This window comes from Salarias fasciatus, chromosome 3 (assembly GCF_902148845.1).
Source record: "Salarias fasciatus chromosome 3, fSalaFa1.1, whole genome shotgun sequence".
Lineage (NCBI taxonomy): Eukaryota > Metazoa > Chordata > Actinopteri > Blenniiformes > Blenniidae > Salarias > Salarias fasciatus.
This window is the reverse complement of record NC_043747.1, coordinates 6530917-6675095: the sequence shown is the minus strand read 5'-3', so window position 1 is coordinate 6675095 and position 144179 is coordinate 6530917. Positions and strand designations below refer to the sequence as shown.

Below are 144179 nucleotides of genomic sequence, written 5' to 3'. Positions count from 1 at the left end.
GGACTGATTAGTCTTGTAAAACCACTTCTCACCACAAGGTGGTGTGATGAGTCACAATAGGATTCTTTTTTTTAACGTAGCTACAAGAAATAAGAACGGAAGTAAAGAATGGGTCATTTAAAAGTAGTACTATCATTATTTTTTGCAACAACCAACAGAAAATTCAATAAAATCTGAGGAACAGCGACTCGCTGCTGCCATCTGTTGTACAAACATATTTCAAAGTTAGTTTTTGTAGATTTAAAGGTTTTCCTCTTTGCTGTATTTACATGCTATGCTATTAGCATGCTAACATACTAAACGAAAACAAGGAAATTTGGCATCAACATACCCAGCAGCATGAGATAAGGTAAATAATCTAACATTGGAGACACAATTTCAGCTGTTAGAGGCTAAATGTGATGCTTTTATAAACCAAAGAAAATCTATTTAATTTAAATGTTTCTTAGACTCTTAGTTTTTTTTTCTTTTGACAAATTTTCAGACTTTTTCTCCAATGATGCCTTTTTAACTACTCTAGATATTTTAATGGCTTCACGAGGCTGACGTGAAGAGACGAAAGAGCCAGATGTGACCCCCGACCCAGAGAACAGACCCCGGTGGACGGCGTGGCCTTGATGGACAGATAGACTATTGATCCGGGAACACTTCAAACCAACCTTAATCTGAGTAAAATCTGGGAAGAAGGTGGATGGTGGATGGGTGTAGCCAAACACCCTGTGATCCTCGTCTGGATCAATCGACTGTGGAGACAGATTAATATTCCATCCTCTCTGAAATTCATTAATTCTGGCTGACTGGTTAATTGACGTCCTCTGACTCATGAATAATCCAGTGTTTTTATTAGCTTTTAATGGAATCAGAGCAGGATGAACCTAAAGATACACTTTCTACCGACGAGCAGCAACAGTCAAAGCTGAAATCTTTCCCTCGATATTTTAGTAACATTTCAGCTCTTTTTCCACATTTCTCTTCATTTTTTTTTTTAAATGCCATTTCAATTGCTGTCAGCAAAAACGCTGGGTTATGATTTATCTGCCGCATTATTCTCAGTTTATTCCCTCCGTCACTTACGCGCTCTACATATTTCCAATAATCCCGGCTTCCTAACGGATGCAGGGCGTGAGCGCTTTCTGAGGAGACGCCGCCGCTGACGCACCCGTACCTGCACGCCTCGCGTTCACACGCTGCTTATTAAAGAAAAAAACACACCATAATTACACTTTGAGGCTGCATCTGAAGCCTATTTTTAGGATCCGGCTGGCTGGCTGTCACCTGGCCTTTGTGTCGCCGTCAAGGACGGAAAACCACCTGACGTCGTGACAATCCGCACTCCCGAACGATAATTGAATTTGTCGCCGCTCCGCGTCTTTATTCTCGTTCTTCCTTTCGAGCGCGAGAGAGGAGCCCGAGTGGGGAAAAAAAAAAAATCCAAAATTTCCTGGCGTGTCTCTGATAGTTCCTGTTTGAGCTGCTTTGGAACCGCCTCGTGTGTGTGTGTGTGTGTGTGTGTGTGTGTGTGTGTGTGTGTGTCAGTGTGTGTCGGTGTGTGTAGGTGTGTGTGAGGTTGGCGCAGGCAGATCTTGGGTGGCAGATTCGCCTTTGAACTGCAGACAGAGCAAATTTAAAATGTGGGCTTAAAGCTCCAAGATAAACTTCAGCCAGCTGGGAACAAGCAGTCAGTCAGACAGCCGGAGCAGCTGGAGGAAGGCAGGAATCAAACCCCCAACCCACCTACCCCCCACCCCCCTGCTGCGCCGACACCGATTTACATGGACCAACAGCTCGAAAAGTACATCGTCGCTCTATTTTAAAACATCAGATGGTTTCATATGAAATCACTACCTTTACCCGACATTTGATGAACGCTGCTCCGAGGAGAAGAAGAAGAAGAAGAAGAAGAAGAAGAAGAAGAAGAAGAAGAAGAAGAAGAAGAAGAAGAAAAGAAGAAGAAGAAGAGGAGCTCCAAATCAAATTAACTAACTGCTAATTAACTCCGTTCACTTCACAGACGGCGCGACGGAGAATTAGCTGAAAGCAACCAGGGGCCTGCGCTTTGTAGAGGCTTCAGAATAAAGCGGGGTGGTGGTGGTGGGGGGAGGGGGGCATTTATATTATGAGAGAGAATTATGGTCGCAGTCCCTCAGCGGAATATTTAATTAAACGTAGACGGGGTCACGCTGTCAAGTCTCAGAGCTTTAAGGCTGCTGGAAATCTCAGCTTCATTACTTTTACTCTGAAAGTTTTCAATTCAGCCGTCAGGACGTTTTTAACACGCCGTCATAAAAACACACCATCAAGCCAATTTGACATAAAATCCTCCAGGGAAGGTTTTTTTTTTTTTTTTTGCTGTATTGGACTGTAAAACAACCTTCAAAATTGGAGTTTGAATCTTTCCATGTATTTGAAGCACGTTCATGTTTCTTTATCTGATGAGTTTCAACAGTGTCTGATTGTCTTCATCTCATCTTGAAAACTTTCTGATTTTGGTTTGGTTCAACAAAATGAGGAGAGATGAACGACACATCGGCTGATATCTGTCATTTTTTAACATCAGTATCGATCCAATAAGTGAAACTAGTCCGATATAAACAGCTGATTTGTATTTAGTTAGTGTTATCAATATGTTTGATTAGTGAGAATCTGAGCCTCAAACTAATACTGTAATTTAATACCTTTTGCTTTATATTTTATATTTGCAGGTTTGGAAAATAAACAAATTGATTACTTTTTCATGAAAATATGCAAATTCAGCGTTTTCATGGTTTCCAGTCGAGAAATGAGCTGTAGCTCCACCGGCGGTGTGTCTGGATTCTTGATTCTTCCTCTGATCCAAACCAAGCGGTACGACGCAAACAGCAGAACGCACAGCAGACGTGGAACGTCCAGGCGAGGACAGTCACACTCCGGCAGGTGAAACACATCAGAGCAGGGAGCAAAGGTCAGGAACCGCCGGCAGCATCCCAGAAACCAAAGCACCGCATTGAAGGAAGCTCAAACAGAAAGCGGAAACCAAGCAGGAGGACCAAGCCTGATGATCAAGGCTGTAACTTTAAGTAACGGATTCAGCCTCATCTGGTTCCGTTTCTCAGTAGATTCACGTCGTCCTGACACAATGGGCTCTGAGACGGGGGCTGAAAACACCCCAGCGAGAGGCGGGGTGCAGGTTTGAGGCGGGGTGGGGGGGGTGGGGGGGGGGGGGGATAGATCCGATCTGTAAACGTGTCTGCAGAGGAAGTGAGATACTGAAGGAGCCCTGCTGGGCCGAATATCACAGCTCTTCCAGGATAGAGGCTTCCCAGAGCTCCAGACACACACACACACACACACACACACACACACACACACACACTCACACACCACCCCCACACACTGCAGCTTCATTCCAAAAGAAAGCCCTGCCAGCCTCTAGATCGAACCCTCCACCTAATGGAAGGTGAGAAATCATTCACTCCCGTTTCGGTGCCTTTATTTTATACCTGAAAATGTTCAACAGTCTAAAAGATGAATGTTTGTGAGTAACTGAAAATATTCAGCTGGCTTTAGGAGGACGTGAACAACAGAGGGTTTATTTCCCGTCCTTCAGGGTAAAGACCGAATTTAAATGTTTCTTTAATGGATTATAAAATATCTGGGAGATAATGTTGATTCTTTGATGCTGAAGAAGTGCGGCGGAGCAAAACGAACAATCAGCAGAACCAGGTTCCCTCTGAGTTTTAGACGTTATGAAAGGATGAAAGGAATTTAAAGTTAATTCAATGGAAATGACATGGTTTTCTTGAAAAAAATAAGCTGCTAAGTGAAGGACAGTAATGGGAAAAGGTCCATCTTCTGAGGACAGTAAATGCAACGTTGCAATATTTTACAATCAACTGAAACTATTTAATTAAGTTTTTGACCTGATTATGAATCTCAAAGAGAATCAGGCTGAAATGAAACCCTACATCCAGAAATATACATTTCAAAGCACAACCGGATTTTATTCTGAAGCCTCGTGCTGTGAATATTAATGAAAGACATTACCATCCTGGATTGGTTTGGAAATAACTCATGACAGTAACTGTTTCTGGACTAAAGAAAACCAGCAGACCGACGCCAGAAAGAAGGTTCAGTTTAAACAGCGAACCCAGAAGATCTCAGCCGGTCACCTGACCGCCTCCCGATCAGCCGCATATATTCATGCCAGAGCGCTCCATAAAATATGCAGGACCTGGGAGAGAGTGTGAGGCGGGGGGGGGGGGGGGGGGGGGGGGGGGGGGGGGCACGGACTCTGAATTCAGATCAGGAACCAAACCACTGGACGACCCCGACAGGACTCCGGGATGGGTTGCCGGGGCAACGTGAGCCGGAACTTTCCAGCAGAAGTGGAGACGACGGCGACGAGGGGACGACGGAGGACAAATGTGTGTGTTGGGGGGGGGGGGTGCGACTTCTGTTTACAGTGACAAAAGCGGAAAAATCAATGCATGTTGGGTTTGATTTTTTTTTTTCTGCGATGTTCCAGTCGATGCGGAGCGACTTGCCAACTTTTCGCTTGGGCTACTTAGTAACCAGTAACTCAGTAACTCCCCCTCCAAATCCCGAATGCAGCCCTCGACAGCTCGGTCACACACATTAAGAGCAGTTTAAGAGATTCCAAAAGAAGAAATTCTGGGGCAGAGGAGAAGTTTCTTACTCAAGAAACTCAAAATCGCTACTTGAATCCAGATAGTTTAACTTCCTGTTAAAGAAATAAAAAGAGAGAAAGGAGAGAGCTCAGTGAAACACATCTGGAAGTTCTGAAGTGGGTCCAGAGTCTGAAGCAGTCTGTTTGAAGCACGTGTTGATTTGAACCGGTTTCGCTGGATGGCCAATAACTTTATTAACATTTTGACACGTTTCTTCAAACTTTGTTTGGAATTTATCACTAGAAAAGCCTGTTTTCATGAAGTCTGCAGTGAAAATGCATCATTTTAACCTTCATCTTTACAGAAAACGGCGTAAAGTTCAACAGGAAATAGTCAAAACATTGTAGTTCTCATGTCGGACCACTAGTGGGCGCTGTTGTTTGTTTTTGTAATAAAACACTCTGAAAAGTTGTTTTCTCCCGTTTCCATGGAGACGGAGTCAAACTTTCTTAAAGTCAGATTTTTGGCCTCGGTTTCTGAAACTATGGCGGGAAAGGTTTCAACCTTTCATCATCCTGCTTGGTATGCTCACCTGGACGCCAGACTTTCAGAATAAACTTTCTGGGATTGTGTCGACGGCAAGACAGATAATTGGCAAATCCCAGAAGCCTTTGATCCGGCCTTTTTTTTGGGTTTTTTTGTCAGCACCTTGACGATAGCGAGGAGCGTCATGTTAGATCCATCTCACTCTGTCCAGACAGCCGGAGTCTTTCAACTCCGGGAGACAGAGACGAATTTCCACCCAATAAAGATTCGTTCTGATTCTCTTGTTTTACATTTCCTCGGGTTCTAACTTTAAACTGGACTTTAAACCACACCTGAGTTCTAAACACCTGAACCCTGATTGACGAAAAACGGATCGTCTCTCAGAAAAAGACTCTTATCCCCGTCTGACGGCGCCAATACAAAAGGCTTTTCAGACTTGAGAAGAAGTCTGCGTCACTTTGAAGGCACTCCCCACAAGAAGGACTTCCAGCAGTCAAGCAGAACTTTCCATCGAGGAAAGAAGCAGTTTAAATAAACGAAACATGTAAACAAGAGCAAACGGGTTTTAGAGGGATTAGATGGAGTTTATTTAGGGGCAAAATGCAATCCTGTTAATGTCAACTGAGACTAAAGGTCTCAGCTCTGCGACTGTGAAAACTTGAGAGTGAGGAGCTCAGAAACTGCTGGTATTTCAAACAGTTTAATTTCGTGATAGTAATCAGTGACCAGCCGAAGGGAAGGACATGACGTTATTCCAGAACTCAGATCTTCTGAGGCGGGAACAAAGTGACACGACCTGTCAGTCCTTCTGTCAAAAGTCTCAAAATAACCTGCCAGGAAGTGTGTCTAAAGTTGTTTTTCCACCGGTAGGAGTCTTCCCGAGGTCTCATCGAGGCAGCAACACCTTCATATCGGCGTCCAGCGTTCCTCCTTCAGCAAGCCGGGAACTTCCTCTAAAGCGGAAGCTTCCAAATTCCCGCTCCTGTTCCGTATGCTGCAATCAGACGTAGGACACAAACTAACTCTGAGCAAAACAACATTGATATGCTGCAAATGCAGCTGCGTCCCGACCGGGAGCCTGCTTTGAAATTCATACGGAGGCTTTGTAGCCGAGTATTATTCTAACTGGAACAAGAAAGCTTTTTCGGCCAATAGTGGATTAACATAGCATCACAGAGATAAATCTCCCCCAACCCGATGGCGGCGTTTAGCCATCCGTGAGAGGAAGACCGAGACTCGGAGAGACGGGCCGACACGCCGCGCTCGGATGTGTCCCGAAGGCGTGCGCTGGTCGGCCCGGCGCTTGCCGCCGTCGCCGCCGCCGTCGTCCCCCGCGCTCCGGAGGCGTCAGCAGCGGAGAGGAGGCCGAGCGTCGGCGAGCAAACAAGCCGGATGATCCGGTGTCTGGGTTCTGTGGAGTGGAGTGGCTTCTTAAGCGGGATGAACGAGGACAGACAAGATAAACGAGGAGAGGGGCTCTCCTCACATGTGCAAACAATTTCCCAGCGCAGAACAACCAGCGGCCAAATGAACTGTCTGCTCAGGATGTGAAGCGTGAACAAATGCCTTTCGCATTAAGTCAGGACCCGGGAGACCCAGAGAGTGCATGAGCACGAGCGCGTGCGCGTGCACGGCTCTGTATTGTCACAGCGAAACAAATCCATGCGTGTGTTTTTCTGGCATGAGCCTTGATTTAACATTCAAATAAAGACCAGAACCCGATTATAAAACTTTATGGTTCCCCACTAAACACTCCATTTAAATTCAGCCGTGTTCCGATTGAACGTGCGCGCAGGCAAGATAATCCCCCGACCTGATTGGCTACCGTGATGCTATCTGGCGGCATTAGCATTAGCTGTTTGCAGATGAGGGTTAAAGGTGGCGTCGCCTAATACTCTTTACACAGAGAAAGAAAGAAAAAAAAAAAACGATTTATTTAAACAGCGTGAAAGAAGGAAGAGGCTAAGACGGGATCCGGGGAGGAACGGCGAAGATGCATAAATTTATATCCTGCTGGGATTAATGATGTGTGAGTGGCGGCGTGGAGGTGGAGGCAGCGCAGGGAGACAATAGGTGGAGGCAGTCATTTATGACAGCTCCTTGATTCGCCCGGAAAAACTGCGAACTGCCTCCGATCTGTCAAAACATTAGAATGAAACCAAAAAGCAGGGGGTGTCAAACATGAGGCCCGTGGGCCAAAACCGGCCGGAAAGAGCGGCCGATCCGGCCCAAGAAACATACAAAATAGCAAAGGAACCATTGACTCTTTCATACAGTTTTCTTGGTGAGTTTGCAAAAAGCATGCAAAATGCAACCGCTGCAGGAGAAGATTTTAGTACATTTCAATATATTTTGCACCAGAAATAATCATTATGATCGGCTTCACGTTGTTATTATCAATGCACCGATACCAGAAACGGGTATCGGGTAAGTTAAACCTCCCCGATTCAACCCGATGAGTATTACATGATATCATGCATCAGTTACGTTCTCCCAAAATATCAAGAGAAGGTGAAAGCTAGTTGGTAAAACACCAGGAACTTGATCACCAGACATCCGGACCAGTAGAGTGAGAACAAGTCAGTAGCTTCTGGTATCGGTACTCAGCACTGACTCTTTTCAGTGAACCGATTCTCCTTCCTATATCTATAAATATGGGTTTGTTTATAACTTGTGTTTTTCTTCTACCAGCTAGAAAGAAAACGATGGTGTGTTTTTGCAGTTGATGCTTTTATGTGTTAATCCTTCGAGATTTATGAGTCCATGAAGGCGGCGTTCCTCCATTTGTGTTCCATTTCCACCCTGGAGGGCTCTTAAACCAGGAAGTGGCAGAAATTACCCACAATTCCCCCGTGGGGGAGTAGAGGGTAAGTCGAGAGTTTGGCCTGTCAGTGGTCCTTCGGCCGCTCATTAATCACTCGGGCTGCTGCGGGACGGGGGGTGGAGGTTTGTTCGCTTTAGCAGAAGGTGCTAGCGCCACGCCGGAGCGATCGATCCCCGGTAAACAACGGAGGAGGCCGTTTCGCGCTTGATGCAGACACAGAGGCAGACAGCGACGCCGCTCGTCACCAGAGAGAGAGAGAGAGAGAGAGAGAGAGAGAGGAGGTGGAAATGGAGCGAGGACGAACACAGAGTTCCCCCGGGGCGAGTCAACAACTCGGAGAGAGCGGCGAGGAGCGAGGCACAAAGGCAGTCCTTTCAGTCAGCGCAGGCCGGGATCCTGCTCCATACAGTCTGTCCCCGAGCAGGACGGCAGCCACAAACTCTGCCTGCACGCTCACTTTATTATCAGGTTGCCTACTGAGGAAAAAAAGAATATTTTAGAGAACATTTGCTTTGCTTTATCTCTGCCCCAACATGCTAACTGCATCGTCGTCAGCGTTTCTGCGTCAATGTTGACGTACTGAGTGTCAGATATAAACTTGAAACTGTTAAATAAGTTTTAAAATTAGCTGAAATGCTTCCACCCGAGAAGTGGAGGCTAATGATGCTAATGCTAGTTAGCGCTTTAGAGCTAGATTAACATCTTCCTGTGTTTTTTTTTAATTTTTTTTTTTTTTTTAAGAGTCTTGTTTATATCTCCTCACAATGAGTCTGACTCCCTAATGGAACGGCTACAATTACCGCCTCGTACTTCTGAAAGCTTTAATTTCTCCCAATTATGCGACTGCGCCTCTTTGAAGACGTCGCTCGGTCATTATATTAGCTGTGAACGTCGCAGACCTACGAGGGGAAAAGAGGAAAACGTGTTGCGACGGCAGCCATTTTAACCTAGACAGAAACAGCTGATTAGTACAAAAACGAGAGCTTAGAGTCTCCTCACGATGGCCATCAGCCGCACCAGAAGTCGCTTTTTTAGGATTTCAAGAGACGACTGAGCCCAGGAGGATCAGGGAACTCCTTCCGCCTGAAAGTTTGTGATAAAATAAAGACTGCTGCTTCTCCGCTTTGATATTTACGTAATGAGAGATGTAGCGCATGTGCACATTCTCAGACACATAATACGCCGGATAATAAGCTGAGTAATGATGAATTTTCTCTTTGAGCCTTTTTTTTCAAATTTCTTCTTTGAATTTCTGTCATTGTGGAAGTTTGTGAAGAAAGCGGCGGCGGCGACCTTCATCACGCTCACTGCTAGATTTATAAAGACTGAAGAAAGCGTCTATTCTCTCGGTCTTTTTGGTGTTTTCATCCACTTTTTTTTTAAATCTACTTATTCCTCGTCTTCTCCGAACAACGGGAAAAGTCGGTCTAAATCCTGCATTGACCAATAAAGTACAAAAAAAATAAATCACTGTTAGAAGCTCTGTGCACAATTTACAGTCCAGTAAAACACACTCACACACGCGCAGCGATGTGCCGGTATGTTCTCATAAAAAAATCGCATTATGAAGACGGATGTGTCCTCCACGCCGTTGACCCCTCCGCAGTATGACCCCGGACGTCTTGAAAATGACACAATGGAACGAGAAAAGGAGGCAGAGATCCCCTCCTTCTTTTTTAACCCCCCTCCCCCCACACTTCCATCAATCTGCTCGCCGCTCATAAATGTCAGCCTGTAGGGAAATTGAATGGCACCGTTTGTCTGTGTTTATTAGGCGGGGAAGAAGCCGGTCCCGCCGACCTTTCGGAGTACATAGATACGCCGAGTTAATTGAGGAGAAGTCAGACTGAACGCCGGGATCCCTCCGGACTCATCGCCTCAATTAAGACCACTAAAATCAAAAAAAAAAGAAAAGAAAAGAGAGACAAAGGCAGAAAATGGGGAAGTTCAACACAAGAAAGACTGAGGTCCGGTGGGAAAAAGTCAGATTTTCTTCATTACTTAAATGTCCAGTCCTAAATGCCAAAGAACCAGAATCCCACAAGTAATCACGGAATGGAGCCGAAAGCCAAGGCGGCGCGAAAAATAATCCTCCGGTCGGTTTGATCAGGAGATTTCTTTGATCAGTGACTGTGTGTGATGTATCTGAGTGTGTTATCGATCTGGTTTGATTTGGCTGCGCCACTCCGAATGCCAAAGTTTATGTAAGCACGGAGCTAGCATGCTAACGATACGTTTTTATCGAGCGATGAAATGCAACAAATACAGAATAATTAGAGTTCATATCTGGTTTAAATGTGCGTAACTGTCTCCTTTCTGTTATTTGATGCAAATACCATTAAAAAAGACAAAAATTACTTGACCTCACGTACCTAAATTAGCCTAGCATGCTAGCTTTGTTCGTGAAACTTGAAACAAGCTTTTCCAAACCAACACAGCTGGAATGACTCTTTTCAAATCCACAATCTGACTCTTGTATTTTATTTACTGTTCCTGAAGAAAAATTGCGTTACTAAGTTTTTATCTCGCTTGGAAAACAACAATCTAAAGAATGAGCTTGGCCAAAGTCCTACTTGAAAGATGCTAGCTTGTTTCCTCATCAAAGTGTCTCCCTTAATTATCATCTGAGTGGTGAGAAACAGACGTTTAACCAAACAAGCTAAGCTAACAAGGTGCTGATGCTAACTGGCTTCTTGTTTCCATGTAAAATCTAAACTTCAAAAACATTTAGTGGGATTTTCAGACAGAAATAATACCGTGACAGCAGCCTTTAAAAGACTCATCATTGTTGACTTATCATGGCGCCGCTAGTCCTGAGAGTTAGCCCGATACCGAACTCTGAAGGGAATGTTCATTTTATGCTTCATGTATGTACAAAGACAATAACAACGAGCTCATTCATTACACATCTCCAAACTGCACAGCTCATAAAAACAGCAATTTGTATTCACACCATGAGACTTCTCCCATGTCTCACACACCAACGCCACGTGCTAATGCTCAATTTTTTCCTAATGCCCTGACCCTCCCGCTACCTGCAGCGGCTTTAATTTAAAAATCTGCTCTGCCGCCGTCGATAATCCCATAAGCAGTTACCTGCCAGCGTCACATTATTTACCGATCAATCCATCATGACAAATCAGCGCATTGTGAGCCGCCGCTCCGCCGCATTATGTCCTGCTCGCTTTTCTTTCTGAGGACGTGCCTGCAGCCAAAAGCAATGTGACAAAAAGGCTGTGATTGCAAGCGATGTCCCCACCAGACACACACACACACACACACACACACACACACACACCCCTCTGGCGTCTGTCAATACCCATCACAAAGACCGCTCTTGTTTACATAGCGTGGCCGCCGCTCTCACTTGACTGGGCCCAGAGGAGGAATCAGTCCGGCAGTCACACGCCGGCCTTATCACTCTTTATAGTGCTTCATTAACAACATAATTACTTGGATCTCCTTAAAATATTCTCAGAGGAGCTGTTTTCATTGCATGGGCTCCATGCGGGCTGCATGTTGCTGCACGCTCTACTTCCATCCCCGCTGTCACTCTTCTAATTAGGTGGGGATGTATTTTTATGTACAGCGTGCTTATGAAAACAGGGGCAGAGGGATACGATTTACGTCCCAGGATTGCTTTTTGTTTCAGAAAATGTTTGCGTTTAAAGAGCGATGTCCATTTGGTGCGAGGAGGGAAAAAATTGGCTCTTAAACGAGAACAAGTACTGACGTTTAGCTGCTTGCTGACGATGAATATCAATGTAGGTAGTTAATAAAGGAGGTAAAGCCTCATTTATACTTCATACATAAACAATACATGAAGGCTAAGCATTGCTGCCAACCACCTCCACTCAGAAGGCCGATATCAGTCGTTTTATAACACATCGGTTTCGGTCCGATGACTGAGTTACCGTGACTTTGTATTGGTTTGCACTGTATAAACTGGCATCTGTTTGTTTTTTTTAAAGGTGGCTTCCTCACAATACTGTTTCAGCATTTGAATATTCACTTTAACATTCCAATTTATTATGGAAAATTAACCATTTTTACAGTTTGGCTTTCCCAAATTTAGAGTTTACATGGATTTCAGTAGAAAAATCCTCATAGAAATTTGTTTTGATACCAACGTCAGTCAATACTTTCATCCCTATAGAGCGTGTAGCACTGCTGGTTTGAGGCCTGAAACTCCTGATCTTGATATTTCACTGACATGATATTGTATCCCTCATTAAAATAGTGTTCATGAAGATGTTTCAGTTAATTCGCACATGAACTAAACTGAAGACGCAACAAAAAGGGGAAAACTGTGACATAATGTTAAGAAAAATGATGTTTCAGTCCCTCTAACAGCACTTAGTACAACAAATGAACAAATGAAATATTAATTTCCAGTCAGTGCTCTAAATATTAAACACAGATGTCAGTAACAGCAGTGATTCTGTCAGATTTCAGCCCCTAAGTTCATCTCTACCCGCTCTGACGCTGCTTTAGATGCGCCCCTGCCTCCACATTCAATCTCCTCTTCTTTATTCTTACAGAAGCAGAACGCACCTCCTCTCTTTCGGGTGCTATTGCGCTTCAACATAAACAAGGCACTGGATGAAAAAGCTCCATCAGTATTTCAGTCCCGGCTGCAGCGGGCTCCGTGCGCTCTTGCGCGCGGCGGCAGCGGGATGCGCGCTCCAGACACCGGGCAGGGGGTCACAGGGACCCCCCACCCCCCCGCGCCCCCCCGGAGGGGGTCAGAGAGTGAAGGCAGAGCGGGTCGCGTGTCGGTTTAATGAGGATCAGATGTGGATGAAGCTGACAGTGCAGGTGTCGGATCTGTGCGTCGCGACGCAAAACACACAATAAACAAAAGACGCTGCCGCCGAGCGCGTGTCACGTCAGGGGTGATTTGGGGAGGGGTGGGGTGGGGGTGGGTGGGGGGTGAAACACCTGGATGCGTAAAAAAAACGCCCTCCTCCATCACCTCCTGCAGCTGCACCGAGAACAATAAGTTATCCCCGCTGATGGAGTGATGGACGGCGGAGCGTGGTCGTGACGGGACAGGACGGGGGGGGGGGGAGGAGGAGGTGGAGGAGGAGGAGGGTGGCACTGGTCGGCTCTACTCACGCTGCTGTTCTCCCCTGTCCAGTGGACCATCGCCTGGTTGTGCGTCGCATCCCCTTTGAGCACGAAGGAGCTGCTGAGCAGGGACATGTGTTTATCCCAGGACGCGGCTCTCCGGGAGCGGGCTGCGCTCCGCGCGCTGCCTCCTCCGCCTCCTTCCCCTTCTCCTTCTCCTACTCCACCTCCGGCTCCTCGGCGTAAAGCCCCGCTGATGCCTCCACAGCGCACGGGTCCCGGCAGTGCCATCCAGGCCGAGGCGGCGAGCAGGAAGACGCAGAGGCGCGCGGCGGCGGACAGCGGCGCGTCGGGGCGCAGAGGTGCCATGCTTTGCGCCGGAGTAGACTGATGGAGAGAGTGCTGATGCTTGTGGGAGATAGATAGGTGTATACTGTAAGCGGAGGGAGTGTGTGTGTGAGAGAGAGAGAGAGGGAGAGAGAGAGAGAGAGAGGGGAGGTGGAGCGGAGGCAGACAGTCGGAACAACGTGGACGCGTCTCCGTGCCAAGCGGGAGGCGCAGGACGGCGCAGCGGTGCCATCTGCTGTCCTGCAGCTGCAAAATGACTGAAGACACAGCGCCTCGTGACACATCTCACATTGCAGGTCCTGCACTGAAGAGCTGCTGCTCTAAATACCGATGAGGGGCAATAAAAAGTTACTATTGGGGGGAAATCCTGCGTCTTTAATTCAGATTTAATGCGCACGAAGCTTATTATTCTACTGTTTCTATCTATATATACCCACCCTCCGTATTATTCATTCATTTCTTGAAATTACATTATTCCTACTAAATAATGTGAAAAAGCTGCTTTGTCAGGTTTATCTCTCGGCACACACACACACACACACAGTCAAAAAGGTGATTTACATCTTCAAATCTCCCCACCAGAAAGCACAGAGGATGCAAATTGTGTTTCTAAAGACAGAACCCGGCAGCATATCCAAACTCAGAGCTCTGTGAAGCACGAAAGATGTGAAACAGGTGATCAATATCTTTATCTGGAGCCTCAAATCAAGCCGCTCCGTCTCTGTTTTCCTCACTTAATAACGATCTGTAAGCACTGAGAGGATCAAATAACTGATTCACTTTGAATCCAGGTGAAGTTAACATTCAGTGGGAGGAAGATGCTCTAAAATATGCAGGATTAATTACTGTTGATAAAATAATCATCAGCAGAATTAAATCATCCTCGGTCAGTGATCTTTTAGCTGCACCCTGAAAATAAGAGTTACTTTCAAAGAGACTGGCAACATTTCAAAGAAATTCCTTTAAAAAAAAAAAAAGGCCCAATTTTAGGAAGAATTAAATGGTTTATTATGTAATTTGAATCATTTAGTGTTTTTAAAAGATCTTTAAGTCTTGAAACGGAACTCGAATATTAAAAATCTCCCATCCTCACATATTTCACTCAACATACTGAAGTGGTTAATCTGACCTGCAGGAGGATTTACTGTTTAAAAATAAGTTAAAACACATTTCTGATAAAATACGGAGCTCCACAATCCTCATCACCGGATTTTTCTGAGTGGAGGCAGCCATGCTTTGAGACTATAAGATGCTGGGAGGGTAATTGGTAAATCCCAGAGGTCGCCAGTCAATCAGCTTAGAGGTCCGGATCGCTCGCCGCTCTGTTTGTTTCCTGCTTTCAGATTCTTTCATTCCGTCTCTGCTCCCAATTTAAATGATAAAAACGATGAGGTGACCTGAATGGAACCAGAGCCGCCCGTTTGCAGGCTCGCTTGTCCTCTCTTACTCTCTGTCCGTGTGTGTGTGTGTGTGTGTGTGTGTGTGTGTGTGTGTTGGTGGTGAGCTGGACAATGGGTCAAAGTTCACATTTGATCCCACTAAGTAATAGCTCTCCCACTGTGTTCCTGCTTCTATCCAATTAGAGGAAGAGGCGGGATTAACGCAGGTCTGGGTGGGTCGGGATTTTCAGGGAGCGGACGTCAACAAAAGATCTCCTCCTCAAAACTTTCATGATCACTGATCATCAGGTACAAACCTCTGAACACGGTGAAAGTTGTGAAAAAGGCTGAATTATTCCGCACAACCTTAGAATGTGCCGTACGCTCTGCGTTGGACTGACTTTAACTGAACCAAACCAGCTGCTCAAGGACTTCACGCCCGCGGGGGAGGGAGGGGGTGTCCCACAAGTCCCCCAAATCTGCAGTGGAGCAATTAAAATATGGTAATTTGCTTAATTGATGAATGTAAACTGGAATAAAAGTCGACTTTAAGGCGTTTCTGCTGCGTCTACAGGCCCGTTATGAGCCCGTGTTGTCCTTGCAGACACAAAGCTCCCGTCTCTACCTTGCGGACGGCTTTGCAGGTTGATCCCGCTGTGTTTCAAGGGTCTTATCAATGATTTATATCGGCTTTTTCCAAGTTACGGAGCATTAAAGTTAAAGGCAGGGCACACCTGGACAGGTCCTGTCCATTTTTTATGTCCTGCTCAGAGTATGGGGAGATTTAAATTCATGAAAATGTCAAGTGTCTTTTTATAGCTTTTCAAGGTACTATTTAAGGACCTTGTATAGAATTCCACAGCCTTGGCTGAACCTCTGTGGTGAAGCAGTGTTCCTCTGCGGCTACTGTTCAACTGATCTGTCAAAAGACAGATTGTATAATGCATATTAAATGCTGCATGACTTCAGGGAAAAGTGTCTAAATTCATTTTTTTTGAATGTAGAAAATGTGTACATTGAATTTTCTCAACAGAGGAAGCGATATTTGATCCATTAACATGTCAGGGTATCTTCCAGTAGTAATAATTATTGAAGTATCTCGATTCTGGATGATGTGTGTACATAAATTAAAGCTACACCAATCATTATATTTACATTATTGAAATGTAAAATAACTTAAATATATCAGTTTTGGAAGTAAACGTGATCATATTTATTTAAAACGTCTCATAACTGATTTTTTTGCCTTCACCCTGATTGGAAGAGTTTCAGCCCATCGGGATGAGATGGCACAGCAATATCAGCCATAAAATTAAGACCACTTCATACTGTGCAAGTAAAAGTTTCTCTGCTGAAACAGTTTGTGACCCTCTTAAGGACTGACATGTCCCATCAACACAACTGAACATTTTTTTTTAGTGGTGATGGTTTTCACAGTTCCCTGTAGCACACCTGCTGGCTCCTACTCTTCCTCACCTGGCCGATGACAGGATCGCCACCTGCTGGCTCCTCCTGCGCTGTCAGGACTGCTCTGCCTTCTGTCATCCGACATGCAAGATTCACTGGTTGAAATGTCAAAATATTGCACCTCAAAGACCGTTTTTACTTCAAAGTTACTTTCTGGCACCGTTTAGTTGGACAGGCCTGTGCAAAAACTATTTTTCAGCACTGATATATAATAAAAATAAACACAGTTTGGTGGAACATGGACGATTTCTAAGTGGCCAGTCTCAGGAACCGTTATTTTGGGGCATCTCTATATTACACTTCTGATGATGCAGCAGATCCATTGAGTCCTGGAAGAGTTGAGGTGAATTGGATGATGTGATTGGAAAACTATCCATGACAGGATGGTCCGTGTGAACATGTAACTTTTCTTCAACAAAAGCATGAAAACGATATATTTATTTCTTGAAATGCCGTGTGAACAGGGCCTCCAGTTCTGTTTCTGGCCTCTTAAAATTGCTCGACCGACCGACATGTTGCTCTCTCTCCTTTGGTCGTCTGCAGCAAAAACTGCAGAGAAATGTTTTAGTGATAGGAAGAAGAGATTAGACTGTATTATTCTACTCTCTACTGGGCCGTGTGGCCATCGTTATGTGAGTGGAGGCTCCTCTTTAGAGAAAGTCTTCTGGTCTCCGTGACCTGAGAGCGGCATCAGAGTTGAAAAGGTGATGTTGTTTCATTATTTACAGGCCAGCCCTGGTGTTGTTTCTGCCGCTGCTGGGGAATAAAGAGGGAGGGAGCCGTGTTGTTGGTCCAACCGGTCAGTTCAGATCAGCTGCCATTGAATATTTGATGAGCGGGACGGTGGAAAAGTACACAGAAAACACATTCTCACATTATGGAAACATCACACAGATGCTGTGGACATGTTGCTTCAACTTTCTCATGAGTTGGGGTGAGAGCCGATGGGAGTCAATTCCACAGAAAATAAACCCCAGATCTCCAGCCTCCTTTCACCTGCCGCGGTGAATAATTCACCAGCCTGTTGAACGCTGAATAATTCAGCCAGTATTACTAATGTAGACTAAAAGTGATGTCTGCAGATTAAAACCCGGCGCTGTTATCCACCTCATCCGGCAGGAGTTGGAATTAAAGATTTAGGCGCGATCTCAGGAACCGGCCTTGCACTTCTCTTCGGCGAGGGCGGAGGAGGGCGGCTCGTGTCGGAGCCTGCACCCGTCCTGACCTCCATTGTCAGCACACCGACCGTAATTGCGCCTCCCAAACTGGAGCTGAGCTTTGAATATTTCATGGCCTCTGTTAAAGTGTGTGTGGCCTTGCGCTTTGACGCTGGCGAGGACCCGGTTTTGGTCCCGTAGACACGAAAACGTTCTGGACTCAGACTTGAAATTGGGCCCAGCCTGTAGCGGAGCCAGAGTGGGGGCAAGGGGGCGGTCGCCCCAGGGCCCACAGGGTCATAGGGCCCCGTTTCATGTGATGTGTTCACATTTACTCGTAAATAAATTACAATAAAATGTGCAGTGCGTGCGAGAAGGTATAAGCATATGATTGTGGGCGCCAATTCGCCAATTCTTACACTACGACTGTCCATGAATGCATCAGAGCTGCATGTGCGGCACGAACAAGTTTTTTTCTTTTGCACTTGATCTGAACTCTTTGGAGGGAAGTTCAACTGTATGCTAAACACTATGCTAGCCGCTAGCGGTGCTACCCAAAACCTAACATCGGAGCCACTGGTGAGTCAGTGAAACCTTCAGAAATATTATCTTTATCAGAATGCTGTGGTCTTAAACACCTGCCTGTTTGAATGTGCCTTGTGTTGCTCTCAACTATAACGGTGCGTTCACACCGGACGCCTCGAAGCTGACGCTTGTGACGCTTCAAGCACGATGCTTGACACCAGGTGGTCACAAAGCTCACGACGCTCGCGACGCGCGGCAGTTTATTGGCGCGTGGGAGGCTGTGATTTCTGTTTCCAGCTATGGCGGATCGCATCAGGAGAGCGGCTCGGCTTTATTTGTTAAATGAAGCTAGACAGCGTCGTCGTCGGGCACATGGGCGTCGTCTCTGGGTTCATCCCATTATTCAGAGGCGTTCTGAATTTGGGGAGTTTCACCATTTGCTCCAGGAGCTGCGGGAGGATGAGGGTCTCTCCCGGGCCCAGTTTGACGACCTGCTGGCCCGCATCGGTGCTCGGATCACTCTCCAGGACACCAACTGCAGACAATTCCTCCTGAAGAGCACCTGTCCATCTGTCTCCGGTCAGTCAGTGACATTTTATTATGATTTTATCTTACAAAATGCAATTTTTATCACTATAAGCACATATAGTGCTGGATAAATTTGCAGACAGATTTGGGAGACAACAGGGTCAGCCTATCCCTACGTTTTCTTTTAATAAACGTTATTTATATAAAGTGCAAATATGCTAAGCTGGTGTCGATGTGTTCATATCTAGCCTGCTGTAATGTATGCTAAACTTTTATTAGCAGCACTAAACGTGTTCTGAACAGGCAACGTTACAGAGAGCTAATGTGACAACTATGACACCTGGTGACAGGTGACAGACACGCAGTATGGACTAAATTATTTTGTGACAATATCTACAGATGGAGTTATTGATGTTTTATGCTCCCCACGTGCTATGCATGCTACTAAATTTACAGTAAAAAAACCACAATGTCTGCTAGTTAAATGTCATTTGCAATAGGTTTTATTATATCCCATAGACAGGAAAAGAAAGATTTTCAATTTTATGAGTTCAAAAATATGCAATTTATTATTGCTTGCAGGTTTCTGGCCACTGGGGACTCCTACAGGACCATTGCCAGCAGCTTCAGGGTGGGCCTTTCAACCGTGTCCGAGATGATCCCACAGGTGGTGACGGTCACCTGGGAGAGCCGAGTGGAGGAGTTTATGCCTGTTCCTGGAGCAGAGGAGTGGAGGTCCATTGCGGAGGAGTTTGAGGAGCGGTGGAACTTTCCTCTGTGCTGTGGTGCACATTCAAATGAAGGCACCCCCCAACTCTGGCTCCCTGTATTTCAACTACAAGTTGCAGCATTCCCTGGTCCTGCTTGCAGTTGTAGATGCGAGGTACAGGTTCAGGGTGATGGATGTTGGAGGTTATGGCAGAACCAGCGATGGAGGGATCTTTGCCAACTCCGCCTTTGACCAGGGTCTGCGTGCGGGTACACTGGATCTGCCTCCAGACCAGCACTTACCCGGAGCTGACCACCGAGGACCCCAGCCTCATGTGTTTGTGGCAGACGAGGCGTTTCCTCTTCGCCTCTACCTGATGCGCCCCTTTCCTGGACGTGGTGGCCTAACCCTGGAGCAGCGCAGCTTTAACTACCGCCTCTCCCGGGCCCGGCTGGTGGTGGAGGATGCATTCGGGATTTGGTCTTCACAGTGGAGAAAGTTCCGCACTCTGCTGGAAATCCACCCTGAAGTTGTTGAGAAGTGTGTGAAGGCGACGTGTGTTCTCCACAACTTCATGAGGACGTCTGCAGATGGGCGAGCGCCTGCATTCAGAGGGGCGGTGGAGCATGAGGAGCCACTTCCAGGTGTGCGGCGGATGGGGGCCAACAATGCAACCCGAGATGCGTTTATGGCCCACTTCTGCGAGGAGGGAGCAGTACCGTGGCAGCCAGCAGAATGCTCATGTCCTCACAGGACTGACCCACAACGGCTCTTTTAAGAGCCACCCACAAATAACTAAAGAGCACTCCTTCTATTATAACATTTAAGCATCTACATTTAACAATGTACTAATAAAATGTGTATATTAATGTTTTTCTTGTGTATGTTTCGATATTAAATGCTCTTTGGAGCTTTTTTTTTCATCCTGTTTGCAGGTAATGGCTGCCAGACTCTACTCCTTCCCCAGACTTCTGTTTCATCACAACATGCACATTCAGACCAGTCTAAACAACACAAGGTGAAATAAATAAAACAAATTTTCAACAAAAAACTGTTTTTTTCCTTCTAAGATTATATGAAACTAAATATCTACAATTGGGGAAATCAACATTTTCAATCAGTCAGGATTATAAAATGATAAAGGTGTGCTTAAAGTCACAGTCAAAACTATATACATAAAATATAGAGACAAGAATAGAAAGGATCTTGATTGGAGGAGGTGCGGTGGAAGAGGAGGGACACACCATGGAGTCTGGTTCCTCTCCTGCAAAAAGTGTCGCCGCATTCAGGTCAAATTACTGAGTTGGCTCCAATTGTTCCAAATTTAGCTTAAAAGTCCTGCTTTCATATAATAGTTTGTGTATTTGAAATTTGACAAAATCTTTTGCAGGAGAGGAAGCAGAGAGAGGAGGAAGTGCTCATCTTCTGAGTAGGGTTTCCTCAGTTCTGCCAGCATCTCCCGCTCAAAGGCTGATGGCTCTGAGCGGTCCTGGAGCCTTCTTCTTTGCCTCTTACGAGGTGGCCCTTTAAAGAAACACAGGACAATGAGAATCCTGACAGCTGAAATATGTTTCACCCACAATTCAACCAATTATTACAAAGAAAATAACATAAGCAACAACTAAATTCTGTGTTAAAAGAAGAGTATGTGTAATTTAACAATATATAAAAAACTTTTATGTTGAATTATGTCAAAGTAAATGAGCATTCATAGTACAATTGTTATTTAAATTGACCATGATTATTTCACATCTGGGAACCAAATTTAGCTCACAAGCATGCAAGTTTTCTCACAGCCTTTATTTGCTGTATATTTCAGTATATGTTTTTAAAAAAAAAAGGCATCTAAACAAATTCAGTAAAATTCCTAGATTCACAGTTCATCATTCAAAGACATGCTCAAATGAATGACTATTGGACCCAAAAGTATGATAAAAGTTTCAAAAGAAATATTTTTTTGACACAAGCACGTAGCTCTCCAAAAAGATACATCTATAGTATTTTTTGGAATCTACTTGATTGTGTGGATCTTTTTCAAAGCTTTTAAAATATTCCTACATTTTCTCTTCTCTTCTCAACCTTAGCAAAATTCCTACACACCTGAAGGTGTCGGAGCAGATGAACGCCCAGCCTGCGCAGAAGAGGCAGAAGAAGAAGCAGCAGCAGCAGCAGCCAGTGGTTCAGGCACAGGTGACTCTGGGTTTGAAGAGGACGGTTCTGTCCCCGGTCCTATGTCAGCAGGTTCTGTATGAAAAAATAAATGATTAAATAAATGCACCGTTTCTGTTTCTGGTTCTATTTTTCCCAAAAAATAAATATTATTTATATTATTTCCACTGTTTGTACTCCTGCTACTAAGTATCAAGGTAGCACACTGATCAGACAGAAATCAACGTATTTTGTTTGTGTGAGTGTGTTTTTTTCAAAAAAATCAGACATATCAAGCACCTGACATCCCTGCACCTGCTTCTTCCTGTGGCTCTTCTGGGTGGTCATACCCTGCTTCCTCCTCTTCCTCGACCCTTGGCAGCGGCATGTTGCCGGACGTCTCCTGTGGGGTGATGTGGGGGTCGAGGAAGGATAAGACAGCTCGGTATTTCCACCTCTTGGCTGACCCTGCCTCTGAACCACTCTTCTTCCTCCTCTCTTGCTCCTTCCTGAACTCCTTGGTGTACTTGTCCCTCAGGCTCTTCCACCGATTTTTGCACAGTTCCTCTGTATGAACATTGGTTTTAGCAGGAACGATAGCAGTGGCTGTACAATGTTCTGACTGAATGTAGCACACGATACAGCGTGATGAAAAGTTTAGATAACTTACTTGGGACCCTGATCTCCTCACTGATCCTCCCCCAAGCAAGATCCTTTCTATTCTTGTCTCGGTAGTGGAAAGACGACGTGTCGTACAGCTCGGGACGAGCGCACATAGCCACAATCAACTTGTCCTCCATCGTTGTCTTTCTTTTCCGGATTCCTGGTCCTGACGTAAATGACATGAAACGTAGTGACGTGGCACCGGAGGGATCGTTTCTGATTGCTTGACACCCAGCGGCAGCGCGTCGAAAGTTCAGTTTTCCAAACTCTCAAAAAGCGACGCTCACTATGCTCCTGACGCCGGGGACGTGCGTCGTGGGCGTCAGACGCTTGAAAAGTCGACGCTCCTGACGCGCCGCCCCGCCGCCCCACGACGCTCGTCCACCATAGACTTTGCATAGAAAAGCGCCGCTCATGACGCGTCCGGTGTGAACGCATCATAAGAGACCACCGAGTCTTTTTTTTTCTAATATACGTGAATTCCAAAAGATACAGATAGCTGTGTCTATATCTATCTGAACAGATTGTGTAATTTTAGACCAGCTGTGTTCATTTTATATCTAAGCTGTATCAAAGATGGTACAGATTTAACCCGTGACTTTTTATCTGAGTTTTCAGCACCATGGACAGCGGACACTCTGAGATTGACAACTGTCAGGCTGCATTTCTGTGTGTGCGTGTGTGTGTGCGTGCGTATGTGTATTTGTTCTTCAGAACAAGTTTGTGAACTGGTTTGTGACTTTATTCTGCTTTCTGAGGCATATAGGTTTGCTTGGCTCAATAATGAGCATTAGTGTGTTGTTTGATGGTAGAATGAGGTATTGTTTGAATGGTAAAATCACTATCATAAGGGCCCGTAGAGAATGCTCCGCCCCCTCTGTACTGAGACCCACATTCCGCCTCTGGGCCCAGCGTTATGTTTTATTGCCGTTACCATGGAGATTCAAATGGACAAACCCAAAAATGAAACTCAGACTTTCAATTCTAGATGTAAAAATAAATGTAGCATGGAAAGATCTTTGCAAAACTAGCAGAAGTGTTTGGAGAAAAACAAACGTAAAAGCTTCTATCAATCCTAATCCATCCTCTCATTTATTATAAGATCTCTAATACTCAAACACGAGGCTGTCTGCAGTTTTATAACCTTGTGCAGAGAAGATATCTGGGCTCGGTTCATTATTAAATATATTACGGCCTACAATGTATGGAGAGAAATAATGAGAGCGAAACATGCAATTAGATTTGCTTCTGTGCATTCCCTAATTGGAGTAATTTGCAATAAATTACGCTGAAGTCAAGCCGCCGCTCCCGGTTCTGGAGCGGGGGGGGGGGGGCTCGACGGGCGATCCGCCGTCGACGCTTCACATCGAAAACGGGAGAATGAAGCGGTCAAGCGATCGACCGGCGTGGAGAGATGAAGACAACGGGAGTCTCTTCCAGCCGGAAGCAGGTCCTCTCCCGCGGCTCGCCGAAACCGATGCACATTAATCTTCATAACTTCCAATTATCCATGAAAATTTCATGAGGAGCAGAGCTACGTTGAGCGGCATGCTAACCAGCCGGACCCCGGCGGTCCAAGGTTCTGCTCCCCTTCAGCTGCCTCCCTGCTCTGATGATGCAAGGCCCATCCAGGCTTCTGATCCGCCGTCACACACCGGGACGGTGCCACGGGCGCCCTTCGCCGAGGCCCATGAAATATTTACGGCATTCAGCTTATTAAAAGGTCCGTGAGATGCAGCCCGGAATCTGTAACGCCATTTGGTGCCGCCGTCAGTCCTGAGCGGTCCGCTTAAGATCTGAAGTGTTTTCACGTTTACAGAAAATCCTGGACCCAGTGCGACGGTCAAGGTAGAGTACAGCTCAAAAAATATGATAAAGACAAGATGTGCGGAAGGAAAGAATCAAACAAAACAGTGATTTAAAAGAAGCTCCAAGGCTACACTCTCAAACTCAATAACATCAGGAGGCACTCTGAAAATGTAGCCGCTAGATTTATTCAATGTCTTCTGGGTCTCATTGAAGGTTAGAGATCAAGTTTCTGACTGGAAAGTTGCTGGTTTGAATCCTTTTTTCCAAAGTTTGTGGAATCGAGCCAGAGTTTGACCTGAAAGACAGAAATGGTCTTTATACTTCTTCTATAAGAACTGGCCCACACTCGTTCAGTCCCCTCCCCCAAACTGTTTCATATCTGCTCTTGCATGGTCTGAAAGGTGTGACCATCTATTAGGGACCACACCAGGCCGCCCCCACCTCCGTGCCCCCTCCTCGGTCACACTGTGTCGTCTCGGATTAACAGCACCGGGGCTGATAACTCACCCGGGCCGACGGACTGAGAGCCTCCGTGTTCCTCGGCACCACCAGTGCATGAAGAGGCACACTTGTACCAGGCGAGTACACACAAGTGTTTCCGTGTTGACGCAGCCATGCATGGCGGCGTGTACATGAGGACCTGACTCACACTGGAAACACCAGCACCTCCGTACGGCGGCGTTCTCTATGGAGGTCAATGTCGGTATGAAAGTTCACCAGAAAAAAGCAAGAGGCCATAAACACAAAAGCCATCAGTCCAGACCTCAGACGTGTCTTTGGAGGGTGTTTTCATGGAAATGGTGAAGTTTTCTGACACATCAAACTGCCTTCCTTTCCTTTCTCCCCTGTGCTGACACCGTTTGAACCCAGCGAGGTTGCGATATGTGCTCCGATGAGCGATGCGCTGAGCCACATCACGGCCGCGTTCAATCCTGCCAGCGCCCGCGCTGACCTACAATAAACCTTCAAGGATGATGGGCTAATCAGAGCCGGCGTGATCCGCACTTTCATTAGCCCATCCTGGAGGACGGCGCTGGACGTATGTGTGTTCCACTGAATGTCTGAACGGTTTGACTAATGGGGGCTGGCATGTATGAAGGGAGGGAAATGCAGAGAGCAGGTGGGAAGGCAAAGTTAACAGAAACGGTTTCTAAGTAGTACTATTGGTTTAGTCGGTGCTGCAGTTACTGCTCGATGGTACAACAGCATCATAGAGTACCGAATATCATGAGGATGAACGTTTTGGATTATTGCAGCTCTCTACACAAGGTGTCCAGTGTCTCACCGTGGATGGAAATAAAGGTGTAGCTCCATCTCAGATGGTGTCGCAAGTAGAGGTATATGAAATCCGTTTTATTTTTCCCCCAATTCCGTTTTATTTTTTCCCAATTTCCGTTTTTTCCATTTTAATATTTCTGAATATGGTATTTTGTTTTTTATGCTCATTTTTACCATAAAAAAAGGTGTCTGGTAAGTGGAAATTAATAAATGTCCACAATATAATAGGATATAACAGTCGATTTAATGTTTAAAGTCCTGCAACAAAGAAATACTTTTTAATTAGTCGCATGCGTCTTTGCGAGTCCAGTCCACAGTACGTTAACAGTATTTACAAAAAAGCTTTTCCCCTGAGGCATAAAAGTCCGTGTACTGTTCTGCTCTGTATTTAGTGCTTAGCGTGGAGTTTCATAACTTTTTTGAATGTGTGAGAGGGGAGGGAGCAGCTCGCTTGGACATCGTGTTGTTGCGTCACGTCTCGTCGTGGCTGGAACGCACGTTCACATATGTTTTCAATTGTATTTTGACGCAAAATCGCGGAAAACATTTGGCGTTGTGAACGCAGCTTTAGCATGTCAGCAGCGCTGTGGAAGTGACGTACACGTTGCAGCAGCTCGGGCGGTCCCCCCGGCATGTTTGCTTTGCACTATAAGGTTCCATTTTCTCCCGAAAACTGAATTTCAGACCAGATTAGGACGAATTCCGCAATATTCCGCGTTTTATTCCAATTCCGTTTTTATTGGTCATTTCCGCGATTCCGTCCGCGATTCCGTTAACACGGATTTCATATGGCTCTACGCAAGACGTCTTCAAGTGTCCATGGGAAAAACACCGAACCCCCTCGTATCGTCCACTGGTGGATCAGCGTTTTGCATGGCAGCTGCCATCAGGTGAAGCACCTGACGACCACCGCAGAATGCTGAAGCTGATTTATCACATTGTCTCAAATTACAGCTGCTTAAAGCTTTAAAAACCACCCGAGTGTCTGTACAGCCAACTAGTCTCTTGGCAACATGCATCGACTGTTGTTTAAAAACCTCCAAGTTCTGCCGCCACACAGAGATAAAAGAGATGAAAACTGTAAGAAAAAAAGCTGCTCTATTAAAGCTGAGCATCTTTAAAGGCCTTTTGCAGCTGCAACAGACAGATGGAAGCAGTTTTTTTCCAACAGCGCTTGATGTAAATTCTTGCTTTGGGAACTCTCACCATGTATTTCCATTTATCAGATTTCCCTGAGGACCTTGACCGTTCCCCGCCCACAACACCCCCCAAACCCCTCAGGTACACCCGCTACAACCCCCCACCCCCCACCCCCCCGACACAAGGTAGACCACAGACACACAACCTGCTGTAACCAACGCTAATTGTGACGGATTTGTTTGCGATGCAAGGTAAACGTCTTAATTACCATTAGGAAAGGCTCGTTGTGGTGGTAGTGGGAGGGAGGCAGTGCTGTGGAGGAATTTGTGTGAGATGTTGTGCAGAGGATGTGAGGAAATGTTCCACCGCCACAATCTGTGGATTACAAACACAGGCTTAGATTAGACTTTCGGAAAAACTAAAAGGGCAGTGGTTCGTACTATCGCATCATAGAGCAGTGGCTGTCGGTTTACATCCAATTCTGTATTTAGGCCCCATTTACAGCATCTCAATTGAAAACCCTTTATTTCACAAGAGTTTTGTGTTTACACGGCAACGTTTTGATAATGATGTACATTTATGTCTAAACTGCAGGAATGTTGGTTCGTATTTACAGACCACCAATCTGGATTGTTACTCTGGTGACTCGTATCTAAACCTACTCAGCCCAGGAGAATATGGACACCCCGGAGGCCGCCATCCTTGTTATTGTCCATCTTCTGAGCACATGCAAATCTATTTACTACACCACTGTCGAGTGAACGGACCTCCAAAACGCACTGACAGCGTTCCCTTGTCGCCTTATCGTCTAAACGGGGCTCCGGGTGATCAGTCTGAAGCCAGCCGAGGATTTTCTTCCTGAGTTGTAGATATCAGGACCTGCTGGGGACAACTCCTTTTCATTTCATGCTGCTCTTGTATTTAACATCCGTGTAGTGGCGGCGGCGCGCTCTGCCTCTCTCCATTACGCACGCTGATGGGTTTCACAGATAGCGGCGTTGACGGCGTCTCTGTCTGCTCGGCTCGCTCTGCCTCTTTGAGAGGGTCTGGAACAGACTCCGGGACTGCGTGTGCTGCCGCCGCCTCTCAGAGAAATATGGACAAAAAGTCCTCCTTTGGGCGCAACGCTGAGAGAGCCTGACCCCGTTCATACCGGCGTGCGCCACATCACCCCCTGCTGGCGGACTCCGAGTCCCATGTGTCAGATAAACTCACGGCGGTGGTCTGACCCCGGCGAGCTACTTTCCTGCTCTCAATCTGATCCGTGTAAACAAACGTCCCCGAGGTAATGCTGCCTGGCTCTTGTTCGTCTTGTTGGATTGGAAGTGAAAGGGCTTGGAGAAGATCCCCGAACATGAATAATTGAACACTCTTGAATATGTTGTCTTCTAGTGTGCTTGGAAGAGATGAAAAAAACAAACAAAAAACATCTAACTTTCAGACAATCTGCATCCACCCACCAGCTCTCGACCTTTCTTCCATTACAGATCGACTTTGAAGCGATCTTCCATCGGCCTCCTCCTCCTCCTGTTTTTACACCACACTGGGCTTCCAGGCAAGTCGCTCCAGCATCTTTGATAAACAAACAGACGTCTCTGTCTGCGGCGCCATCCCCAAGGCTGAGGCCTCACAATGACTATTCATCAGGGCTAAATCCTCAACCCAGATCGGCAGCCAGCAAACAGCCACCATGTGTCCTCAGTCAAACTCTGGAAGGCGACGCAGGGCTGGGACGGGCTCGCAATGAAAGACAGAGGATTAGATCCGCTGAGACGTCAGAGGTTAAAAACTACGACTTCACCATTTCAGTTGTCATAAAGCTCCCGAACCCCGTACAACCTCAAACAACTGCGCAGTTACATAACAAGCTGCAGATGATCTGAGCGGGGATGAAGGGCGATACTATCCCAAATGTTTAACCATCCTATCCGGTCGGAGACAGCTTTGTTCTGCTGTCAGTCAGTGTGTGATATACAGGTATGCAGCAAAAAACAGACACAAGGTCAACAGCTCCACATGAGAGATAAGGTAAGAGGAGAAAGGATAGAACAGATAAACAAACGTCTGACAGCAAGCTAAGACCCTCTGTGCAGACCTGACGGGGTGGAAATTGTGTAACTTCCAGCTAAAAAATTCAGAGACCTGTAGAAAGGTGAAAGAGTGTATTCAACGGGAAAAATGTTGAATGAAGATGAAGCTGAGAAAACCAACTCTACCCTACCCCTCTTCTGATTGTTTCCATCAGCAAACTTTATTCTTACCCGGGTGGAGTAGGGTAGGGTAGGGTAGGGTAGGGTAGGGTGAGTGGAAATGGGTCAAATGACTGATTAGTCTAATCGAGGATGTCTTTGGTTTGACGGCTGGCAAAGGATTACCAGCTCTGTTTACACGACGTTTAGAGAACATGCTCATTTACACAAACAGCAGAAGCTGGCATTTTTGTTATTCTGATCTATTCATGCTTGTTCCGAAGACCTGTTTACTAGGCCGTCCAGCACATGCACAGCAGCAGCATTTTCGAAGTGCGTTCCCCATTTCCACTGAGTCGGTTCTACCTTGGGACCCGTTTTCAAAAAGTTGCCTTTTCAGTAGCTCTGAGCACCGTTGTTGTGTAAACAGGGAATTTAACTGGTCAAACAAAAACCCAAGTGTTCAACGGAAATCTGCAAGTGAGCCTTTTTAGGACAATTCTCTGCTTCGTTTGGAAGATCGTCTTCTATTCAGAGAAACCATTTGAGGCCGTCGAGTTTGGAATTGGACAGAATTGGTTTGGATGTGTTCAACCTCTCTGACCACGAAGTCAGTCTTTGACCTGACATTAGGACTCATCTTTACAGATTCTGGTCCTCGTCTTCAGTCATTTCAGGCCTTTAGACTTCAAATTACACCACTCAAGTCCGCCGTAATGGGTTCAATCCTCAGCACCGTGTGAACACGAACGGTTAACGGTCAACGCCGGGCTGAGAAAGAAGCGTCCGTCCGGAAGAGGCTGCCGGGGAGTGTTCGTAACTACCACGCCGCCCGAGTCACTTCCCCGACGAGCGCCGATCTCGAGTCCGTTAAGAGGCTCATTAATGACAGACATCAAAGTCCGACTGCGCGAGGCTTCATCAAAGCAGAAACAAGAGGGATCCTCGTGAAACAAACCTCCTCCTAATGAGGAAGTGCCAACCTGTCTGCTCCGCTCGCCGCAAAATGAAGGAGTAAATTGCCTCTGCCCCCTTATTTTATTATTTTTTTTTTCGTTCTTTCTTTCCGAGGCAGAGACAAGCGAGCAGGTGGAGTCCCGGCGCCGAGGAGGGAGCGCAGTGAAAATAGCATGCCTATCAATTAGCTCCGCCTTGTCAGATGTGCAGTGAAAGAAGGGAGGAGAGACGGGAAATGAAAAGAAGATTGGAGTCAGTTTGTGTGGAGGGGAGAGAGAGAGAGAGAGAGAGAGAGAGGTGAAGCGAAGATGATGCAAGGTTTCATTTCATCTTCAATGAAGCTGATTAGCTTACGGGGAGCAGACGGAGTGACAACACCTCTCGGAGTGGAAGTGGAAATGCCACTCACAGGAGCAATTTGACTGTCTCCAGCCGAGTATTAGATCCACAGCTCCACATCCCTCCTGTTAGGGCCTCACAGGTGCTGTCCACCTCACTGCCTGCATCTCTCTGGAAAAACAACCCTGACGGACGGGGAGGGATGAAGGAGTTACTGTGGGAAGGAGGAGTTGCGTCATCAAATGAGAAATACCCTTTGGGGTCAGATTTCTAAACATTTCTCATCTTTTATTAGTCGAGCTGTCGATGGAGTTTAAACCCTGCACAGGTCAGAAGGTCACCACAGGGCAAAAACAAATTATACAGGCACACTAGACCTGTTAACAAAGAAACGATTTTAAGTGAAAACACAAAGATTCGGTTGCATTTTGGGGGTCTGTTTACACAACAATGCTGCTCAGAGAAGCTGAAAGTTTAACGTTTCCAAAAAGACTTCCAAGGTGGATGTCGTCGTCATATAGATGGGGGAAACGCAACTTTGTGGAAGGCCCGAAGAAAACACCATTACTGCACATTCACGGGTCATTTGCACAAGTAGATAGAATATATCGTTTTCCCTCCTGCCAGCCCATGTTCTCCTAAGAGTTTGTAGTTTCAGAACTGACAGTAATAGAAATCCAACTGAATCTGTTCTGTGCTGAAATGAAAATCCAAAACAGAACCCCGGAGTCACCAACTAAACTCTAGGCATGTTTCTGAATGATGAGAGGAAACTGCTTTAAGTGTTTGTATCTGTGGTCTGAAGGAGGAAGAGCTTTACGCTGTTTCAATGTTTTCTAAATATATATTATAAATTTCTAAATATATATCACCAAAAATACTGAAATTGTGACTCGTCAGGTGAGGCAGCAGGAGATGGACTTCACCTCGGATTGCATAATCATATATAATTGTCTCTCTGTGCTTCAACCTTATATTATTTGAAGACACTTCCTACGTTAAGAAGAAAAATTCTGCATTTGTTTATAAAAACCCTTCCTGGTCTGAGTTCTAATAGATCCCATTATCAGTCATCATTTCTCGATCTTCACAACCATTTCCAGGGTGAAAATGTGCAAAGTATCTAAAACTCGACCGCTGATCATTTCAAAGGGTGGTCAGTTTATTCTGATGTGAAAGATCAAACCTTTACATCGCTGCCAGTCGGCCATGATGGAGAAACTCTGTGAGGGCGAATCACATCCTTCCTCGGCGTTCGTTTTTTTTATTCACAGCACAAACAGGAAAACCAAGTTCAGGGGAGACACTATCGTGGAATGATACCAGTCATGCTCACTTCGTGACCACTATACCGTCTGACAGAGGTTGGTGATTTAATCTGAAAAGGTCTCTTTAGTTCCTTCATGATTCAAGCTTCTGCCTGCGACTGACTGATTTATACGGCTGACGACAACAGACACGACTCAAACGACTGAAATCTAACAAACGACTGTCCGGTGTTATAAACTGCTGGATGTGGTCCAGATACCAAGTCCTGGTGGGTTTCTCGTCTCTCGGAGGCACCTCAGGGTGAAGGGGGGCAGCGGAGGACGGGCTTTGCAGGGCGTGCCTTTGACCGGTCATCCGTCGCCCGAGCAACAAGAACCAATCCCGTTTCCCTTCGGCCGGCCAGTCCTAGGGCGCCTTGGCGACCCCCACCAGCGCCGGCCGGAGGGTGCGCCCATGCAGCTTGTAGCCCACCTTGGTTACTATGGCGACGGTGCCGGGCTCCTTGCCCTCCACGGGCGCGTGGAACAGCGCCTCGTGCTCGTAGGGGTCGAACTTCTGTCCATCGGGGTTGAGCCGGGACAGGCCGTGCTTGGAGAACACCTTCTGGATCTGCACCTCGGTCATCACCAGGCCGTCGTACAGGTTCTTCAGGTGCGGGTTCTGGCTCGTCACCTCCTCTTTGGGAACGCTCTCCGTGGCCTTCTCCAGGATGTCGGCCACCTCCAGCAGGTCTTTACAGAAACCCTGGATCCCTGCGGAGGGAAAGACACCGGACCATGAACCAACCGGGACTGATGGAACCACTGAAGCTGGACTCGGAAACGATGCTGCAGTCGGTAGAAAGTCCAGCAATCATGAGGAAAAGCTTAGCCTGCCATTTGGTGACATCTAGTGGTGGATACATGCAACTGCAGAGTACCTCCACACATGATTCAACATTGACTGACCCGTTCCTTCAGTCTGCAAGCCGAGGCGACTGACTTTAGAAACCCGTGGCTCATCTTTACCGTATAACTTTGCATCCTCGATCATCTTCTGAGTCCTCGTCCTCAGGTTCTCCGTGTCCGCCAAAGCCCGCTTGTACTTTTCCTGTTGGACACAGAGAGGAAGGAATTAACTGAATGGGTCATGTCACCACATTTATGAGAAGGTAGAACCCACACAGTGTTTCAAGTGCCTCAAAGGTTTTACTGTGCTGCAGTACAGCAGGAATGAAACACGTTTCGGCTGGTATCTGAGGAGAGTCAGAGGTTCTGTTTACATGACAACGGTGTTCATACATTTTGAAAACTGCTAACCATTTTCAACATTGTGGTTGACTTTCTAGATGTTTCTTAAACCGATTAATTCTGTGTGACATTTGTCAGACTAATGGACAAAAGCTGGAACCAACAATGTGTCTTGCTTGAAAAAAAAAATAAATAAAAATGTCAATTTTTTTCCTCAGATGTGATGGAAGTATTTCATCGGCACACTGTGCAGTGATGGAGCTGATCCGCTCACCGTCATGTCCTTCAGCTGCTCCTCCAGCTGGGCCTTCTCCTCACTCAGAGCTTTCTCTGCGGCGCTCTTCTCGGCCTCCGCCGCCGCCGTCGCCTCCTCCGACGACCCGGGGCCGCTCTTCTGCTGAGTGGCCGTACATAACAACCGAGGTGATGCTCTGGGTGGGAGGGACACGGAGGTTAAAGTCAGTTTATCTGGATTTGAGGAAAATGACGTGGTGTAACTCATGTAATGTGCAAATGGAAATCACAATGGAGGAGGGGAGACGTAGTAGGATAGACAACATGGGGGGATATGAATGAAGGAAAGGATGAGAATAACAATGGAAACCAGAGAATTAAAAGAATGAAGAAACTGGATAAAGAGGAGAGGCTAAGTAAAAGACTGACAGCGAAACGCAATTAGGGAAAAAAAACTGAAACAACAGCAAGACGTTGAACGAAAACCTTCAGAAAACCTCCAAAAAGAGCATAAGGCTCATCCATTATAATAGGGGTGACCTTATGAACTGCTGACATAAAGATCATGCTTTCCTGAAGAGATTCACATGGTAGACCGAGGTCTCTGACCTGCTGAATAGTGGCTTAATTCACACAGCAAGCAGCTCTGAGGATGTTGAGTAACAGGAGTTTAATCCTTCTGTTTACACTTTAGTTTTGACTTTTTTTTTAAAATATCAACTTCCGGTTTCACCATGTGAGAGTGGACAGAGCTGGTTACACTGAGGATGTCAGGTTATGTCATCATGTCCCTGCTTTTATGAATGGAATACAATCACACACTCATATATATATACACACACACATAATAAACAATCTACATTCAGCTTGAAACGGTACACACCCACACACACACAAACACACACGTGCCTCCTGTGTGAGTGTATCTAAAGGTCAACACTCAGGACTGTTTGTACGCCGCGGAAGCTAACACAGCTAGCCGGGTGCTAACAAGCCCGACCGGCAGCTGGAATAAAAACACATATTTCATCAAACACCGCTCACCGGATCACCGCGGGAGACGCCAGGAGAGAGCAGCTCTGCCGCACCGCTCGCACGCACCAGCTCGCCATTTTTTCCAGAAGCCTTCTCCTCGTAACACACGCTGACGGGACGGACTATCCTGATGGCTGCGGCCGCGCGTCTTCACCCAATCAGAGAAGAGAACAGGGAACCCCGCCCACCGGCGACCAATCAGGTGAGAGGCACCGGTGTGACGCAACAATGCAGTTCGTTTCAGGCGTGCGTGGAGAATATCACATGACCGCTGACGCCTCAGCCGCCATCTTGGATGAGGATCAGCGTGTCCTTCAGTGTAAATTTAATACGTAAGTCGCGGATTCTTCAAATTCTGCAACTCTGCTCTTATTTTTTTTACTGTCAAGCCCTCGAGTAAATATGTTATTTAATATTTACTATATTTTTTTCCTTAAAACTCTGACATGAAGATACAAATACCTACTATATAAAATGTGAATTTCTTTACATTTATTTTAATATTTAATTATTGTCCCACCTTTTTAAAATCACAATGACAGCAAATTATGACTGTAGAAAATGTAGAGTCAAGCTGGACGGACTTTTTTTTTTTTTTTTTTTTTAATTATACACCTACCTGTTCCATTTTCATACTTTTTGGGTCTCACACACAAAAGCAACTAGTTTAAAGTCACATCTTTAACTTGCAGAAACTTTCTGGATCATAAGCACGTGTCCAGTTCCCGTCTCAAACTAAACTGTGTGAAAATCAAATGAAAACGTAATAAACTGCTACACTGTTTTGTTTGTGTAAACTTTCTCCGTCCGAGAATGAATGCAGTGGAGAAGCAGAGACCCATCCAAGATGGCGGCGGTGGAGCCTGATCAGCTTCAGCTGGTTGGAGCAGCCAGAGAAGAATCTAGTTATTCATGTCTGTGTCTACTCATATAAGTCTATGTGTTCATGTGTGCACATGACCAAGGACAGCTGAGGAGAAACCTTCACCAAGCAGAAGGTTAAATCCTCTGCTGCTTACTCAGCTCACACTTTTCTCACCCAAGAATATAACAGTTTTTTTTTTTTTTTATTTTATTTTAAGCTTTCCAATAAATAGATTTCCTTCATTTAGTGCAGGGGTCCTCAAACACCAAGCTGCGTTAACTTTTATTTTAAAAATTGCTTCATTTTCCTATGCTCCCAGTACTATCAGCATGCTGTTGTTAACATGTTCCATTTCATTTTAGTGTCAAAGCGGGAAAAAGAAACAGAGACCACTGAGGATTATGAAGTATTTGCACTTTTATTACCTCGTCAAGTGCAACAGCGAAGGAACCAAACAGCAAAACCAGATCGAAGACGGTTCCACGGCATGCCACCACAACAACCACAGTCTTAGAAAACGCTGTTCAAAAACTCTTTTTTCTCCTTTTTCATTAAAAAAAAGCTATAAAAATGTCACAATGACATAAAACGCTATACATTTCACAGGTCGGCAATTGTACTTTTTCTTTTTTGATGTATCTTACAAAAATTATTTACATTCAGTGACGTAAAGGAAGCAAAACTCTGTTAGAAAAATACTTTTCCCACTGGGAAACATTTACAGTGATACGGGTCGACCTGCAGGGGTTTGGTCACACATGCAGAACAAGAAGACAAGAAAATATCAAAGATCTTCAACTGGGAGACAGCAGCAGACCGAAACACAACCCATATTCAGACCTGGAGCTCTGTTTAACCTAAAAAAATCTGATTTAATCTGAAATACATAAATATAATGCTCGTTTTTAATCCCCGATGAGTCAGCGTTAGCCATTAGCACGGGTCGGTAATGCTGTGAAAATACAAAATATCAAAGCAGAAATGATGAATGATTTTTCATTCTCAACCAATTCTCACATTTTTTTTTATGTTATGAATCTTTAACTTCATGAGTAAGTTTCGTTTGTTGACATCCTGGAAAAACTGATCTCTCCGCATTTCGGGCGAGATTACCTGAAATTAACCCCAAAAACTCAGTAACCCGAAGTCATTTCAACAGAACGAGACTAAATTCAGCGAATTTCTAATTCATTCACTTAGATCTTTCTATTAAATAGAAGCACATCTCTCAAGATGTTCAATAATCCATTACAAGACTCACCAAATCCAAAAAAATACATATTTGGGGTATTTTCCCTCAAAGGATTTGCCACTTAAAATCAGTCAAACTCTCAACATTTTGAGGAGAATTCAGCAGAATTGCATTGTGGTCTCAGTCGGTTGTTGGTTGGAATTTTTGTCTTTGACAAAATTGTTGCCAAAATTGGGTGCAAACTGCATTTATGAGAAGTTTTGGGCTGAAAAACAGCTCGGTCGAAAAGCTACTTGTAGCTAGCCTCGTGTTGAAGGAACTTCCTCGTTCTTATTAGCGAGAGCTGAAAACACTGAGCGCAACGGGAAGCAGTAGGCTGTAAAATGGGCAAATCAATTATTACTTGGAAAGGAAACTGTAAAACTCATGGAAACCAGCTCAGGAGTTTTAAGAGTGTTGATTCAACCACAACATCTTTCGGAAGAACGTTTCCCAAACAGAGACTTGAACCAGCTCATGAAAAAAAAAAAAACACAGATCATCACCATGGAGTACCTCAACAGCCCGCTGATCCTCCACCAAGGGTTCAAGTCATGGTTAAACCAACCTGCCATGTTGGTATGATCACCTTTTCCTCTGTGGTTTTGGGTTTATTGAAGCCGACGTTGACAGCTTGAGTGCAAAGAAAGCCTTGAAAACACTTTAAAGATCCAACAACGGTTACTAAGAAACCTACTTCTGGAAACTCTCCCTTCTTTTTCCCCTGCGTTCGGTGAAAATGTCATGAAAAAGAAGCGCGTCTTTCCGTCCGCGTCGCTTCCCGAATGCAAAAATACAGGCTTGGTTTCAGTGTGAAAATATACCGGTTCAGGTTTGGTTTTTGTGATTTACATATTCACAAGGCGGCTCCTGGAAAAGCAGCAGTTCAGTCCGGACGCCGGCCTCCTGCTAGGAGGCGTCTCGGGAGATCCAGCCGCTCTCGGTGAGGAAGGTGAGGATGCGCTTCTTGAGGACCTTGTCCAGGTAGCTGGGCAGCCGGCTCTTGGCCGGGATGCCCTGCCGCTTCTGCAGGTGGTCCTTGATGATGATGGTCTTGACGGTGAGGTAGCGCGCCGGGCTCAGGTTCAGCGAGCTGCACAGCACCTTCTCCCGGTCCGACAGCAGCTCGAAGCCCGTCAGGTTCTCGATGGCGGCGAACTCGCCGTCCTTCCCCTCCTCTTTGATCCCGCCGCCGACCCCCAGCGCCCCCGGGACCCCGCCCCCTCCGCCGGCGCCGCCCCCGAGCCCCATCCCGGCGCCGAGGCCGCCGCCGCCCGAGCCGCCGCGCTTCGACGTCACCACGCTTTTGTTCTCCTTGCGCTTCTCCCGCTTGTGGCGCGCCGCCTCGTACTCGGCCGACTCCTCCAGGCGCATGATGCCGTTGCGGCGGTACCGCTGCAGCTCGCGCACCTTGGCCCTCAGCAGCCGCTCCTTGTGCATGTTCTCGAAGAAGTCCTCGAACTCGCGGTGGGCCATGAACTGGCAGAGGCCGCGCAGCCGCACCCGCTGCTCCTTCTCCTCCTTGGTGATCTTCCGTTTCGGCGTGCTCGGGACGGGACCCGACCCCGGCGCCGCCGCCGTCGCCCCCGGTCCGACGGCGGCCCCTCCGGCCCCCGCCGCCCCCACCCCGCCCGCCGCGCCGACGACGCCCAGCGCCCCCGGCTTGTCCTTCTCCTTGTCCTTCTTGTCCCGGCCGAGGAACGCCGGCACCAGGTTGTAGTCCCGGGCGATGTTCTTGCGCCGCTGGCGTTCCCTGAGCTTGCGCACGTACATGTCCACGTGCGCCCGCTTCATCTCGATCTCCACGTCCTCGTCGTCGTAGTTGACCGACAGCCCGCTGATGAGCTTCTCCGCGTCCTGGTCGTACTCGATCTCGTAGTCGTCGCGCAGCGGCATGTAGCCCAGCTGCTGCTGCTCCGCCAGGCTGATGTCCAGCGGCGGGAGCGGCGTGGTGAGGCTGGGCGACAGCGGGCCGCCGCTCGGGCAGGTGTGGTCCGTCACCCGGTTGGGGATGCTGTCCGGGATGCAGGCCTTACCCAGGTTGCCGTGGATGTACATGGTGACGTAGTGCTCCATCACTTCCTGGGGAGTTCGAGACGCCCCGACGTGAGCCGCCATGTCCTCCTGGAACCACACACAAACAGGAAGTGACTGCGTTGTATTTGGCGTATGGCTGTGCAAAAGTCATCTCAATATTTTTTCCTCAAAGTGACAATATATGATATAAACTTGATACATTTCTTTTCTCAACAAAGTTTTTCCACAATCGCAGTTCTGGGTCAAAGTCACTGACAAACTGCAACACAGACAGTTTCATTGACCAGCAGATGCACAAAATAAACACGTGAATGCTTTTAAAAAAAAACTGGGGAAAAAAAGTATTTTTGGGAAAACTGTTGGAAAATCTTAAAATTCATTGCATCACTCAGCCATATGTAAAAATATCCTGAAACTCTCACACACCGACTCTCTGCCTCTCTTCAAGTCCAGGCTCAAAGCGCAGTCTTTCCACCCTGATCCTCTCGATCTCTTTAACTCTGCTGTTTTTGTTTAGCTGTTGTTTTAACTTTGTACAGCAACCTTGACTGTCTTCAAAGGTGCTTTGAAATTAAATTAATCATTATTATAAAAATTATCAAACCTTCTATAACTGTCACATGATCCAAACTGGCCACGCATCAATTGATTTCTTACACTAAATAGCTTGCTGGTATGGTTTTATATGATATTTATCATTCATTAGGGCTGAATATCAGGAGCAAATAAACATCATTGCAGATCAGCCATGGTTTAGGGCCACACTACCTCCACCGCAGCATCACTGATCTCTCGGCTCACTACTTTTACTAAATCAACCGGACCTCCAGTGAATGAAAGAGAAAAAGCAGCCTGTGGCCCAACATGGAGCACTGAGAGGCCCAGTTTGGCCCGTGGGCCATATGTTTGACAGAGGAAAAACATCTTTAAGAAAATAATTTAACATATTTTCAAAATTTAGGGATTATGTGTCATACTTTGTAATTCAAAGTTCCAGTATTACTTGAGGCTGATCTATTCACTGACTGGATCATTTCTCTGTCAGACCTGTTCTATCTTTCACTACTTTCAAACTTCGCGTGCGTGCACTTCAAGTGCATTAAAAACTACCACCTCCCGTGAGCGTGTGTGAAGTTTCAGTGACTTTTGCGTGTTGTTAGAATAAGTTTGAAAAAGAAAAAAAGTGAGGTACCCAGTTTCCAAATCCATACTGCTCGATGGCATCGAGCAGCGACTGCTCCTCCCTGCTGGTCCATCCTCCCTCCGCCTCGGGACCCCAGAGGGAGAACCGGCCGCCGTCGACCTGCTGGTAGCCGTGCCACCTGCGGTGGTTCCCGATCTCCGCGCCCGCTGAGAAGCACTCCGGGCACAGCTCGATGTCGGGGCACTCGGTGCAGCGGAGCCGCAGGTTGGTAACATCCGCGAGGCAGTTCACGCAGTACTTCTTCCCCAGGTCGGCCATCTTGCCTGGCTCCTGCTTCTTGTTGTCGGAGGCTGCGCATGCGCGCTGGCCGCTCATTAATATTCAGGAGCCCGGGCCAGGGGCGCGCGGTGATTGGCCCGTGTGCTGTTACCGGGGCAACCACAGTATACACCATATACTGTTATTTTAAAGCAGGCAAATAGTGAAATAGCTTGTTTTTTTTAATAATTTAAACGATGGAGAACGAGACAGAAAGAGAAGAAGCGGCGAAACAGCCGTCAGAGAACACAGAAAGTGTTGAAACGAGTGAAGAAGAACAACCCAAACTGCACCTTGACAGCCCGGACAGCAGCGTCCACGGTCCCGCTGGGGAGGAAGAGGAGAAGGAGCGTCGGGAGAAAGGCAAACTCGAGCATGAAGACCTAATGCGTGTGTACCGGGAGCTCCAGGAGCAGAGAGAGAAGGCCACCCAGAGGAACCTCCAGCTGAGGGCCAAGCTTCCCCAGCACCTCAGCGACAGAGCAGGCGTTGACAGGCCGCCGGGGGAGGAGAGCTATGAAGAGCTGCTGGGAGAGTTTCAGAAGAGCATGAAGATCCAGGCCGACCTGAAGCAGCAGATCCAGTCCAGAGTGGACCAGCTGGAGGAAAAGCTCAACGAGGTTTTGTCGGATTTCAAATATTTTACTCTAAACCCTGCAAAAAGCAGAGGACTGTTTACATAGAAGTGGCAGAAACGATAAAACAATATAGCGTTAGTTTTTCATGCTGACCCAACATGTTGACGCTGTTTTTGTAATAAACCACAAAAATAACAACAGGATGGTTTCAACCACTCTCATCTTCAAAATCTCAAGCAAATACAATAGCATTCAAGATAATTAGTTGATATGCTGGATGTCTGAGAGTCTTTACAAACATGAAAGGGAAAGGAGACAAAGGATGAACTAATCACTGAGCTAAACAAAGGGAACAATACACACAAAGATCAACATTTGATTCACTCAGAGAGAATGATTGGGTCTTTATCTCTCAAGAGGCTGAAAGGCTTCATAATCCAATCAACATCATAGTGATATCAGCTTGTTTGTCTCAATATGTTAATAATGTCCAATGAAATAAACATGTTTAGTAAAAAATGGTTGAATGAATGCCAGAATGCATCAAGATTGAAGGTTTGTAGACTGATTAGACTGCACTGAGGTTAATAATAATAATAATAATGAATTTTATTTGTCATGCACTTTACATTTGTAAAACAAATCTCAAAGTGCTACAATGGAATTTAAAACAACAGTGACGATTAAAAGTAACAAATACAGGCTAAATCATTAAAAACACTCATACTTACACTCATAAAATGCAACAGAAAACAGTAAAATCATTCAAAAGCTTTCAAAAACAAAAACGTTTTCAGGCAAGATTTAAATGAGTCCACCGACTGTGGTGCCCTCAGGTGGACAGGTAGGGCATTCCACAGTCGGGGTGCTGCAGCCTGAAAAGCCCTGTCCCCCATGGAACACAGTTTGGTTTTGGGGACCTTCAGCAAATTGATGTTGGCGGAGCGGAGGCGTCTGGTCGGGTCATGTAGAGAGAGAAGTTCTTTAAGGTACACTGGTGCACTACCATAGACACACTGATGGGTCAGGAGGCAGATTTTTTTGTATGGTTGTATGTTTATGCTGGGATTGGTTGTAGACCTTCATGAAACTTGTTGGTAGCATTTATTTTCCGGTCATCATGAGGAGATTGGCACAAAGATCACTGCAGGCTATTAGGTTTGGATGTAAAGCAGCAGACTGTGGTAGCGAGCTTCTAGCTTGGAACTACAGTTTCAGCTGCAGTGGCTGGTAAATAAATGCTGCTGCATCCATGCGTCCATATGTAAAGATTTATGAACGTTTTATTTGCAACTGCAACAAGAAATGCATCCAAACTGTTTGAAAACTGATATCTATTGCTTTCTAAGTGTTTAAATGTGAAGACACAGCACTGGGGGGCTGGAAATGACCCCTTATCTCTGCGGGGCAGAGCAGTACAAAGACTCTACACATGCTGTGCAGAGTGAGCAGTGAGCTGGGTAGATGTGACATGAATATGAAGTCAGTAGGTCAGACCGATTGTAATGTCACTTTTGTGCAGCGGCATCAGGAAAGGCAACACTTGCGGTGATAAAAACTTTCCTCTTCATCTCTTCCCAGGTGGAAAGTGAGCGTCGAGCCCTCAGCCAACTCCTGGGGGAAGGAGGGGCTCCGGCGGTGGCGGCCGGGGTGGATGTGCAGCTCCGGCAGATGATCGAGTTGTGCCGGGGGAACAACAAGCTGAGGGCGAGGATCAGCAGGCTGGAGGAGGAGCTGTCCGTCAGGGAGGAGACGGCGGCGGACCCCCTGCTGCTGCAGTTCAAGCAGCTGCAGCTCGCCAGGATGGAGCAGGAGAGGGACATGGAGAAGCACGAGGAGCACTCCAAGCTGCAGAGGAAGCTGGCCACGTCGCTGGAGGTGGGTGGACCCGTCCCGTTTCACAAACCCCGCTCTGAATGCGGAAGTGAACGTGTCCCGCCGCTCTGCCGTCTCAGCGTCTCACCAACGTGAAGGCTAAGCTGGACTTCAGCCAGAGGGAGGCGCAGGCCAGGCGGCGCCAGCTGGCCGAGGTGGAGGCCGCCCTGGCAGACAGGAGGGAGGCCCTGACCCGGATCAGGCGGACCCGCGACAAGCTGCAGAGAGAAAGCCTGAGGCTGAGGGAGGAGCAGGGACTGTTTGGAAACAAGAACCTGCTGCGGGACTTCGAGGACACCGTGGACGCCGCACACCGCCTGGAGGAAAGGCTGCAGCATCTGAAGGCTCGGCATGCCCAGACTGGAAGAAAGGCTGCTGATCCCTGAGCGATCCTGATGCTGCTGTCACTTTTACACCAATAAACTAAATACGTCACGTTCAAGGAAGAAACATATATTTTGGGACATTTCAAAAATTGCATCTGACACATTTTGTGAAGTAAAATGTCACGAAGTTGATGTGTTTACTGTTTCTGTTCCATGTCTGAGCACTCATGACTTTAATAATAAAAACAAAAAACAAAAAAACAACTGTGAACTGGGGTCAGTTTGATTTAATTTGCCCAGAAATACAAGTAGGAAGTTTTAAAGCTGGAGATTTGCACTTTCTATAGAATAACACACATTTTGAAATATTTAGACAGAATTTATTGATGTTTAGATTCAAGAGTGAAAAAAATTCACACCAGTTTGTTCGCATCAAGACACAAAAAGGAAAAGGCAACTCTGCAACGGCAGCCAGTCGTCCCTCGCTCGTCTCCAGTTGGTCCAAAATGCTGCAGCGCAGCGACTAACTGGAGGACGTAACAGGGGCACTTCACTCCCATCCTGGCCTCCCTCCACTGGCTGCCTGTGCGAGTTTCAAGATTCTTTTACTCGTTTTTAAGTCCCTGAATGCTCTCGCCCCGCCTTCCCTCTCTGAGCTGCTCCACCTCTACACTCCTGCTCGGTGCCTCAGATCAGCTGATCAGCTGCTGACCGGACTGACCGGGCCCTGGGAGGACTGGCCAATGCCTCGGAGGACTGACCGCATCCTCAGAGACCTGACCAAACCCTCAGAGACCTGATTGGGTCCTCAGAGACCTGATCGGCCCTCGGGGGACTGACCGGGCCCTGGGAGGAAGGACTTTTTTATTTGGCTTTTTATTTGCTTCCTGCTCTTTTCCTGCTCTTTCTATTCCTTTTTTTGGAGCCAGGGTTGTTCTACTCCGTTCCTCGAGGGCCTCCTCCATGGTTTAGATGTCTCTGCTGCAGCACACCTCAATGCAATGTTTGGGTCATCCTCAAGTCTACTGAAGCCCACTAATGAGTCCGTCACTGCATTCAGCTGTGCTGCAGCTGGAGAAACCGAGAACATGCAGGACACCCTGGGATCACTGACTCTTCCTCTTTTGGGTTTCTATTTGCTCTTCTCTTTCTCTGTCATTGTTTTAAGGAATTGCCCTTCAAGTGTGAATCCTTTGACTCAAACCTCTCCTCTTTTTATTCTGGGCTGCTTTTTCTTACTTTAAATTTTTTTTTTTGGTCTATTCTTTGTTTCAACTGCCTCATCTGATCACGACTTTTTGTTTTCTATCCCTTCCTACTCTCTTTTTCGAGGCTATGGCTGTTCTACTCTGCTTACGCCACCCTCCATGTTTTAGATGTCTTTGCTGCAGCACACCTCAGTGTAAAGTTGAGGTGTGCTGAAGCTGGAGACACCGAGAACATGCAGGACGCCCTGGGACGACTGACTAACTTTGTTTGTTCTCCTGCTCTTCCTACTCCCTTGTTCTAGGCTATGGCTGTTCTACTCTAGTCCTTGAGGGCCGCCTCCTCCATGTTTTAGATGTCTCAGCTGCAGCACACCTCAGCGTAAAGTTGAGGTGTGCTGAAGCTGGAGACACCGAGAACCTGCAGGAGGCCCTGGGACGACTGACTAACTTTGTTTTGTTTTTCTATTTACTCAACCCTGACTCCCTCCCTCTCTCTCCCTCTCTCTCTCGCTCTCTACCCGTCCTCCCTCCTGCCATCTATTCTGTCTGTTCTGTTCTTCTGTCCTTCCTCTCTAGGGAAACTGCCTCCATGTCCTCCGGGCCTTCTTGGGTTTGTCCTCGGTCTCCTCCTGCTGCGCGTCGCTCCTCTGGGCCTCCTCTGGGACTGCGCCTTTGGCCTCCTCTTCTCGCCCAACCGCTGTAGAACAGTAAGACAAAGAGGAAGTTAGACCACATGGAAGCTCTGGAGGACAGAGAATCAACAAAGGATGTCTCCTGAGCTCACCGTCTTCACGGACGTCCGGTATTCCCTCGTCGTCGGGAATCCTCTCCTTCACCACGCCGAGGACCTGCAACGTGAAGCAGCACAACGGAAACGGTCAATGACTTTCTCTTCCACGTCTTGCCAACCTCTAGGAAGTGAAATGTGCGCTGGTGGCATGTGAAGCGTTTCTCTCACCTTTTCGTCCGTCTGCTTCGTGTCAACTATCAGATCAGACTGTTTTTGAAGCTCCATGTGCAAAGCCAACAATTTGGCTTTACACTGTTTGACCAGCTGCAACACAAACTCCATTGAGTCCGGGTCGACTTGCTCATCGATGTCTTCATCCTGCAAGATGATGGGCGAAACTCAACATTACATTTTAAAATCTCGATGAACGAAAGGCCTTTGGTTTCTAATCGTGAGGCGTTGAAGCTCTTACCACTGAGGTGTGTTTCAGTATCTCTGCCGTACGCAGGATTGAGGGGCGGACGGAGTCCAGCGTCTCAGACAGGGAGTCCCGGTTGTCCGTGGCCTGTTCAATCTTCTGCACTCTCTGAAAAACCTGCAGCATCTCTTCGCAGGCCTCCAGCATCTGTTGTTGTCTAATAGAAGCACAGAGAAAAGCCGGTCATTTGTGATCAAACATGGCAGTTGTGCGTGTCTTGTCCAGTGGAGAAGGGTCTCACTTGAGCAGCCGGTCCTGCCGATTACACATCACGCCGTGAATTAATTGTCTCAGCTTCTCTGTGTTCTCTTTCAGCTCCCGCACGACTTTTTTCAGACGCTCCTGCTCCTCCGATGTTTCTGACGTGCATGAATCATCCTCGCTCCCTAAGTCCTAGACGTACAAAACACGTGCAAAAACAAACGCATGAATCCCTCCATGTTCAATATGAGCGTGTGTGAATTGATGCAGCTGAAGTTTAAATGCATGCATACCTGTAAGAGTGCAGTGCCCTCTTGGATCGTTTTGCAGGCTCTCCGGATGATGGCTCTCTCCTCCTCCTCCACTGCTGCGAGCCTGAAGGTTCTCCGCCAGGCCTCCTCCTCCGTCATCCTCTCCCTGGCCTGCAGAATCACAAAAGACAGTCAGGTCTTTCTGAAGCAGTTTGAAACACTGCTGAAAACGAAGAGCGTCTTCTGTCGGCACGCCTCTCACCGTCTGATCGCTTGCATCGGCCTTGACTTTGCACTCCTCCATCGTTCTTCTGGTCGCCGCTACCACACCTTTTCTGCTGTCTAATTGGCTCTGGTAAGTTTCTGTTCACACAACAGTGCTGACGTCATCAGAAACGGAAGCTCGTGTGAAGGAAAGCACAGGTGACGTCACACTGGTTGCCACTGGTTACCGGCACTCTGGATCTCGTGTATCCTGCTCCTGCTTGAGGAAGTGTGACCACTGGATACCGGAAGCGAAACCGAGGATGTTTGTCTGTGAGCGAACTAACCGACGCTAAGCTAACATCAGCTGATCGCTATCAATCAATCTGTCTTCCTCTTCTTTTTGGAGTTAAACAATCTGAGAAGTGTGCATACCGTCCTGGTTGAGACGTACGGGAGGCGGACTGCAAGCTAGAAAAATAGAGTGATGAAGACAACTAAAGATGAAAAGTATTAATCCTTTTTGTTTGTTAAGTTGTTAAGTTAGTGCTTTTGTGAAATTTATCTATTTATCTTTTTTACGGTTGTTATATATTGTTATATAACATATGTTGGTTGTTATTTATATATATATATATATATATATATATATATATATATATATATATATATATATATATATATATATATATATATATTTTTTTTTTTTTAAGCTGGATTTTCTAACAGAAGAGTTCATATTTAGAACATTAATTGATATTATTTATTTACTTATTTGAAAAGAGTGTAATAGAGCTATTTTTTTAAAATAATTTTTTATAGATTTCATTTTATTTTTTTGCATAAGTTAATTTTGCATCACTGAAGCATAATAAAGCATATTCATCAACCTCCAGGAAGCCTATCTGAATTTGTTTCTCGCCGATTGTCCTCTTGTTTTGGAAATCCAAATATGGTCACCCTATACATAGAGGGCTTTCCTCTCATGGCAAATAAAAGTTTGCTTGATTGCTTTGCCTTTTTACCTGACGTCTTTGAAAGACTTGTGCAATGATTGATCTAGATCTAGTCTATTTGCCATGTTTTTATTATTTTTAATAATGTATTTTATTTTACTTTCTTTGCAGGAGCCAAGAATAAAGACATTACTCACCCAGATTATGTACCATGTGTCTTCCCTCACAAAACAACACCCAGCTCATCTGGACAGAAGTTAGCCTGATTTGACAGGCTACAACGAAAGTGCAAAAGAAGTAAGACAGTCTTTGTTATTTATTTAAATTATTTTGAGGCACCACACAGATCTGACATCATGTTTTTTTTTGTTTTTCCCTATCATGTATTTGCAGGTGAACTGCTGGCCTCATCGGAAAGGAAGACATTAAAGCCGTTGGACAAATCCACCACACACACATCAGGTGATGATACAGTCCTGCCTGAAGAGAGTATCGCACCCTGCGATGCATATAAAGCGTCACCCTCGGCCTTCATCACCACTCCCATCACTCCCCGCAACGCCACTCTCACAGAACTCTCCACCCTGTGACTTGGAGACACCCAGAACCACAAACCTGATGTCTCATCAACTCCATCCAGCTGAATGCTGGAGCAACTATAAGAAACACTGTGAAGGTGCTGATATCGTGCAGTCCATTGGGACATGGAAACTTCCTGTCAAAGGCATGTGGTGGAAGAGCTTCAGATGTGCAGATCGCCCGCGAGTCTCCGTTCATGAGCCACAAGTATCACCGCCCTGGGGTTCAGATTCTTGCAGACAGAGAGGGTTCACACTGCACGAGGAATTTGCGACAAGCTGAGGAGCTACACTTCTGACACCCGCTGTCACAGAGGGAAAGAAACAACCGTCTGCAGCTCAGGTAGAGAGCTCTAGGATCATTTCTTCATTGAGAGATGTGTATAAATGAGAATTCTTTGAAACTGTGACAGTTGTGATTAGTACATTTCTTCTGTTTTGCTGTCAGAAGTCAATGACAGCACTTGAGACTTTGCGATAAGAGTGTAACTGTAAGAGTGGCTTTTCTTGGGACATTTGTAGTTGTAGTCTACGGTTGTATTCATGTGCATTTTATTTATTTTTTCTTTTTTTCATTTTTGAGACTTTTGATTTGTTGAAAATGTCACATGTCTATGACACCAGAAGCGCTGAAGTTTTCAAAAAAAATCCAATACAATATAACTGGAAAAGATGCTGGAATTTGTTGACGCTTTAATAGATTTTCTTAAACCAGACACTATTGACTCAGTTTTCACTGGCAACATGAATGTAAAGAATAATCTGGAAGATCTGGTGGTTAAATAGTGAAATACACCCAGATGGGACAGACTGAACAAGGGGCCCCGGACTCCGGACTCCCTAAGCATCATGTTTGATAAATAAAACCTCTTGCAGGGGAAAATACTTTTCAAGGACTCCTCATAATCCTCATGTTAATTTCAACATTCATAACATTCGTAACCCCAAATGCCAAATGAATGATCTAAGATCTGTGCAGTAGAAATTAACTTCAATTAAATTTGAGTAATGTAAATATAATTTCTATAATTTTCAAAACAGGTGATGTTACAGTTTTATTGAAGCTACACTTTCTCTTCAGAGCATTTAGAATTTTAAAGGTACAGCTATCCCAGCCTTCAGACCATGACCAGTGTTGAAATGTGGATGTTATGTTCTAGTCAGGCAGTTCAGGGGCCAGCACACATGTTCCAGTGGGGTCCTGGAGTTCCAGCAGGCTCCTGGAACCTGGAATCAACCAGGTAGTGTGTGCAGTGGCGTGTTCTGTGTAGCAGCTGTTAATAAAGTGTGGAATTCTGAAGCTTCATGCCAGTGTTTCCTTCATCTTCAAGTTGCTACAAACTATATGAACGCCGACTCAGTCCTGATGAACTGAGTTTGTTGGAAACAAAAAAAAAACAGCTGAAAACTTTGAAACTGAAAGCATTTATTGATACTTCTTTGAATCGTTGGCAGAAAACTAGCAAAAATATCCTAACAGTTACAGTCATCCAGTAAATATATGTAACTAGTCTTATCACACACCAGTCAGTCTCTCACATCACTGACAGGTTAAATTAGTGAGAAGGTGAGCCTGTTTCTCACTACACAGTTTCTCCGTTCTGGAATGATGGATCACAAATGGACTCAGCTTCTCCTCCTCCACTAAATAAGAAGCTCTCTGGACTGTTTCTGAAGTTACAGCCAAAATGCATCATTGATTTTTTTTTCAGGCTGATGTACTCCCCACTCTTCACTCTTTCCTTCGATTAGTCTCTGAACTCTGGTTCTTAGTGATCAGGAGCTGATTTAACTTGGTGGCTTCATGGCTTCATTTGCTAACAGCTGAACACATCTTGTTCTTCTGTCTCTGTTCTCAGTGAAGCCATGATTCAGGAATTTGGTCATGATATCTTCTCATCCTGCTGAATTAGACTTAACAGCATGAAGAGGGCTGATTTAAATATGCTTCGGTCACGAGCTAGAAACTCTAAGCAGCAGCAGGAGCTGAGAGCAGTGTGAGTAATGCATCACAGATTTACATGATTGTTTAATGATACGTTTCTTTCCACATTTAGACATACATCTTTTGTTTTGTTTTTTTACTTATACATCGTAGTTATGAATTTATTATCAATTTAACAGATTTTTTTTTTTCATGAACCACTAAGCTTTGGCTTGTGGACTCCTGGAGATCTGTGGACCCCAGTTAGAGAACTGATGCTGTAAACATGCTGCTATGTACTCTGCAAACCTTTATTTTTACTTACGCTGTATCAACAAAACTAAACTGAAATAACAATAATTTCTCAGTCTTTTTTAGCTGTTTGTGGAGTTTTGGGAACATGCACTACGTTTACTCACATCCTATGGATCTCCTGGGGGGCGAAGACCCCCCCTGTCCTCAAAACCCAGTGACCCATCTAGTTGGCAGTTGACTGTGAAATGTCTTCGAGATTAAAAGAAAAGCCAACACCTTGGAGAATTGGATTAATTGTAAAAAGCAATATTTAAATTTGTATACAGTATCAAGAAGAACTCACAAAACCAGGTCCATTCATCAGGAGTACATTGATTCTTGCATAATAAAAGCAAAGCAGAAGCATTAGACTGTAGTCATACGTAGCGCTGTGTACTATTGCATTAAAGCTGAACTGGATTGAAGAAGTTGGACTTTCACATTAAAGTTTCTCCCTCAGCTGACTTCAGTTCAGAACTTCAGCAGATCCCTGAATCCCGGCATGGACGAGTCCACGCACAAGACATTTCCGTCTTTCAGGGTGACACTGTGGAGCACAAGACAATAATAGGTCAAAGTTCTGTTTCTTCCCTCCTGACCGCCAGAAGGTGGTGCTGAAAGCACTGAATGCTCCCTTTGCCCATGTGTAGTTTGAGTATGCAAACCAACAATGTCACCTCTGACCCCTGTGTGGCCTGAGAAAGGTAATAAGTTCCGGTGCACACAGGCTCGTTTCCTTTGTCTTCTAGCATGGCATTCGCACACCGTTGAAGATTACAGGACTGGCCTTAATGGCTTACACTACGACGCTGATAGCCTAATGACCGCGTTGGCCGGAGTCTAAACTAAACTTGTAGCACGTGTTTCATTACTCCGACAAAGCGCGTAGCACAACAACAATACAACGGGAGACACACGTCGAAACAGGCGAAACTCAAAGACTTTTTTAATAAACAAAATAGTTCAGAGGAGAAAGGGTTGGAGCCCGATAGAGCCCAGATGTCATAGTTGCTGTCAATGTGTGGTTCCTAACCGTCATTATTGGGGAGCTGTCCGCGGGACTCCGCTGTTTGACTCATCACTCATTGACGCACATTGCAGGGTTTTATAATCATTTTTTGCAAACACAACTTTACTTTGAAGATAGAAAAAATGTTTCTGGGACCAAATTATTTAAGTTTTTAAAACTGCTTTGTCACGTACAGCGACAAAGTTTACATCAATTGAAAATACACCCCCACTTAATAACAGGAATAGATTGTTTTTACAGGCTTGCTTTGCAGGTAAGTAGACTTTATATATATGTCCTAATCTTTGGTCATATCTTTGAATAAATTCCCCTACCATTCTATTGAAATTTATTCCACACGAAATTTGACAGGCGAGGGGGGCGCCCTATGAAAAGTATTACCCCCCCCCCCCCCCCCCCCCCGATAATATTTGACTTGGAAATCAAGTGCTTGTCCAGTAAATTGAAAACCAGCTGGTCATGTTGTCCGGTGACATTTTTTTATAGCGGAAACCCTGGCAGACGGTCTTCTTCTTTCTTGTTGTTGCGTCGGTGGGTAGAATTCACTTCTCTCCCCCGACTTATGGGCGAGGGCCCCTTTGGGTCAACCCCCCAGTTTATTAGCACACTGGCTTGTAGATTGAGAGGAGGGAACCATCATGCTCTGAACCATCTGCTCCTGTCCCCAGTCATAACTCAGGCGAGCTTCTGTGTCGTGCATCTACTGTGTAGGCAGCGTCCACACACCCTTTCCTCAGCTTATCACACAAAGGTGGCGTAATATCGGTTGTTACAGAGGGCTCTCACCCTTGCACTATCGTTGGTGAACTCCTTCAGGCCAGCGACGAACAAGACCTCTGCCCAAGGTGTCTTGGCTCTGATCACCTTGAGGAAGGGCTGTCGGACACCTCTCGCAATGAACTGCAGCTTCATGTCTTGCGCACTGAGGGTTGCAAGGCTCGAGCAGGGGTCTTGATCGCTTGCCCGAGGTTGAACCAGCTGTTGCATCATTCACTCTGTCTCCAGAGGAGACTCGACCCCAGGGACTTTCGCACTCCCACCTGCTTACTGCCTAATCGACCCCGGGATTCAGGTCTGGCCAGCTGCCCCTACAGGGCCCCTTTGGGCTGGAGGGACAGGGACTGATGTCCTGGGCTGGCCGTCAGTTCTTTTTCCCACCAGAAGTCATACCTCGGACTCCTAGTGGTCTCTACATTGACCCATCGGTCAGTGTGCAGTTTTTACATTGGTCCTCTGTCTTCACCTGGGTCAAGGTGACGTTCATTGCCGACCTGGCAACGGCCTTGGCGCGAGATCAGGAGCTGTCTGCCTCTTGGGCAAGGGAGCAATCGAGGCCTTGGATCCTCTGGCCTTGATAGAGGGTCTTACTCATCTTTTGTTACCCAGAAAACTGATGGATCTCACCTAATATTAGATCTGAGGTGACTCAATCACTATCTGAAGGTGCTACTGTTTCCTATGCTCACTGTGAAGGTTGTCTTATGAACCATTGCCCAAGGGGAATGCCTGATGTGTTGATTTGAAGGACGTCTAATTTTATGTCCCTGTCACACCACAGCACTGGCCTTTCCTTCGGTTTGCCAAAAGGGGCTGGCATTGGCAGTTCAGAGTGCCTCTGTTCAGGCTCTCTCTCTCACCAAGGGTGTTCACTTGGGTCCTGAAGGCTCAGCTTCCCCCCTGGAAGCACATGGCATGAAAATACCATTTTTTCAGGGCCAATATCAATATTTGCGGCCGATATTCATTTGCTGTAAAATTAAAATATTGGTGTCAAAATTTTTGAACAGTGCAAAGCCTCTCAGGCTTCCATAGCTACTTCCTGTTTGTTTGTTTGTTTTTAAAGAAAGAACATATAAAAACTGGAGTCAATCCCTCAGACAATCAAAAAAAGAGGACACAAGCAAAAAGATAAGAAATAGAAGAGGGAGGTGCAACCAACCAACCAAGGTGCAACCAAACCAACAGAAGTCAACATCAGTCTAAAAGTAGGGCCTCACATGCTGAAATCAAATCAAAAGAAAATGAGACTTATGTCTGCATATTTTTTGGGAGAGATTACCACAAATCCTTTTAAGAGACAAAAAGTGAATATCAAACTGATTTTTAAAACAGCTGAAGGAGGGGTATTTGTTCTCCCATTCTTCTTGCATTTGTGTTTTGTCAGTGAAATGTTTCTCAGTTTAATTAATTCCCACAAGTTCTGTGACTATTGTGCTAACTGTTGGCATGTCAAAGGGTTTTCCCTTACAAGTTAGCATTAAGCTAGCGGGACTTGTTGTTATTGTGTTTTACAGAGTCATGTATGTGCGGAAAGCAAAACTCAGCCTTTACACGACTAACCTGCCAGGCAGGAGAATGTCTGAGTCAAAATAATCCCGTTTCATACTGATCGTTGATCGGCTGATGATCGGTCAGTCCCCAGTAGGAATGCATGCTGGAACTGCACATGTGCAAAGGGAACATTCAGTGTTTTCAGCATTACCCTCTGGCAGTCAGGAGGGATTCATAGAACCGTAGTCACATTCGTTACTTTCGTTTTACATTGAGGGACAAACAGTTGGCAGCTCAGTGGAAAGACGCTTACTGAATGATGGCCGGGCAGCCGGGCGCCATCAGCTCCATCTCCAGGGATTCAAAGGAACTCTTTTCAGTGCTGTTCCAGTTTTCAGTCTTCCAGCATTGAGGACATAACCGTTGAACTGTGAGATAAAATGTTTAACATTAACTCCAAGCACAGGCACTGCTACAAGACAGAAAATGTTTGAGATTCTGGAAGGTGGTCAACATCATGACAATATGATAGAATCTCTTCACACTGGTTAGCCCAAGTAAATTGGATGTCAGCATCAACATTTTTCAGCAACTATTGGATGTCTTTTTAAATGATTAATAGTTTTTGGATTTGTTTAAATATTGTCCATTCAATAGTCAAGTCATAGTTCCACTGACGTCACACTGTATTTTCTGGAGAAAGTGTTTTTAGACTCACCTTTGACCTTCGGGATGATTTTTATTGAAGAAGTCAAGACCTTTGTTTCGTATCTTGGCGGTTCTTTATATTCACTGTGGGGATGCAGTATATTGGTTTGTTGTCTCAGGTGATGATGCTGACCTGTTAACATCAACTCAACTAAAAGTGATGGTTCATTCATAATGCTGCTCCATCAGATTTCATGCAAATGACAGTTTGGTTCTTTTTCCACATTAACTGAGGCTTCATATAAAGAATTCTAAAATACGTGTGATGACGATGCTAAAAAGAAAGAACATTTTACTTACACAGCATCAAGGTACTGAATGAGGTTGCGTTGTTGTTGACACAGCACCATGCCGTTCATCAGAGTCTCTCTGGAAATCAAAGGCTCCAATCAGTTCAGTTTTCATTTCTTAAAGTGATTGGATCGATTTCCACAAACATGTTTCCTCTTACATTCAAATAGTATGATAGTGAGATTGTATACAGTACAAAAACTTAAATTCGAATGACTTTTGTGATCTCTACAAAAAAAAAAAGACAGTTTTATTGTCAAAAATCAAACAGCTTTTTTGTCTCAAGCCCTCCAGCTGCTGGACCTGTTATTGACGAAGCTTCTTCAGACTGTAGAGTTTCAGCAGGCTCAGAGGTTCAGTGCTCCACACCGTGTGTGGTCAGGATTTTATAAATGTTTTGGTTGTAGCACTCACATTATTTCAATCCAACCACAGTTTTCACTGCGGGGCCAAATCCTGGAGCTCGGGACTGGAAGTGTTTCATTTGAGAGTTTAGCAGCACCCTCCCTGCAGCGACATCCATCAACACCTCGGAGCGAGAACAAACCAGCACAGTTTTAACAAAGTAGATTTAAAGAAGGAACTGTATTTGGTGAAGTTTCACTGATAAGACTTTTACTCACTGGTCCAGTTTACATGGGTGTTTTTTCAATCTGATTGAAAACAATCTTGTTAAACGCGCGTGTATACATGGACGGCGTACAAAGTGATCCACGATGAATCCTCGTTTACTAGGACCCTGGGTGAAGCGGATTATGTAGCGTTCTGTGACATGTGCGCAAAGTCTCTTGCGGAACTTTCAGGTCTTTAGCTTTGCAGACAGCAGTCCTCAGCGCTGAGCAGAGTGTTTTTATCTGCTGGATATCTGCTCAAAAAATGTTCCAACATCTCCATGAGACGCTGCTCAAGGAGCGGGCGCTCCTCCGGCCAGAGTCCCACCCCGCCCCGCCCGGTGCCTCATCCCAGTGTAAAGCACTGGGGCTTTCTCTGCCTGCCGATGTATCGATTTAACTGGTGTCCGAGTTAAGTTGTGACCAACAGATGTTGAAAAACCGACTGAAACTTGTAGTTGTTCTAGCGAACGTCAGTCATCTACAGTAAAAGTAAATTTAGAAGTTTAAAGTCTTTTGTGAGTCTTATTTTAACATTTGCTGTTACACAGAAATACATCACTCATTAACAAGGGAACCAGTTAATTCATAACACTGGCCGGGCGGTTGCTAGTAGTCTGCTTCGAAGCTCTTTGAATAACTCGCTGTTGCACGATTTGCGGCCATCTCTCCTCTCCAGTGTTTGTTCTCTTGGGATTTTTGGTAACACTTTACTTGAAGCACCCGGTATAACACATTCAAGTAGTTATAAACACGCATACATGATCACAATGTTTTATAACTCACTATACAGCACTATACAACATAGGTTTAGGGTTAGGGTTAAGGTTCGGTCCTGGCATTGTGATCATCTATGAATGTTTATAACTATAGCTCATGTGTTATAATGGCATTATAATGCTTTATAAATGCACTTATAATGTGTTATACAGGGGGGCTGCAAATAAAATGTGACCGGATTTTTATTCAAAAAGTGTTTTCCAGTCACTATGGAGTTCTTCTGCTTGTTTTTGACTTTCCTGCTTCCCGTTAACTGCGCACGTCATCACATCACTATGTACCATGGAATGCATGCGAGGAACAAATAATCCCTCGTTTAATCCGCTCGGTTGTCAGACCGCATTTATATGAGACACGGAGCGGATCATCAATCAGCGTAGACCACCTCGTACAATCGGCTCCAAATACAATCCACTCCCAGTGGACCGGATCCACTCGGGCGTTTATATGACACATTTACAATCCGCTTCGCCTTACAATCCAATTATACGGGGCCCATGTAAACGTGCCCACTGAGTTTTGACCAGTCGTCCATACTTTCCACATCCAGAGAAGAACGTTCCAGCTGCCGCACCAAGGGCTTGAGACTGATCACATCAGAACAGAATCTCCTTTCGTCCTTCAGGTGGACGCTGCTCACCAAAGAAAGAAATAAAGTATTTAGGACCTTTGACACATTTAAAGTTAAGTTCTACCAGGCGGTTCAGCACACTCGTGTTTATCGGCTGCTTTTTTAAGATATATTGACAAACTTACTTGATGAGGGTCAAGCAAGGACTTGGTTGAGGACGCACGTCCAGAAAGAGAACATCCTCTGCTTGAACACCATCCGTGTTGGTCAGTTCTGACTTGCAGTCCACGCATGGTGCTGTGAAGTGACGTAGAAAACACATGTAACCTCCAGAGTTGGACTTTTTGATCATTCATCTTGTATTAGAAGGAGCGTACCTCCACCACGAGGCTCTATCTTCTTTGTGGTGACAGGCTGAGAAGTCGTGGGCAACTCTGTGGTCGTCGCCACCGTAGTCGGTTCAGCTTCCGGACTCATCCAGCTACAAGACACATTCTTGATCAAGAAATCAACTGGAGAGGAAATTGATGTTCAGAGTGTTTCCGATAATCTTCAGAATCAGAAAGGAAATGGTTGATATCAGACAAGCACTGACAGCAGTCACATGTCGCAACACTTGGTTGAGTGGATGTTCTACAGCGGAACAAGCTGCTGTTTATGATCTACTGAGCCCATTTAAAGATAGAACAGTTCTTACTAACTCATGTCTTTTGGACTGATGAGTGTGGCCATCGTTTGAAGCTCATGTAGCTTCTTGTGGTGAATGAAAACTGGCTTTTATCAAAGTATAAATGTAGCATTCATCACTAGTCAGCATCCTCAGCGGTCCAGATTTACACGTTCATGACAGATTGTGGCCGTGTCGGTCGACACTTACCTCATAAAGGCTTCAAAGATCAGCAAGAGCATGACGGAGCGAACGCAAACCCTGCTGCCGTCTTTCAGCGTGGCACTGGAACATCAGGAACCAGAGTCAGAACACTGAGAGGCCGTCACCACACTACAACACTGACAGGACCAGAGCTTTCTCAAGGTTTACTCACGTTTCCTTTTTAAAATTCATGATTTCATTTAGTTTTAGTCATGTTGGTGTGATTTTATGTGTTATACAAGCTAATTCAGTGTCCAGTAATATTTTAAATAACCTACTGTTGTTAGTCTTAAAGTCACAATAAAAACTGTGAAAGTGAGCAGATTCTGAACTTTGTCCAATAAAACTTGATCTGATCCGAGGTTCAGTCCTGTCAGGAGGTGAACTGAGTTCGGCTCCGTCACGTTTCCTTCAAAACATTCACACACACTTACATGGACTGAGTGGAGCGGCAGGTCTCACTGGGGTACCACGTCTTGACGCTCCTCACTGTGGATTCGCTCGGCTGTTTGGTGTTTTCCTTGGTGCAGCGGCAGCGGTTGTGGGCTGGAGACAGTTCTACATATCGACAGTGAAGACAGTGGTGGAGAAATGAAATACTGCAGCTGGGTCATTCTTTAAATGCGGTGCCTTTTGGGTCATAGAAATGGTAAAAAAAAAAATAAATAAATAAATAAATAAATAATATATGTATATATATATATTTTTTTTTTTTTGATATTTGTTCTGAAAAACATGACTCTAAGCTTTATGAAAACCATAAAGGTAAATCTCAATCTGCTAAATTTAATATGCATTTTTTTTTTAGTTTTAAAAAGATATGTCATAATGAATGTGTCCACTGTGTTAACCACGTAAACATACCATTCTAAATATATTAAAATTGTATAAATATTTCTCTCTTATTTTGTATAAATAGGATATGGCAAATAAATACTTAAATAAATTAATCCATTAGTATCATTCTTGTGTCCACTGTGTTATGAAGGTGTCCACCGTGTTATCCAAATTAGGATAACACGGTGGACAATAACACGGTGGACATTTTTCAACAAAAATAGCTTTTAGCCTAGCTTCATTAGCATTTAAGTGAACAGGATTTTGGATAGCTGACAAGAACTCAACATTTTTGCCCAGGAACCTTTTAAAATTATGATATTTGATCATTTTCTTCATAAAACGGGGATAACACGGTGGACATTTTATGATTGACCACATTAGATCTTCATCATGAAAGAGTAACTATAATAAAATTAACAAAAGAAAAGTGAGTAATCTTAACACTATTGAATTTCCCTCCTCTGGAATGACATCATATCAAAAGATTGCATCATGCTGAGGTGGGTGGAGCCTTCTTAAAGGTACAGTAACTTAGGATAACACGGTGGACACTAAATCCAGGGACAAATATGAAACTGCAGTTTTAGACAGAAATATAATTTTTTGCTGATGAAATTATTGAATATATAAAGAACCTTTTATAGCTGAATAAAAATATCCATAAATATTTTGGAAAAAAAGCAAACAACATAATTTTCTTGAATGAAACAGTGGAAAGGGCACTGGGGACATGGCAAAATGGCACATTTTTAATTTTTTTAACTGGTATTTAAAAAAAAAACTGTTTAAGTTTTATGAGTTATATCCTTGTGTTTTTAACAGATGATTGGTGAAATTTCACTAAAATAAAAAAATGTTCTTTTTTTTTTTTCGATTCTATCATTTTCAGAAAGTACAGCTGGATTTAGGCTGGGGACGCAAAAGGCACCGCATTTAAAGAATGACCCAGCTGGGAAGAGAGTGTGATCGTATTACTGGTGAGCTTTAAAGACATGAGACTCACTTCGTCCTGATTTGTCTTTTTTTGTCGGTGGCATCCTGTTTGGGGAATTACCCAGAAATGAGTGTGGCCTTATGTCAGGCTGGATGGGCTCATGGATTGGCCGAGCGATTAGATTTAGGGATGGCTGTTCAATGGGCCAGTCCATGGGCCATCTGACAGGCTCTTCAGTTTGATCTTTGACAGGATTGTCGGTTTGATCTTCGACGGGCCGTTTGGTCGGGTGAGTCCAGTCTGTAGAAGTCCTGGTTGAAGGTTCGGTGTTGGACCACTGAGGATCGTCAGGAATTCGGATGCAGAAGTCTCCAAAATGAACCGAGCTGTCGTCTCCCAGGCTGCTTTGTGTCTTCCTGTTGTTGTCTACATAGAAAAAAGGCCCCGTTTACAAAACAATGATCAACTGAAAGCAGCAAAGTCCCATGTTTCAGAAAGGACAGCAGGACACAGAAATGCCAACAAACACTAACAAATGTAGATTTGTTGAGAAGACAAGCAGCCACACACACAAAAGAACAAAAGAACACAGTACGACGTGAATGACTCTTATTGAAACTGATCTTCTTCCTCCTGCTGGATGGAGGAAATGTTTCTCAGTTTATACATGTGATCGTTCTCTAGATCGTCATCCAGTGTTTGTTTGAAGCTTTTTTGTTTTTACCTTCCGTCTCGTGCATTTTCAATCATGTAGAACAGGATTACTATTGCAACAACACATCATCAATAGGGTAAAACCAACCTGTCTCACGACAGTCTAATCCCAGCTCACATTAGTGGGTGAACAATCCAACACTTGGTGAATTCTGCTTCACAATGACAGGAAGAGCCGACATCGAAGGATCAAAAAGCGACGTCGCTATGAACGCTTGGCCGCCACAAGCCAGTTCTCCCTGTGGTAACTTTTCGGACAAGCGTATAGCACACGTGTCGGTATGTGTTTCAGGTGAATTATGAACCAAGAGAGAGGAGCTCAAAAGTTCTTTCAATGTTTTTATGTAACGCACAAGTTAAAAATCACACATAAATGATCATCAATAGATTATCCCTTTTACATAATCAGAAATCTGAGTGAGTTTCATTGTTACAATGATGTGGAATGACTCAAAAGAGCATATCCTGATTAATTCCAGTAGTTTTAAATGACTCCACACTGATTTTATAAATTATTGATATTGCTTATAACATTTTTTTACATTCATTGCTTACTTTAGTCTCTATCAAGTTTGAAATAATGAAATTGTATTTTTCTGACAAATATATATTTCTTTAGGACGGTAGTCATGTTAGGATGAGATGACGGGACAGTAAAAGCTTTTCATAAACATCGAGAGAAATTCCTCTTATTTAGAGTTTCTTTTTAACAAAAAGTTGTGAAATACAGTCACTTTGGTCCATATGATTTGTTTCAATTTTTTTTTTTTTTAAATATTAATAAGACTGATGTCACAAAAGTATAAAAAGAAATGTTGAAATCATCCGTATTAAACCAAATGAGAAATAAAGAAATGAGATCTTACTCTCCTGAGTGTCTCGGGGCAGAAGAGCCAATAAAAGCAGACGAGTGATGATGAAGAGGACCATCGTGGAACCAGATGAAAAACACTCTGAACTTCCAGGTTCGGCTGTTTGTTCGGAGGATGAGCTCTACTCAACGTCTACAGAGGATTTATCATCTGCAGCAAAGCAGGAAGGAAGTTTTGAAGCTGAAGATTAATCTCATATCTCTGCGTCACTCTGGAAGGTGAGAACGATAAACCTTCTTATCGGTTGTTTCTAATGGCGTCAAACTAAAACAGGGAAGCAAAACTATCACTGCTCAAAGTGTTAAAAACTCTTCCACTGCTCAACAGAGTCTCGCCTGCTGCCATTGAAAATATCATCAAATGATCTCTCAAGGTTTGAACATTTACACTTTCATACAGAATAAGCACATATTTTGAAATATTTAGACAGAATTTATTGATGTTTAGATTCAGGAGAGAAAAAAATACACATTCACAACAAGTTTTCACGAAGCAACTGGAAAGAAAACAGGTTTTATATTATCTTTGACACTATGCTATATCACTGCAAGTAGCTGTGAAAGAGAGCGTCACACAGCTTTAAGTTTAATCTTCACACCAGCTGGATGAATTTCGCATTTTGCTTCAATCAGCATTAAACTTATGTGTGAACATTTTGAGCAATGACTGACGGTGTTATACTATACAGGCACAGCTCCCTGGTGTTCCCTCATGGTCTCCCATCCAGGTACTGACCAGACTCTACCCTGCTTAGCTTCATCAGTGAGGTCATACAATCATACCAACAACATGGAAGGAATGCATCTTCCTATCTGGGTGAAATCAGCTCAGTTCTCTTCTTCAACACTGTCAGGAAACGCTGCACCCACTCCTGATTCGGATCAGCGCAGACCTCTGTCCCACGAGATGTGGAAAATCTGCAGAGACACAAATGAAGGCTTCTGTTACGACATGATTTCAAATGTTTAAAATTCATTATTAAACGTGAACGTAGCAAGAATGGAACACTAAAATGTCTGATTGGACTTGCATGACAGCATCGATGGGACAAATATCTGTTGAGTGCTGGACCTCGAAGGCCCGAATGAGACGGAAATTTATTATCCTTCTGCTGTATCGTTGGCAGCAACCATTGGTTCCTGAAACAGACGAATGGTATTGTCAGGTGTTAATCGAAGACACTTCTGATATAAACGGAACCGTGTATGAAAATGCTCTGACGATGGCTGCTTCAGAGGCAGTCTCCTTTAATAAAATAAGATAAACATACATCAGCTACACTCTTACACAGATTTTGTGCAATTATGACCATAACCGATGAACAAAAACATAAAACACACATATATATGACCCTGTTACAGAAACATGCTAAGCACTGTGCAATTAAACAGAAAATGTCTGGGTAATATTATCTCTCCATCAGATTTGTTGGATAGAAAAGGTAAATTTAAAGACAGACTCACTGTCATAAATAGGAGGTTGTGTGACCCTGGACCGGGACGGAGTTCCAGCAGTTGCTGCCTTGCTGGTAGGAATCAGCTGGGAGGTCGTCGTGGACTCTGATGCTTTCAGGCTGGGTGGAGAAGAAAATTCAGAAGACCTTAGGAAAAATGAATGTGTAGCTCAGAAGGCGACTGAAGGAAACTCCAAAATGATTGGAGAATAAACAACCGCTGTGTTTTCCACTGCGCAGTTACTGAAATCTCACTTGATATCAGAGTCCTGTCCTGGTCTCAGGGGCTGATCTGGGTTCAACTCTTCAGTCTGGTGGACTTCTTGTAATCGATCATGATGTAGGAGTCCACTTTCTTCAGATCCTGGAGAGTTAGTTTGACAATGACTGGGTCAGAAAATCTCCAGCAACTGAATCTTTTGAGGGTGTTTCCAATCTGGATATAGAGTGTGAGGATTTGTGTCTCTGATTTCTGCTGCATTGTTACATTGTTGGTCTTTGCAGGACATGTACACGTGACTGTATACGGTCTGATCTTATTTTCTCTAATCACACTCACCCTGCCTAAGAAGGCGAGTCATGAAGTCCAAAACCCACGGAGAACCTGGATCAGAACAGACTTCCTCACCATCAGCTGTCAAGAATCTGAAAATAAAAACTGGTTGAAACTACAGATCACTGCTAAGTGTTAGTAATGAAGCCACGGATGGATGGATGGATGGATGGATGGATGGATGGATGGATGGATGGACCTACATAACAGCCTGTTTTGGACAGAGTTGTGTTGCTGGCTGGTGTCTGAAGCTCTGGACTTCACTGAAATTGATGATTTCTGAGAAATAATTGAAGCAACATGGCAGGTTCTTCCCTGAAAACAAAACATTACCCAATAAGTTCATGTCAATGCTGCAAAATGTATAAAACAATGACGAAACAGCTCATATCTCACTCTAAAAATGTATAAACCTTAAAGCAGTGACTCACCAGTGTGTCCATCAGGACTGGTCCTGGAGCGATCGGCTGCAGAGCTGCTGGTAGGAAGCTCTTGTTGGGTCGTCGGGGCCTCTGAGGCGTTCAGGCTTGATGTGAGAGAACCAGGTGCTGTGGTCTCACCCAGGTCACTTCACAAAGGTCACACAAGACAACAGTGTTGAGCAGAATCACAGAACTAATCTGAGGAAGTCTGATCTAGCTCCAGAGCTGAGACAAGAAGAAGAGAGACACTTCAACTCTGATGAACAACTTACTTCATCTCAGGTCCTGGACGAGCTGCTGGGTGATGCTTTGAGGACGACGTTGTCGTCTTGATGACTGATGTGAACATCAAGTAAAACAACATTGGTTTGTTTCAGCATCTGTAAATCCCCAGTGTTCCAGCAGGTATCAGGTAACCAGGAGAATGCAGAGCTCACCCTGAGACGCTGTTTGAGAAGAGGAGTCGACTGACTTCTGAACAGATGGAGGAGCGACACAAAACTCTGTGAACCGGAGCTCTTCATCAGGGCTGCTTCGTTTCTGTACAAACACTGAAAAACAGAAAGCAGCTGGAGCAGATATGAGGTGAAACTCTGGATTTAACAGACAGAACATGACACATACTAAGGATGGGGGAAATCTCGTCACAATTTGAACATGGAAGAATGTGTTCAGTCTCATCTGTTGATTAAACTGACAGTGTTGCAAATCATGTGGAATTAAAAAGTGTGGTCCTCGTTCTCTCTGGGACGCTTTGAGATGAGCACCTGGAGGGAATCGCAACTCGTAAATCCCAGCATCATTTTAACTTCATGTTTTCAACAATGAGTCAGTGTTGTTGTTGTTGTTGTTTTTTTTTTGTTTTTTGGCTTTTAATTCAGTTAATTATAAAGTTCTGCTTTTCAACACACTTTGACACAAACACTGCTAAAGTATTGATGTGAACAATACTGTGTAACACCAGTAAATAGACTTATTTTAAATAGCACTTTTTACACTGATCTCCCGATCTGCTGTAGACTGAAACAACCACCCTGCCTGCAGCTCTGCTGCCTGATTGACATGTGGAATTTTGAAATGTGAATATTCACAGTTGTTTGCAGACATGTCCTGAAATCCGGTGAAAAATGTTGATATTTCAGAGTTGACTCCACAGTGGGTTAATGACACAACTTCAACCATTTGCTGTTCAATGTTGTTTTGACATTAAATACACGCTCACATTTTTTCTACTGTTGCTGCAGTAAATTTGGTGAAAAAAATATTAGTGCTCCTTGATCAATGTGAAATTCTTCCTAAACAAAAGCCAAAAAAAGAAAAAGCTCCTCTTCTCTTATTGGCTGTGGAGTCTGTCCCTCCCAGTTAAGCACCGCCTTTTTCTCCGTTGACTGGATAAACAAGGTGCGATTTTCACCAAATATGTCAGAGCAGCTCCAAGTTGTGTGACTGATGGAAAAAGAATCTGTGACTCTTCGGGAAGAACTTCACATTGATTCACGAGCACAAATATATTTTCCATCAAATTTACTGCAACAGTAGCAGAAGCAATATGTGGAAGTTTGTTCATCTGTGAAAATAGAATTTGTGCTCCTGTAATGAGGGTTTCTGAATGTGTAGGTTTTGTGTTGTATTTGTGAAGACAAGGGGAAACAAAACTACAAGTCCACAACTCATGATACACAGCTACAAATTAACTTTTACGAGTGCTAAAAACTTGAGTTCGTGAAGCTGCTCCCACCTGAGAGAGGATCCAGCTGTAAAAAGAAGGCCATCCATCCCCAGCTGAGGAGAAACACACCAACCTGAAGAGTCCAGTGCATGTCTGCCGCTGTGGACTGCTAAGGTAAAGTGGGACTTTCTCAAACTGGATGATATTAAAGAACCAGCGCTCCTCTGATAGCTCCACCCGCAGTTTGAGTTACAAGATGAAGCAATCGACCACAAAACCGATAACGTTTAAACCCATGTAAGTTCAATATGCCCATCCATTACATGTGTGTTACGTATACTGTAACAAAAGACGGTGGTTCCAAGCTGTCCAGAGTCACATAAGATTAGTTTCTTGCCACGTTGTGATATCAGACACAGGCAGGCACAGTGTTGCGATTCATATTTCATATGAGCGCACACAACTGCATAATGGCAACCATGAAGAAAACTACTACTATTACAAATTATTAAAAAAAGAAATTATTGGTCAGGAGCATTCATCACAGGAATATACAGTCGGTAGTTTCTGAAGTTATTGTGAAATAGCTTAGAAATGACAAGAAAGGCAATATTGAAAATTTTATTCAGTATATAGGGAGTCATCAGGAATACATTGATTTTTGCATGATAAAAGCAAAGAAGAAGCATCATACTCTAATTATACATAGTGCTGTGTACTATTGCATGGAAGCTGAGCTGGATTGAAGAGGTTGGACTTTCACATTTCACAAGTTTCTTCCTCAGCTGACTTCAGTTCAGAACTTCAGCAGATCCCTGAATCCCGGCATGGACGAGTCCACACACAAGACATTTCCATCTTTCAGGGTGACACTGTGGAGCAGAAGACCAGAATACAGGTCAAAGCTCTGTTCAATCCCTCCTGACGGCCAGAAGGTGGTGCTGAAAGCAGTGAATGTTCCCTTTGCGCATGTGCAGTTTCAGTATGCATACCAACAATATCACCTCTGTCTCCAGGCTTGTTGTTACCAATCACTGGTTATTCGTGATACAGGAGTAGACCAATACTAGGCCTCAGGCGAAGCACAGCACAGGACAGTCTGAGAACAGTGGCATGTGTGAGACAGCACAGATCACATCAATGTATTGGAGCTGCGGTCAGTACATCTGGCCCTCGGGCATTTTCTACCATATATGAGGAACGGCACGCTCTTATACGATCGGGCATTACCTCAGCCGTGTGCCAAATCAATGGTCAGCACCAGGTCCACCCACCTGCTGCACATCTCCCAGTGACCTCTCAGGTGGGTTGCTCCCCGTCTGGCCAACCTGTGAACTGTGTATATGCCAGAGGACCAGAACCTGGTGGCAGACTTCTTCTCCTGTTGGGGTCCCATGCCAGGGGAGTAGCACCTCTACCTGGACCGGATTGTGCACACAATTTGGGAATTGTTGACAGAGTGAGGGTCGATCTCTTTACCTCAGAGGACTCGACCCACTGTCCACTGTCGTTCTCCTTGAGTGACTCCACCGGCCCTCTGGGTCAGGATGCGCTGGCACATTCTTGGCCTTCCCAACAGGAGAGAGCTGTTGTCTCAGCAAGGAGGTCAGGTTTAGCACCCCAACCCTCACCGCCTCCGTTTATGCGTATGGCTGCTGAGTGGGACAGCATCCGTGGGACAACCCTGTGCTTTTATCTGGTCCCCACAGTCTTTGATTTGTTGCAGTCCCTCCTGGTAGGGGCCGGTCTCCATGTACCATCTCCGTGTGTGTGTGTGTGTGAAAGTGTGAAGCATGTGCCGGTGCTTCTTGGATGAAACCTGGCACCTTTTCCAGGTGCTAAAGGCTGGACGTCACCACTCCCCAGCTCAGCTCTGCAGAAGCTCTCAGTGAAATTTGTTTGGTTCCTCGGGACTAAGTTGGGACACGTCATTCAGTGCTTTCAGCACCACCTTCTGGCAGTCAGGAAGAATAAATCGAATGTATGAATGTAACTCCGGTTCTGTGAATCCCAATGACAACCAGAGTGCTCTGTCAGTCAGAATCCTTGTGATTACACGAAAAGATTCTGTAGGAAAATGAACATGTGTTGGCCCCGGAATTTATTACTTTTCTAGAGTCACAAAGGGGTCACGGGTGACATTGTTGGTATTCGAGACAGATCAATATGGATTTTTCAGGGCCAATACCGATATCGATTATCAGTAGCCAAGAAGGCCGATAAATATTTACCACCGATAATCATTTGCAGTAAAATTAAAAATATTGGTGTGAAATTTTTGATCAGTGAAAAGTCTCTTGGGCTTTCGTAGGTACTTTCGTATGTACTCCCTGTTGTTTTTCTTTTTTAAGAAAAGATATCCAAGCTGGAAGCAATCACTCAGACAATCAAGACAAGAGAACACAAGCAAAAAGACAAGAAATACAAGAGGGAGGTGCAAACAACCAACCAAGGCACAACCAAACCAACACAAGTCAACATCAGTCTAAAAGTACAGTCATCTGGGCCTTACATACTGAAATCAATTCAAAAGAAAAAGAGACAGATGTTTGCATATTTTTGGGGAAAAATGACTAGAAATCCCTTTAAGAGACAAAAAATAAAGATTAAACTGATTTTTAAAACAGTTGAAGGAGGGATTTTTGTTCTCCCATTTACTGAAGTGTAAATGATATTTTCCCAACAAAAGAAGTATATCAATAACAGTGGATAATGCTGTGTCTGGATTTGTGTTTTGTAGGCTAATGGCAGAGATTTCAGGGTTTTCTATTGTTGTTCATCCTTTTCTGAGTGAAAGAAATATATACCAGTTATAATAATATAAACGCTAAATAATTAGCGTTTGCATTTTGTGTTTAGTCAGCGAAATGTTGCTCAGTTTAATTTATTCAAACAACTTCCATGACTACTGTGTTAACTGTTAGCAGGTCAATGGGTTTTCCCATACCAGTTAGCATTAAGCTAGCAGATCTCTTTTCACACTCCATGTTGTGATTTCCTGTGTTTTACGGCGTCACGTTTGTGTGGAAAGCAGAATTCAGTCTTTATATGATTAACCTGCCAGTCAGGAGACAAATCTCTTCTCTCCAGAGCTTATTTCACTGACAAAGCTTCTTCGTTTCTCTCCTCTGTGCACATATATCTATGGCTCTATGCACATACAGCTTTGGCTCTGCAGGCACTGTGCTGATTGGCTGTTTGCCCTGTCGGCTCTGAGTGTAACCAATCAGATGGTGCTGTGTTCAGGACAATGCTGGATGCTAAGTAGAGACTCTCAACAGAGATGTGGCTGAATCCGAGTCAAAATAATCTCGCTTCGTATTGATCTCTTATTGGCCGATGATCGGTCAGTCCCCAGTTGGAATGCATACTCGATCTACACGTGCACAAGGCAAACATTCAGTGCTTTCAGTTTTGCGTTTTAGTGGTCAGGAGGGATTCATAGAACTGTAGTCACATTCATAACTTTCGGTTTTACATTGAGGGACCAAGAGTTGGCAGCTCAGTGGGAAGACACTTACTGAATGATGACCGGGCAGTCAGGCGCCATCAGCTCCATCTCCAGGGATTCAAAGGAACTCTTTTCAGTGCTGTTCCAGTTTTCAGTAATCCGGCATTGAGGACATAACCGTTGAACTGTGAGATAAAATGTGAACATTAACTCCAAACACAGATACTGCTACAAGGCAGAAAATGTTAGAGATTCTGGAAGGTGGTCGACATCATGACAATATGATAGAATCTCTTCACACTGGATCGTCCAAATAAATTGGAAACCAGCATCAATATTTTTTAGCAACTAATGGATGTTTTTTTTAAACAATTATTAGTTTCTGGATTGGTTCAAGTATTGTCCATTCAATTGTCAAGTCATAGTGCCACTGACTTCATAATGTATGTTCTGGAGAAAGTGTTTTTAGACTCACCTATGACCTTCATGATTTGCATTGGAGAAGTATCGGCTGCGACTTTTGGCAGTTCTTTATATTCACTGTGAGGATGCAGTATATTGGTTTGTTACCTCAGGTTTTAATGCAGACCTGTTAACGTCAACTCAAACTAAAACTAAAGGTTCATTCATATGCTGCTCCGTCAGGTTTCATGCAAATGACAGTTTGGTTCTTTTTCCACATCAGTTTAAGGCTTCATATAAAGAATTCTCAAATACGTGTGATGACGATGCCAAAAAGAAAGAACATTTCAACTTACAAAGCACCGAGGTACTGAATGAGGTTGTGTTGTTGCTGACACAGCACCGTGCCGTTCATCAGAGTCTCTCTGGAAATTAAAGGCTCCAATAAGTTCAGTTTGCGTTTTCTCAACTGCTTGGATCAATTTCCACAAACATGCCTCCTCTTACTTTCAAATAGTATGATAGTGAGATTGTATACAGCAGAAATTTTCAAAGTGTGAGGCACGCCTCCCCTGGGGGGCGTCAGCGGGTTTCAGGGGAGGCGCAGCGCGACAGAGAAGAAAAAAAAAACTGTGTGGGCTTCCGAAGCAGCTGCGCAGTGTGTCCTGTGAGATTCCTCACCCCCACCCCGCCGCCCCCCCCGCTAGGGATGGGAATCGAGAACCTGTTCCTCATGTCTCGATTCCAAGGAATTGTTTGTCTGTCTCCTATAACGATTCCGCTTATAGGTTCCACTGTGTGCGTGACGACGCACCACGCGCTCCGCGCACGGGCTCACAGCAACCAGTACGGCTGTGGTCCGCTCTGGCGCCGCCACAGAGCCGCGGACCGGAAACTTTCAGCAAGGATCATATGTTTCCTCACTCCGGAGCCCTGCTGCTTCAGTCTAAACAGAACCAAGTCGGGTGCCAGATGGAAAGTAGATACGTGTTCCTAAATCAGTGATTTCAAAATAAAATCTGTGTCACGTTTTTGCCTTCACATTGTTTCTTCTGACAACGCGATCTAATCATTATCTGCATTAGAAGAATGAACGATGTTGTACTTACTCATAGTAGGAAAGTCAAAGACACCAAAATTGCACAAATCAAAGCTCCATGACCGGAGCGGCTGTGTTGCCAGATTGGACGGGTTTCTGCACAATCAAGCTTCTTTTGACCCCGAGGTGGGTTGATGAAATGGCCGTGTGTTTGCGACGTGTTTTTCTTTTTTTAAAGGCAAATCCGGTTTTTACGGTTTTAACGTGCATTTTCTACAAAGATGGAGGTTTGGATTGCTTCCTATCGCTCGATGGTTTTCACATTTCCATCAGCTGACAGCAGACACACGAGACTGTGTGAGTGACAGAGCTGCGGAGCTGGACCAGACACGCACGGGCATCCGGTGTGAGGCCGGTGTAGTTTGGTTTTGAGCTTTCCAGCCTGGCGTCAGGAAGAAGCTCCAGAGTTTGGCTGGATTTCACACGAAAAGATGAAACTGGGGCTACTTGCAGCTTGCAGTTTTCATGACATGGATATTTTTTTCTTCTGTTCAGAATGAAGATATGAAACAGTAAACACCCCATTTGTATTATTTAATTTCTCAGTCAATGAGAATCAATAAGAGACTTGTCAAGGAATCGTAACGATAAGCAGTATTGGTAATGGACGCTCAGACAATATGAGTAAGCGGGTAAAGGGGGGCCACCATGCTTTTGACTTCTCTTTGGGGAGGCTCGCTATTCCACACTTTGAAAACCCCTGGTATACAGTATCTAAAATATGTCCTGAATAACTTTTGTGATCTCTGCAACAACAACAACAAAAAAGAAAAGCTTTTTATACGAAGAACTCCAGCGGCTGGACCGGTTATTGACCAAGCTTCTTCAGACTGTGGAGTTTCAGCAGACTCAGAGGTTCAGTGCTCCACACCGTGTGTGGTCAGGATTTTATGAACTGCTTTGGTTGTAGCACTCACATTATTTCAATCCTACCACAGTTTTCACTGCGGGGCCAAATCCTGGAGCTTGGGGCTGGAAGTGATTCATTTGACTGTTTAGTGGCGTTCACCCTGCAGCGACATCCATCAACACCTCGGAGCAAGAACAAACCAGCACAGTTTTAACAAAGTAGATTTAAAGAAGGAATTGTTTTTGGTGAAGTTTAACTAATGAGACTTTTACTCACTGAGTTTTGACTGGTCGTCCATACTGTCCACATCCAGAGAAGAACGTTCCAGCTGCTGCACCAAGGGCTTGAGACTGATAACATCAGAACAGAAGCTCCTCTCATCCTTCAGGTGGACGCTGCTCACCAAAGAAAGAGATAAAGCATTTAGGACTTTCTGACCCATTGAATGTTAAAGGGATCCTTCAACATTTTGGCAAATTGGCCCATTTAGTGCAATTCCTTAGTCATTTCGAACAGCATACTTACTTTTTTTGTGAGGGCGAGCTGTTGTTTATTCAGAGGTGAGTCAGGGAAGGTTTTCCGGAGGGACACAATGGAAGTGAATGGTATTTTTGTTCCCCCTCGTCAAACTCATCAAATACAAAATCCAATAACCCCAAAACACTTTGGTAGACACGTTATAATCCGCACATTCACTACGCTGTGAAATATTAATGCAAAATTACCAGATTGAGTTGTTAATGCGAAGATTGCTAAGACGGAACTACTTACTAAACATGGCGTCTGGGCGTAGTGATCTCAAAAGAAAAAGTAGTTCCCAGTATTTGCTTCAGTGTCGTAACGCTACAATATTATTTGCTGATGTTCCACAGCGTAGTGAATGTGCGGATTAAAACGTGTCCACCAAAGTGTTTTGGGGTTGTTGGATTGTGTATTTGATGAGTTTGACGAGGGGGAACAAAAATACCATCCACTTCCATTGTGTCCGTCCTGAAAACCTTCCCTGACTCACCTCTAAATAAACAACAGCTCACCCTCACAAAAAAAGTAAGCATGCTGTTTGAAATGACTAAGGAATTGCGCTAAATGGGCCAATTTGCCAAAATGTTGAAGTATCCCTTAAGTTCTACCAGGTGGGTCAACCCACTCGTGTTTATCGGCTGCTTTTTTAAGATATATTGACAAACTTACTAGATGAGGGTCAAGCAAGGACTTGGTTGAGGACGCACGTCCAGAAAGAGAACATCCTCTGCTTGAACACCATCTGTGTTGGTCAGTTCTGACTTGCAGTCACATGGTGCTGTGAAGTGACGTAGAAAACACATGTAACCTCCAGAGTTTGGCTTTTTGATCATTCATCTTGTATTAGAAGGAGCGTACCTCCACCACGAGGCTCTATCTTCTTTGTGGTGACAGGCTGAGAAGTCGTGGGCAACTCCGTGGTCGTCTCCACCGTAGTCGGTTCAACTTCCGGACTCATCCAGCTACAAGACACATTCTTGATCAAGAAATCAACTCACAGTAAATTAATGCTCAGAGTGTTTCCGATAATCTTCTGAATCAGAAAGGAAATGGTTGATATCAGACAAGCGCTGACAGCAGTCACATGTCGCAACACTTGGCTGAGTGGATGTTCTACAGCGGAACAAGCTGCTGTTTATGATCTACTGAGCCCATTTAAAGACGGAACTGTTCTTACTAACTCATGTCTTTTGGACTGATGAGTATGGCCGTTGTTTGAAACTCATGTAGCTTCTTGTGGTGAATGAAAACTGGCTTTTATCAAAGTATAAATGTAGCATTCATCACTAGTCAGTATCCTCAGCGGTCCAGATTTACACGTTCATGACAGATTGTGGCCGTGTCGGTCGACACTTACCTCATAAAGGCTTCAAAGATCAGCAAGAGCATGACGGAGCGAACACAAACCCTGCTGCCATCTTTCAGCGTGGCACTGGAACATCAGGAACCAGAGTCAGAACACTGAGAGGCCGCACCACACTACAACACTGACAGGACCAGAGCTTTCTCAAGGTTTACTCACGTTTCCTTTTTAAAATTCATGATTTCATTTAGTTTTAGTCATATTGGTGTGATGTTATGTGTTTTACAAGCTATTTCAGTGTCCACTAATCTTTTAAATTACTTGTCATTGTTGGTTTTAAAGTCACACTAAAAACTGTGAAAGTGAGCAGATACTGAACTCCCTCCAATAAAACTTGATCTGATCCGAGGTTCAGTCCTGTCAGGAGGTGAACTGAGTTCGGCTCCGTCACGTTTCCTTCAAAACATTCACACACACTTACATGGACTGAGTGGAGCGGCAGGTCTCACTGGGGTACCACGTCTTGACGCTCCTCACTGTGGATTCGCTCGGCTGTTTGGTGTTGTTCTTGGTGCAGCGGCAGCGGTTGTGGGCTGGAGACAGTTCAACATATCGACAGTGAAGACAGTGGTGGAGAAATGAAATAATGCAGCTGGGAAGACAGTGTGATCGTTTTACTGGTGAGCTTTAAAAATATGAGACTCACTTCGTCCTGATTTGTCTTTTTTTGTCGGTGGCATCACATTTGGGGAATTACCCAGAAATGAGTGTGGCCTTATATCAGGCTGGATGGACTCATCGATTGACTGACTGACTGGATCTATGGATGGCTGTTCAATGGGCCACTCCATGGGCCAGTCCATGGCCCATCTGACAGGCTCTTCAGGTTGATCTTTGACGGGATCTTCGGTTTGATCTTCGACGGGCCGTTTGGTCGGGTGAGTCCAGTCTGTAGAAGTCCTGGTTGAAGGTTCGATGTTGGACCGCTGAGGATCGTCAGGAAATCGGATGCAGAAGTCTCCAAAATGCACCGAGCTGTCGTCTCCCAGGCTGCTTTGTGTCTTCCCGTTGTTGTCTACATAGAAAAAAAGCCCCGTTTACAAGACAGTGATCGACTGAAAGCAGCAAAGTCCCATATTTTAGGAAGGACAGCAGGACACAGAAATGCCAACAAACACTAACGAATGTCGATTTGTTGAGAAGACAAGCAGTCACACACACAAAAAACACAGTACGACATGAACGACTCTTATTAAATTCGGCCTTCTTCCTCCTGCTGGATGGAGAAAATGTTTCTCAGTTTATACATGTGATGGTTCTCTAGACCATCATCCAGTGTTTGTTTGAAGTTTTTTTGTTTTCACCTACCATCTTGTGCATTTTCAATCATGTAGAACTATTTATGCAGGCGTAGCACACGTGTCGGTACTGTGTTTCAGAAGAATTACGAACCAAAAGAGAAGAACTCAACAGTTCTATCGGTGTTTTTATGTAACGCACGAGTTAAAAAATGTCAGCAATACCTTACAATTTGAACATAATGAGAGATTTGAAGGAGTTGAATTGTTAAAATGATGTGGATTGACTCCAAACGATTGAAATTCTGAGTAATTTCACACTGTTTAAAACAATTAATTGATATTGCTGATAACATTTTCTACATTCATTGCTTTCGTAGTCCCTATCAAGTTTGAAACAATAAAAAAGCATTTTTCTGACAAATATATATTTCTGTCAGACATTATTTATGTTAGGATGAGACGACAGGAGAGTAAAAGCTTTTCAAAAACATCGAGAGAATTTCCTATTTTTTCAAGTTTCTAAAAAGTTGCAAAAAGTTGTGAGATATGACAAAAAGTTGTGAGACACTTTGGTCCATTTGATTTGTTTTCAAAAGTTTTTTTCTTTTAAATATTAATAAGACTGATGTCACAACAGCATAAAAAGAAATGTTGAAATCATCCGTATTAAACCAAATGAGAAATAAAGAAATGAGATCTTACTCTCCTGAGTGTCTCGGAACAGAAGAGCCAATAAAAGCAGACGAGTGATGATGAAGAGGACCATCGTGGAACCAGATGAAAAACACTCTGAACTTCCAGGTTCGGCTGTTTGTTCCGAGGATGAGCTCTACTTAACGTCTACAGAGGATTTATGATCTGCAGCAAAGCTGGAAGGAAGTTCAAAGCTAAAGATTAATCTCGTATCTCTGCGTCACTCTGGAAAGTCAGATCGATAAACCTTCTTATCGTTTGTTTCTCATTGCGTCAAACTAAAACAGGGAAGAGTTGAAATATCTTTCAGTCTCACCTGCTGCCACAGAAAATATTATCAAATGATCTCTCAAGGTTTGAACATTTACACTTTCATATAGAAAAACACACATTTTGAATTATTTAGACAGAATTGATTGATGTCTTTGCTATTGCCTCACAGCAAGAAGGTCCTGGGTTTAAATACCGGCTGGGGCTCAGGCCTTTCTGTGTGGAGTTTGCATGTTCTCCCTGTGTGTGTGTGGGTTCCCTCCGGGTACTCCGTCTTCCTCCCACGTTCCAAAAACATGCATGTCAGGTTAATTGGTCACCCTAAATTGCCCCGAGGTGTGAATGTGAGGGTGAATGGTTGTTTGTCTATGTGTTAGCCCTGCGACAGACTGGCGACCTGTACAGGGTGACCCCGCCCTCGCCCACAGTAGCTGGGATCGGCTCCAGCCACCCGCGACCCTGAAAAGGAAATAGCGGCATAGAAAATGAATGAATTGTTGATGTTTAGAATTAAGAGTGAAAAAATACGCATTCACACTTTGGCTAACAGGAAGTTTTCATGAAGTTAATCAAAACAATCATCAATACAAGCAGCAGACAAAGTGAGCGTCTCACAGCTGTAAGTTTCATGGTCACACAAGTCGGATGATTTTGTTATTTTTGCTTCGTGAACATTTTGAGCACTGATTGATTGGATGAATCTAATTAGAAAACTGTCAGAGCTGGAAGGACGTCTCAGTATGATGTCCAGTGAGGCCCAGAAGGCATCTGTGTGTTGACGGTGGCTTTTTATCGACGTCCAACACTAACAGCGAACGGTGCACCAGGTTCACACGTATTTTTGAACCACACTCTGTTGTAAATCTCACACACCACTGCCTATGGTGACCCAACCTGCCCCAATTTAAACATCCCAACAACTGCAAAAACACCTCAGAATGGATAAATGCATCCATCAACATTCAATGCCCGAGAATTACAGGCTGATCGTGATCCATCTTCTCCAACTTCTTCAACACTGTCAGGTAAAGCTGCACCCATTTCTGATTTGGATCAGCACAGAACATTTTCCCACGGTGTGTATAAAATCTGTGGAGATAAACATGATGGCCTCTGTTATTACCTGGTATTAGAGGCTTCAAATTCATTCATCAAACAAGAACACAAATAGCAACAATAGAAGTGTGAAGTCTCATATTGGACTTACATAACAGCATTGATACGACAAATATCTGTTGAGTTCTGGACGGCGTAGCTCCGAATGGCACGAGCAGGGAGGCGTCCTATGCTGTGGCGTTGGCAGCAAGCGTTTACTCCTGAAGAAGAAAAATGGGATTGTCAGTTGTAAATTTAAGACATCTCTGTAATATCCTGGCCACTATGGGAGATGCAAGCCACCAAGGAAACCTCTGACAATGCACGGAGGGTTCCAGCATCCTGAGGCTGTACTTGAAGAACTTCCCGAGGACTGGTGAGTGTTAAAGCCACCATCCAGGAGGAAACATCCAGAAAATGGCCCCCAATGACAACCTGCTCAGTGAACGCCTCGGAAACCCGTGAGAAAGAGGAGCCAGAGGTGGGATCGTGGAAAGATAAAGCCCGACATGGCATGAACCAAAGGCAAACTGAACAAAGGCTGGCTGACAAAGAGAGAACATAACAGTGGCTGGAAAAGGCAGGACTGAAAGACTCTGATCATGGCTGCACAAGAACAGGTCCTAAACACAAGATCACTAGAGGCCGGGGTGGATCACACGAGACAAGCCTCCAGTTGCAGACTGCGCAAGGAAGCTCCTGAAAAAATATAGCACATCACAGCAGGGGGCAAGATGCTGACAAGAAAGACAGACATGGAACGCCAGAACCAGGTTGAGTCAAACCACAGGTGAAGCCAAAAGCAGACTCCCTCCACAGGATCTGGTTTACAGTTTTTATTTGAGTCCAAGCACAGCTATAATGGGAAAAGCCTTTAGCAGAGCCGGGGCCAAGAACAAGGAGTCCAGACCTGGTAGACAGGATAACGAGCAGATTTATCAAGGCGGAGAATCCAGAGCTGGATCAAGACACAGTGCAAAGTCCAAGAAGCCAAGGGAGTCCAAAAAACAAGAGACACATCGGGAAGAAGGGTTTTATACACCAGGAAGAGGGGAGGAGACAAGGGACGACAGGACAAGAACATAATTCAAAGATTGAAGGGGTCAGGTGGGGTGAGGTGAGGTAAGACGAAGAAACCGGGGAAAAGAAAGGCCATAGGCAGGATGGGAGACCAGAAGGAGGAAGAGACACAAACACACACACACACACACACACACACACACACACACACACACACACACACACACACACACACACACACACAGCAAACGCACACAGAGAGTTGCAAAGAGTCACACAGGCAGTCAGTCGAACACAACAATACACACAGAGACACACATAGGGTCAGCCACTCTGTCAGGCTGAGTGGTGGTGGATAAACGTGAGACGTGAGAAGAGAGCGGTAGTGATGAACGTAGCAATCCCCAGTGACAGAACATCAGAAAAAAGGAACATAAACAGCTGGAAAATACCAAGGACTGAAAGGGCAGCTGGAGAAGACGTGGGGTTAGAAGGAAACAGTGGTGCCAGTAGTGATGGGGGCACTAGGGGCAGGAACCCCCAACCTGGATGCATGGCTCCAGGAAATACCCGGAACAACATCTGAGGTCTCTGTCCAGAAGAGCGCAGTGCTAGGAACAGTTAAGATCCTGCAGAACCCTCAAGCTTCCAGGAATCTGGTAGAGGACCCCAGCTGGAAGGACATACCGCCCAGGAAGGGTGAGAACACAGTTCTCTGCTGGACAGAAAATGCAGTAAACGTCACGACAGACTCGGGTTCATCAGTTGGATCTTTCTCACCTTGTTTGTCCCCGGACTGGTCCCTGGTTTCAGCAGCTGCTGTGCTCTTGGTAGGAATCAGCTGGGAGGTCGTCGTGGACTCTGATGCTTTCAGGCTTGGTGGAGAAGAAATTTGTGGGTCTCTTAATGGAAGACAAACACTTTTTAGCAAAACTCCATTAGAGCATTCAAAACTGAATGTGTACCTTGAAAAGGTGAGGCAAGCTGATTGAAGGAAAGTGCAAAAATGATCAGAGAATAAAGAACCACTGTGTTCTCCACTGTGCAGTTACTGAAATCTTACTTGATATCAGAGTCCTGTCCTGGTCTCGTGGGCTGATCTGGGTTCAACTGCTCTGTCTGGTGGACTTCTTGTAATTGATCATGATGTAGGAGGCCACCTTCTTCAGATCCTGGAGAGTTAGTTTGATGATGACTGGGTCAGAAAATCTCCAGCAACTGAATCTTTTTAGGGTGTTTCCAATCTGGATAGAGACTGTGAGGATTTGTGTCTCTAATTTCTTTTGCAGTGTTACACTGTTGGTCTTTGCAGGACATACTGTATATGGTCTGATCTTATTTTGACTCATCACACTCACCCTGTTCAAGAAGGTGAGTCATGAAGTCCAAAACCCACGGAGCACCTGGATCAGAACAGACTTCCTCACCATCAACAGATCACTGCCAAATGTTAGTAATGAAGCCACGGATGGATGGATGGATGGATGGATGGATGGATGGACCTACATAACAGCCTGTTTTGGACAGAGTTGTGTTGCTGACTGGTGTCTGAAGCTCCTCACTTCACTGAAATTGATGATTTCTGAGGAATAATTGAAGCAACATGGCAGGTTCTTCCCTGAAAACAAAACATTACTCAATAAGTTCATGTCAATGCTGCAAGAAGTATAAAACAATGACGAAACAGCTCATATCTCACTCTAAAAATGCAACAAACCTTCAAGCAGTGACTCACCAGTGTGTCCATCAGGACCGGTCCTGGAGTGATCGGCTGCAGAGCTGCTGGTAGGAAGCTCTTGTTGGGTTGTCGGGGCCTCTGAGGCGTTCAGGCTTGATGTGAGAGAACCAGGTGCTGTGGTCTCACCCAGGTCACTTCACAAACGTCACACAAGACAACAGTGTTGAGCAGAATCACAGAACTTATCTAAGGAAGTCTGATCTGCCTCCAGAGCTGAGACAAGAAGAAGAGAGACGCTTCAACTCTGATCAACAACTTACTTCATCTCAGGAAGACGTGTGACTTGTGATTGATGGAAAAAGAATCTGTGACTCGTAGGGAAGAACTTCACCTTGATTCATGAGCATAAATATGTTTTCCAACAAATTTATTGCAACAGCAGTAGGAGAAATGTGTGTAATTACGTGAAAATAGAATTTGTGCACTGTGTAGTGGGTTGGCATAATTCACCCACGGAACGTTGTTCGTAGGTTGGTTCCGCACGGACTGTTATTGTTGTTGCACTACCGTTTCACATGTGCTGTAAGGTTTTGGCTTTTCATTCATTCATGTCAGTAAAGAGGTGTGCTCCAGTTTTCGACACTCCACCTCAGTCTCCCTCTCTTCAGCGCTACAACCTGTAATTTAGGATTTCTTAATGTTTAGTTTTGTGTTGTATTTGTGAAGACAAGACGAAAAAAAAAAAAAAAAAAAAACAAGTCCACAACTCATGATACACAGCTACAAATTAACTTTTAGGAGTGCTAAAAACTTGAGTTTGTGAAGCTGCTCCCACCTGAGAGAGGATCCAGCTGTAAAAAGAAGGCCATCCATCCCCAGCTGAGGAGAAACACACCAGCCTGAAGAGTCCAGTGCATGTCTGCCGCTGTGGACTGCTAAGGTCAAGTGGAGCTTTTTCAAACTGGACGAAAAAAACAGCGCTCCTCTGATAGCTCCACCTGCAGTTTGAGTCACAAGATGAAGCAATCGACCACAAAACCGATAACGTGAGACTTTCTTTCACATATATCTGATCTTTTAAACACGCTCCAGAGAGAAGATGTTGAAAGATTTCCTCTCTGATCCACAGAAAGTGGCCTTTTTTATTTATTTTTTTTTATTTTAAACCCATGTAAGTTCAATATGCCCATCCATTGCATGTGTGTTACGTATACTGTAACAAAAGACGGTGGTTCCAAGCTGTCCAGAGTCACAAAAAATTAGTTTCTTGCCACGTTGTGATATCAGACACAGGCAGGCACAGTGTTGCGATTCATCTTTCATATGAGCGCACACAACTGCATAATGGCAACCATGAAGAAAACTATTACAAATTATAAAACAATAACTCATTGGTCAGGAGCATTCATTACAGGAATATACAGTCGGTAGTTTCTGAAATTATTGTGAAGTAGCTCCAAAATGACAAGAAAGGCAATATTGAAAATTTTATTCAGTATATAGTGAATCATCTGGAATACATTGATTCTTGCATGATAAAAGCAAAGCGGAAGCATCAGACTGTCATCATACAAAGCGCTGTGTACTATTGTATTAAAGTTGAGCTGGATTGAAGAGGTTGGACTTTCACATTTCACAAGTTTCCTCCTCAGCTGACTTCAGTTCAGAACTTCAGCAGATCCCTGAATCCCGGCATGAACGAGTTCGTACACAAGACATTTCCATCTTTCAGGGCGACACTGTGGAGCAGAAGACCAGAATACAGGTCAAAGCTCTGTTCAATCCCTCCTGACGGCCAGAAGGTGTTGCTGAAAGCATTTAATGTTCCCTTTGCGCATGTGTAGTTTGAGTATGCATACCAACAGTGTCACCTCTGACCCCTGTGTGACCCGAGAAAGGTAATAAGTTCCAGTGCACGCAGGCTCATTTCCTTTTGAGTCTTCTGGCATGGTGTTTACATGCTGTTTAAGATTACAGGAAATCAATGCGTTGGAGCTGCGGTCAGTACACTTGGCCCTCGGGCATTTTCTACCATACCTGAGCGGATGGCACGTTCTCGTACGGTTGGACAATACCTCGGCCGTCTTACACATCAACTATCAGGTCGACACCAGGTCCACCCCCCTGCTGCAGATCTCCCAGTGACCTCTCAGGTGGGTTGCTCTCCGTCTCGCCAACCTGTGAACTGTGTATATGCCAGAGGACCAGAACCTGATGGTAGACTTCTTCTCCCATTGGGGTCCCATACGCGGGGAGTAGCACCTCCACTCTGACATAGTGCACTCTGGGGGGGGGTCGATCTCTTTACCTCAGAGGACTCGACCCACTGTCCATTCTGGTTCTCCTTGAGTGACTCCACCAGCCCTCTGGGTCAGGTTGCGCTGGCATATTCTTGGCCGGGCGCACACCCCTCAACGCTTTCCTGCCGCCCCCTCAGATTCTGCCGACACTCCAGAGGGTCGTTCAGGAGGGCCACATGCTGTTGTTGTTGGTGGCCCCCTTTTGGCTAGCCTGCTGCGCAGGCTTTCTCTTGGAGAACCGTTGCACCTTCCCAACAGGAGAGAGCTGTTGTCTCTTCAGGTCAGGTTTGGCACCCCAACCCTCACCACCTCCGTTTATGTATGTATATGGCTGCTGAGGGGCCCGACTCGCTGCTGAGCAGCTGTACAGAACCTGTAAGGTGGACGATCCTGAATGCCAGGGTGCCATCCACCCGGCTGCAATATGATAATAGGTGGAAGCTGCTTGCTGAGTGGTGCAGCATACATGGGACAACCCTGTGCTTTGCCTGGTCCCCACAGTCTTGGGTTTCTTGCAGTCCCTCCTGGATTGCGGTCGGTCTCCATCTACGCTGAAAGTGTGTGTGTGAAAGTGTGAAGCATGTGCTGGTGCTTCTTGGATGAAACCTGGCACCTTTTCCAGGTGCTAAAGGCTGGACGTCACCACTCCCCAGCTCAGCTCTGCAGAAGCTCTCAGCGAGATTTGTCTGGGATTCCTCAGGACTAAGTTGGGACAAGTGATTCAGTGCTTTCAGCACCAACATCTGGCAGTCAGGAAGGAAAAATCAAACGTATGAATGTGACTCCGGTTCTATGAATCCCAGTGACCACCAGAGTGCTCTGTCATTCAGAATCCTTGTGATTTACACAAAAAGATTCTGTAGGAAAATGAACATGTGTTGGCACCGAAATGTATTACTTTTCTAGAGTCACAAAGGGGTAACGGGTGACATTGTTGGTATTAGAGACAGACCAATATGGATTTTTCAGGGCCAATACCGATACCGATTATCAGTAGCCAAGAAGGCCGATAAATATTTACCGCCGATAATCATTTGTAGTCAAATTAAAAATATTGTTGTGAAATTTTTGATCAGTGAAAAGTCTCTTGGGCTTTCGTAGGTACTTTTGTATGTACTTCCTGTTGTTTTTCTTTTTGAAGAAAATATATCCAAACTGGAAGCAATCACTCAGACAATCAAGACAAGAGAACACAAGCAAAAAGACAAGAAATACAAGAGGGAGGTGCAAACAACCAACCAAGGCACAACCAAACCAACACAAGTCAACATCAGTCTAAAAGTACAGTCATCTGGGCCTTACATACTGAAATCAATTCAAAAGAAAAAGAGACAGATGTTTGCATATTTTTGGGGAGAAATTACTAGAAATGCCTTTAAGAGACAAAAAATGAAGATCAAACTGATTTTTAAAACATTTGAAGGAGGGATTTTTGTTCTCCTATTTACTAAAGTGTAAATGATATTTTCCCAACAAAAGAAGTATATCAATAACAGTGGATAATGCTGTGTCTGGATTTGTGTTTTGTAGGCTAATGGCAGAGATTTCAGGGTTTTCCATTGTTGTTCATCCTTTTCTGAGTGAAAGAAATATATGCCAGTTCATATTGAAATAATTAGCGTTTGCATTTTGTGTTTAGTCAGCGAAATGTTGCTCAGTTTAATTTGTTCCAGCAACTTCCATGACTACTGTGCTGTTAACAGGTCAGTGGGTTTTCCCATACAAGTTAGCATTAAGCTAGCAGATCTCTTTTCACACTCCATGTTGTGATTTCCTGTGTTTTACGGCGTCACGTTTGTGTGGAAAGCAGAATTCAGTCTTTATATGATTAACCTGCCAGTCAGGAGACAAATCTCTTCTCTCCAGAGCTTATTTCACTGACAAAGCTTCTTCGTTTCTCTCCTCTGTGCACATATATCTATGGCTCTATGCACATATAGCTTTGGCTCTGCAGGCACTGTGCTGATTGGCTGTTTGCCCTGTCAGCTCTGAGTGTAACCAATCAGATGGTGCTGTGTTCGGGACAATGCTGGATGCTGAGTAGAGACTCTCAATAGAGATGTGGCTGAATCTGAGTCAAATTATTTTGCTTCGTATTGATCTCTTATCGGCCGATGATCGGTCAATCCCCAGTTGGAATGCATACTCGATCTACACATGGACAAGGCAAACATTCAGTGCTTTCAGTTTTGCGTTTTTGTGGTCAGGAGGGATTCATAGAACCGTAGTCACATTCGTAACTTTCGTTTTACATTGAGGGACCAAGAGTTGGCAGCTCAGTGGGAAGACACTTACTGAATGATGGCAGGGCAGCCGGGCGTCATCAGCTCCATCTCCAGGGATTCAAAGGAACTCTTTTCAGTGCCGTTCAAGTTTTCAGTCGTCTGGCATTTGGGACATATGTAAAAGTCTGTGAGATAAAATATTCAACATTAACTCCAAACACAGGTACTGCTACAAGACAGAAAATGTTTGAGATTCTGGAAGGTGGTCGACATCATGACGATATGATAGAATCTCTTCACACTGGTTCGCCAAAGTACTGTAAATTGGAAGTCAGCATCATATTTTCTCAGCAACTAATGAATGTATTTTTAAATGATGATTAGTTTTTGGATTTGCTCAAATATTGTCCATTCAATGGTCAAGTCATAGTTCCACTGACGTCATAGTGTACAGTATGTTATGGAGAAAGTGTTTTTAGACTCACATGCCACCTTCGGGATGGTTTCAATTGAAGCCGAAGACATCTGCTTGTTGATGGGCTCTTTGACTCTCAGGGGTTCCTTATATTCACTGTGAGGATGCAGTATATTGGTTTGTTAGCTCAGGTAATGATGCTGACCTGTTAACATCAACTCAAACTAAAACTGATGGTTCATTCATAATGCTGCTCCGTCGGGTTTCATGCAAATGACAGTTTAGCTCTTTTTCCACATTAAATGAGGCTTCGTATAAAGAATTCTGAAATACGTGTGATGACAATGCTAAAAAGAAAGAACATTTCAACTTACACATTATTGAGGTACTGAATGAGGTTGCGTTGTTGCTGACACAACACCATGCCGTTCATCAGAGTCTCTCTGGAAATTAAAGGTTCCAGTCAGTTCAGTTTGCATTTCTTCAAGTGATTGGATCAATTTCCACAAACACGTTTCCTCTTACATTCAAATAGTATGATAGTGAGATTGTATACAGTATAACAAATTTAATCCGAATGCCTTTTGTGATCTCTACAAAAAAAGACAGTTTTATTGTCAAAAATCAAATGACTTTTTTATGTCAAGCCCTCCAGCTGCTGAACCTGTTATTGACGAAGCTTCTTCAGACTGTAGAGTTTCAGCAGACTCAGAGGCTCAGTGCTCCACACCGTGTGTGGTCAGGATTTTATAAATGTTTCGGTTGTAGCACTCACATTATTTCAATCCTACCACAGTTTTCACTGCGGGGCCAAATCCTGGTGCTCGGGACTGGAAGTGATTCATTTGAGTGTTTAGTGGCGTTCGCCCTGCAGCGACATCCATCAACACCTCAGAGCAAGAAAAAAACCAACACAGTTTTAACAAAGAAGATTTAAAGAAGGAACTGTATTTGGTGAAGTTTAACTGAAGAGAATTTTACTCACTGAGTTTTGACCGGTCGTCCATACTGTCCACATCCAGAGAAGAACTTTCCAGCTGCTGCACCAAGGGCTTCAGACTGATCACATCAGAACAGAAGCTCCTCTTGTCCTTCAGGTGGACGCTGCTCACCATAGAAAGAGATAAAGCATTTAGGAATTTTTGACTCATTTAAAGGTGCATTAAGGAGTTTTTCAACCTTAAAAATACTTATTTTCCACCATAAATATGTTACACATTTTTAATGATGTGTACAATGTGCCCTGACATATTCATTGCAAGTACCGCTAAAAGCGTTAAATTGTCACTTGAAAGTTGCAGTGCCGGTCCGGCACCAAAATTTTTTTGGGGAGAATTTGGAAAGAATGACGTAATGCACGCTCCGGCTGGCCTGATTTAGTTAGGTTTCGTTTTGTCCGCCATTACTCCGCCAGATGCTTAGTGAGCAAAAACTGAGCAGGAGCTTCCAGAAAGTAAGAAAAGACTGGCTTCTCGCACTGCCACAACTCCAGCACAGACTCCACCAGGTAAAAGAAACTTACATTTTACTCGAGCGCTACTAAAAGAGCGAAGAAGGAGTTCCCCTCTTCCGTGCACACAAGCCACAGGCACGAGTTTTTCACTAAGCTGCATTACGCCCAAGGCCTGCAGGGGGCGCTGTTCCGCATAAAACGTGCAAACTCCTTAAGGCACCTTTAATGTTAAGTTCTACCAGGCAGTTCAACCCACTCGTCTTTATCGGCTGCTTTTTTAAGATATATAGACAAACTTACTAGATGAGGTTCAAGCAAGGACTTGGTTGAGGAAGCACGTCCAGAAAGAGAACATCCTCTGCTTGAACACCATCCTTGTTGGTCAGTTCTGACTTGCAGTCCATGCATGGTGCTGTGAAGTGACGTAGAAAACACATGTAACCTCCAGAGTTTGGCTGTCATTCATCTTGTATTAGAAGGAGCGTACCTCCACCACGAGGCTCTATCTTCTTTGTGGTGACAGGCTGAGAAGTCGTGGGCAACTCTGTGGTCGTCTCCACCATAGTCGGTTCAACTTCTGGACTCATCCAGCTACAAGACACATTCTTCAAGAAATCAACTTATAGGAAACTAATGTTCAGAGTGTTTCCAATAATCTTCTGAATCAGAAAGGAAATGGTTGATATCAGACAAGCGCTGACAGCGAAGACATGTCGCAACACTTGGCTGAGTAGTGGTGGGGGTGGGGGGTGTGCGGAGGGAGGTTGTGGGTGGTATGACTAAGGTGAGGGGGGTTGGGTCTTGGGCCCTGGGCTCTTGGCTCTGCCCGCCTGGGCATCCCGGGTCCGGGGTGGCCTGGCTCCTGCTGGTCCTGGCTCCCTGGGGCCTGGGTTTCGGGCCCCGAGAGCGCCGGGATTCCTGGTCGGGACTTTCCTCTGCCCTCTTCTGGACTGGTACATGGGCGTCTGCCTGGGGGAGCGGCTCGGATCTGGGCTCTGAGATGGCCACGGGTTATCTGGGCCCACAGGACCTCTCTGGCCTGCTTATGGCCTTCTCAGGGGTCAGAGGTCATATATGCATGAACACTATCACTATTACATTTACATGATCACGCTGATCTTCCCTGTGCTGTGGTGTAATTTTAAACTCAATTTCTCAGTTTGCACGGCCCCAGTTCACTACTAGCTATATTCTCCAAAAAAAAAAACAAAAAAGTCCGTAAGATGCCCTCTCTCATATCCTTATATAGGTGCAGTAGCCAATTGTCTGGTGTTTAATTTAAAAAAAAAAAAAAAAAAAAGAAAGAAAAAGAAAAAAAAATGTTCTGGTTGTTCTAGTGGTTTTGGATTGTTCATCTTTGTGATGGTCTGGACTGTTTGACCTTCGCTAGAGCTACCTGCAGGTTCCCCTACACCCGAACAGCCGCAATCTTACCGCCTTCATGACCCACATGGGGGTTTTCCGCTACACCCGCAAGCCCTTCGGACTCAGCTCTGCTCCCAGCTACTTCCAGAAAATTATGGTCACCATCTTCGCAGGCATCCCTGGTGTGGTCGTTTACCTGGACGACATCATGGTGCATGGAGCAGCATCCACCCTGCATGATGACCGCCTCTCCAAAGTCTCACACTCAACAATGGGACGTGCATCTTTGCAGCCGCTGCCATTCAGTTCGTGGGGTTCCTCCTGACTGCCGAGGGTCTGAGTCTGCTACATTCTAATGTTGACGCCATCCTGCGCCTGCCTGGGCCTTCCTGTCCTGCGCAGCTGTCCTCATTCCTGGGGATGACCGCCACTGCGCGCCCCGCCTTAAACGGGGCGTCCCCTGGACCTGGTCTGCTGCATGCTCCGCAGCAGTTCGCCGGCTCAAGTCACAACTGACTTCTCCGCCTGCGCTCACTCACTTTGACTTGGAGAGCCGCCCATTCATCACCTGTGATGCCTCCAACACCGCGGTCAGCGCAGTCTTGTCACAGCGCCACCAAGGAGTGGAACGCCCGGTGGCGTTCGCCTCACGGACACTCACTCCAACCGAGCAGAAGTACTCTGTGGGGGAAAGGGAGGCGCTGGCCTGCGTCTGGGCATGTGAGCGGTGGCACATGTACCTCTATGACAGGCACTTTATGCTGTGGACCGACCACCAGGCCCTCACAGCTCTCTTGGCCACCACTGGATCAGGTCACAAACCACTGCGTCTTTATTGCTGGTCTGAGAGGCTGCAGTCGTACAACTTCTCCACACAGTTTATGCCGGGCAGAGAAAACGTGGTGGCAGATCTCCTCTCTAGAGCCACGCCCACCTCCACTCCAGACACCACCCAGGACTCTGCGGAACCAGAACTGATCCTCATGCTGCACACGCCCCTTCAGGCAGTTGTTTCCCTCTCAGATTTGCAGGCAGCCTCTGCACAGGACCCCGTGCTTCAACAGCTGTGCATCTATATTCGCAATGGCTGGCCTGCCAGGGTCTTGGAGGAACTAGCACCCTTTCACCGGGTCAGGAATGACCTCTCCTGCTGGAATGATGTCTGCGTGGCTAGGGGGCGGTGTACAGTGGTCCCAAGCGCTCTGAGAGAACGCGTCTTGGCCATGGTCCGCGACTGCCATCTGGGCATTGTGAAGGTGAAGCAGAGATGCAGAGGTCTGGTTTGGTGGCCAGGCATTGACAGAGACCAGTGTTGCCAGATTGGGCAGGTTCCCGCCCAATTGGGCTACTTTAAAAGTCATTGGGCTGGGAAAAAGAGCCTTGGGCGGGCATGTAAAAATTGGGCTGGTTTTAACTCCTTGGGCTGGAAAAATCAGACTTGGGCGGGAGCCCAAGTTCCGCGATAGCGGAATTTTTTACGGAAATCATGTCTGTCCACTCTTCCGCGGCTGGTGCAGAAACGCGACACGCCCCCCTCCACTGTGTACCTGCCGAGCTGAGATGACTGCAACGCGGCAGATACGGAAAACCAGTCGTCTGCAGCAACCATTGTCATCCTCCACAGACAGTTACTTGAACGGCTCTTTTAAGTGAACGCCGAGAGCCGGTTCACAGCTGTCTGAAAGCCGTTCCACGCTTCCTTCATGTGTCTCCTGAGTGTCTCCTGAATCCAGCTGTCACCGCTGCCTTCATGTAAATGACCGAGTTTCAGTTTTCCGCAGCTCGCTCCAGTCACCTGAACGCAGCAGCTAACTAGCGGAGGAGGAGTGTGTAGAACCCGGAGCGGAGCGGAGCCAGTGTTTTGGAAGAACTGGTTTCCCTAATAATTGGCGAGTTCAACGTTCAAAGTAATAAAAAAGAAAAAGAAATGGAACTTTAGCCCGATTCTCCATGAAGGTAAGATCATTTCATTAGGATGTGCATGTGTGTGTCCGCGTGTGTCCGCGTGTGTGCGCGTGCGTGCATGTGAGAACCGTGCTGTGCAGATGAGAGAGAGCAGCTGCTGGTTTTGAAATGCATTGTTTTTGTTTAATAATTTTATTGTGGCAACAGAGAGGTGTTGCGTTGTCTTATACAGTTGTTTATCCTCGTTATGGTCACTATGTGAAGGTTTGTATGCTTAGGAAGTGTTTTCTGTTGTGTGTGTAATGTTTTGGCGCTATCTCATGGGTTTGGCCGAATTGGACTGGTTTTTATAAAAATGGGCGGGTTTTCAGCAGTGCTTGGGCGGGAAACTACCATGAGGATCTGGCAACACTGACAGAGACATTGAGGATCTACGAGGGGGGACCCAAAAGTTCCCGGACTGTGGTTATAAAAAAAACAAAACAAGAGTGATTTTAGACTTTCGGCCATTATATGTCGCTACAGCAAAGCCTTAAGCATAACTATGAAAAATTTCACCTCCCAAAGACACACAGGCAGCTCACACGCAGTGTTTATGTTGCTACAGTCCCGCCCCCTTCTTCAAAAAATGTGAAAATGGCGGAACCCACTGATAAGCGAGACCAGATTTTGTTTTCTACTGGGAAAAACGGCAACAGAAACACTCACCATGATTCAGACCGCGTACAAAGATGAGGCTCTGGGGAGAACACAGGTCTTCGACTGGTATGGGCGCTTCAAGAGTGGTCAAATGTCCATTGAAGACTCGCCTCGCTCCAGCCGACTGTCCACCTCCCGCACAGAGGAAAATATCCGCAAAATCAAAGCTGTGGTCATGGCAGATCGACGCAGGACCATCGATGAGATTGAACATTTGACAGGGATCTCCTGGAGCTCCTGCCAGAGGATCCTTCATGAGGATTTGGACTTGAGGCGGGTCGCTGCCAAAATGGTCCCGTGCCTCTTAACCACGGAGCAGAAACAGGCTGGCGTGGACATGTGCCAGGAGCTGAAAAGGCAGCTGGAGGACGATGGAGGCTGTTTGAGAAGATCATCACCGGGGATGAGACGTGGTGCTATGGTTATGATCCGGAGACCAAGCAGCAGTCCACCCAATGGCGCCATCAGGGATCACCACGGCCGAAGAAAGCACGTCAGGTCAGATCAGCGATTAAGACCACGCTGATCTGCTTTTTTGACGTCAAAGGGATGGTCCACAGCGAGTTTGTGCCACCGGGGCAAACCAGGACTTTTACCTTAAAGTGCTGCGGCGGCTCCGGGAGGCGGTCAGGCTGAAGCGGCCGGCGCTGTGGGAGAGTGGGGACTGGTGGCTCCATCATGACAACGCGCCTGTGCACAGGGCTCTGCGCGTAAAACAGTTCCTGGTGAAAAACGGCATGGCCCTGCTGCCCCATCCGCCGTATTCCCCCGATTTAGCACCTTGCGACTTCTTCTTTCTATTCCCAAGAATAAAAAACGCACTGAAGGGGCAGAGATTTGATGACGTGGAAGAGGTGCAAAAAAAAAAATCGAAGGACGCTCTTAAAGCGATCATTACGCATGAGTTTGCTGACTGCTATGAGCAATGGAAATCCCGGCTACAGCGCTGTATTCAAGCCGAAAGAGAGTAGTTTCAAGGTGACAGCTTTGATTGAATGTGAAAATAAAAAAATAAAAAGTTATAACCACAGTCGGGGAACTTTTGAGTCCCCACTCATAGTCCAGGACTGTGCAGCCTGCCTCACCAGCGGTAAAACCGGCCCACCTCCCTCCCCACCTCTGCAGCCCGTGCCGTGGCCTCAGACACCGAGGGCCCACATCCAGGTGGATATCTGTGGCAAACTCCACGCACCCCACATCATCAGCGCTTCCTGCTGGTGGCCTATGATCTCCACTCCAAATGGCCGGAAGTGCTGCCGGCTGGGTCTGTCACTACTGCAATGGTCATCGGTTTCCTCTCCTCCGTTTGCCAGCTGGGGTGTCCCTGACGCCATTACCACGGATAATGGGCCCCAGTTTATCTCGACTGACTTTGCAGCTTTCATGGAAGGAAGAGGGATTAGACACATCAGGACTGCCCTGTACCATCCGCAGGCCAATGGCGGCGTGGAGAGGTTTAATCAGACCTTGAAGAACGGGCTTAGAGCGCACATGGCGGACGGCCTCCCATTTTCAGACTCTCTGCAGAACACGCTAATGCACTACAGAGCAACACCACACTCTATGACGGGCAGCTCACCGGCACTCCTGATGCTGGGGCGCAAGGTACAGCTCCCTCTGGATCGCCTGCGCCGCCCCATTAGCAACGCCCCAGCAGCGACAACCTCCACCGGGGACAGAGTGGCGGAGCAGCAACGGTGTATGAAACAGCGGTTTGATGAGGAGCATCGTGCAAGGCATCCAGCACTGGCCGTGTCGGACTGGGTTCGAGTCTGGTGACCCACTCGCTCCCACAAGCTGCTCTCTTTCTGGTCTGCACTGCTGCAGGTCGCAGCACTTTTCGCCTGGCAGACGGTTCGTGCTGGCATGCCAGTCGCCTCTGACGGGTGGCGCCACCGTCACTGACAGGGGGCGGGGTTAATGTGGTGTGTTGGATCACATGGTTGTGACGTCAGTGCACGTCGAGTATTTGTAGGCGCTGTTCTCACGCCCGGGGTTGTCGGGAAATGTAGTCTGGAATAAAGCATTCATTCATTGGAAACGTATGGCTGTCTGGACTATCTTTGGGTGCAACAACACATCATCAGTAGGGTAAAACTAACCTGTCTCACGATGGTCTACTCCCAGCACACGGTCAACAGAACACACCACATCATGTGGAAAGGGAAAAAAAAAACTGAACTGTTCTTACAAACTCATGTCTTTTGTATGTATGGCCGTCGTTTGAAGCTCATATAGCTTTTTGTAGCAAATTAAAACGGGCTTTTATTAAAGTTTCAACGTAGCATTTATCAGTCAGTATCCTCAGCAGTCCACATTTAAACGTTCATGACAGATTGTGGCTGTGTCGGTCGACACTTACCTCATAAAGGCTTCAAAGATCGGCAAAAGCATGACGGAGCGAACACAAACCCTGCTGCCGTTTGTCAGCGTGGCACTGGAACATCAGGAACCACAGTCAGTACAAGCTATTTCAGTGTCCAGTAATCTTTTAAAGGGGACGTTGATCGGCCGGTTTTGCTCATTCGTATTTAATTTCTAGCCCCCCCTAGAGGGCCTATACAGGATAACCGGCACTGAAAGCTTCTTAGATCTGTGTCTTTTACTGCGCCGCTTCCTTGCTTTTCCTCCCTCCTCCGAAAACGCTCTGTTCAGTTGACTCCATCCGAGTCTCATCCATGTGCGCATTCCACTCGCTGTGATTGGTCACACCCATTTTGCTGGTACGGAAGTCGAGATAACTGACAAGCGTTGCCATATCAGCTGTTTGTGAAATGGCACATTCTTCAGAAATCCAGCCTTAACTTTTGAACATATTGTGCCTCTTTTGTGTAATCACTTCCATTTAACTTCGCGTTGCGTTCAAGGACCTCCTCGGCAGTGTGGCGCATTCAAAGACAGTTGGTGACGACTGCTGGCTCTCCTCTGTGACTCAGACGAGTAAACAGCTGATTGTAAAAGTATTTATTTGCGTCTATAGTGTTTCCTGCAGGATAAAAGTTTAGTCAGGGGGGAACGTGTGTGTGTGTGTGTGTGTGTGTGTGTGTGTGTGTGTGTGTGTGTGTGTGTGTGTGTGTGTGTGTCGGGGGGGGACGAGCGTTGCCGAGCAGTGCATTGCTCACACGGAGTGTCCAAGCGGCCGCAGCTGCTGCTCCGTGGTGCACAACTGCTACTTAGCCGCAAAGGCAGCGCTACTTTTTTTTTTTTCCCTGTCCGTTGTCCGGGCGCTGCATAATTTAACACGGGCCGGGCACCCGGACTGAAAAGGTCTGGCAGAAACCCTTATGGGAAGAATGTATTTTCACTAACCTGTTGCAGTGACGCTGCTCTGATAATAAACATGCTACATCTTGGTGTAGCACACGATGTGCTATTATGCTAGGATAACTCCGATGCACCACAGACATGCTGCACTTTGTTTTCATTTCAACTTGTAGTGATCCCACACTTTGCGTCGCAAAACGCTTACTATTATTATTATTATGGTAGAAAACATTCACCCGCTTGCCCCGTGTGGCAGATAACCCTAGCTAACACAAAATAAACACAGGACAATGAAAAGTTCTAACTTACCGCTTGCAAAACAGTGCCGTGCAAAATGCCGTTGGCAGACAAAGACTGGAGTATTTGTCTTCTTCTAACCCGGAAAAAGAAATAATTTCCACTGCTCCCTGGCAATTTCGTCTTCAGGAAAGCCAAATAAAACTGCCATTCCAGGATATCCAAATAAATATTTTCTGGGAGCCATGTTCTCTGGATCTAACACCAACACACACACACACCAAGCACAGAGAAGCCAGGGCCGAGTCTGAGCATGACCATATAAGGAAGCCCGGATCACATCTACGTCACAACGGTCCCGGCTTGAAAAAACTCAGTGAAACAGAGCGTTCATAGCCAGGCAGAACATTTTTCAGGGCTTGCGGGCAAAGACATGAACCGCATTACTTGACACTTTGGTGTCGTTTCACATTAGTATCAGACCGTGTTTACAGGTTTAAAAAAAGAGGTTCCACGGATCAACGTCCCCTTTAAATAACCTACTCCTGTTGGTTTTGAAGTCACAATAAAAACTGTGAAAGTGAGCAGATACTGAACTTCGTCCAATAAAACTTGATCTGATCCGAGGTTCAGTCCTGTCAGGAGGTGAACTGAGTTCGGCTCCGTCACGTTTCCTTCAAAACATTCACACACACTTACATGGACTGAGTGGAGCGGCAGGTTACATTGGGGTACCACGTCTTGACGCTCCTCACTGTGGATTCGCTCGGCTGTTTGGTGTTTTTCTTGGTGCAGCGGCAGCGGTTGTGGGCTGGAGACAGTTCAACATATTGACAGTGAAGACAGTGGTGGAGAAATGAAATAATGCAGCTGGGAAGAGAGTGTGATCGTTTTACTGGTGAGCTTTAAAAATATGAGACTCACTTTGTCTTGGTTTGTCTTTTTTTGTCGGTGGCATCCTGTTTGGGGAATTACCCAGAAATGAGTGTGGCCTTATGTCCGGCTGGATGGGCTCATGGATTGACTGACTGACTGGATCAATGGATGGCTGTTCAATGGGCCAGTCCATGGGCCATCTGACAGGCTCTTCAGGTTGATCTTTGACAGGGTTGTCGGTTTGATCTGTGACAAGCCGTTTGGTCGGGTGAGTCCAGTCTGTAGAAGTCCTGGTTGAAGGTTCGGTGTTGGACCGTTGAGGACTGTCAGGAAATCGGATGCAGAACTCTCCAAAATGCACCGAGCTGTCGTCTCCCAGGCTGCTTTGTGTCTTCCCGTTGTTGTCTACATAGAAAAAAGGCCCCGTTTACAAGACAGTGATCGACTGAAAGCAGCAAAGTCCCATATTTTAGGAAGAACAGCAGGACACAGAAATTCCAAAAAACACTGAAAATGTAGATTTGTTGAGAAGACAAGCAGCCACTCACACAAAGAACACAGTACGACATGAACGACTCTTAGTGAAACCGTCCTTCTGCCGCCTGCTGGATGGAGGAAATGTTTCTCCAGTTATACAGGTGATGGTTCTCTGGACCGTCATCATTTTCTGTGTTGTTTGAAGCTTTTTGCTTTCACCTCCCGTCTTGTGCATTTTCAATCATGTAGAACTATTTACTACAACGTAGCGCACGTGTCGGTACTGTGTTTCAGAAGAATTACGAACCAAGAGAGAAGAGCTCAACAGTTCTATCAGTGTTTTTATGTAACGCACGAGTTAAAAATCACACAAAAATATCAGCAATACCTTACAATTTGAACATAATCAGAGATTTGAAGGAGTTGAATTGTTAAAATGATGTGGAATGACTCCAAAAAATTGAAATTCTGAATAATTTCACACTGTTTTCAAAAAATTAATTGAATTCCTGATAACAATTTCTACATTCATTGCTTTTTTTAGTCTCTGTTAAGTTTGAAATAATAAAAAAAGAATTTTTCTGACAAATATATATTTCTGTAGGACATTAGTTATGTTAGGAGACGACAGAAGAATAAAAGCTTTTCAAAAACACCTCAAGAGAAATTCATCTTATTTCAAGTTTCTTTTTAACAAAAAGTTGTGAGATACAAAGTCACTTTGGTCCATTTGATTTGTTTTCAAAAGTTTTTTCTTTTAAATATTAATAAGACTGATATCACAACAGTATTAAAAGAAATGTTGAAATCATCCGTATTAAACCAAATAAAGAAATGAGATCTTACTCTCCTGTGTGTCTCGGAGCAGAAGAGCCAATAACAGCAGACGACTGATGATGAAGAGGACCATCGTGGAACCAGATGAAAAACACTCTGAACTTCCAGGTTCGGCTGTTTGTTCCGAGGATGAGCTCTACTCAACGTCTACAGAGGATTTATGATCTGCAGCAAAGCAGGAAGGAAGTTTAAAGCTAAAGATTAATCTCTTCTCGTGTCTCTGCGTCACTGTGGAAGATGAGAGCGATAAACCTTATCGTTTGTTTCTCGTGGCATCAAATTAGTGCCAGTCTCCCTGGGTCCTGCTGATTGCTGATTGCATTCACCTGGGGACTGCCACTCTGCCTGCCTACATAAACCTCCCCCTGCCACCTGCTCCTTGCTGGATCGTTACCCTCACCAGACTCCCTTGCTGCTGCAGAGGGATTCGGCTGCTCTGCCAAGCAGAAAGGTTTTTGTCACGTCTTGTCTTGCCATGACCACGCTGCGACTACACCTCGACCATGACCTCGCCCCCGCCACGCCACGACCACGCTTCAACCTCACCACGGGCCAACCTGTGATGCTGCTGCCAGGCTGCAGCCCTCGTGGTTTCCTGCACCGAATAAACCTGTTCAACTGTTAATCCTGCTTATGTCTCTCTGCGTTTGGGTCTAACTGTACACTGACCATGACACGAACTAAAACAGGGAAGCAAAGCTACCGCTGCTAAAACAGTTAAAACATCTTTCACTGCTCAACAGTCTCTATCAAATGATATTTAAAGGTTTGAAAATTCACACTTTCATGTAGAAAAACGCACATTTTGAAATATTTAGGTAGAATTTATTGATGTTGAGAATCAAGAGTGAAAAAACATGCATTCACACTGTGGCTAACAGGAGGTTTTCATGAAGTTAATCAATACAATCGTCAATACAAGCAGCAGACAAAGTGAGCATCACACAGCTGTAAAGCCGCGTTCACAACGAACGCGGCTTTGTGTCAAAAATTGCGACAACGCGAGAAGCTGAACGAGCGTCAATTTTGAGGTCCGACACTGAACAACGTTGGGCCCCCGATAATGAAGCCAGACAACGACGCCGTCGGCGGACAGGACGCCGTGCCTGGGTGGACGGTATTATGTATTATCCACAGACGGTCGGAGTTTGGCTAGTTTCACCGTTCGCTCCAGGAGCTGCGCCAGTGTCGTTTTCACCGGTCCCCCGCTCCCTGACCTACATCACCATGGAGGAGCTCTCTGATTGGTTTGCTGCAAAATCGCGAAGTGTCAAAAGTTCAGATTTCCCAACTTCATCGTCGGCTGCAAAATCGCCACGCGTCCCAAAATCGCGCCGCGGACGCCAGAACGCCCTGACGCGCCGCGAAAATGCGTCCGACGCATCACGTTTCATCGCCGGTAGAACGCGCGTTCCCCTTTGTTTTCAATTATATTTGGACGCAAAAACGCAGAAATCATTTGGCGGTGTGAACACAGCTTAAGTTTCATGGTCACACAAGTTGGATGATTTTGTTATTTTTGCTTCGTGAACATTTTGAGCACTGATTGATTGGATGAATCTAATTAGAAAACTGTCAGAGAGTTGGAAGCACGTCTTAGTATTATGTCCAATGAGACCCAGATTGCATCTGTGTGTTGACGGTGGCTTTTTATTAGCGTCCCACACTAACAGCAAATTGGGTACCGGGTTCACACCTATTTTTGAACTAAACACTGTTGTAAATCTCACACACCACTGCCTATGGTGACCCAACCTGCCCCAATTTAAACATCCCAACAACTGCAAAAACACCTCAGAATGGATAAATGCATCCATCAACATTCAATGCCCGAGAATTACAGGCTTATCGTGATCCATCTTCTCCAACTTCTTCAACACTGTCAGGTAAAGCTGCACCCATTTCTGATTTGGATCAGCACAGAACATTTTCCCACGATGTGTATAAAATCTGTGGAGATAAACATGATGGTCTCTGTTATTACCTGGTATTAGAGGCTTCAGATTCATTCATCAAACAAGAACACAAATAGCAACAATAGAAGTGTGAAGTCTCATATTGGACTTACATAACAGCATTGATACGACAAATATCTGTTGCATTCTGGACGACGTAGCTCCGAATGGCACGAGCAGGGAGGCTTCCTATGCTGTGGCGTTGGCAGCAAGAGTTTACTCCTGAAGAGGAAAAATGGGATTGTCAGTTGTAAATTTAAGACATCTCTGTAATATCCTGGCCTCTATGGAAGATGCAAGCCACCAAGGAAACTCCTCAGAATGCACGGAGGGTTCCACCCGAAGTCCAGCATCCCGAGGCTGTACTTGAAGAACAGCCCTAGGACTGGTGAGTGTCAAAGCCACCATCCAGGAGGAAACATCCAGAAAATGGCCCCAATGACAGCCTGCTCAGTGAATGCCTCAGACAGGTGAAACTCCGTGAGAAAGAGGAGCCAGAGGTGGGATCATGGAAAGACAAACCCCGACAAGGCATGAACCACCGACACATTGAAGAAGTGGCTGACAAAGAGTGAACATACCAGCGGCTGGAAAAGGCAGGACTGAAAGACTCTGATCATGGCTGCACAAGAACAGGTCCTAAACACAAGATCAATAGAGGCCGGGGTGGATCACACCAGACCAGACCCCCGGAGCAGACTGTGACAGGAAGCCCCTGAAACACTGCAGCACATCACAGCAGGGGGCAATATGCTGACAAGAAAGACAGACATGGAACACCAGAACCAGGTTGAGTCAGAAACCAAAGGTGAAGCCAAAAGCAGACTCCCACCACAGGATCTGGTTTACAGTGTTTATCTGAGTCCAAGCACAGCTACAAACAGGAAAAACCTTGAGCAGAGCCGGGGCCGAGAACAAGGAGTCCAGACGTGGTAGACAGGGTAACGAGCAGATTTCCCAAGGCGGAGAATCCAGAGCTGGATCAAGACACGAAGCAAAGTCCAAGAAGCCAAGGGAGTCCAAAAAACAAGAGACACATCGGGAAGAAGGGTTTTATACACCAGGAAGGGAGGAGGAGATGAGAAACGACTGGGCAAGGACATCATTAAAAGATTGAAGGGGTCAGGTGGGGTGAGGTGAGGTAAGATGAAGAAACCGGGGAAAAGAAAGGCCACAGGCAGGATGGGAGACCAGAAGGAGGAAGAGACACAAATACACACACACAGAGTTACAGAGAGTCACACAGGCAGTCAGTTGAACACAGTAACACACACAGAGACACACATAGAGTCAGCCACTCAGCCTGACATGGTGGTGGTGGATAAACATGAGAAGAAAGCGGTAGTGATGGACGTAGCAATCTCCAGTGACAGAACAACATCTGAGGTCTCTGTCCAGAAGAGCGCAGTGCTAGGGACAGTTAAGATCCTGCAGAACCCTCAAGCTTCCAGGAATCTGGTAGAGGACCCCAGCTGGAAGGAGAGACCGCCCAGGAAGGGTGAGAACACAGTTCTCTGCTGGACAGAAAATGTAGTAAACGTCACAACAGACTCGGGTTCATCAGCTGGATCTTTCTCACCTTGTTTGTCCCCGGACTGGTCCCTGGTTTCAGCAGCTGCTGTGCTCTTGGTAGGAATCAGCTGGGAGGTCGTCGTGGACTCCGATGCATTCAGGCTTGGTGGAGAAGAAATTTCCGGGTCTCTTAATGGAAGACAAACCCTTTTTAGCAAAAACTGCATCACAGCATTCAGAACTGAACGTGTACCTTGAAAAGGTGAGGGAAGCTGATTGAAAGAAACTCCAAAATGATCAGATAAACAACCACTGTGTTTTCAATCTCACTTGATATCAGAGTCCTGTCCTGGTCTCTGGGGCTGATCTGGGTTCAACTCTTCAGTCTGGTGGACTTCTTGTAATTGATCATGATGTAGGAGGCCACCTTCTTCAGATCCTGGAGAGTTAGTTTGATGATGACTGGGTCTGAAAATCTCCAACAACTGAATCTTTTGTAGGTGTTTCCAATCTGGATATAGACTGTGAGGATTTGTGTCTCTGATTTCTGCTGCATTGTCATATTGTTGGTCTTTGTAGCTCATACTGAATACGGTCTGATCTTATTTTCTCTAATCACACTCACCCTGCCTAAGAAGGCGAGTCATGAAGTCCAAAACCCACAGAGCACGTGGATCAGAACAGACTTCCTCACCATCAGCTGTCAAGAATCTGAAAATAAAAACTGGTTGAAACTACAGATCACTGCTAAGTGTTAGTAATTAAGCTACGGATGGATGGATGGATGGATGGATGGAAGGATGGATGGATGGATGGATGGATGAACTTACATAACAGCCTGTTTTGGACAGAGTTGTGTTGCTGGCTGGTGTCTGAAGCTCCTCACTTCAATGAAATTGATGATTTCTGAGGAATAATTGAAGCAACATGGCAGGTTCTTCCCTGAAAACAAAACATTACCCAATAAGTTCATGTCAATGCTGCAAAATGTAGAAAGCAATGATTGAGCAGCTCTTTTCTCGCTCTAAAAATGTATAAACCTTAAAGCAGTGACTCACCAGTGTGTCCATCAGAACTGGTCCTGGAGCGATCGGCTGCAGAGCTGCTGGTAGGAAGCTCTTGTTGGGTCGTCGGGGCCTCTGAGGCGTTCAGGCTTGATGTGAGAGAACCAGGTGCTGTGGTCTCACCCAGGTCACTTCACAAAAGTCACACAAGACAACAGTGTTGAGCAGAATCACAGAACTAATCTGAGGAAGGCTGATCTAGCTCCAGAGCTGACTCATGAAGAAGAGAGACGCTTCAACTCTGATGAACAACTTACTTCATCTCAGGTCCTGGACGAGCTGCTGGTTGGGATGGTCTGAAGTGTTCAGGGGGTAACCTACCTCCTCCGACAGATACCGTCTCTGGCGTCTGAACTGGATAAAGCAGGCAGAAGGTTGGACGGAACATGTCACACAAGTATTCTCACAAGATGGAAAGAGTGGAAGTACCTGTTTCTCTGATTTCTGCTGCATTGTTACACTGTTGGTCTTTCTTGGACATACTAAATACTGTCTGATTTTGTTTTCACTGATCACACTCACCCTGGTCCTTAAGGCGTGTCACATAGTCCAAAACCCACGGAGCACTTGGATCAGTACAAACTTCCTCACCATCAGCTGTCGAGAATCTGAGCATACGAAGAAAAACATGGTTGAAACGATAAATCACTGCAAAGTGTCAGTCATGAAGCCATGGATGGATGGATGGACAGATGGATGGATGGATGGATGGATGGATGGATGAACGATTGGATGGATGGATGGATGGATGGATGGATGGATGGATGAACGATTGGATGGATGGATGGTTGGATTGGTGGATTGGTGGATGGGTGGATGGATGGACCTACATAACAGCCTGTTTTGGACAGAGTTGGGTTACTGGTTGGTGTCTGAAGCTCTGGACTTCGGTAAAATTGATGATTTCTGAGGAATAATTGAAGCAACATGGCAGGGTCTTCCCTGAAAACAAAATATTACTCAATAAGTTCATTCCAATGCTGCAAAACGTGTAAAGCAATGATTGAGCAGCTCTTCTCTCACTCTAAAAATGTATAAACCGCCAAGCAGTGACTCACCAGTGTGTCCATCAGGACCGGTCCTGGAGCGATCGGCTGAAGAGCTGCTGGTAGGAAGCTCTTGTTGGGTCGCTGGGGCCTCTGAGGCGTTCAGGCTTGATGTGAGAGAACCAGGTGCTGTGGTCTCACCCAGGTCACTTCACAAAGGTCACACAAGACAACAGTGTTGAGCAGAATCACAGAACTAATCTGAGGATGTCTGATCTCGCTCCAGAGTTGGCACATGAAGAAGAGAGACGCTTCAACTCTGATGAACAACTTACTTCATCTCAGGTCCTGGACGAGCTGCTGGGTGATGCTTTGAGGACGACGTCGTCGTCTTGATGACTGATGGGAACATCAAGTAAAACAACATTGGTTTGTCTCACCATTTGTAAATCCCCAGTGTTCCAGCAGGTATCAGGTAACCAGGTGAATGTAGAGCTCACCCTGAGAGGCTGTTTGAGAAGAGGAGTCGACTGACTTCTGAACAGATGGAGGAGCGACACAAAACTCTGTGAACCGGACCTCTTCATCAGGGCTGCTTCGTTTCTGTACAAACACTGAAAAACAGAAACATGACGCATACTAAGGATGTGGAAATGGTCATTTTTTAGATTCATCAAGACTCAAACATGAAGGAATCTGAATTGATTCATCAGCCTCCAAATCTTGATTATTATTAAAATCTGTTATTTAAAGTGGCAGTGTTATAAATAACTCGTTAGTCATAACTAACTAATGTGGTTCTCGTCCTCTCTGGGACGCTTTGAGATGAGCACCTGGAGCGGACACGCCGACACGTGCATGGAGGAAGAGGACTGGACTGCAGGAGATACCATCACTGCTGTTATCTGAGCATGTGCATCAAGTCTTGTTCTCACGTGAGTTACTTGATGTTTTACACAACACTCACTGGTCAAGCTCTTTCAAATAACCAGAACAGGGATTTTCTTGTCGAATACTTTTTGAATTTTTATAACAATGATCTGCATAAAGCACTTTTAAAAGGATTTGTTTATGATTTGTCAGAATGATTCTGAACCAAGCATTCAGTCTGAAGTCATGTCTACAGTTTGGTGAATCGTGGCCACTTCTTTATTTGTCACAAAATACAATTTATCTGGTAGGTACAGAATTATGATTTTTGTGTAACTCAGGACAGCCTTTTCATTTTGCTGAAGATTGAATTTGCTTTTAAGCTGCTGATACAAAATGAGTGTTTTATTTGTAACTCCGGGAAATGTTACCATATTTACAAAACTTTAAAAGCAACAAAGCAAATTTTTGAGCTTCTGATGCTAAATTACTCTTTTGTAATAAATTGCAGTGCTTTTGTGTTCTACTTTAAGAATTTTTCAAAAACTCCAGAAGGTGAATTCTCAGAAACAAAAAGAAATGTGTGTTATGAAAAAGTGCATCAATATATTTCAATTAAAGATGCATCAATGATCGTTTTATAATTGAATCGCAGCTCCTGCAACTTAATAGTAATGGAACTGTGAAGTGAACGTCAAATCAGAGGACAGTTTGAATGAACGTGTCCAGTCGACGCAGTACTGCTGAGTTAGTGAAGCTGCTCTCACCTGAGAGAGGATCCGGCTGTAAAAAGAAGGCCATCCATCCCAAGCTGAGGAGAAACACACCAACCTGAAGAGTCCAGTGCATGTCTGCCGGTGTGGGCTGCTGAAGCCAAGTGGAGCTTTCTCTAACTGGACGAAAAAACCAGAGCTCCTCTGATAGCTCCATCCGCAGGTTGAGTTACAAGATGAAGCAATCGACCACAAAACCGATAACGTGAGACTTTTTCACATATATCTGATCTTTTAAACACGCTCCAGAGAAAAGATGTTAATAACCTCCTCCTTGATCCACGCTCAGCAGCCTCTGTTCACTCAGTACATGCTGATGATTGGAGGATTATTTTTCTCTTTGGGCTCTTAGAACTATACAGTTGATTGTTTCAGGAAATATTGTGAAATGCTTCAAGATTAAAAGAAGAGCTAACACCTTGGAGAATTTGAATAATTGTAAAAAGCAATATTCAGATTTTTATACAGTATCAAGAAGAACATTGAGGGTTCAAGAGTTGAGATCACTGTGGAAAGACACTTACTGAATGACGGCAGGGCAGTCAGGCTCTGGCAGCTCCATCTCCAGAGAATGAAAGGAACTTTGTTCAATGCTGTTCCAGTTTTCAGTCAGCAGGCAGAGGACACAGGACGCTCTTAAACTTTCAGCATTAACTCCAAACACATGAGCTGCAATGCAGAAACTGGATCAGAGTCTGGACGGTGGTCCACATCATGACAGTGTGACGGATTCTCTTCATCTCCGTTCAGCTAAAGTAACTTGGAAGCCAGCATCAATATTTTTCAGTTACTAATGGATTTTTTTTTCAATGATTATTGCTTTTTGAAGTGGAGGCACAGGCTGGCCCACTGTGGAGGTTTGCACTGGCTGAGCACGGACGGTATGAATGATAGCCCGGAGGAATAGCTTTAAGGAGCTTTAATGACTTTTTGATTGAGCGTGGCAATTCTTTGTGTTTGAATGACAGGCGTTAGTGTGTAAGTGTGTATTTGTGGTCTGAAATAGAAATAAACAACAGAAAATATACAATCATTGTCTAATGTACACTACAGAATCAACATTACACATGTTTACAGAAAACAAAGTGGTGTAATTCTACACATTCATTGATTAACAGCCATAAAGCTACATAAATCGACATTCATACAAGGAAAAAGAAATAAAACTTACTTTTAAGTCACTGACGCAAGATGAACACAAAGAAAGGTGAGAGCTCAGTCTGCAAACAGCATGTACTCCTCCTGCTCATGCTGCTATCATGCACTAAACACATGCACTAAACGCTTTAATTACGAACAATAATGAAACCTAACACTAGGGGGAGCTTTCTGCTTGGCTTTCATACACAGCCGCCCCCAAATGTCAAACATGACATTTGTAGATCACTGAGAATGACGAGCAAGCGTGTCCTCTTCTTCAGGGATCTTCGGTAGTGGGATCAGTCGAGCCACAGGTCGGGTGTAAGTCTTATCCTTGACCTTGATGGATGCCGTCCGAACACGTCCATCTGGTCCTCTGAAGGTCTCTGTCACAGACCCCACTGGCCAGAGGGCCCGCGGGAGCTGCGGATCCACAATGAGAACGACTTGGCCAGTGTCCAGGTCCTTGGTTTCGGTTCTCCACTTTTGACGTTCCTGGAGACTTGGGAGGTAGTTCCGTATGAAGGTTGTCCAGAAGTTATCCGCCAGTATCTGACTATGTCTCCACCTTCTCCTTCCGATTAGATTGTGCTGATCGTAAAACACCTGAGGAAGTGAGGAGTCTCGGCGGCCCATCAGCAGGACGTTCGGGGTGATAGGGTCTGGATCCGCAATGTCCGAGGAGACATAGCCCAGGGGCTTGGCATTGAGGATACCTTCGATCTCCACCAGCAGAGTGTACAGAACAGGTTCAGGCACGGACTGCTCCTTCAGGATCACCTTCAGTGCAGTCTTTACGGACTTCACCTCTCTCTCCCAGGTTCCCCCAAAATGGGGGGCGCTTGGCGGATTGAAGCAGAATCGGATCTTTTGCTAAGCCAACTGCTCCTGTAGATGAGGAACCATACTTTCAAATGTTTCCTGCAGCTCTCGATTTCCCCCAACAAAGTTAGTGCTGTTGTCACACAGCACTTCGTAGGGTTGACCACGTCGGGCGATGAAACAGCGGAGAGACAGCAGGAATGCATCAGAGTCTAAGCTTTCCAAGAGATCTGGATGCACACATCTGGTGGTCATGCACTTGTACAATATCCCCATCTCTTTTCTTGTCGACGTCCAATCTTGACAAGGAATGGGCCGAAACAATCTACTCCAGTGGAATAGAATGGAGGTTTGTACAGGCGTAGGTGGGATGGTGGCAGGTCTGCCATCTTCGGGATGGTTGGCTTGGCACGCCAAAGCTGGCAGTCTCTGCAGGAGTGTTGGTGTTTTCGGATGGCTTCTCGTCCTCTGAGCACCCAGTACTGGCGCCGTATCTCTGCCCAGACTCTTTCAGGGCCAGGATGAAGGAAGCTCTTTGTCAAATTTCTGAATGAGCAATTTGGTCACTGGGTGACTTGGATCCAGAACGATCGGGTGGATTGCGTCAGGCTCTAAATCTTCTGCCATTCTCAGTCGGCCGCCGACTCTAATCAAGCCGGTGACCTCGTCATACTCAGGTGCGAGGGAAGCGAGACGGCTATCAGAAGTAACAGCTTTCTTGGACTTTAGAGCTTTTACTTCATCTGGGAATGATTCCAACTGGGACTGTGCAAGAATCAAACTCTCTGCTTTGATGATGTCAGCAGCACTAAGTGGCTTGTCAGAACTTGAGTCAGCCGCCCCATCAAGAACCCTGATAGTTGCTTGGACAAGGTCCTGCCAGGACTGAGACTGAGCTGGATCTGGGATCTGGACGCTGACGCTGGTCATCGTAGCTGCGATGAGCGTTGACTTCTTGAGCTCACATGTTTCTGTCTCTCCAGATGCCGAAGGAGCTATGGGCCACTGGTCTGTTTGTTCCAGCAGGAATGCAGGACCTGAGCTCCATCGATGAGGTTGCATGAGCGCTGCCAGGCTTAAACCTCTGGTGAGGTCGTCTGCCGGGTTCTGGGTGGTGTCCACGTATCTCCAATCAGCCACATTGGTCAGGCGCTGAATCTCAGCTACTCTGGTTCCAACAGAAACCTTGTACCTGCATGATTCAGATCGTAGCCACTGAAGAACCGTTGTGGAGTCTGTCCACATGAAGACCTTGTGGACTGGAATGGTCAACTCTGTCAGGATGACCTTGGCCACTTGAGCACCTGTAAGGGCTGCGCTTAGCTCCAGACATGGAACAGAGAGTTTCTTTCGCGGCGCTACTCGGGATTTAGCCATGACAAAGGCGGTGTGGATTCCTCCCTTCTGTGTTATGGTACGGATGTAGGCCACTGCTCCATATGCTCTTTCAGATGCATCGCTGAAGACGTGGAGCTCTCTGGTGGAGGTGTCCGAATCAGCACATGCTGGTGCATATGGCCGCGGAAACTGCAGGTGTGGGATGAAGGACAACTCCTGCTCCCAGGTGTTCCAGTCCTCACGCCGGTGATCTGGCTCAAGGGGATCATCCCATCCAAGTTCCTGTTTCCAAAGATCCTGGATCAGAATCTTGGCCCGGGTTGTGAAAGGGATCATGAAGCCTAGCGGGTCGTATTGACTGGCTAGTTTCTTGTACAGGTTGCGGAGTGTGGGAGGAAGTGGATCTGTGGCCCGGTGTTTGTATCCCAGAGTGTCTGTGAGACAATTCCACTGCATGCCGAGGGTCAACTCCTGGATGTCAGAACTTCCCTTAGAAAGCCATAACTCGCTTGCTGTTGACCTCGCGTCCATAGGCAGATGCTCAATGACAGTCGGAATGTTGCAAGACCATTGCCTTAACTCAAATCCTCCTTTGGACAGCAGCTGGCGAAGGTGATCCACCAAAGTCCGTGCCTCATCTGCTGTGGCTGTGCTGTGGAGGCAATTGTCCACATAGAAGGACTGCTTGATGGTCTCCAAAGCAGGTGGACCTTTGTTGCTGTTCTCTTTGAGATGGTGCTGAAGTGCGTAGATGGCACAGCATGGGCTGCACGTAGTCCCAAAGGGCAGGACTTGCCACTCAAAGATGTGGGGATCTTCATGAGTTTGCAGGCCTCTCCACACAAACCGCAGTAAAGGTCGGTCAGAGGGTAACAGGCGTACTTGGTGGAACATACCTTTAATGTCTCCACTCACTGCAACGCTGTGTTGACGAAATCGGAGAAGTACACCAAGGAGGGATGGTCCAAGAGTCGGCCCTGGGAGTAACTGCTCATTCAGTGACTGTCCCTGGTACTGGAAGGAACAGTTAAAGACAATCCTGTCTTTACCATTGTGTACCATATGGTGCGGAATAAACCATGACTCTTCGGTTTGTTCAGCCTCTTCAGTGGTTATCCGTGCTACATAGCCTGCCTCTTCAAGCTTCCTGATTTCCGCAAGGTAGGATCCTGCTCGCTTGGGGTCCTTAGCCAGCCTCCGCTCAGTGTTTCGCAGGTTGGTAACCACTGCATCTTTAGGAGCATTTAGCTTGACAACTGGAGTCCTCCGGAGCAATGGTGTAGCATAGCGCATCACACCTTGTACATCAACTCTTGCAGTTGCTGACTGCAGAAGGTCATATGCCTGTTGATCTTGTTTCGACCTGGTGTAAACTTTCTCGCTCTGGGGGAGGACGTCAAGTTGCCACAAGCACTCTACGTTCCAAATGAGCTCTTGGTGATCTTCAGCTGTAGCAAGGTACAGGCACTGTTGTTGACCGCTGGGACTCTGGAAGGGACTTGTGGGACCCTGCAATGTCCATCCAAGAAGTGTGAAAACTGCGATTGGTCCACCTTCAGGACCCTTGCGTGTTGGCTCGACAGGGGTTAACAAATGAGGCGCGTCAGACCCAATTAAAATCACAGGTCGGACATGGTTCAGTGGGTGTAGCGGGATACCTTTCAGGTGCTGATAGCGCTGCTGAAGAGCTTGAATTGGGTAGGAAACTTCAGCCAAACTTACTTCCTGGGCTGTGAAGGCGTTGCGGATGTGATACTTCTCAGAGGGTTTCTCCACGGGTGAAATGTCAAATGATACGGACGAGTCAGCAAGGTGTTGGATGCTCTGGTGCACCGTTCGTAAGGTCAACGTCTCTGGCCTACCTTGGAGGCGCAGTTGTTGAACCACCTCTGGGAGAATAACAGTCCGCTCCGATCCATCATCCAAGATAGCGTGGACTTTCATTGTTTGGTCGCCGTTGTGCACTAGGACACTCACAACCTTGAGCATGACCCGTGGGGAGCGGTTTGGGCGGTCAAAGTAGATCTGTGTAGATGGGACATTGACCATGAGAACAGCACCGGAAGTAGCTTGAATAGAATCGTGAAGGCTGGTGAGATGAATCTCCTTGCGGACCTTGCAAGGGCGTTTCAAGTTACAGGTGTCTGCTGAGTGGCTCCTTCCACATTTCCAACAGCGCTTGCCATCCTTTATCCACTGCACTATCTCGTGTGTGCTAAGTTTCTTGAAATCATTGCAGGAGTTGAGATAATGGTCTCTGTTATCACAACGAGGACAGTACGGCTTTGGCTTGGACTGGACCTTGGGCGGTGTAGCGGTGGATGGAGAAGACTTCTCATCAAGTGTCAGCAGAACAGGGGTGGACTTGTCCTTTACAGGTGCGCTCTTATTGGGCTTAACATACTTGGGTGGTTCTGGACTGAAGAGGGAGGCTGCACGACTAGCAATCCGTTTGGCTTGGGACTTGAGCTGCAACCATTCAGCCAGATCCGGGAGAGTATAGGTTCTGTCTGTGCCTGTCTGCAGGATGCTCCGGTTCAGGCAGTATTCCACAAAGCTGTCGCGTAGGTTTGGCGGCATCTTACTCAACAAGCGATCAACATGTGATCCACACATCAACTTGTATCCATTCTGGCCTTCCAGCGTCCTCAGCATCCCAACTAGCGACTGTACAGCTAAGGCGAAGGCGTCAAAGGCAGCGGCGTCTCCTGGTTTGAAAGCTGACATGCCCAGAATGGTGCCCAGCTCCGACTGGACGAGCTGGCGTGGCTGGCCATATTTGTCTTGTAGTGCTTGCAGTGCACTGGTGTATGGCTGTGGGTGGTACATGTACGCCTTGGCTAACTGGAGTGCGCTAGCGTGCTTGAGTTGGCCGAGGAGTACCTGATACTTGTACTGCTCGCTTAAGTGGATATGGGTACTCAGGAGGCTGTCAAGGGCCATCTTGAGCAAAGCAAAGTCACTCTCACGTCCACTTTCGAAGTACGGCAAAGTAGGCCTGGGGATCCCATAAGCAGAAGCAATCAGCAAATCTGCTCCAAATGGCTGCTCATGACCGAGTTGAGGAGTGAAGTAGGACGGTGGAGTCGGTGCAGCTGGTGGCAGTCGGGAAGACTGCTGGAATGTGGGCGCCGACTGATTAAGGGTAGAAGCAGTTTGAGCTACTGCCGCTGGAGGTGGCACAGTATTAGGCTGATTGGCCATGGCAACTGCTGATGCTGAGTTAGGTGGAAAGTTGTAGCTTGATTGACTAACGGGCAGACTCCCACCAAGCGTAGCCACAGGTGGTGGAACATGTTGCGATGGAAGGGTAACTTGAGGAAGACTAGGAGTGGTAATATTGTCAGGTGTCACAGAGGTAAGCTGTCTCGGTGCGGGAGGTGGTACAGCTGAATGAACTGTGGAAAGGATGGGCACCGTAGCAGACTGTACGGTACTGACAGCTGGTTGGGCAAAGACTGGCGGGTCACTCTTCTGGGCAGATGGTGGAGGTGGTTGAAGGTAACTCTCAGGTGTTAAGGGTCTGGAGTCTTGTACCGCACTGTCCCCATCGGTTGAAAGGAGTGAGGTAACCAGCTTAGCCATTTTCAGCCTTTTCTCTGCTTCCTGGATGCGGCGACTCTTTTCGAGTTGCTTGTTTAGAGCCTCTCTAGCACGTAATGCTTCCTCTTGTGCACGCTGAGCCTCCATAGCTTGGAGTTGTAGGCGCTCCTGTTCCTGTTCAGCCTTAAAATCCTCCTCAAGGGTAGAAGCAGTCCCCTAGGTCATCAAGCTCAATTTGTCTCCTTCCTTCCTCCAGAAGAGCCGACTGCATGGGGTTGAGCTTAGAAGCAGGAAAGTAACCTGTGCTTATTTTAGACACACTGCTGGTAGAGGCGCTGCTGGAACTGCTACTACCGGATCTCCGAGCTTTACTTCCATGGTGGCTTTTAGAGCGGAGGGAAGCGACTTGAGGATGGGTGGGTAGTGGCATGTATCCAACTTCGTAGTCATCTAAATACGGCGGAAGACGACGGCGCTCTCTCTGTGGCCGTTCCTGGGGCTTCTGGCTAGCTGCAGCGGCTTCATCCATACTGTGGTGCTCCATCCGGCTCGAAGGACCAAATGAAGTGGAGGCACAGGCTGGCCCACTGTGGAGGTTTGCACTGGCTGAGCACGGACGGTATGAATGATAGCCCGGAGGAATAGCTTTAAGGAGCTTTAATGACTTTTTGATTGAGCATGGCAATTCTTTGTGTTTAAGTGACAGGCGTTCGTGTGTAAGTGTGTATTTGTGGTCTGAAATAGAAACAAACAACAGAAAATATACAATCATTGTCTAATGTACACTACAGAATCAACATTACACATGTTTACAGAAAACAAAGTGGTGTAATTCTACACATTCATCGATTAACAGCCATAAAGCAACATAAATCGACATTCATACAAGGAAAAAGAAATAAAACTTACTTTTAAGTCACTGACGCACGATGAACACAAAGAAAGGTGAGAGCTCAGTCTGCAAACAGCATGTACTCCTCCTGCTCATGCTGCTATCATGCACTAAACACATGCACTAAACACTTTAATTACGAACAAGAATGAAACCTAACACTAGGGGGAGCTTTCTGCTTGGCTTTCATACACTTTTTGTATTTGTTCCGACCAACAAATGTTTTCTGATACCCCAGAGTTAGGCCTAAATGAGCCTCTCTATTTCGTGGGGGACCACAGGGCTGTATTCTGGGAACCCTCCTCTTCTTTTTATACACTTGGGTCACTTAACCAAGCACAACTTATCTTGTCATTGTTGTACTGACGACATTCAGAGTTGCAGACCTGGGACCAGGAAACTCGTCAACTAGACAAATCGGACACAGGGACTAGACTAAGGGGAATCAAAACTCTGGGACTCCGGACCAGACTAAGCACAGGGGGCTCTGGAACACCGAGAGGGAGACAAAGAGAGAGGGACAGTAAAACTCAGGAGACTACAGATGAGGACAGGAGACAGAGAGGGCCTGACACCTGCTTCTCTGCAACGTTGTGTTTGAAACTCAGATTAGCAACAACAAGTGTATTTGTCAAACTCAAATCTTTTCACTTGATGATTATTTTGCCTCGTAAACATCAGGTTTGAGGTGGAAAAGTTCACTTCCTGTCTACGATCCAACTCAGTCTAGGTTAATATAGTCTGTGTTTTTCACTGCACTTTTCAGAGCTCATCAGGTTTTAGCTGGCTGGTGTAAATTCATTATATATGGAATATAAGCGCTGTATAAAACCAATGCATTATTATTATCATTATTATTATTATTATTATATTCATATATTGTACATTCAACAGCCAAACCATGGTTCCACTGACGTCCCACTGTATGCTATGTAGAAAGTGTTTTTAGACTCACCTATGAGGACCGTCGGGACAAGTTCAATTGAAGCCGAAGACATTCGATGGCTGATGGTTCCTTTGACCATCATGGTTTAATTAAAGTCGCTGTGAGGATGCAGCAGATTGGTTTGTTACCTCAGGTGATAATGCAGACCCGTTAACTCAAACTAATACTGGTTGTTCATTCAAAATGCTGCACGGCAAGGTTTCATGCAAGTGACAGTTTAGTTCTTATTCCACATCAGTTAAGACTTTGTGTAAAGAATTCTCTCACACGTGTGATAACAATGCTAAAAAGAAAGAACAATTCAACTTACAGAGCTTCGAGGTACTGAATGAGGTTGGGTTCTTGTCGACACAGCTCCATGCCATCGATCAGAGTCTCTTTGGATGAATTTCCACGCACACATCACATAAGCTGCTGTTTATGATCTACTCAACCCACTTTAAGACGGAACTTTTCTCACTATTGGCGCTTTTCCACTAGTACCCACTTGGCCTAGCTCTGCACAGTTCGGCCCAAGTACCTGCGCCTTACATTTCAGTACCTCATTCCAGGTACTTTCATGGTCCCCGTTGGCCCCTGATCAGCTGAGGTTCCAAGCAGGCCCTAGAATGTCACGCCTGCAGATGCTGTCCGCTGATTGGCCAGAGTGTGACGTCAGTAGCAGAGCCGTGATGGCGACTGCGGTCAGACTCACACCCGCCATTTTTAAAACCTCACAACAGCAATCTGGTAGCATGCTCAGAAATTGACCGTCGGGGGAGTGATGGGTTGCAGACACGTGTGGAGGCTGAGGAGAGCATTCAGCGGGAGCTACATGGAGCACACTGCACCGGGACAGTGAACCAGGAAGCCACCTGTTGGAGCAAGAGATGTGTGTTTGGTGTGTGTGACGCATTCCCTCACTCTGACTTTTCCTCTGCCCTGGGGGAGGTGTAAATATGTAAATGTACATATTTTGGACTGAATAAATATTTTGTGATTGTTCACAAATGTGGAAACAGTTTGTGTTTGTCACATTAAAAGTTGAGTTTCGTGTCACGTTGCTATGATGACACCACCCACACTCAGCCGGCTCTATGTATAATGGAAAATCACACCAAGGCTGGGAGGGAGGCCAAAGGTCAAGCCGGTACAAATGGAAAAGCACCGTAACTCATGTCTCTTGGACTGACAAGTATGGCCGTCATTTGAAGCTCAAGCAGCTTCTTGTAGTCATTACCGCGGGAAGTAGGGGTGCTGGGGGTGCTGCAGCACCCCCTACTGGTCACATTTTCCACTCTGTGCCGCCTGAAGACATGGTTACGGACAACTATGACACAGAAAAGACTGACGCACCTTGCTCTCATGCATATCCATGGAGATATTTTGGACAGTCTGGACATTGGCAGGTTAATGAGGAGCTTCATCAGCACCAACCCGGAGAGGAAGGCCACATTTGGAGTTGTGTGATGCAGGCAGTAGGACAGTTGTTTAAATGCTGCCGCCACTCAGTGCACCTTTGCGCACGGTGTTCAGCACCACAGTTACATGGACAGCTGTGACAGATTGTTTACTGTTGTCAAGATGATCAGCACCATGGACAGTTACACGGACTCTGACTAGGGCTGTTACGATATCAAATTTTCTCTTCACGATTATCTTGAGCGAAAAATATCACGATAACGATATTATCACGATATCAGCAAAAATTTAACTAATAATGGTACAAACATTCAGATTCATCTTTAATTTTATTTTTGTTTGTTTTCTCTCTATTCCCAGATGAATTACATTCAGAATACCTGTCAAATGAGGTGTTGAAACAATATGAGAACAGTAACTGTACAACTGCATACCAAAAGTGTAGTTACACTCAACTAATTAAAATCTGATGAACTGATTAACAGAGGATCCACAGCAGAGGCGTAATTTATGTAGGGTTGGTGGGTTATGAAAACCCTCGGCCCTGTTGGGGTGAAATCCTGTACCACCACCACACTGCAGAGGATTTTTGTTTGTTTAAATCGGAGGCGGAATGAGCAGCAGCTGCTTCTCTCCAGCCAGAGGCGCCACTACTGGCTAGGGCCCCGAGCTGAAGGGGGCCCCGAGGGACGGCTGACATCAGTCAATTTCAATGACAGATTTAAGGCGCTACACTAGACGCTGCAACGACAAAGTGTCGAAAATCCCCCGCATGGGGCCCTTTTCTGAGTACTCACCGGTTAGTTGCTAGAAGGGGGCCGGCGGAGAAGACGGCGGATATCAGCGACACAACTTGAAACCCCCCGGACACATTACAATGACACGTCTGGAACCTACCTAATGGGGCCCCACTACTACCCGGCTAGCATCAACGTGCAGTCAGTGTTGCTCAACACACTTTTTTCGGGTTACGGGACTGTCTCGCTGTCGTTGTCGGCCGCCGCCGACATGTTTATTTCACTCGTGACGCTCGCTAACTGGGAGCCACGCTAGCTAGGAGCCGTGCCGCTACCGCCGCTCTGCTGTGTTTATATGTGAGGGGAGGGGGAGAGGCTGGGGTGCTGCAGGAGGGAGACGAAGCAGGGCGGAAGAACAGGAGCGGATTTGGAAAATGCACTTCAACAAGTTTCAAGTGGCACTAGATCCTCTACGCGATATTATCATGTGCGCATTTTGAACACGATATTGAAATTTAAATTTTTAATACGATTATCGTCAATACCGGTTTACCGCGACAGCCCTAACTCTGACATAAATTATTAATCCCTTTATTGTTGTGTGTTAAGATTTTTGCAGGCTTAAAGGTTGTATAGAAGATCTTTATTACTAACAAAAATGAATTAAAGCTAAAAAAAAAAGGCGTTATTAAGCTGTAGCAGCCTTGTTTTTATCGTGATCAAAAAAAAGAAAATAAAAATTAATCAACTCTGGAGGTTGTAAAACCAACATTACTGTAGCGATCGCGGGGGTCGCTATGGGCTGCTGCTAGAGGCAGCCTGTTCCGGGGAGCTGCGGGGCATGCTGTCAGCTCCCCGTTCTGGACTTTTGGGACTATTTGTGGGGGTTCTGTGTGTTCCTGGGGTTTCCTTTGTTTATGATTATGCCTTTTTGTCACTGTGTTGTGGGGTCATTTGTGTTATTTTTATTTTCATGTCCTGTCGGACCGTGGGCCAGGGGGGTTGCTAGGGGAGTGACCTGGGGCCTACGGCCGGCATTATTTGTCTTGGTGTTGGTGTGTGTCATGTTCCCTGTGCTTGGTTGCTATAACAATAAAGCTAGGTTGAGCAACAGAACAATCTCCGCCTCATCTTCTTGCCTGAAGTCACCGCTCAAACGCCACATTGGTGTCAGAAGTGGGATGGTGTACCTGCATCTCCAGAGGAAAGAAGACAACGAAGAGCTACTGCTAGTCGTCGAGAAGGGCCTGGACCTTCTCCTGAGCCTGCTCCGGAGAGCTAAAGAGCCGGCTAGTGGAGAGTTCGCTCCCGCTAGCGCTGACAGCTCCACCGCACCGAAGACCCGCCGAGCCGCCGGGGGGCGGATGACTACGAACGGCGAAGAAGACGAAGACGCCCTGGCCGCCGTCATGAGGGACGGCGACGCTGAAGCCAGGGCTCCGGCAGCCAAGAGCGGGAAGACGCCCGTGAAGCTGCCCAAATATGACTGCACCAGCCCGCTGGAAGTCTACATGAAGCAGACGTGGGTTGCTGCAGCACACAACGGCTGGAGTGACCAATAAACCGCCGCGCACCTAACCGTGGCTCTGGAGGGTGAGGCACAGCAGGTCCTCCTCGACTTGGTGCCTGGAGAAGAGCGGGTGCTGCCCACATTATTCACCGCACTCGAGCGACGCTTCGGGCGGCGCACAACAGAGGCCGCTGAGAGAGAGAAACTGAATAACCGCTGCCGCCGAGAGGGAGAAAACCTTGGCTCCTTCGCCGCTGATGTGCAGCTGTTCGCGTGGCGGGGTTACCCCGCCTTTCCTGTGAACATGCAGGAAGAACTGGCCCTCGACACGTTCCTGCAGAGATTCACACCTGAGCGGCTGCGGCAACATGTATGGCTCGCCACTCCGCAGACCCTGGAGGAGGCCCTCTGGGAAGCAGAGCGAGCTGAGACGATCCTCTCCACGCCGCGGGGCGGTGCCACATCACCACCCCGGGTTCGACCGACTGACGCCGCCAAGGAAGACACCGAAGCAGTCCGCTGGGCACAGCGCTCCACATCGCCCCAAACAACTCGCCGGGGGTGCCGTGAAAGTGACGGCTGCTATCGGTGTGGTGAACCAGGCCACATCGTGAGAAACTGGCCGGCGCCGGCCCCAAGAAGGCGAGCTCCGGCGATTGAGAAGCGGGGTGGCGCTATGAGGAAGCCGACCACCGACCCCCGCCGGGGCCGGTACACGCTGGTGGAGAGCTGCGGTCAGGCCGAGGAGCTGCACTGGTCCTGCTGCATCGACACCGCAGAGAGAAGCGTCTTCCTGTGGACCCAGGATTGCAAGCGTTGGCCGAGCCGAAAAAGATGCTGCACAAGAGAGCAGACCGACGACTCCGCCCACTTCGAGAAGCTGTCGTCAATTACGTCCGCTGAGCGAAAGGCCGATTTTGCTCCTGCAGAGCAGGCACAAATCACCTGTCTCCAACTACGTCCGCCGACGAGAGACAGCGCCTCGCCGAGGCCACCCCCCCTGGTGGCCGCCCCACGTCAGAGGCCTTGCCTCTGACGTTATTTGTCTTGGTGTTGGTGTGTGTCATGTTCCCTGTACTTGGTTGTTATAACAATAAAGCTGGGTTGAGCAACAGAGCAATCTCCGCCTCATCTTCTTGCCTGAAGTCGCCGCTCAAACACCACATTACTTTAGCCAATCAATAACGAGGTAGCCTCGTTATCTATTGGTTTTCTAACGTGTCAATCAACCTCTCTACATTTGTAGCGTGGTTGTCATGCTCCTACGCAGCTTTCGTACCCCCCTCCCCCACGCGCTCCATCCATGCTAGGCTCTGCTGCCGCTATCAACACCTTTTCACCTGTAGACTTTAGACAATTTTTCTTAATCATAGCTGCAGCGTGCTTCCAATTTGACGAAAATGTATGTTTTAAACTTAAAACAAGACTTGTATGAAAAAGTCTGGAGAGTGAGAGGAGGAGGGGGTGGGCTTGTTTAGCCTGCATGCTGCAGCCACACACAGATCAGCTGTGAGCTCCGAGCGTCTGCTCCAGTCCTGCAGCGCCACACAAACCTCCCCGTCCTCTTCTGATCCACCGAGACCAGGGACGGCTCAGGGACAGGATCTGGTGCAAGTGCAGGATTTTACTCATATTCGCTGTGTTTTGTGTTGTTCAAAAGGACACGTTGGTAGCTATGTGTTAGGGCTATGATGCTAAGTTGCTACATGCTACATGCTACTTTCTGCGTTCCTCCGTAGAGAGCAGGGGAGGAGGGGGTGTGGGTCATGCATGCGCAGCATTTCAAAAAGGACTAACTGTCACTGGATTTCTCTCTCCATGGAAAATCCTCCATACAACCTTTAATTAATGTGACCAGTGGTCCTGAGGGGCCCAAGCTTCGGCCCTGGCCTCCAAATGGGAGACCACAAAGGCCACATGGGAGCCTTCCATCTGGTACTAGTCATCTTGGAGCTCAAAATGAAGCTCACATGAGTGAGGAATGAGAGGACATTGTCCGTCTTTCCAGAAGAAGCGGTTTGGAAGAGCCAGACGGGGATGAAAAAGCGGCACTGAAGTGGAAGCGGCTGCTCTTCTTCCCGAGACGGTGGAGGTCGGCTCGGGCTGATTCATCTGGACTCCCATAGTGCGGAGTCCGTCGGCATCGCAGTCCGCCGAGTCCATGCTGTGGCCAGATATAACTGTCAGAATCAACAGGCGGACTCAAATGCAGATTCAGTCCAGAGGTCTTCACAAAGGCCGAGGCAGGAGACGAGGTCAAAGTCCAAAACTGAGAGGAAGACACGCCAGGAGACACGGGATGACGGCAAACAGCATTTACATCTGGCAACGGGGAAGACAGACAGGGAGAATTAAATACACCTGGGAGGAAGAGGAACAGGAAGACAATAGGTTAAAAGAATAATTGATACACTACACTGAGGTGAGGTGAGACACAGGGGAATTAAGGAGGAACTGCAGGTTCTGGGGAATCCCTGACATGAACCAAGAGAGAAGAGCTCAACAGTTCTATCAATGTTTTTATGGAACGCAGGAGTAAAAAATCCCTACATACTTTCTCATCGTATCAAACTAAAACCGGGAAGCAAAACTGTCTCTGCTAAAACACAGTTGAAACATCTTTCACCGCTCAACAGAGTCTCGCCTTCTGCCGTAGAAAATATTATCAAACAATATCTAAAGTTTTGAACGTTTACACATTCATACAGAATAAACACACATTTTCAAATATTTCAACAGAATTTATTGATGTTTGGATTCAGGAGAGAAAAAAAATACACATTCACAACAAGTTCTAACGAAGCAACTGGAAAGCAATTAGGTTTTATATCATCTTTGACACTATGCTATATCACTGCAAGTAGCTATAAAACAGAGCGTCACACAGCTTTAAAGCAGTACTATGCAAGATTTGCTTTAGCGCTCCACCTACTGGTCTCCTGTGAATGCTCACTGTCGTAAACATCCTCTGCATCACCCCCCCGCCCCCCCCCCCCCCCCCCCCCCCCCCCGTCCCACTCCAGTTTCCTTTTTTTCCAAAGTTTTTTTCTGTCTTTTTGGTTCTGCCATCTGTGAGCACCTAAGGGTGGCGTTGCTAACGCTAGCGAGGGTTTCATGTTTGTTTAAAGCGCTTTTGTTAAATCTTCTGCAGCAGCAGTTCCTCGCGCTGCCAAAGTTCTGCTTTAAGTTTAATGGTCACACAAGCTGGATGAATTTGTCATATAGCTTCAATCAGCATTAAACTTATGTGTGAACATTTTGAGCAATGATGAGGACGATGAATTTAATTGGAAAACTGGCAGCACATTTCAATATTATGTCCAGTGAGACACAGATGACAAAACCCTACGGCAGGGGTCAGCAATTAGCGGCCCGTGGGCCAAATGTGGCCCGCCGAACCGTCCAATCCGAGAGAGGATTGGACGATCGAGAGGATTCCAACACGCGTGCGCACAAATGCACGCATTACCCCGGGCCCTCGAGCGGACGCACGCACCCCTGTTGGAGTGCGATATCTGTCAATGTGTTGTAATAGACAATCTTCGAAGGATGTGTTGTTTAGTTGTGGTTTCTGGTTTGTCACTGAAAAATAAAGAGGAGTGGCACCTCGTCGGGTGAACATAGAGCGCAAGTGAGTGCGCTGCACCGAGCTCACCATGTGTGCTTATTCTCCAGTAAGTTTGAGTGTAACGGTGTGTTTCCACCGGACGCGACGCGAATTTTTCGTGCGATGAGATGACATACAAAGTCAATGTAATGACGTGATTGTCGCTCAACCTTGAGCGACGGACGCGAGCGATGACGCGGCGAGCGGCCGGCGGCGAGTGTTTCCAGGGAAAAATCCGCGCGCCCGTCGACTTGCACTGCCACTCGCTGCCGCCCGCCACCCGCCGCTCCATCGCTCGTCGCTCGAGTTGAAATAATTGAACCTTTCAAGCGAATTGGCGTCAGGACAGCCTATCAGTGTGGAGGTCTTCACGGACGTGCTGACGGAGGGCAGTAGGGCTCCGACCACCAGAACAGTTGGCATGATGCCAAGGCGAGTGGCGTGCGCGATCTCACTTGTTCACCGCTTCTGATGGAAACACAGCGTCAGCCTGAAGCCGCGCTGGAACCGGCCGTTCGGGCGCAGCTCCTGCAGAAGACGGTGGAACTCACCGAGCTCAGACCGCCTCCGGAGGGCAGCAGGCAGCCAGAAGTGATGCCGGCGCCTCAGCTGCAGCCGGAGCTGACTTCTTCATGCCAAATACAGAGAAGCGATTATGGCAGGCCGAGCATCTCAATCTTTATTTGTAAAAGCACTTCTCATATTCATAAAAGTGCTGAACAGTAAAAACAGTCATAAAACAAAAAAGAACAAAACCCGCACCACCGATCAGTATGTGCGCGCACACACACACATACACACAGACAGCCGGGTGCACACAGGACTGTGGGACAAACATCAGAAAAGTCCTGCCCACTGTGCAGGAGACGGTGATGAGGGAGAGACAGCAAGACCGATTTATTGCCTGCTGGGATGAGGAGGGCTGTGATGTTTCTGCAGGACGTTCTGTGTTGCATATGTGTACCAGCGTGACCCGTCCCGCGAATGAATTCACACACCAGCGATAAAAGTCGAGCATCTAGCGCGGCACGGTGTCATTTGTAGCGCAAATGACAATCATATGAACAACATGGAAGAAATGTATCTTGCTATTTGGGTAGAATTTGTTCTGTTCTCCTCTTCATTGTGATCATGTAACGCCGCACCCATTCCTGCTTTGGATCAGCACAGATCATTTCCCCACTATATGTCAAAAATCTGCAGAGACACAAATGAAGGCCTATGTTATTACATGATATCAAATGTTTAAAATTCATTCATTTACATGAACAGTCACAAAATAGCGGCAGGAATTGCAAAGTTTTAGATTGGACTTACATGACAGCACTGATGCAAATATCTCTTGATTTCTGGACCTTGTAGCTCTGAAGTTGATGGAAAGGTATCCTCACTTCAATGTAGTTTATGCAGCAAATGTGATTTTCTGAAAAAGAAAGATGGTATTGTCAGGTGTAAATTTAAGGCACTTCTGATGTGAACATGGAAAGCACTGTACAATTAACAAGAAAATGGGCATTGTAATATTGTTTCTCATCACACTTTTTTGTTAGAGGAGGTCATAAACATCAAGACAGACTCAGTGTCATCAGTTGGATCTTTCTCACCTTGTTTGACCCTGGACTGGTCCCTGGTTTCAGCAGCTGCTGTGCTCTTGGTAGGAATCAGCTGGGAGGTTCTCGTGGACTCTGATGCTTTCAGGCTTGGTGGAGAAGAAATTTGTGGGTCTCTTAATGGAAAACAAACACTTTTTAGCAAAATCAAATTACAGCATTCAAGAATGAATATGTAGCTCAAAATGTGATTGAAGGAAACTGCAAAATGATCAGAGAAAAAACAGCCACTGTGTTTTCCACTGTGCAGTTATTGAAATCTTACTTGATATCAGAGACCTGTCCTGGTCTCAGGGGCTGATCTGGCTTGAACTCTTCACTCTGGTTGCCTTCTTGTAAACGGTCATGATGTAGGAGGCCACTTTCTTCAGATCCTGTGGAGCACAGATCATAAACCCCTTTCACAATTAGATTGCGACTCTATTGCGATCAACTGTTGGACAAAATTTGGGAAGCCATGCGGACAATCTCAATGGTGCACAGCCCGCCGCACTGTTGTCCACATGGGCGCTTGTGATTTTGGTTAAATCGTAGCGGCCGCAGCAATCCCAATTGTTGTGATTGTTTTTTTTTTTTGTTTTGTTTTTTGTAATTCCCACTTGCACAATGCCTGCATGGCGATTGGGATTGGTGTGTGGCTGACGTGTAGCAGTCAATCAGCAAACGGCTGTCCACAGTGCTGATACGACTGCCTGGTTATTATGTCATCCCAACCACAATGACTGCTCACAGGTCACCGTCTGCCCACACACTGCCAGCTCACCAATGTCTTTACCCATGGCTGATCTTGCGGTCGGCACCAGAAATCCAGTGCCCACGCACCCCCCGATCCCAGTGGGTGGTGTCACTATGAGGGCGCAAGGGAGAGGGCTGCCCCCTCTCCTTAGCTTGGCCACAGCTGGTACTCAAGGGCTCGGCAATATAGCATCTGCTGCGTAAGTGGCGTACGCCCCCTTCCCTCAGCTTATCGCACTGCCGTTGCTCTGACCTGTTGCGTGAACCCACTGCTTCCGGCGGGTGGCACTGTAATGGAAGCAGATGGAAGAGGGAGCCACTCAGCATTCCCCCTTCTAGACATAGCTTACCTGAACTACTAGCCTGATGATCTGCATTCGCTGTGCAGGCGGCGTAGGCCTTCCCTCAGCTTTTCACACCAACCTTGTTCTTTTCCCGACTATGTGACACAGCTGTTGTCAACCTGTTTGTACTGATAGCTGAACGATCGAAGTCAACCACGCCTGTTAGCAGTGTGGTTGTTTACAAAGGCCACACTGATGCCCCTTCTTCTGGCTAATTGATAACAATCCTGTCTGGTGAGTGACACTGTGTCAGCCTGGGGCCCGTGACCAGGGAAGGCTGTGTTGAGCACTTTCTCTGGCTTATTGGTGCTGGGCGCCTTCAGCAGCATGACGAGTATTCATCTGTGGCCTTCGTGGGTAGAGTCCGTGTTCTGCCCCCCAGCCTTCATTGCACTGATCCTGTCTTTTCAGTGACACTGTTTGTACCAGCTCACCCCAAGACTGGCAAAGGATGTGGTCATGCTCTCCCGGTGCATGGTGCCTCTAGCGAGAGGGCAGGAGGAGGAGGGATCTGTCATGTCGCTGGTCCCTCTGCTGAACAGAGCTTCAGCTGGACCTTGTTGGTCCTGCCGTTGTGTGTCTGCTGTGTAGGTGGTGTACCTACCTGTCTCCTGTCAGAATCCTCCACCAGGAGAGTGGTACCTCCACATGGGGGCATTGTGCCCAATTTGGGCTCGCTTCAGAGGAACCGACCCACTGCCTGCTTGGGTTCCCCTGAGGAGAACCACCAGTCTCTGGGCCAAGACAAACTGTTGCACCCTTGGCGAACGGGCTTCTGCTACGCCTTTTGCTGCTTCCTCTGATCTGACACACCCCAGAAAATTTGTCAGGAGGGTCACATGCTGTTTCTGGTGGCCCCCTTTTCAACCCAGCTCAGGCATGATTTCCGATGTTAAGCAGACTCTCTTGCAGCCAACTGGATCTGTTTTTACGTGTGGCTATACTGGACAGCCCGATTGGCTGCTGGGCAGCTGTACGGAGCCTGTCCGGCAGACGATCCTGACTGCCAGAGCACCATCCACCCAGCTGCAGCCTGACAGTAGGTGGAAAGTTGTTACTTAGTGCAGAATTCGCAGTGTGGTGCAGTGTGGTGCTCACACGGAGCGTCGGAGCAGGGGGCGCGCCCATGTGAGCCCACATGTACACTGTGCCCTAGGCGGCCGCCTAGTTCGCTTATCCCCAGAGCCAGCCCTGCTCTGTGGCTACAGCGGGTGCCACGCAAGACCACATTCTGGTGACTGTTACCTTGGCAAAATATATGAGTAATGTACACACTTTGTTTATCAGCCCATCATGCCTGTACTGGCATCCGGATATTAGGGTTGCCACTCTAAGACCAAACGTGGCCCTTTTCCTGTAGGTGCTGTCGGGTCTACAGTCTATTCAGTCTATGAGACTCCCATGGTATGGCCCCCTATAGAGCATCCCTTGAGACAGGGAGGGCTCTTGTGCCCTGTAGGAGCCTTCGGAAGCTATATTGATGCTGCCAGGGGCATTTGTTTATCTGAACAGCTTTGGGCTGTTACAGAGGCCCTGATGGTGGCTCTGCTCTCTCCAAGCAGTGCTTCTCCCACTGGATCGTGAGTACCTCTCACCATTCTTAGCAGGCAGCAAACCAGCCTCTACCATCGGGTATGCGATGCCACTACACCAGAGCAGTGTCAACACCTTGGGCCACCCTGAGGGAAGCACCCTGGACAATGTATGTGCCACTGCCTCCTAGGTGACGCCGGCACATACGTGGTCCAGGTTGTACAGCTTGAACGCCATCATTACCTTTTCACTGGGTGTGGACCTCGGCTCTGCACAGTCTTTTCAGTGAGGTTAGTCTCTGGGATTCCCCGTGACTAAGTTGGAATATGCCATTCAGTGCTTTCAGCACCGCCCTGTGGCGGTCACGAGGAATTAAATAGAACGAAAGTTACGAATGTAACTATGGTTCTATGAATCCCACGTGACCGCCAGAGCGTTCTGTCACTCAGAATCCTTGTGATCATGCGAGAAGATTCTGTAGGAGCCGAACCTGGGGTTGGAAACCAGAACTTATTGTTGTTCCTGGGTCATCCAGGGGCCACAAGTGACGTTGTTGGTATACATACTCGAACTGCGCATGTGTGAAGGGAAACATTCAGTGCTTTCAGCATTGTCTTCTGGAGGTCATCCGGGATTCATAGAACCGAAGTTACATTCACAACTTTCGTTTTGAATGGAAAGATATGAGTTAGTTTGACAATGACCGAGTCAGAAAATCTCAAAAACTGAATCTCTTGTGATTGTTCCCAATTGCATGTGAGTTCTTTTTCTGATTTCTGCTACCATTGTTACATTGTTGGTCTTTGTAGAGAATACTAAATACTGTCTGATTTTAACTTCACTCATCACACTCACCCTGCTGAAGAAGACGAGTCATGAAGTCCAAAACCCACTGAGCACGTGGATCAGAACAAACTTCCTTACCATCAGCTGTCAAGAATCTGCAAATAAAAACCGGTTGTAACTACAGATCACTGCTAAGTGTCAGTCATGAAGCCACGAATGGATGGATGGATGGATGGATTGATGGACTTACATAACAGCCTGTGATGGACAGAGCTGGGTTGTTGTCTGGTATATGAAGGCCATCACTTCACTGTAATTGATGATTTCTGAGGAATAATTGATGCAACATCGCAGGTTCATCCCTGAAAAAAAAATTATTCAATAAGTTCATTTCAGTGCTACAAAAAGTTGAAAACAATGTCAAGCAGCAAAAGGCTGTTAGCTGAAAAGGCAACAAACCTTAAAGCAGTAACTCAACCGTGACTAAGTATGAAAACTTTGTTATTGTATTTCAGTGCATCTTTTATGTGTCTGCACTTGACTTAAGTAAATAAATATAGTAAATACTTTTACTCCAATACATTTGTAAAATGCATCTCGTTGTATTTTGGAAATATTCCATTTTCTCTTCGTTAGGATATGTTCTGCTAAATTGTTAATGTAGTGAAACGAGGCTGTGTTTTGTTTTTGTTCTTTCACTTTTGACACTTAAGTACATTTCATATGAGTTAATGTAATACTTTTACTTCAGTAGTATTTTATGGGTGACTTTCCCTTTTTCCAAAGTAGATTTTAAACAAAATATCTATATTTTTACTCAGATATGATTTTCAGGTGTATTTTCCAGCACTGCAACTCACCAATTTGTCCATCAGGACTGGTCCTGGAGAGATCGGCTGCGTTCAGGCTTGATATGAGAGAACCAGGTGCTGTGGTCTCACCCAGGTCACTTCACAAATGTCACACAAGACAACGTTGTTGAGCAGAATCACAGAACTAATCTGAGGAAGTCTGATCTGCCTCCAGAGCTGAGACAAGAAGAAGAGAGACGCTTCAACTCTGATGAACAACTTACTTCATCTCAGGTCCTGGACGAGCTGCTGGGTGATGCTTTGAGGATGACGTCGTCATCTTGATGACTGATGTGAACATCAAGTAAAACAACATTGGTTTGTTTTTCCATTTGTAAATCCCCAGTGTTCCTGCAGGCATCAGTTAACCAGGTGAATGTAGAGCTCACCCTGAAATGCTGTTTTAGAAGAGGAGTCGACTGACTTCTGAACAGATGGAGGAGCAACACAAAACTCTGTGAACCGGACCTCTTCATCAGGGCTGCTTCGTTTCTGTACAAACACTGAAAAACAGAAAGCAGCTGGAGCAGATATGAGGTGAAACTCTGGATTTAATAGAGCGAACATGACGCACACTAAGGATGGGGAAATTGTCATTTCTTAGAATCATCAAGATTCAGACTTGGAAGAAATCTGAATTGATTCACCAGCCTCCAAATCTTGATTATTAAAATGTGTTATTTTGTTGGAGCCCAGGACTTCTGTCCGGCCGACTCCACCCGGTTCTTTTATTCTATGCTTGGTATGAAAAATGCCAAAACGACTGACTTCAGATTATTACCATTTAATTAAGTATAGCCAGATGTAATGCTCAGCTGGACCTTACAGGGAAAGATACAAAGTATTTCACCCCGAAAGGATCCTGATTGTTGATGAAACAGAGTTTTTATTCCATGTTCTTCTGGGCTGGGCCTGCCCCGACAGATAGGCTGGACTTTGTTCGCAATTGGACAATTTGATATTGATGTCAGCTGCCAACCAAGAGCTGACTTATCGAGTATGTTTTGGAACACCAGTGAGTGTGTGTTGGTTTCTCCGGAACGTGTGGGTATGTTTACACTTTAGCAGAACATCTTATAACCTTGGTATACTTCTCTCAGGAAAGGCCTAATGTGCAGTTAATACAATTATTCCATAGTAGTGCTAATTAAAGTATATCCCTAACAATTTCAAGTGATAGTGTTCTAAATCATGTGGAACTAAGAAATATGGTACTCGTCCTTTCTGGGACGCTTTGAGATGAAGACCTGGAGCGGACACGCTGACACGTGCATGGAGGAAGAAGACTGAGAGTAGAATAGACTTGATTTATCTCACCATGGAGAAATTTACCAATACAGACGCTCATAGAACACACAGGGGGGTGCAAACAAGTGAGGAAATGTGCAAATTAAGAATTAAAATATCTAATGTAATAATTGGAAAGAAGAAAATATCTAACTTTATATAAAACATAAATCTAAAATGTAACAGGGGCTATAATATATACAAACATGTACATGTTTTGGTGCGAAGAATGAGTGGTATAATAAAGTGACCATGATTGATTATGGGGTTATACTGTGACAGTGATTGCAAGATTTTATAGTGCCCAGGGTTATTGCACATATTCTACACTATATAGTCTGACAGCAGTAGAGATGAAGGACCTGCTCTTTCCTGCACTGAGAGTGTCTCAGTCGGCCACTGAAGGAGCTGCTGAGCTCCTCTATCGTCCTGCACAGGAACTGTTTTGTGGAGCATTTTTTGAGTTTCCATAGCAATGGCCTGTTGAAAGCAGTTTTAAAAGGATTTTTGTGTTTTGTCAAAATAATTCTTAGCCAAACATTCAGGCTGAAGTCACGTTTATAGTTCGGTGAATTGTGCACTGTAAACCCAGATTTGATCTCCAGTTAAAAATTCAAGTACAATGCATATACATTTAAAAGTTCTGTTCCATTACTCAAGGAATTCAAGCACACTTTACTAATTTGGGTGCATATTTGAATGCAATAATAAATTTAAGCTGAAATGACTGAAAATTTGTAGTTTTAGTATTAACCACGCCCCTATTCCGATTCAAAAGAAAGTGGGGCTCACTGATTGGCTGTTGGGATGGGCGCGGAAGAAACCTTGAGCTGGTGCCAATGGGGATGGCTAGTAGCTACGTCATCGAAGCTGAATACGTCACTTCCGTGTCCAAAGGTGCGATGGTGCAGTGCTGTGTCCCGTGTTGTAACAACAGGAACGATGTCAACAAAACCATTTCCTACTACTGCTTTCCTCCGATATTACATCATTATATTATTTTACTGATATTACAAATAATGAGGCGGACTCACGCTATATAGATCAGATTTTTATTGTTTCATTTAATTATGTCTCAGAGCCAGACAGCAGCGGCACCGCCGCCAGGTCTCCTCCCCACAGCGGGGACGGTCCCACCGAGACACACACCCATCACCGGACCCGGTCCTGAGCAGGACCCCTGACCGAGCGGGACACAGGACGGAGCGGAACCGGGACTCAGTCCACGAGGGCGGCGCGTGCCCCCCGCTCCCGGTGCTGCTTAAATTAAACACAATTTATAGAAGTCTAAATAAAATTTTTGGCTACACGTCCTCTGTCTGTGTTTAATCTCCCTTTAGCTAATATTATTTTCTAGGCTGCTGGCATCACATCACTGATTAAATAAATTATTTGCTAAACTTTAGAGTTTATTTACGTGTCAGTCGCGGTTCTTCAGGTCCTGCTGGTTCCCACATCAGCTCCTCTCGTGGCGCCGGCGCATCAAAAGTAACTCTATCGGCCAGAACAATATTGTGTAAAACAGCACAGGACAAAATAAAGTCCCACATCTTTTCAGGGCTGAACTGCAGCGTTTCTCTCGCTGGATCTGAAGCTGCTCTGCAGCAGCTGTGTGTCTTCTCTCACTGTTAAAACTGCCTCCTCTCCGTGGCAGGACGGCCCAGCGGAGTTATCCAAAGTTAATAATCCTTTATTAATCCCACAAGGGGGGATATTATTAGATATTCTGTAAGGGCTTTTTATTATTATTATTATAATTATTATTATTATTATTTTACTTTTTACCCTGTACTGAATGTGTGCTGCTTCTGCTTTATGGCGTGTTTGAGGTTTGGTTTAAAATTATTTCCCTGGATGACACTTCTACAATAAACTGTAAGTTGTCCTAAAACCGCAGACAGACAGAACCCAAATCTAACATTGCTAATTAATTAATAGTTAAGTTACACAGCTTGACGCGACGACTGACACCCTAGTGTTAATGCTAGCTAGCCACTTACTCACCCACCTCAACCTCGTAAATGTTGTTTTTCATTGAAGCCTGTGCTTTCCATTTCAGACTTCCACCTGTCACCACAGAAATATTTACAACTCGGTTTGAGTTGTAAGAGTTTAAACCCCTCTTCACTGACTTTGGAAAGTCAACAAAATTCACTGTTACCGTGAAAAAAGTGACCGTTTCTTTGGCAGCAGCCATTGTGTTTACATTGCGCGCTAGAAGCCTTGGACCCGGAAGTGACTTGTGACGTCACACTAGCCATTCCCATTATCTTGGACTCCCGGACGCGTGGTTCTCTCCCGGTGAAGGATTTTGTAAGTTTGGAGGAAAGAATCTTTTGGACCGTTTGTTTGACATTCACTGTGTGAAAAATCTAAAAGTGTTAAAAGTCACAAAGGACTGTGACAGCGAGGGATGCTGAGCGTATTAATCGAGCGTTTTCCCTCCCTTGGTTAGCTTGTTTTGCAGTGTTAACGCGGCAGGAAGAGCACATTTTTCCATCCAGCCACTGGATTTCATCCCCTTTCACTTCTAATACGCGCCTCTTGCTTTTAGATAGTGTATTTTTGTAGAGTTAAAGTTGAATTGAACACAGCCAATGGGCCGTCTTCCCCCCGGAATTGAATACGGCTTTCCCTCCCTCTGAAGCGGAAATCGGCTCCCTGTGTGCCGACAGCGTGGCCACGGCTGCTCGGCGCACAGCGACTTGCAACAGCGGAGAGAGGAGAGCCAGCATGGCGTAAGTGTTTGAATTTCTTTTAGTAGAAACCGTGTTTCTCATTTCGACTTTACCTGGGCAGTCGTGCTCAACTATATTCGTACCATATTTTCTAACCATCTCAACTGTGTGATGATTGGACGATGTCACTGCAGCCTGTATATGCAGCCCAGCACCTGCTGCTGCTACAGGTGAGGGAGACGTCTTGAGTCCCTCACTAGAAAAATACAGCATTACACAGTTTTTATTAGAAATTATTCACTCTGTTGTGTTGCTTCACTTGTTTTTTGCAGTTTTTTGTTTTGTTTACCCTACGGTATTCGTCATCGTATTATGTCAATAAGCTGCCTTTGAGAGGTGACAGACGTGGGTGCAGAACTGCGTGTGTTAAGAGGGATTACAGGGGAGTAAATAAAAGTGTTCATTTAAGAAAGAAAAAACACGGACACTTTAAATTTAGTTTTCTTAGAACTAATATTTTCTTTCTTTCTTGTTTATTTGTTTTTTAATTATTCCTTAAAGCTATCCCCACAAAAAAGAGAAAAATATTCTGCAGAAATCGCTGAGAGCAAAATATTGAGTCTTTTGTGAAATGCATTTGATGAAATGAGTGTATGATCCATATTTAGTTCTCCCATACTTAATTGTACTGATGGTCCACAGAAAAAAATGCTCTGGAAGTGTAAATATTGTTCTTTTGACTGTGAAAAAAGAGGAGCGCTGTTGAAACATTACAGGCTTAAACATGGAAGCTATGCAAGAACACAGCCATTCCCATGTTTGCATCATGATTGTCTGTGCACGTTTCATTCACTCAATGCACTCAAAGTGCACTTAACCCGCATTCACACTAAAACTGTGGATCAGCAACAAGGTGTGGAAGACAGTAACACTTTGTTGTCAGTCATGTCAAAACCAAACTTAAATGGTTTATTCATGATTTATGTTTCAGGTTTTCCTTGAGTTCACCAGAGTGGTGGGTAGAAACCTGAAAGAGGACTTCTTTGGTGAACTGGACCATTCTTCTCCATGCCTTATGGACCTCTTCAGGAAGAAGAGAGGCCTCACTGGCCAGATCTTGGCGGAGCTTTTGTGGAAGATGAAGGTTTGTAAATTTTTCTCATGTTAACTCCTTTTTGCTCTCAATGCTCTTTTTTGACCTTTAGGGTTATTTATCATCATTTAAAACTGTGTTAACAAACTGTATTTTGATCTCTGTCCATTTTATTGCAGACCACTGAACCCACTGACTTGAGATGCCTGTGTAGTCGGGGGCTACCTGTCATTTTGGAGGATGATCCTGCTGCATTCTTCAGGTTTTGCAATGTAAGTAACAGAATTTGTTTTAAAAATTGTAACTGGAAAGCTTTGTTTTTTTCTTTAACTAAATAGTTAAACCATAATTTGATTACTTTTGAGTGTTCTCTCTGCTGGAATTTTTTTTATGGGAAATGTAATGTTAAGGTGAAAAACAACAAAGTTCCACAGCAAGTAAGCAAACCACTAAACAGAACAACAAAAAAACAAAAAACCATAAATCTCAAAACATGAGCGCAATAAACGGTACACTATGACAAATTGTGACATGTGAATTTGTTGTTTTGTTTAAAGAAATGTTGGTTTGTCTTGATCCTTTTTCAAATGCCAGAGTTCTTGCTGTGATTTTACAGGTTTTATTGTTAATCTTTGGTACAACTTAACCCTGTGTTACAGTCATTATAACGCCCTTTTCTTTTCGATTTGTTTTTGTTTGTTTTGTTTTTTGTGTTAGGATGAAAGTGACATGGACTCCTTCAGCCAAGCATCTGTGGGAATCATCTGTGTTGATCAAGAAGACTCTCAGCTCAACCCATCCAGAGTTGGGATTGTCCTGGAAGGGAGAGTGGTAATGGATAGGTTGGCCAACCTGCCTCATGCTTTTTGCCTCCTTTTTGGACTCAGATGCTCACTGTTTTACATGTTATGTCAGAAGGGATCTTAGAAGTTAGGGAGGAAATCTTGAGTGATCTGCTGTGTGAATGCAGAGCTTTGGAGTCTGACCTCGAGAGCATGTGAAGTTCTGTTTCAGTATTCAAAGGAAGCTCATTGTTTGTCAGAGCTTATATGTTTACTAAGCCATTGGTAAAACAATTCATATCATTTTAGGACTGCAAACACTTAAAACCATCTAGTGTTTTTTTTTTTTTTCAGTTTGAAACAGGTAGTCCTAGATTTGTAGGTGTTTAAATAATGTTATGTAGTTCTTTTAATGACAGTTATGTGCAAATAGGTAGAAGTTGCTATGGTTGCAGACTGATACAGTCTTGAGAAAATTTTCCCTGTATTAAAATGCACATCTTTTAAGTGCCTTTGTTAAAACCATAATGGTGTTGAAGCTGAAGTTTTATCAGAGTTGCTGGACTGTTCTTTTAGAAGAAAAGTCAATTTTGATACTGTCAATAAGGATTTTAGCTTTATGTATGTAGAGGCGCGTGCTTGTAATCCAAAAGCTGTTCAAACAAAAAAGAAGTCTCAATACTAGCAGTTGAAACTGACAAGTTTTTATTCACAATGTTTTCACTGTTAAGTATTAATGATTAAACTTATTTCATGACTTAAGTGAATTCATTTATCACAGTTTAAAAGTTGTGAATGTTAAGCAGAGGCTCCCAACAGAACTGTAGGACCTATTAAAAATTGCTTGTTCCTTTGTAAAATTTGATCCTTATTTTTTTGAAATGTATTTTTTTTTTCTTCAAATTTTTTGACTATGTTTGTGCATCTTTAACCATAGACAATGACAAATTGACATGGTATAGAACAGCAAAAGCACTCGATGTACTTTTAAGTCTCTACAAAGCAGTTTTGATCATACACACTAACGTGTTCCAAAAAACTAAGGTTGGAGGTCTCTGCATGTTAATTTTAAAAGTTGCTCTACACTGTAAACCCGAATCAGTTTCCAGAACTCAAAAAAATTGAGGCAAATGATTCCCTCAATTTTTTTGAGTTGCATTTACTTAAAAGTCAAAATTTCTCTTAACTTAAAAAGGTTACTGACTTGTACTTGTACTGTTTGATAACAGTTAACTCAAACAAAACATTCATCTCAACTCAAAGACTTGCAGTTAGTAGGACTTACATTTTTTGTGTTAAGGTAACTCAATTCTTGTCAGTTATTTTGACTTCAAGTTTTAAGTTCTCCAAAAACTGGATTAAATTCACAGAACTCAGAAAAATAAGTACAAAACCACATCATTACATGTTCCTCTAACTCAAAATGTATTTGTTTGTCTTATCAATGTTTTAAGTACACAGATCACGATCACATCAAATACACTGCGTTTGTTTCCTAAAAAACATGCCTTTCCAAAAATGGAGTTTAACTAAATTCAGTCATTCATTTTCACTTCTTCCCTTTTGGGGTTGCGGGTGGCTGGAGCCAATCCCAGGTGCTGTGGGCAAAGGCAGGATCACCAGCTGACACTTACAGACAGACCACCATTCACTCACACCTCAGAGCAATTTAGGGTGACCAGTTAACCTGACATGCCTGTTTTTGGACTGTGAGGAGGAAGCTGGAGTACTCAGAGAGAACCCCCACACACAGGGAGAACATGCAAACTCCTCACAGAAAGGCCCCGAGTTCCAGGCGGTATTTGAACCCAGGACCTTCTTGCTGGGAGGCACAAGCGCTAACCACTACACCACCATGCAGCCACAGTCTACACCAACTTAAGTAACAACTTTAACTAAGTTAACATTCCAAATTCCTTGTTCAGCCTTCTGAATGTGTCTGGCCACTTCAATTATCAGAAACAATAATAAAGATTAAATAATGACAAAATTAGAATCTTTCATTACAGTTAAAGAAACTTATCCGGGTTTACAGTGTGGACACATTTTCTTTTGCTTCAGTTTCAAAACACAATTTATCTGCAGGTACGGAATTATGAATTTATGTGTAACTCAGAACAGCCTTTTCATTTTTCTGAAGATTGAATTTGCTTTTGAGCTGCTGAGTGAGTGTTTTATTTGTAACTGGGAAACTTTTCCATATTTGAAAAACTTGAAAAGCAGGAAAGCACTCTTTTGAGCTGCTAGTGGAGAAGTACACTTAAATCTTATTTTTGCAATAAATCTTATTAAGTATTTTTGTGTTCTATTACTTTATTTTATTCTATGTTGAACAGAAAAAAAAATGCCTTTTTTCTCTAAAATGCTTTGACTGTTTTTTTAATAAAACTTTTTTCTGTGGAGCAAAATATTTAGTTTTTTTTACTGTTTTGCGCAAATGTGTTGTAACATTTCCATTAGTTTAATTGAATATAATGGAAATTAATTCAAGTCTTGTTTCTTATTAGAAAATTCACTGGTTTTTCAAAAAATGCAAGAGATGAATGCTTAGAAACATAAAGAAATGTGTGTTGGTAGTTAGTGCATCGATATACATAAATTAAAGATGCATCAATGATCGTGTTATAATTGAATTGTAGCTCCTGAATCGTAATAGTAATGGAACTGTGAAGTAAACTTCAAATCAGAGAACAGTTTGAATGAACGTGTCCAGTCGACGCAGTACTGCTGAGTGAGTGAAGCTGCTCTCACCTGAAAGAGGATCCAGCTGTAAAAAGAAGGCCATCCATCCCAAGCTGAGGAGAAACACACCAACCTGAAGAGTCCAGTGCATGTCTGTCTGTGTGGGCTGCTAAGGTCAAGTGGAGCTTTTTCAAACTGGAAGATATTAAACAACCAGAGCTCCTCTGATAGCTCCACCCGCAGTTTGAGTTACAAGATGAAGCAATCAACCACAAAACCGACACATCATCAGCGTATCGTGAGACTTCCTTTCACACGTACAAATTCCCCCAATGTGGCTTTGCTGAAGTTTTGAAAATAAAGTTTGGTTTCTGTGCTATCTGATCTTTTAAACTCACTCCAGAAAGAAGATGTTCAAACACCTGCTGTTTATTCCATTTTTACACGAATGTGACAAAAATGACACATTTTAAAATCTGATTTGGCTTCACTGTCATGTCTGTGAGTTGGTTCCAACCAAACAAGACTTTCTTTAATCTGCATAATAACTGCAGTGAATGATAGACCAGACCGAAGTCCTGGCCTCCTCTCTGTGGCATTACTTCAGGTGATGATAAAAGTCAGAAATCACTCGGTTGAAACAGATCTGCCAACATATTGGGCTCGAAAGGATGACGCCAGCAGTGGAAAAAAACCTTCTGTGGCATTGCGAGATATCACGTGTCCTTTCGAGCCCTATTGCCGCCTGGTCTTGAGGAAGTTTTAAATCATGTCCATAAATTGAATTTTGGAGTGTTTGAATGTATTTATGAATCCATGAAATAAGAGCTTGTTTCCCATCTGAGATGCAATTTAGGGATGCACGATTTTGGATTTTTGCCGATATCCGATATGCCGATATATCAAAACCCCTTTTGGCCGATACCGATACCGATAATCACAAGGTTTGTTTTTTTTTTTTTCACTGTAAAGAAAGCCAAGTCTCTCCTGTACTGGAAAGTTACTCTTATTGTGACAGTCTTATTTGTTTAAGAAACACACATAAAACAAGACAAAAAAACATTTGACTTTACCATAAATAAGAAATGTATTATTTTTTCAATCTAAAAAAAATTATTGTTGAAATACAGAAATATAATTTCTTTAGATTACATGAACTTTAAATGTACAATGTATATTTAAACATAACCAAGTTGCATTTGACTATAGAGCTACTGTAACAACCTGGTGGCAGACACAGAGCTCTGCAGTGCAAATAAATGAAGTGCTACATTTTATTTAAGGAGCTTTTTCGCATGGAAAACAATAATAATCCTAACTGAACAGCTGACTTGCAGGGTGCTTCCCTGAAATAATACTAACAAAGTGCTTTAACAAAAAAACAAGCAGTGCAAAAATTTAAACTAGCTAGCTCAGACCTAAAATGCCAGTCCATTTCAGTATAAGGAATGAGTATGAAGAACAAAACCATTTCAATTAAAAATGTTTTTTTGTTTTTTTTGGCACACTATGGATGTCACCGCGCATGCCCAATTACTACGTCACCTTATCAGCTGTGAATATTGGCAGAAATTTTTATATCTGCATATACGGATAAACATGTTTTTATCGCCGATATCGCCGATATCCCAGATACCGATATTGTGCCGATAATATCGTGCATCCCTAATGCAATTCTGATCTGAATCAGTGGATGGAGCTGGTTTTTACAAGTCAGTATGAACACTGCTGCAATGACGATGGAGAGCATGGAGGATGTTCACTGAACCGACTTTTAGTAGGGAAAAATTTACAAGAGGAAAAAAAAAAGTTAAATCAGGTCAAAAGGTTGAAATGGCCAAAGTTAAAAAAAAAACAGGAAAAGAAAACAGTGAAAACACTTCAAATTGATAACTGAAAGTGCTCAAATTTAAAAAACAGTTTGAAAAATGAATATTAACATTGATCTTCACAAAAGAACAAGATACTAAATAATAACAAAAATATTAAATAGAAAAGCAGGTTCACGAGCAAATATAACCCAAAAAAACCATTATGAATGAATCAATAAATATGCTGCGTAGACAATGTTCAATACCCCTTTTTAACAAAATTTACATAGAAAATGACTCTATTAGATGCCACTGTTGTTGTCTAAATCATTTTATTTTTCACCAAAATTTAAAGTTGTGTTTACATTTGCTTTTTACAGGTTTTATGAAAATGAAAATCTTTGCCATCAAATAGATGTTTGCAGCTGTGGCCATTTAATAATCATCATGCTGTCATCTTACCCTAAAGGTGTAAACTGGCCCCTGAACGCCTCATTTGATGACATGTTTCACTTCAGACACCTGCTGCAGGCTACATCTTGGGAAAATCAGATTAGTGGATTCACTCAGAATTTATGGTGGTGGGTTTCTCTGGTTCAGGCTGTTCAGGGTTTCAGTGACCCAGGCCTGGTTCGGATCCACGCAGAGGTTTTTAGACAATGAAGTCACCAACCTGAGTGGAAAAAAGAGGAACAATAGATGAGGGAGAATAATGGGTAAGAAGCTATTGTTTTTCAGGACTTACACAAGAGGGCATCTGGAATCCTGTGTATAATAAGCGTTGACATATCTTTCGAACATCGGTTTAAAGCTTACTGGGAAGCAGCAGCTATCACTGGGATCTGAAGAAGAAACAGTGAAGTGATGCATCAGAATGTGAGGAGACGTTTCATCCAGTCGCTGCAGAGCTGCTGTCTCTCACTGTCCACCTCACTCTGAACACTGTTATTTGTTGCTTTCCTTCTAACTTTTCTCGTCTTTAAGCAGAAGTCCAGAGATGTAGAAGGTTTGTCTCACCTGGTAAAGGGCGTGCCGTGGACAGAGCGAGCAGAAGGAGGACCACACCGACTCTGACAGCCCAGCGCATTGTGCTAGTCTGGAATCAAATGTCTGTAAATCTCACATCTGAGGGGATTTAGAGAGTTTTGACCTGGTCAGCGGTCACATTCGTGTTTGATCAACAAGTCCAAAGGGACACTGAGGCAAACAGAGCTACATAAAGTGACTGTTGGACCCCATTTAAAAGCTCTGCTGTGGTTTTTAAAGAGCTGTGAGAGAATGCACTGCTCCATCGAGGTCCAGACTCCATGCTCTGAGAAGATAATGTCCCTCGTCTCATCCAGGTCCAGGAGACGTTGGTTTATAGTGCACAGTGTCCTGGTCTTAGAGGGATCAGATCAATCCTCAGATATGAGCAACAGAATCCATCAGGAAAGATTTTTTTCTTTGCCAGATGTGGCAGAGGGTGTTGGCCTCCTCATCCCAGTTCCTGATTTCCATATCCTCCTTAATCCATTTTGTTTGTCTTGGCTCCCGATGTTTTAATCCTCCCCTTGTTCCAGTCCATAAGAATTTGAGTGGCAGGATAACTAAATATTCATTAGAGGATCTGATGGTTTATTAATTTATTAATATTTGGTTTAACACATACGCCTTGTTACTTGTTGACAAAAAGATTTTCCAACAAATATCTCATGATCATATTGGAGATTGTATGAAATTTGAAAGACTTCATAATAAAACATATTCTGCAATGAGTTAATGAAGAGTGAAAGTGAGACACTGAGTGAAATCAGATCAGTTCAAACCAAGTGTTTTCCCTCAACAACTGACTCAGATCTACATGATGAACAGCAGCTTGTCCAGCTCTTTAGGTCAGAGGAGTCTCACTCATTTTAGTTCAGGATCCACATACACACTAAAGTCATCTTGAGCGGGCGGACCGGTGAAAAAATGCAGTGATATTCTTCTAATTTTAACTTTACAATTTTTCTTACTTGTGTCAGTTTCATTAAAGGGTAAGTTTTTGCAAAACAAGTAGTACTGACATTTGTTATAATTTCAAAATAAAGATCCCCATTTCCATGAGGTTTAATGTAAAATGTTGCATGCAATGTTTTAATGTTTGAGTTTTGTTTGTTCTTTTAATCTGATTTTGCACCGCTGTCATTTCTACAAGTTGTTTCCAACCAGACAGGACTTTCTAGAATTCACATGATAACTACAGCAAAGAACAGTGGTGTCAGAATTGGTGATGATGAAAAACAAAACAAAACAAAACAAAACAAAAACATTAAACGAGATAAAAGATGTCTTTAAATGATCATTAGTCGTGGACTGGGTTACCTTGTTGGCTATCTGTATTCAGTCTCTCCTGATAATCTTGAATAATTTGATACCTGGATCCTCAGCTTCATGCTCCAGTTCACTACCAGCTGTGTTCTCCAACAAGAAGTCCGGAGGATGCCCTCTGTCATATCTTTATGCAGATACAGAAGCCGGTCATCTGGAGTGTCGATATTCATTGAAAGATCGTCATATCTTTGCACTCTCTTCCTTCTCTTCACCCTTTTTTTTGTGTTGTTTGCTTTCTGTTCACTTGTTTGTTTCTTTCACTGTCTGTCTCTCCACCTGTCTTTCTGTCCCCCTGTCAGGTCCAGCTATATCATGTATCAGTACTCAACACAAATAAAATAATGTAAGAAACCATGTTAACAAGAGGAGCTTTATACTTAATAAGCTCCTCTTGGAAGAGCAAATCTGTCTGGAACATAACAGCAGCCAGAACCTCCATTCTGCTGCTTCCATGCTGGACCGGACAGGTTAAGAGAAAGAAAAAAAAAAAAGATCTTTATTCAGTAGGATAATAATACAAAGGTTTCAGGACACTCAATACAAACAAATTAACTTTTTGTTTTTACTTCAAAAATAAAATCCTGGATTAAACCAGAAGCAGACTTTCACATTTATATAAGGACTGAAATCATCTGAAGAGTTTTACTGTGACTTCTAGAAGCAGGACAGCACATCGGACCGAGAAGGAAACCAGTTCTAGGAAGACTCCTTGTTTAGAGCGTCCATGATGTCCTGGACCCATTTCTCACTGGGATCCACACAGACTTCCTTCGACTTTTTTGTAATCAAGCTGAAAGAGAGGAGCACAATCATTGACCTGACAACCATAAAGAGAAGCACAATCTACAAACAGTCTTGAAATGAGTGTGCAGCTCTTACATGACGGAAGGCTTCGGGCAGCGACTGTCTGTAAAGATATACGAGGCAATGTACTTCCTGGAAATCCGTCTGGAGCGGTGGCTGAAGCAGCAGTTATCAGGACGGGTTCCAGCTAAAAATCATAGAGGAAAGTATCAGGTGAGGACGAGGAACATGAAACAAAGTGAGATGATCCAGAGAGATGTGATTGTTTCAGAGGACTGTGGTGAACAGCTGCCAGGAGGCAGAGCAGGACTCCGCTTTCAGTTACACAGACTGAAAAACCCTCAGTGGAGTTGTGCAGTGGAGAGTAAATTATTACTTTTCAAAGACTAATTTTCAAGTATCTGAACTGAAATAATTGAATTTCTTTTCAGTTCTTTTTTACCTTGACTCCCCGTATTTAAACACAGACGTACTTTTGAGATTGCGATTGAGATTGAGAAAACTTTATTCATTCGCAGGGCAATTCATTTGCAGCAAACCTCGACGCAATTCACAAACACACCAAAGTCATTCGTTGTGTGTCAGTACTAACAATTCAGAAAATGTAAGGCTCAAGACCAACAATAGTACTACACAATATTAAAGAGATCAATATATCACATAGTCCTCCCTACTTGAGGAATACAGTCCCTTCAGAGTTTAACAGTTTAATAGCAGAGGGAACAAAAGAGTTGGAGAAGCGGTTTGCGTTCCGAGAAGGTACATAAAAACGACGCCCAGAAGGCATCAGCGAAAACTCTGAAGACAGAGCACGGAGAGGCTGACCCAGGATACATTTAGTCTTCTTTATCACCTGCTCCTCCCAGAGAGAATACAAGTCCCTTTGTTTAACTCCAATGATTTTAGAGCAAGTTTTGACAATGTTCTGGAGTTTGTTTTTCTCTTTCACAGACAAGCCATTGAACCATCAAATATATGAAAAAGTTTGAGCTCAGAGCGCCACTAGAACCGCATTTCCAAACTGAGAGCTGACTGGCTGCTGCCAAATTAGGGATGTCCTGATTAGTGATTGACAGATGGAGGGAGCCTTGGTAGTTTGGCACTCCCAAAGTGAAGCTAACAATCAGAAATCAAATGAATGAAAATCATTGAAAAGTTTATCCAAAAGAAGAACTGCCAAGCTTCCTTCCTCTAAAAGTGAAGCCGCAGCTTTGGTGAGTGAAAGCATAGCTTGTCAATCTTGTCACACACACACACACAGACACACACACACACACACACACACACACACACACACACACACACACACACACACACACACACACACACACAGCTCCACCAAGCATTGCCACTGGTGGTCTCACGTGTTCAGGATGGAACCTACCTCCTCCTCCTCCTCCTTCTCCAGTAAATCTCCTCGCTGGGATCTGATCTGAAGTGGATAAAGAAGATAGAAAGTTGCATGAAACTTCTCACAAAAGTATTTATACATGATGTCAAGACTGTGAATACTAGTGTCTCTGATTTTGCACCATTGTTGCTATTTGTAGGCAGTAAACCCCGACATGGCACGTCCCACCGACACATTGAAGAAGTGGCTGATATAGAGAACATACCAGACTCTGATCATGGCTGCACAAGAACAGGCTCTAAACACAAGATCAATAGAGGCCGGGGTGGATCACACCAGACCAGACCCCCCGAGCAGACTGTGACAGGAAGCCCTTGAAAGCAGGGTGCAAGATGCTGACAGAAAAGGCAGACATGGAACACCAGAACCAGGTTGAGACAAAAACCAAAGGTGAACCCAAAAGCAGACTCATGCAACAGGATCTGGTTTATAGTGTTTGTTTGAGTCCAAGCACAGGCACAAACAGGAAATACCCTCAGCAGAGCCGGAGCCGAGAACAAGTCCAAACCTGGTAGACAGGGTAAAGAGCAAAATTACCAAGGCGGAGAATCCAGAGCCGGATCAAAACACGAAGCAGAGTCCAAGAAACCAAGGCAGTCCGAACAACAGGAAGACAACAGGAAGGATGGGAGACCAGAAGTAGGAAGTGCCACAAACACACACACAGCAACTCAAAGACAGAGAGAGAGTTACAGAGCGTCACACAGGGAGTCAGTCGAACACAGCGACACACACAAAGTCACACATAGAGTCACACAAAGAATCAAACACACACTGAGAAACACACAGAGGAAGCAGAGACACACAGGAGCAGAAAGACAGTCCTGACAGGTTGAGGCATGGTATACAGAAACATCTGTGCCGAGTATGGACTGGAGACCCCAGAGTCTAGATGGAGAACACCACTGAAGGGGGTGAAGAACAACCAAGACAAGATCCTGTGGGACTTCAAGATTCAAACTGACAAACTGGTGATGGTCAATCAGCCTGACATAATGGTGGAGGAGAAACATGAGAAGAGAGCAGTAGTGATGGATGCAGAAATCCCCAGTGACAGAACATCAGAAAGAAGGAATAGCTGGAAAATACCAAGGGCTGAAAGATGGAGAAGATGTGGGCTGTGAAGGCAACAGTGGTGCCAGTAGTGATGTTGGCACTGGGAGCAGTAACCCCCAAGCTGGATGCATGGCTTTAGGAAATACTGGGAGCAACATCTGAGATCTCTGTCCAGGAGAGCACAGTGCTAGGAACAGCTAAGATCCTCCAGAATCCTCAAGCTTCCAGGCCTCTGGTAGAGGACCCCAGCTGGAAGGAGAGACCGCCAACGAAGGGCCAGAACACAGCTTGTTTTTTTAATCAAATCTGCTGGACAATAAATGCAGTCAACATCAAGACAGACTCAGTGTCATCAGTTGGATCTTTCACACCTTGTTTAACCCTGGACTTTTCTCTGGTTTCAGCAGCTGCTGTGCTCTTGGTAGGTTTCAGCTGGGAGGCCGTCGTGGACTCTGATGCTTTCAGGCTTGGTGGAGAAGAAATTTCTGGGTCTCTTAATGGAAAACAAACACTTTTTAGCAAAATAAAGCTTTTAAGGATGAAAATGTACCTCAAAAGGAGATTGAAGGAAACTCCAAAATGATCAGAGAATAAACAACAACTGTGTTTTCCACTGTGCAGTTATTGAAATCTTACTTGATATCAGAGTCCTGTCCTGGTCTCGGGGGCTGATCTGGGTTCAACTCCTCAGTCTGGTGGACTTCTTGTGATCGATCATGATGTAGGAGGCCACCTTCTTCAGATCCTGGAGAGCACACATGTCAGACAAGAAGAGTTCTGAGCAGATTTTAACTCAACACAGTTCTCTGTTAGTCTCACTGTTAGAAATTACCTGTTAGTTCTGTTATTTTGTGATTGATGTTTGTTATTTTTAGTCGGACGCCCCATTCGGACAGCGATGGGGTCCTAGCAGGACGGGAGTGTGAACAGAGCTTATCTCCGGTGGTACGGCCGATCATTTGATTAACAGAATGCATTCGTGTAGAGAGTGAGTTCTTGAAGCACATTAGTATTCATGTCAGGCGAATGTTATTAGCATGTGTTAGCTGCCGTGTGTGTGTTTAAGTTTGCCGTTTGGTGTGTAGATGCAGTTTTTTCATGTTTGAAGCTAATGCTAATCGGCTAGCTGTGCTATGCTGCTTGTGTTGTCATATGATGTGTGTATGTGGGATGCTACCAGGGCAAATTTGTTCAATTTTTGATTGCTTTAGCACGTGTAGAGATGATTATGCTTTGATACGATTGTATGGGATTATTGTCATTGCTAATTATTTGTGTATCTTGTATTTTCTAATTTTGTTACAGAAACCATTCGACCATTCATTCAATCATTTGTTCATTTATCCATCATTCAATCACCCATTCAGTTGTATGTTGTCCGTCCTTCACCGCTATTAAAGAGGGGTAAAAGACATTCTTGGTGTCCTTTGACTTAGGGCTGTCGCGGTAAACCGGTATTGACGATAATCGTGGTATTAAAAAAATTAAATTTCAATATCGTATTCAAAATGCGCACATGATAATATTGTAAAGAGGATCTAGTGTCACTTGAACGTGTTGAAGTGTATTTTCAAAATCCGCTCCTGTTCCTCCGCCCTGCTTCGTCTCTCTCCTGCAGCACCCCACCTCTTCCCCCCCCCCCACATATAAACACAGCAGCAGCGGTAGCGGCACGGCTCCTAGCTAGCGTGGCTCCAGTTAGCGAGCATCACAAGTGAACTAAACATGTCGGCGGTGGCCGACAACGACAGCGAGACGCTCGATCCTAACCCGAAAAAAGTGTGTTTAGCAACAATGACTGCACGTCGATGCAAGCCGGGTAGTAGTGGGGCCCCGTTAGGTAGGTTCCAGACGTGTCATTGTAATGTGTCCGGGGGGGTTTCAAGTTGTGTCGCTGACATCCGCCGTCTTCTCCGCCAGCCCCCTTCTAGCAACTAACCGGTGAGTACTCGGAAAAGGGCCCCATGCGGGGGATTTTCGACAGGTTGTCGTTGCAGCGTCTAGTGTAGCGCCTTAAATTTGTCATTGAAATTGACTGATGTCAGCCGTTCCTCGGGGCCCCCTTCAGCTCGGGGCCCTGGCCAGTAGCGGCGCCTCTGGCTGGAGAGAAGCAGCTGCTGCTCATTCCGCCTCCGATTTAAACAAACAAACTAAAATCCTCAGCAGTGTGGTGGTGGTACAGGATTTCACCCCAACAGGGCCCGTGGGTTTTCATAACCCACCAACCCGACGTAAATTACGCCTCTGCTGTGGATCCTCTGTTAATCAGTTCATCAGCTTTTAATTAGTTGAGTGTAACGACACTTTTGGTATGCAGTTGTACAGTTACTGTTCTCATATTGTTTCAACACCTCATTTGACAGGTATTCTGAATGTAATTCATTTGGGAAAAGAGAGAAAACAAACAAAAATAAAATTAAAGATGACTCTGAATGTTTGTACCATTGTTAGTTAAATTTTTGCTGATATCCTGATAATATCGTTATCGTGATATTTTTTGCCCATGATAATCGTGAAGAGAAATTTTATATATCGTGACAGCCCTACTTTGACTCTCTGACCGGAGTGGTTCCAGCGTCCCTGTTCAACACATAAACCGCAATACTCACAATAAAACAGTTTTCGTTTCAATTTCTAGTCTCTTTGAGGCTCAGTGAGAAAAAAAAAAAACATCCATCAGCAAAAACATTGTCAGGTCACTGTCAGGTGAAGTGAAAACAATGATTTCCTCTCTCATAGTACATGTGATGGATTGGAAGATGTCTGAATAGTTTGTCCTGAAAGTTGATATAAGAGGAGAAAAGTTTATAATTGTAAAGATTTGAGTTAGTTTGAAGATGACTGGGTCAGAAAATCTCCAGCAACTGAGTCTTTTGAGGCTGTTTCCAATCTGGATGTATGAGGGGGTACCCAAAAGAAACCGGAATTTGGTCAGAAAATACTAATGATAATGAGTTTCGACTTCTGGCCGTCACATGTGCTACAGATAAGCCTCATGCACATCTGTGAAAAGTCCGAGCTCCTAGAGTGACACTGACGCCTGTCACGTGCTATTTATAGTAACAGAGTGCCGCTGCGCTCTGCGATTTTTCTAAAATGGCGACATTGCCAGAGCAGCGTGCGAACATTAAATTCTGCTTTTTACCGGGAAAAACAGCAGCAGAAACACTCAAGTTGTTGCAGCAAGCCTACAAGGATGATGCTCTGGGGAAGAATCAGATCCATGAGTGGTTCGGGCGGGTTAAAAAGGGCCAGATGTCCGCGCGTCAGGTCCGCTCAGCCATGAAAACAAGCTGAGCTGCTTTTCCGCTGTCCAGGGCATCGTCCACAACGAGTCTGTCCCTCCAGGTCAGACTGTAAATCAGGACTACTACATGGAAGTCCTCAGACGGCTCCGTGAGGATGTGAGGAGGAAGCAGAGCGTAGTGGCGGAGTGGAGCCCGGTTGATCCACCACCACAGAGCGCCAGCGGACACGGCGCTGCGCGGCACGCAGTTTCTGGCGAAGAATGAGATGAATCTCCTCTCCCATCCGCCTTATTCGCCAGATGTAGCCTCCACTGACTTTTTCTTGTTCCCCAAGTTGAAGAAAGAGCTGAAGGGACAGCGGTTTGCAGATGTGGAGGAGGTGAAAGACAAATCGCAGCCGGCAAAAAATGGCACAATTACGCAGGGGTCTGACGACACGTTCATCAAGTGGGAGACACGGCTGGAGCGCTGCATTAATGCGGATGGAGGTTATTTTGAAGGCGACGGCGATGTTTTATTTTGAAATGCCAGAAATAAAAAGTTACAAACAAATTCCGGGAACTTTTGGGTACGCTCTCGTATAGAGTGCGACGACTTGAAAAAGCAGCTCTCAGCTAACTCTGAAAATGCAACAAACCTGAAAGCAGTAACTCACTACGGCTGGGCAATTTTATCGATTCTGTGATATAAATCGATATTTTTTTCCCCAGAAAGTATAAATCTTTCTCGATCAATAGATTAAGTCTCATTCAAATCACACTTGTTCCATTCGACATTCTGCTCGCTGCTCCCCTCCCCCCACTCCGTCTGCTTTGCAGGAAGAGCAATTTGTTCAGCCAGCCGCCGTCATGTTTTAAAGCAGATGTGTGTGTGGGAGCACTTTGGTTTTAAAAAGAAGAAAAGAAGAAAGAAAGCGTCGATTTAGACAAAAGTTTGGTGGTTTGCAGGCTGCGTCACACAAACGTCAAACACTCAGGAAATACAACCAACCTACCAGCAAACGTCACCACCCGGACAAGGTAATGCTAACTGAGGACCCAAAACGAACCGTGCTGGACAGCGATGGCAGCTGTTCCCACAGGTTCCCATCCACCTCGCCAAAGTCACAGAAGATTACAGAGGCCATTGTCTACTTTATTTGTCAAGATCTGAGATCGTATTCGGTGGATTCAGATGCATGGAGAACGCGATGGAGCCCCGCTATCCCATTCCAACCTGTAAACACCTCACCAAGGTTTGTGTTCCCAGGCTGTACGCTCAGACGTTAAAACCTCCCTGGCGAGCGCGGAGAGAGTTGCCGTAACGTGCGACGGGTGGACTTCACGAACAACTGAAGCGTATGTCACCATCACGGCTCACTTCATCAACGAGAATTGGGAGCTTTTTACGTATGTGGTACAAACAAGAGGCGTGCCCGAGAGCCACACCGGACACAACCTGGCAGAACATCTGAGAAGGGCCCTCGCTGAGTGGGAAATAACAGAAAAAGAGCCAGTAATTGTCACCGACAATGCATCAAACATGACAATAGCAGCAGAGGAGGCACTGTTCACACTTCACGTAAAATGCTACGCTCACACCCTTAATCTGGCAGCACAACGTGCACTCAAATGCTGACATATGCACTACAATGTTGACAGTTTAAAATGGATAACTAACAAACAGTTTAAAAAAACATAAATACTATGATGTTTACAGGTTTGAAGACATGTTAAATATCGTACTTAAATATTTATTACTCTAAAAGCTAATGAATTTAATTTCATATTGATCTATAATTTAGTTGTCACTCCAGAATGTGAGCAAAGAGGGGACAGCAAGCCCTGGTGCTGATGATGAGGGGATGGCATTGGCTTCTGGAGAAGAGGGTGTAGGTGATGGAGAGCGATTCGAGGAAGGAGAGAGCAGTCATGGTTAGTATCACCCACTGTCATCCTGTGAGGCACACTGTATTATCCGAACCTTTGTGTTGGAGTTATGGAATGAACTTAACTATAAATTATGTGTTTTTATTATGTGTTTATTTATTTGCAGGTCAGCATCATCCACCCAAGAATCCAAGACCATCTTGTCCACTGGCTGAGTTTCTTGGTTAACGATACTGTAGCGGCGGTCTGGGGTGAATGACCGAAAGGCATTATGGGACATGTTCTTTGGGGGGTGTTTTCCTTGTGTCAATCTCAATTGTGTTATTGCTGTTAAGTTGGTGTTTTGTGCTATTACGTTATGCATCGTTTACTGTGTTATTTTGGCCGGGTTCTGTGTTCATGTTCCACCCTGAGTGATTCTTAGTTCTGCTGTGGCATAAGAAGCTGTCTTTGTGATGTGTTTGTGTTCCTGTAATAAAATCGGAATTGTGGAATACCCAAACGCTTCTTATTTCACCTTCGCCGACATTACATTTGGTGTCAGAAGTGGGATGGATCGACGTCGCCATCTACAGGAACATGAGCGCCAGGAGAGAGCAGCGTGGATAGCGGAGCAGTGGCGGACTCCAAGCCGGCCAGATGGGTCCAGTGAGCGGCGAAAGCATCATCCAGAAACGGCGGGAATGGCTGAGGATGGTGGCGGTCGAGTGCCCGCGGAGGCTCAGCCACACACTGCCCCAATCAGAGCTGCCGTGAAGCTGCCCAAATACGATGGCACCAACCTGCTGGAACTTTACCTGAAACAGGTGCGGGTCGCAGCGGCGCACAATGGCTGGAGCGAGCAGGACACCGCCACGCATCTGGCCCTCGCCCTGGAAGGCGAAGCCCAGCAGGTCCTCCTGGATTTGGCGCCAGGGGAAGAGCGGGCCTTGACTGCACTGACCACCGCGCTCGAGCGGCGCTTCGGGCGGCGCACGGCCCAGACAGCCGAAAGAGAGAAACTTAACAGCCGCCGCCGCCGGGATGGAGAAAGCTTGGGCGCCTTTGCTGCGGATATTCAGCTACACGCACGGCGGGGCTACCCCAGCTTCCCTGTGGGAGCGCTGGAGGAGTTAGCTCTCCACGCGTTTCTGCAGGGACTTACTCCAGAGCGGCTCCGCCAACACGTCCGGCT

General features: G+C 45.3%; 4 protein-coding genes and 1 long non-coding RNA gene across 9 annotated transcripts in view; 1 reads left to right on the top strand and 4 right to left on the bottom strand.

Annotated features, from left to right (window-relative positions):
- Nucleotides 1-13529, bottom strand: part of sorcs2 (sortilin-related VPS10 domain containing receptor 2) — a 284563-nt gene extending 271034 nt beyond the window's left edge. For 3 of the 5 annotated variants that reach the window (XM_030086674.1, XM_030086655.1, XM_030086664.1), the window contains exon 1: nt 13096-13529. In XM_030086674.1, the coding sequence (XP_029942534.1) occupies nt 13096-13416 (321 nt within the window). In that variant the 5' untranslated portion in view covers nt 13417-13529. The remainder of the gene's footprint in view (nt 1-13095) is intronic. The other 2 variants (XM_030086689.1, XM_030086682.1) reach the window with 1 other exon arrangement.
- A 17404-nt stretch (nt 13530-30933) lies between these two features.
- grpel1 (GrpE-like 1, mitochondrial) lies at nt 30934-33597 on the bottom strand. The gene is made up of 4 exons (XM_030086785.1): nt 33460-33597; nt 32456-32612; nt 31960-32041; nt 30934-31704 (listed from the first exon to the last, which is right to left on the bottom strand). The coding sequence occupies exons 1-4, from the start codon at nt 33525-33527 to the stop codon at nt 31358-31360; spliced, it is 654 nt and encodes a 217-aa protein (XP_029942645.1). The 5' UTR covers nt 33528-33597; the 3' UTR covers nt 30934-31357.
- Nucleotides 33598-34717: 1120 nt separating this feature from the next.
- On the bottom strand, nt 34718-39055 carry tada2b (transcriptional adaptor 2B). The gene is made up of 2 exons (XM_030086736.1): nt 38776-39055; nt 34718-37670 (listed from the first exon to the last, which is right to left on the bottom strand). Exons 1-2 carry the CDS (start codon nt 39043-39045, stop codon nt 36456-36458), a joined length of 1485 nt encoding a protein of 494 aa, XP_029942596.1. The 5' UTR covers nt 39046-39055; the 3' UTR covers nt 34718-36455.
- Nucleotides 38856-41955, top strand: cfap184 (cilia and flagella associated protein 184). The gene is made up of 3 exons (XM_030086791.1): nt 38856-38991; nt 41205-41501; nt 41579-41955. The coding sequence occupies exons 2-3, from the start codon at nt 41295-41297 to the stop codon at nt 41882-41884; spliced, it is 513 nt and encodes a 170-aa protein (XP_029942651.1). The 5' UTR covers nt 38856-38991; nt 41205-41294; the 3' UTR covers nt 41885-41955.
- A 26968-nt stretch (nt 41956-68923) lies between these two features.
- On the bottom strand, nt 68924-89121 carry LOC115384561 (uncharacterized). Its single transcript, XR_003930903.1, has 3 exons — nt 89032-89121; nt 84762-84811; nt 68924-68934 (listed from the first exon to the last, which is right to left on the bottom strand). It is a non-coding gene; the product is annotated as an uncharacterized LOC115384561 (long non-coding RNA).
- Nucleotides 89122-144179: the final 55058 nt, after the last annotated feature.

What these genes read in the sequence shown, in the direction of transcription:
- grpel1 (XM_030086785.1), bottom strand. Translation starts at nt 33,527, where the DNA reads ATGGCGAGCTGGTGCGTGCGAGCGGTGCGGCAGAGCTGCTCTCTCCTG. An exon ending in GCGTCTCCCGCGGTGATCCG is followed by an intron (nt 32,613 to 33,459) that starts GTGAGCGGTGTT and finishes CCTCCCACCCAG; the next exon opens with AGCATCACCTCGGTTGTTAT. An exon ending in CGAGGATGCAAAGTTATACG is followed by an intron (nt 31,705 to 31,959) that starts GTAAAGATGAGC and finishes TTCCCTCCGCAG; the next exon opens with GGATCCAGGGTTTCTGTAAA.
- tada2b (XM_030086736.1), bottom strand. Translation starts at nt 39,045, where the DNA reads ATGGCCGACCTGGGGAAGAAGTACTGCGTGAACTGCCTCGCGGATGTT. An exon ending in AGTATGGATTTGGAAACTGG is followed by an intron (nt 37,671 to 38,775) that starts GTACCTCACTTT and finishes GTGTGGTTCCAG; the next exon opens with GAGGACATGGCGGCTCACGT.
- cfap184 (XM_030086791.1), top strand. Translation starts at nt 41,295, where the DNA reads ATGATCGAGTTGTGCCGGGGGAACAACAAGCTGAGGGCGAGGATCAGC. An exon ending in AGCTGGCCACGTCGCTGGAG is followed by an intron (nt 41,502 to 41,578) that starts GTGGGTGGACCC and finishes CTGCCGTCTCAG; the next exon opens with CGTCTCACCAACGTGAAGGC.